Source organism: Mobula birostris, chromosome 1, assembly GCF_030028105.1.
Source record: "Mobula birostris isolate sMobBir1 chromosome 1, sMobBir1.hap1, whole genome shotgun sequence".
NCBI classification, from domain to species: domain Eukaryota; kingdom Metazoa; phylum Chordata; class Chondrichthyes; order Myliobatiformes; family Myliobatidae; genus Mobula; species Mobula birostris.
In genome coordinates this window covers 28,282,609-28,426,787 of record NC_092370.1, presented here as the reverse complement: position 1 = coordinate 28,426,787, position 144,179 = coordinate 28,282,609, and the positions used below count along the sequence as shown (strand labels likewise).

At 41.7% G+C, this 144,179-nt stretch overlaps 1 protein-coding gene across 1 annotated transcript; it reads right to left on the bottom strand.

The window, feature by feature from the left end:
* Positions 1-45,215: 45,215 nt before the first annotated feature.
* LOC140195227 (serine incorporator 1-like) lies at positions 45,216-138,231 on the bottom strand. Its single transcript, XM_072253233.1, has 10 exons — positions 138,149-138,231; positions 120,970-121,131; positions 110,443-110,633; positions 109,908-109,987; positions 78,659-78,796; positions 68,670-68,839; positions 57,375-57,462; positions 52,672-52,840; positions 50,748-50,963; positions 45,216-47,433 (listed from the first exon to the last, which is right to left on the bottom strand). The coding sequence occupies exons 1-10, from the start codon at positions 138,182-138,184 to the stop codon at positions 47,280-47,282; spliced, it is 1,404 nt and encodes a 467-aa protein (XP_072109334.1). The 5' UTR covers positions 138,185-138,231; the 3' UTR covers positions 45,216-47,279.
* Positions 138,232-144,179: the final 5,948 nt, after the last annotated feature.

Here is a 144,179-nt window from a genome sequence, read left to right as displayed (position 1 = left end):
TAATTATGGAAATGGATAGGTCTGATCCCCAGGCTGAGATTCTAAATTAGAGAAAGACCAATTTTGATGTATCTGAAAGGATTTGACAAGTGTGGATTGGGATAAGTTGTTTTCTGGCAAAGATGTACTTGGTAAGTGCAGGGCTTTCAAAAGTGTAATTTTGAGAGTACAGAATTTGCATGTTCCTGTCAGAATAAAAAGCAAGCATAACAGGTTCAGTGAACCATTGATATTGAGGCCCTGGTTAAGAAAAAGAAGGAGATGCAAGCAGGTATAGACAGGAAAGAACAAATGAGGTACTTGAGAAGTATAAGAATTGCAAGAGAACACTTATAAAGGGAATCAGGAGGACTAGAAGAAGACATGAGGTTGCTCCAGCAGACAAGGTGAAGGAGAATCCTAAGGACATATACAGGACATACATTAAGAGCAAAAGGATAGCAAGGGACAAAAGTAATCCTCTGAAAGATCAGAGTGGTAATCTATGCGTCGAGCTGAAAGAGATGGAGGAAATCTTAAATGATTTTTTGCTTCCGTATTAACTCAGGAGATGAATAGATCGTTTGTAGACCATGCAGTAACAAGGTCACGGACCCTACACAGACTACAGAGGAGGAGGTGCCTGCTGTCTTGAGGCAAATTAGGATGCATAAATCCCCAGGCCCCAACAATGTGTCCCTTGGAGGCAAGGGCAGAAATGACAGGGACCCCAGCAGAGATATTTTAGACATCCTTTGCCATCCGTGAGGTGCTATAGGATTGGAGGATAGCTAACATTGTCCCATTGTTCAAGAAAGGCTCTAAGGTGAGCCTGACGTCAATAGTGGGAAAGTTATTGGAAGGTATATTGAGGGACTGGACATATAAGTATTTAGATAGACATGGAATGATTAGGGATAGTCAACATGGCTTTGTGCGTGTTAAGTCGTCTAACCAATATCCAATATTATAGAGTTTTTCAAGGAAATTACTTAGAAAGTTGATGAAGGCAAGGCAGTGGATATTGTCTACGTGGATGTTAGCAAAGCCATTGACAAGGTCACGCATAGGAGGTTGGTCAAGAAGATTCAATTGCTTGGCATTCAATATCTGGTAGTAGATTAGATTAGACATTGGCTTCATGGAAGAATCCAGAGAGTTCCTCTCTGATTGGAGGTCCGTGACTAATGGAGTGCCATAGGGATTAGTGTGGGTCCATTGTTGTTTGTCATCTATATCAGCAATCTAGGTGATAACGTGGAAAACTGGATCAGCAAATTTGCAGATGACACCAAGACTGGAGGTGTAGTGGACAGCAAGAACGACTATCAAAGCTTGCAGTAGGATCTGGATCAGCTGGTGAAATGGGCTAAAAAATGGCAGATGGAATTTATTACAGGCAAGTGTGAGGTGTTGAACTTTAGGAAGAACAACCAGGGTAGATCTTACACAATGAACAGCAGGGTACCGAGGAATGCAGTAGAACAGAGGGATCTAGGTATACAGATTCATAATTCCCTGAAAGTAATGTCACAGGTAGTCTATGGATGGGAGACTGGTAGCCAGAGTGTAGACTGAGTGGATGATTCAGAGCAAGAAGGCTGCAAGTGAACGGCTGATTTTCGGAGCCAAGGCAGTTTTTACCACTTAGAGTAAAAGAGAGGCAAGACTGCGCAGGCGCGTGATGCCAGCCAGTAGAGCATGAAAGATTTAAAAAGAAGACCGCCATATCCAGCAGGCAGCGTTCAGAGCGGGCAGTGGAGTGAGAGGCAGCAGGGTGATAGGGCTTTCACTCAACGGGCTTAGGAGGTAACTGGACAAGACAAGGTAGGTTTACCTGTGTTATTTGCGGAAAGAAGGAAGTATGTATGTGAGGTCAGTTTTCTGTGCTCAGTGTCAGATGTGGGAGGTCCTGGAGTCTCCCAGCCTCCCAGACGGCCATATCTGCACCAGGTGTGTCGAGCTGCAGCTCCTAAGGGACTGAGTTAGGGAACTGGAGATGCAGCTCGATGACCTTCGCCTGGTCAGGGAGAGTGAGGAGGTGACAGAAAGGAGTTATAGGCAGGTGCTCACACTGGGGCCATGTGAGGCAGACAAGTGGGTAACAGTCAGGAGGGGGAAGGGTAAGAGTCAGGTACTAGAGAGTATCCCCCTTGACAATAAGTACTCCTGTTTGAGTACTGTTGGTGGGGACAGCCTACCTGGGGTAAGCGACAGAGTCTGGCCTTGTGGCTCAGAAGGGTAGGGAAAGGAAGAGGAAGGCAGTAGTGTTAGGGGACTCTATAGTTAGGGGGTCAGACTGGCGATTCTGTGGATGCAGGAAAGAAAAGCAGATGGTAGTTTGCCTCCCAGGTGCCAGGGTCTGGGAGGTTTCAGATTGCATTCAAGATATCCTGCAGTAGGAAGGAGAACAGCCAGAGGTCATGGTACATAATGGTACCAATGATATAGGCAGGAAAAGTGAAGAGGTCCTGAAAAAAGACTACAGGGAGTTAGGAAGGAAGTTGAGATACAGGACCGCAAAGGTAGTAATCTCAGGATTACTGCCTGTGCCATGCCACAGTGAGAATAGGAATAGAATGAAATGGAGAATAAATGTGTGGCTGAGGGATTGGAGCAGGGGGCAGGGATTCAGATTTCTGGATCATTGGGACCACTTTTGGGGAAGGTGTGACCTGTACAAAAAGGACGGGTTGTACTTGAATCTCGGGGGACCAATGTCTTGGCAGAGAGGTTTGCTAGGGCTACTGGGGAGAGTTTAACCTAGAATTGTTGAGGGGTTGGAACCAAACTGAAGAGACTGGGGAAGAGGAGGTTGGCTCACAAATAGAGAAAGCTTGTAGACAGTGCAAGAGGGAGGATAGGCAGGTGATAGAGAAGGGACGCGCTCAGACTGGAGGTTTGAGATGTGTCTATTTTAACGCAAGGAATGTTGTGAACAAAGCGGATGAGCTTAGAGCGTGGATCAGTACTTGGAGCTATGATGTGATGGCTATTACAGAGACTTGGATGGTTCAGGGACAGGAATGGTTACTTCAAGTGCCGGGCTTTAGATGTTTCAGAAAGGACAGGGAGGAAGGCAAAAGAGGTGGGGGCATGGCGCAGTTGATCAGAGATAGTGTCACAGCTGCAGAAAAGGTGGACGCCATGGAGGGATTGTCTACGAAGTCTCTGTGGGTGGAGGTTAGGAACAGGAAGTGGTCAATAACTTTACTAGATGTTTTTTATAGGCTGCCCAATAGTAACAGGGATATCGAGGAGCAGATAGGGAAACAGATCCTGGAAAGTTGTAATAATAACAGAGTTGTCATGATGGGAGATTTTAATTTCTCAAATATCGATTGGCATCTCCCTAGGTTTAGATGGGGTAGAGTTTGTTAGGTGTGTTCAGGAAGGTTTTTTTGACACAATATGTAGATAAGCCTGCAAGAGGAGAGGCTGTACTTGATTTGGTATTGGGAAGTGAACCTGGTTAGGTTGCAGTGGAAGAGCATTTTGGAGATAGTGATCATAATCCGATCTCCTTTACAATAGCATTGGAGAGAGATAGGAACAGACAAGTTAGAAAAGCGTTTAATTGGAGTAAGGGGAATTATGAGGCTATCGGGCAGGAAATTGGAAGCTTAAATTGGAAACAGATGTTCTCAGGGAAAAGTATGGAAGAAATGTGGCAAGTATTCAGGGGATATTTGTGTGGAGTTCTGCATAGGTACATTCCAATGAGACAGGGAAGTTATGGTAGGGTACAGGAACCGTGGTGTACAAAGGCTGTAATAAATCTAGTCAAGAAGAAAAGAAAAGCTTACAAAAGGTTCAGAGAGCTAGGTAATGTTAGAGATCTAGAAGATTATAAGGTGAATAGGAAGGAACTTAAGAAGGAAATTAGGAGATCCAGAAGGGGCCATGAGAAGGCCTTGGCAGGCGGGATTAAGGAAACCCCCAAGACATTCTACAAGTATGTGAAGAGCAAGAGGATAAGACATGAAAGAATAGGACCTATCAAGTGTGACAGTGGGAAAGTATGTATGGAACCAGAGGAAATAGCAGAGGTACTAAATGAATACTTTACTTCACTATTCACTATGGAAAAGGATCTTGGTGATTATAGTGATGACTTGCAGCAGACTGAAAAGCTTGAGCATATAGATATTAAGAAAGAGGATGTGCTGGAGCTTTTGAAAGCATCAAGTTGGATAAGTCGCCGGGACCAGATGAGATGTACCCCAGGCTACTATGGGAGGCAAGGGAGGAGATTGCTGAGCTTCTGGCAATGATCTTTGCATCATCAATGGCAACGGGAGAGGTTCCGGAGGCTTGGAGGGTTGCGAATGTTGTTCCTTTATTCAAGAAAGGGAGTAGAGATATCCCAGGAAATTATAGACCAGTGAGTCTTACCTCCATCGAGCTAGCAAATCGACCTCGTAAAAAAGAAATTGCCTGCTGCAGAAACATCAACAGCTTGACGGCCTATGCTCCCCGTGAGTTTAAATGGCAACTTGTTTTTTGTGTCTTACTCAATGGTTGGTAAGTTGATGGAGAAGATCCTGAGAGGCAGGATTTATGAACATTTAGAAAGGTAGCATGGCTTTGTCAAGGGCAGGTCATGCCTTACGAGCCTGATTGAATTTTTGAGGATGTGACTGAACACATTGATGAAAGAAGGGTAGTAGATGTAGTGTATATGGATTTCAGCAAGGTATTTGATAAGGTACCCCATGCAAGGCTTATTGAGAAAGTAAGGAGGCATGGGATCCAAGCGGACATTGCTTTGTGGATCCAGAACTGATTTGCCCACAGAAAGCAAAGAGTGGTTGTAGATGGGTCATATTCTGCATGGAGATCGGTCACCAGTGGGGTACCTCAGGGATCTGTTCTGGGACCTTTACTCTTCATGATTTTTATAAATGACATGGATGAGGAAATGGAGGGATGGGTTAGTAAGTTTGCTGATGATACAAAGGTTGGAGGTGTTGTGGATAGTGTGGCGGGCTGTCAGAGGTTACAGCGGGACATTGATAGGATGCAAAACTCGGCTGAGAAGTGGCAGATGGAGTTCAACCCAGATAAGTGTGAGGTGGTTCATTTTGGTAGGTCAAATATGATGGCAGAATATAGTATTAATGGTAAGACTCTTGGCAGTGTGGAGGAACAGAGGGATCTTGGGATCCTAGTCCATAGTACGCTCCAAGCAGCTGCGCAGGTTGACCCTGTGGTTAAGAAAGTGTATGGTGTATTGGCCTTCATCAATCGTGGAATTGAATTTAGGAGCCGAGAGGTAATGTTGCAGCTAAAGAGGACCCTGATCAGACCCCACTTGGAGTACTGTGCTCAGTTCTGGTTGCCTCACTACAGGAAGGATGTGGAAGCCATAGAAAGGGTGCAGAGGAGATTTACAAGGATGTTGCCTGCATTGGGGAGCATGCCTTATGAGAATAGGTTGAGTGAACTCAGCCTTTTCTCCTTGGAGCTACGGAGGATGAGAGGTGACCTGATCGATGTGTATAAGATGATTTGAGGCATTGATCGTGTGGATAGTCAGAGGCTTTTTCCCAGGGCTGAAATGGCTGCCACAAGAGGACACAGGTTTAAGGTGCTGGGAGCAGTTACAGAGGAGATGTCAGGGGTAAGTTTTTTACTCTGAGAGCGGTGAGTTCATGGAATAGGGCGTGGGCATCAGTGGTGGAGGCGGATACGATAGGGCCTTTTAAGAGTCTTTTGGATAGTTACATGGAGCTTAGTAAAATAGAGGGCTATAGGTAAGCCTAGTAATTTCTAAGGTAGGGACATGTTCGGCACAACTTTGTGGGCCGAAGGGCCTGTATTGTGCTGTAGGTTTTCTATGCTTCTATGTTTCTAGAGTTCATGGACAGGAGACTGGTAACTAGAGCATAGACAGATTCTATGGACAGGAGACTGGTAACTAGAGCGTAGCTAGAGGCCATGGACAGGAGAGTGGTAACCAGAGTGCAGACAGAGTCCACAGCAGCTGGACTGGTTTGTTAGAGCTGTTGGGGAGGGTTTAAACTAATGGCAGGGGTGTGGGAACCAGAGTGAAGGGACTCAGGAAAGGACAGATGGTAAAAAAGTAAAGATAGCGTGCAGTCAGATTGTCAGGAAGGGCAGGCAGGTGATGGGACTAGTTGTAGCCAACAGGCTGAGTATCAAATCATTAAGGATGGAGAATCAGAAAGGATAGCATTTACGGTACTCAATGTGTTGTATCTAAATGCGCGTAGTATAAGGAATAAGGTGGATGATCTTGTTGCAATATTACAGATTGCCAGGTATGATGTTGTGGCCATCACTGAATCATGGCTGAAGGATGGTTGTAGTTAGCAGCTGAATGTCCAAGGTTACACATTATATCAGAAGGACAGGAAGGTAGGCAGACAGGGTAGTGTTGCTCTACTGGTAAAGAATAGCATCAAATCAATAAAAATATGTGACATAGGATCGGAAGATGTTGAATCCTTGTGGGATGAGTTAAGAAACTTCAAGGGTAAAAGGATGTTGATGGCAGTTATATACAGGCCTCCCAACAGTGGCTGGGAGTTGGACCACAGGTTACAACAGGAAATAGAAAAGGTGAGTCAAAAGGGCAATGTTATGGTAGTCATGGGAGATTTTAACATGCAGGTCGATTGGGAAAATTGGGTTGGAAATGGATCTCAAGACAGTGAGTTTGTTGAATGCCTAGGAGATAGCTTTTTAGAGCGGTTTATCGTTGAGCCTACTAGGAGATCAGCTATACTGAATTGGGTGTTACATAATGAACCAGAGGCGATTAGGGAGCTCAAGGTAAAAGAACCCTTAGGAACCAGTGATCACAATATGATTGTGCTCAATTTGAAATTTGATAGGGGGAAAGTAAAGTCTGATGTAGCAGTATTTCAGTGGAGTAAGGGAAATTACAGTGGTATGAGAGAGGAGTAGCCCAAAGTAAACTGGAAGGAGTTGCTGGCAGGGATGTCAGCAGGGCAGCAATGGCATGGTTTCCGGGGAAAATAAGACAGGTGCAGGACATGTGTATTCCAAAAATGAAGAATTACTCAAATGGTAAAATAGTACAACTGTGGCTGACAGGGAAAGTCAAAGCTATTGTAAAAGCAAAAGTAAGGGCATACAAGAAAGCAAAAATTAGTGGGAAAATAGAGGATTGGGAAGTTTTTAAAAACCTACAAAGAACAATGAAAAAAAATCATTAGAAGGGTAAAGATGAAAGCAAGCTAGCATATAATATCAAAGTAGATAGTAAAAGTTTTTTACAAGTTTGTTAAAAATAAAAGAGAAATGAAAGTGGATATAGGACTGCTAGAAAATGGAGCAGGAGAAATAATAATGGGGGACAAGGAGATGGCTGATGAACTAATTGAGTATTTTGCATCGGTCTTCACTGTGGAAGACACTAGCAGTATGCCTGATGTTGTAGTGTGTGAAGGAAGAGAAGTGGGTGCAGTTACTGCTCCAAGAGAGAGGGGGCTCAAAAAGCTGAAAGACCTAGAAGTACATAAGTCACCCGGACCAGACGAACTGCACCATAGGGTTCTGAAAGAGGTAACGTTAGAGATTGTGGTGGCATTAGCAATGATCTTTCAAAAATCATTGGACTCTGGCATGGTGCCAGAGGACTGGAAAATTGCAAATGTTACTCCATTTTTTAAGAAAGGAGGAAGGTGGCAGAAAAGAAATTATAGACCAGTTAGCCTGACCTCAGTGGTTGGGACGATGTCAGAGTCAATTGTTAAGGTTGAGGTGATGGAGTACTTGGTGACACAGGACAAGATAGTACAAAGTCAGCATTGTTTCCTTCAGGGAAAATCCTGCTTGATGAACCTGTTGGAATTCTTTGAGGAGATTACAAGTAGAATAGATAAAGGAGATGCAGTGGAGGTTGTATAATTGGACTTTCAGCAGGCCTTTGACAAGGTGCCACACATGAGACTGCTTACCAAGTTAAGAGCCCATGGTATTATAGGAAAGTTACTAACATAGTTTGAGCATTGGCTGATTGATAGGAGGCAGCAAATGGGAATAAAAGGATGCTTTGCTGGTTGGCTACCAGTGACTAGTGGTGTTCTGCAGGGTCCAGTGTTGGGACCACTTCTTTTTATGCTGTATATAAATGATTTAGATGATGGAATAGATGGCTTTGTTGCCAAGTTTGCAGGTGATATGAAGATTGGTGGAGGGGCAGGTAATGTTAAGGAAACAGGTAGGATACAGAAGGACTTAGACGGATTAGGAGAATGGGCAAGAAAGTGGCAAATGAAATAGAATGTTGGAAAATGCATGGTTATGCACTTTGGCAGTAGAAATAAATGTGCGGACTATTTTCTAAACTGGGAGAAAGTCCAGGAATCTGAGGTGCAGAGGAACTTGGGAGTCCTTGTGCAAAACACCTTGAAGGTTAACTTGCAGGTTTAGTTGGTGGTGAGGAAGGCAAATGCCATGTTAGCATTCATTTCAAGAGGTCTAGAATACAAGAGCAAGGATGTGATGCTGAGGCTTTATAAGATACTGGTGAGACCTCACCTTGAGTATTATGAACAGTTTTGGGCCCCTCATCTTAGAAAAGATGTGTTGGCATTGGGGAGGGTCCAGAGGAGGTTCCCAAGGATGATTCCAGGAATGAAAAGGTTATCATACGAGGAATATTTGATGGACCTGGGTCTGTACTTGCTAGAATTCAGAAGGATGAGGGGGGATCTCATGGAAACCTTTCGAATGTTGAAAGGCCTAGACAAAGTAGATGTGAAAAGGATGTTTCCCATGGTGCTAGAGCCTAGGACAAGAGGGCACAGCCTTAGGATAGAGGGGCTCCCTTTCATAACAGAGAAGTGGAGAAATTTCTTTAGCCAAAGGGTGATAAATTTGTGGAATTTGTTGACACATTCAGCTGTGGGGGCCAGGTCGTTGGGTGTATTTAAGGCAGAGATTGACAGGTTCTTGATTGAACATAGCATCAAAGGTTATGAGGAGAAGGCCGGGAACTGGGGCTGAGGAGGAGATAGAAAAAAAGTATCAGCCATGATTGAATGGCGCAGCAGACTTGATGGGCCAGATGGCCTAATTCTGCTCCTATGTCTTATGGTCTTGCTACCGTTACAAATTACTGCCACGAAATAACTGACAGTCCACTACATATGATTAAAGGAATTATACTTATGAATCTTAACTTAAGGGTTATTAAAGAAAAACAAAAAGAAAAGGGCCCATTTTAATTGAACAGTCAAATGTGCACAAGTTGTGGCTCATTTTGAACTTCTCGGTCACTCCTGCACTGGGCCCTCGGTCTGCGTGAAAGCACACACCGCCTCCTGAATGTCGGTCGCAATCAATCTTGAACAAATGTGTCCCCCTCCGGGTCGAATCCTACAACCAGTTCTCCCCAGCATCTTCTCTCTTCATTTCCCATCAAACAAAAATACCAAGACCAACCTTAGTGTCCTTCACCAGTTCCGGCATCCTAATTGGATGGCACATATTCCTCATCATCCCTTATCTTCAACAATAACCCAAACAGGCTGAAAGCAGAACAGTCTGCTCTTACAGAACTGCTAAATGAACTACCTACAGCATAACAGTAAAGATCTGAACCAGGGCAATACACTATAGTGAGTGTTTCCTAATGAGTTATGGCTATCCCTCGAGGTCGAGGATGATGGTCTTCGTTCTGAAGAAGTGGCCCACAGAGTGAAGACGCCTGTGCATGTATTTGTTTAAAGTGTACTTGATGTTGCACTCCAAGAAGCACACGATACTTCACAAATCAACCAACTGATTCCAGTGGCATGGAAACCACGATGACTGGAGCTGATGGATTTGTTGCAGCCTTCATCCGCCTTCACAGCTGTTGAGTTTGAAGTAACTTCATCCGCCTGTTCCACCATTGGGGTCTTGGTTGGATTGTTCTTTGTCAGGGACCTCACCCTCGACCTTACCACCATGAGTGACCCTACCAGGAGCATAGCTCCAGACGGCATTGCTCTCGGGATCACAGGACGACACAAGCTTCTCCACCATGACAAGGTGACAATCCACGGAGAAGAATAATGAGTGCTACTTCACTTGAAGAACTTAGACTTCCACAGAATAAACATCTACTGTGAGAGTCACTGTTGATGTGGACTGCGGCATACAGATCTCATTGACATATTTTGGGAGATCAAAACTTCCTTCCACCTTTGCTGGACCTTGTGGGAATCCTCACTCCTGAAGGAAGATGTAGTTATCTTCAGACAAGCCCCTCAATGTGTACCTGGTGAATCTCCTGCCCAACCTCACCATTGCTTTCCCCATTTCTCCATCCATTCTTCCATTTAACATTCTGAGCAGAATTGTTTATCCCTTTAGTCATTGTCATAGTCATAGTCATACTTTATTGATCCCGGGGGAAATTGGTTTTTAATTGAATATGGAAGTTTATTTTCACTTCCCCTGCAGCCTCCAAAGTCCCCTTTTCAAATATCTGTTGCTAGTGTCTTGCCTCCAAGACAATGTGCCTTTAAGGAGTGATGGCTTTCCCTGAGTGAGATCCAGTCAGGAATCATGGAGTTTCTGTCATAGTGCTGGTTTCTGAGTTTATACCCACCAATACAAACTAGATTTTGACCATTTCATTGATTTTTTTTTTTTCACACGGCTTCCATGGGCATTGGTTCTCAACATACCATAACACACCAAGTATAGGGGCAATCCAGTTTCTAATTAAGTATGTTGAGAGGAGACTAGGAAAAGTTAATGAGGTTTCCAGAGTGGAACTAATGCAAGATCTGCTATGACCACTTCCTCTCTAGCGCACAGTGGAAGAGAAATTGCATGTTCCAGTGTCCAGATTACAAGACAAATGGATGAGGGATGGGGGTGAAAAATGTAAAAATCATTGGAGAGATGAAGCCCACTAAATGTTACGCTCATGTTCACTTCAATGAAACTAACTGTTTTAAAACCCGATTTTACAATTCAATCTCAGAGGACATTAAATCAGATCTTTTCTTTATGGTTCATGACAAGCACATTAGAAATACTTCTCAGATAGAAGCTTCATGGAATACCATGTACCATGATCTTTAATTCTACTGCGGTCATTGTAGTATTGCTTATCTTGTTCTATCAACCAAGATTAACTTTGCTTCACTTCACTCCTATTTACACTCAAGCTCTCAAAGTTTGACACTTGCAAAAATACTTTTTATATTTTTGAGCATAAGAACTTTCCTTCAGATAGACCTGCTGAAATTGCTGTGGTCAAAGCTCAATATTTGATGGTGGCCAGGAACCCAGAACTTTGAGATTTATGATGTAGGTAAAAGCCCAGTTGTTCCTCAGTGCTGACGCAGAACCATCTTCACATCGAATCACACTTGTATATCTGGAGATAAAGGAAGTTTACCAAAATGCTATTATAATAATGATCAACCAAATAATGTTAATATATTGGCTTGGTGCAGATTTGATATTTTCTCATTTTTGTTTGCTATCCTCAGCTTTATAGAAGAACTATAGAGCTGCCAGAATGTTTCATGAAATAAAGTTCAAACTAAAGTTCCTAAGAATGAAATATTGGATAGTGACAGATTTCTGTGCTTTCAGGGAAACTGCAATGGAAAGACCTTGTACCTTAATTCAAGAGTCTGTGGAGCCATTTTTAGATTTTCCACAAATTCAGTGAAGCCAGCAATCCAGTGAAGCAGGAAATAAGAGTGGGATTCAAGTGATAACATAACTACAGCACTTAAAAAAGCAATTGGTTCATGAACAGAAACAGGTTTGAGAAGTAACAAGAAAAATCAATCCAATGGTAAGGCACCATGATCATATTTACCGTCACTGATATATTTTCATACTCAAATGTCTCATTGGAATTTGGGTTTACCTGATGATTGAACAGTATTTATTAGCCATGATGATAAAATGAGTAGGTTGCAGAAAAGCAGTGTCAGAATTGAATATGTGTTCATCTTAAAATCAATTTTAACTCTGATAATCTTCAATGGTATTCCATAAAAATGTTAAATTCTAATTCATGGTGTACATGCTACAAAGGAAATACCAAGTATATTGTATAATTACAGTTGAAGCTAAAAGAACAGTGGAAAATTGAAACTAAGCAGCCCCAATGATTATTTTCCACCTGCTAAATGAATTTTCACTGGTCTTGACTCCCTTTGCATTTCAGCTGTTAGAAAGGTTAAAGAGCGCATTACCTTTTTAATTGGTTAGGTGCCTGTATTGTCAATTGGTTCTTGAACTCTTGCTGATTGGAAAGGGCTCAGATAATAGGCATCTTTAAATAAAGCACATTTAGAATATAAAACATTAATTTATATTAACTCAATATAATTTATGTAACAGTAAAATAATATGTCTGGCATTAGTTGTAGATAGGAAAATAGATTACTTTGATTCATGAGGACTAACAGAAAACACCTTGAGGAATATTTATATACTTTCCATATAAAGAAAGTATTTTTTAGAATAACTTGGTAAACTTTCAGGGAAGAATGAATTCTGTACTGCAAAATAAATACTCACCACTTTTTTAATGGCAATTTCAATGGTGAGCTTACTAGTAAATCAAATTTCTGAAGGGGGAAGCCAATATGTTCTGTAAAAAGGCTTTAGAGTATAAGAAAATAAGAAGTGGAAGCAGGATGGGCCACATAGCCCCTTCACCCTGTGCCACCATTTAGAAGTATTGTGCATGATTCCATTTTGGCTTCAGCTTCACTTTTTTGCCTGTTTCCCAGAACTATTGAGATACCTGTAGACAAAAGACTGAATCTCTTGGATTTGAGCATGTTCTAAACTTCTGTTTCCTCAGCTCTCTAGAGAAGTTGGTCAAACATGGACTGTTTTCTCTGGACCATCAGCAGCCTGAGAGAAGTATGTAAATAAATTTAAATGGATGGGGTAGACTGTCAGAGTCTTAACTTTTCCAAGGCTAGAGGACATGGGTTTATGGTGAGGGGGAAAAGCTTAACAGAAATTTATGAGGCAAGATTTTTTACACAGAGATCAGTTTGTTCCAGGAAGCCAGAGGAAAGAGGTTGAACCAAATACAATAGCAGTTTTAGGTAATAGACAGTAGGGAATAGAGGAGAGCTTCTATCCAACTGTTATCAGACCCTTGAACAATAAGATGTCCTCTTGACCTCAAATCTAGCTCTTGAACTTTAATTGTTTACCTACAGTAAACTTTCTCTACAGCTCCTTCACTTTATTCTGTATTGTTATTGTTTTACCTTGTTCCACTGTGTAATCACTTGATCTGTATGAACAATATGCAAGACAAGTTTTTCACTATAACTTAATGCATGTGCCAATATTAAACCAATGCCAATATTGCAGGCAAATGGAATTTATTTAGTTTGATATTGATGGGCCCAGATATGGCAGGCCGATTAGCCTGTTTCTGTAATGTACCTTTCTAGGGTCAATGTTCTACTTTAAAGGGCAAACCTTCACTCTGACTTTACGCCGCCTGCTTCCAAATTCCATTATGAAGGGAAACATCTGCTCAGTATCTACCTTGGCAAACCCACTCTGCATCTTACATACCTCAATAAAAATCATCTCTCTTTCTTTTAATCTCAGTAAGTCTGGGTCCAATCTGCTCATCTCATCCTCACAAATCAATCCTTTCATCCTAGGAGGCAACCTCTGAAATGTTCCAATACAAGTATATCCCTCTTTAAATAGAAAACATACAAAATACGCTTGGTGGCCACTTTATTAGGTACCTCTTGTACCTAATAAAGTGGCCACTGGGTGGATGTTTGTGATCTTCCGATGCTGTAGCCTATCCAATTCAAGTTTCAATGTGTTGTGCATTTACAGATGCTCTTCAGCACACCATTGTTGCAACGTGTGGTTATTTGATTTACTGTCACCTTCCTGTCAGCTTGAATCAGTCTGGCCATTCTCCTTTGACTTTTTTCATTAGCAAGGCATTTTCCCCCACAGACAGGCTCTTGACAGGTGCCCAGAAGAGGACCATATTACTTTTATCCTGGCCTCTCTCCACTGGCTACCAGTACGGTTTAGAATTGATTTTAAGGTTCTCCTGTTTGTTTATAAAGCCCTAAATGGGCTGGCTCCCTCCTATATCGCAGACCTTCTAACCCTTTATTCTACTTCTAGGTCCCTCAGGTCGGCTGACTTGGGGCTCCTGGCTGTCCCGCGATCTAAGTTTAGGTTCAGGGGTGACCGCGTCTTTGCTGTTGTAGCCCCTAGACTGTGGAACAGCATTCCCCTCCCTATCAGATCTGCCCCTTCCATTGACCCTTTTAAGTCCAGGCTCAAAACTTACCTTTATTCACTAGCGTTTGAATCTTCCTGATGTGGCTGATTTTTGGCTTGTGCCTAGGCTCATGTGTTGTCTATTTTTTGCCTATAAGTTGTGTGCTTTGTTGTTCATATCTGTGTTTCTTGTATTTGTGATTTTAGCTACCTGTTATGGGTTGTACAGCACTTTGGTCAACATCAGTTGTTTTTAAATGCACTTTATAAATAAATATGACTTGACGTGACTTGACTTGACATTCTTTTTAAACTCTGGAGACTGCTGTGCTTGAAAATCCCAGGAGATCAAACCAGCTCATCTGGCACCAATAATCATTCCACAGTCAAAGTCACTTAGATCACATTTCTTCCCCATTCTGATGTTTGGTCTGAACCACAACTGAACCTCTTCACCATGTCTGTATGCTTTTATGCATTGAGTTGCTGCCACGTGATTGGCTGATGAGCTATTTGCATTAATGGACAGATGTACAGGTGGACCTAATAAAGTGACTACTGGGTGTGCTTCGAACATGGAATCACCACACCCTCTACTGTGGTAAGAAGAATTTTCTGCCTGAGTACTTCACACCCTTCACAGTAAAGATCAACATTACATTGACTTTCCTAATTACTTACCTCACCTGCATGCTAACTTTTAACATTTCTTATATGGGATACATGTACTAATCATTAGAGACAAGTAATGCTTAATGAACTTCTGAATTTATTACTGTAAGCATTTAATTTTTGTTAGATTTGAGTTGAAAAGATCATCAACATGAGTATGTACCAAAACGTATAATTCAAATTAGCAGCAACTATCAAGAAGCTGAAGGGTCCAGCTGCCCCTGTGGAGAGAAATGGACTAGTCATATCCACGAATGCAGATGAAGGAATTCGACCCAAAATAAGCACCAACCCCCTTTCTGTAGTTACTGACTAGCTCCTTTGCTTTGCTGACATTGAGGGTCAGGTTATTGTCGTAACACCATGTTACTAGGCTCTCTGTCTCCTTCTTGCACACCAGTTTGAGATATGGCCCACTTTGGTGGTATTATCTGCAAACGCGTAGACGAAGTTAGAGAAGAAACTGTCCATGGAGTCATGAGTGTACAGGGAGGAGAGTAGGGGACTAAGGGTGTAACCTTGTTATTTCTGTTTTTGCACTACTTATTTAATTTAACTATTTGATATACATACAGTCTACTTACTGTAATTCCTTTTTTCTCGATATTATCTAATGTTGCTGCAAAATTAACAAATTTCACAACATAGGCCAGTGATATTAAACCTGATTCTGATTCTGATTCTGCTGATGGCCAGGAAGTCAAGGATCCAGTTGCAGAAGGGGGTGCTGACTCCCAGAGTCCAAAGTTCAGTGATGAGTTTGCCTGGAATTATGTTATTCCTCGCTGCACCTTGTGGCACAATGGTGGTAACCTTGCCAGTTCTTCAGCAGTTGTCTGTTTTCTTACAAGGCTGAGTTGCTAGCTCGAAAGTGCGCAAGGAGCCAGCCGAATTCAAACTGCTTGGCTCGAAGTCTGGTGCCGATACCCCCAAACCATCAGCCAGCCAGGAAGCAAAGTAGGAGACAAAGAAAGCATCCTTTTGGAGCACCCAGAGTTTAGAATAATCATGGTGGATGTGTTGCTACCTATCCTTACTGATTGTGGTCAGCTGGTCAGGAAATCAATGGTCCACTTCCAGAGGGAAACGTTGTCTCCCAGTGTCCAGAATTTGGTGATGGGTTTGCTTGGAATTATTGTATTGAAATCAGACTTATAGTCAATAACTATAGTCTGACGTAGGTATCTTTATTGTCAAGATCCTGCAGGGATAAGCGTGGGATCAGACAGATGGCATCCACTGAGAAACTGTATCAGCTGTAGGCAAACTGCAGTGGGTTGAGATTGTCTGGAAGACTGGAGTTTATGTGTGACATGACCCGCCTCTCAAAGCACTTCATGGTAGTAGATGTTGAGCCGCTGAGTGGTAGTTGTTAAGCCACATTACTTTGTTTATCTTCAGTGCCAAGACTATAGTGATCTTCTTAAAACAGAAGGGAGACACATACTGAGCGGGGAGAGGCACAGAGTGTCCACGTATACCTCCACCAGCTGATCGGCGCAGGATCTAAGGATGCAGTCAGGAATGCAATCTGGACCAAGTGCTTTCTGCGGATTCACTCTCTGGGTTTCTTTGTTTCCGTTTAGGTCTTGGACAGGTTAACTTAGTAACAAAGCCAGCAACAAAGAGGATGAGTTTCATTGAGAAAATAATGAATAAACATAAACTAAAAATCAAGATGAAAGTACATTGGTAATACAATATTGTGTTACTAAGAGCAATGTAAAAGCTCACTATTTGTAATTATGAACATTGTAGCACTGCCTATTGGTTCTGTGTATAAAGATATAAACCAAGCAGCAAACACTATACTACAATTACAGTCATTATTCTTCCATTCCTAATTTTAGTATCAGCCCAGCCAGATGTAATGCACTGACATTAAGAAACATTAGAAAAAGCCCACCATGCTGTTGTCATTTATTCTTCTCAGTCCAAAGCATTTCTAAATCAAACAAGACGACACATTTCCCTTTCACAGTACAATAGCCCAACCAAGTGGTGATAAAGGATATTGTCAGCCAATGGCAAATAGCACTGGTCGAGAGCAGGAAATAAAAGGGTTTGAAATACTGCGCTGAAATGGAAGGATCTCATTATCCTGCTGAATTGATTGTAATACAGAGACCCCTGCAAATGTGCTAATTATAACATTACATAATAGTCAATGAATTTCAAGGTATGAACACATTTAAGGTATGACATCATGAACGGTGAAAAAGAATCTCAATTTTTTTTTATTAATATCGCCTCAACCCTGAAACATATTATTGCCTAGAAGCACACACCGTATTAGGGACTTCTGATTATTTTCTATTTTAGCTGACAGGATGGGCAGTGATAGATGGAAGGTTGTGAGAATCAAATTACATGATTTAACAAGTGATGGTACTGTAGCATTGATCTAACAAGTAACAAGAGTAGACTAACATAGATATCATGATTTCTTTCATTGACTTACAAAGGAGAATCATAGTCTGTACCGATTATAAAGCTACAACACATTCCCAATGTTCCAAGAATGTTATAATCCCCAAAAGAAAAGCTTGAATGGATTTATATGCTATTCAAACCCAAGAGACTGTATTTTATCTTTCAATGCACATACAGCTGTCTTTTATTTATTTTCATTTAATTTTTTGCCGCTGGAGTTTGTATCTTTTATTATATCTGGAATTGTCCTTTCCTATCGTTAAAGTGGCTGTCAATTCTGTCACGTTCCTTCACACCATGTGACAGAAGGGCAGAAAATCAGCAAGATTAATAACCATACCAGGATTTTATTAGTGTCAGCTGACAAGAAGGATTTGATGGAAAATTGCTTCTAAAAATTTTGAACATTTTCAAGGTAGAGATTAGGTTTTTTTTCAGTCGGGGTACTTCCGCATTTTACACATTTAGCATCAGTTGTAAATATATTCATGGAATGCCTATCTGAGTGTAGTCTTTCTCAATTCAAGTTCTAGTTCAAGTTTAAGTTTAATTGTCATTCAACTACACATGAATACCCATAAATACAGCCATTCAAAACCACATTACTCTGGGGCCAAGGTGTGAAACACAGTACCAGTAGTCATACCCATATAGCACATATAAGACAGCAAGCACATGTAAGGTATTAGTAAAATGCAATGTATTAAAACTCAATGTATATATTACCATCATACTGAGAATCTAATGTACCTGGTCTTTGAATGCAATCACTGGGTATTTTGATTTTCCAGTTTGAAAGTCCTTTAAACCCCTCTGAATATATGGAGCAATCCCCATGCAGACTGATATCTGCAAGAAGCACAGCTTCAGAAAACTTATGGATGGAGATCTTGAGACTTCTGTCTGCTTCAGTTCACAGTCGTGTCGCACAACTCAGCCAATCCATAACTCCCATCCACACGAACCTAATACTAATCCATTTTTTGTTCTTTCTTTTTCCTGTCAACTCTCCTCTCTACCCCATCCATCTGAAATTTGTTAAAATGCATTAAACTTTCATTGAATGAACCTTTGATAAAATGGTTTGGCATCACAAAATAAAACCAGAAGCCAAGGGAATCTTTTGATTGAATATTAGGGATATTTTAAATTCTGTAGGAACAGTTAAAGCAGTAAAATATTGTATAGCTTCACTGGTTTATGCCTTAGTGTAATCTCTTAAATCTGATTAATATTATTGGAGAATACAGGTCTAAAGTGAAGAAGTGGGGGTTTTGGAGAACTAGAAGAGAAAAATGGAGTATATTAACAGTGCAGAATTTTCACTCTTTGTAACTCTGTTAATACTTCAGAGAGAAATAGAAATTAGTTTTATTTGCCACATGTACATTGAAATATCGAAACATACAGTGAAATGTGTCATTTGCATTATTGCTTGTGGTGCCCTGGGGGCAGCCCCACAATTATCACCATGCTTCTGATACCAATATAGCATGTCCACAACTTACTAACGCTAACTAAATGTCTTTGGAACGGGGGAGGAAACCAGAGCACCCGGCTTGAAACAGCCCTTGCTAAGGATGCCCGGTCTCACTAAAATGAACTGTATTTGCAAATTTCTAGATGGTGTTTGAGCTGTAAATGTGCCAATGACACCACTGTTGTTGGCGAAATCTCAGATGGTTATGAAGAGCTGTATAGGAGTGAGATCGGTTGTCTAGTTCAGTGGTGTCATAGCAACTATCTTGTACTCTACACAAGCAAGACCAAGGATCATGGTTAGGGCACAGTAGCCACTGGTGTTGCTTCTCACACTGAGGACTGACAAAAGGCAGGAGAAATGTTAATCATTTCCTAGAAACCTCTTGAAGCTTATTCAGGATGGGAGGGAATAATTTGTTTTATCTTGAAAATCAAATGATATGAAATTCGTGATTCAAAGCATAACACTATGTTTTACTTGGGTCTTGGTAGGAGAATTCCATGAAATATTTTGTGATGCTATAAAGAGCTTTACAGTATATCAGAACCAAAAGTCCAAATGGTGGTTGGACTTCATTTGAATCCTGGGAACATGATAAGGTCATACAAATCGGGTATGAGAGTGAATGCAATGTTCTTTCCCACACTCAATGCCAAACAATAGCAGATATTTAAATTCTTCTTTCATTTCTTATCAGCAGCAAAAAAAAAGAACTTTGATAGCTTTGTAATTAAGCACTCACGCAGAGAAAATTATGATGATAAAATTGAAATGAATGGTATATTTGAACAATATATTGTAAAGCTTTAATTGGATATGATTATAGTAATGAAAAGTTGTCATTCATTAGCTTTGAATACATGATACACAAAGAGTTTAAATCCTCTTGTGTAGCCTTACCCTGTATCACAAGCAGAAGGAAATACACAATAAAGACAATGCCAAATGGATAAACATAAATTAATTTTTTTAAATTGTTACATTAAAAATAGAGATGTATTGGACAATGTTTGTTTCAGATATAGCTCTGAGGCTGGGATCAGTGGAAAGATTATTTGTCACTGCTATAGAGAGACCTGACTCTTTCTGTGCATCTATTTATCTGTTAACTGATCAAAGAGGTCATATGTACTTCTATTAAAGCTGTTCAATTTGTAGAATTAATCCTGAAAGCAGGCAATTTTGTTCTTGCTGAAGGGACTAAGCATTTGCAGCAGACTATTCTTCCAGAGCAGGTATTGATTTCAAATATCAATTGAGGTTCCATTGTCAAAATGGAAATAAAGTTTTGCAGTAATTTGATCACAACTAATGCTTGTTACTGAAGACTGAGTTTTACTATTGTCTGTGATTATCATGTTGACAATTACATTTTATGTGCATGCGGAGATGTGGTTAAATCAAGTAATGGATGGTATATTGAAATTGATGCTTTGCCTGTTTTGATATCCCTGATGAACTTAGTCATTTTTTGCATTTCTGTGCTCTCCTCCACAATCTCCATCAGCAAAGGAGCACAGGGCTGTGTGTTTAGCCATCTGCTCTACTCACTTTACCACCGTGACTGTGTGGCTAAGCACAGTTCCAAAGCCATATTCAAGTTTACTGATGACACCATTGTTGTGGGCTGTATCAAAGGTGGTGCTGAATCAGCATACAGGAGGGAGATTGAAAATTTGGCTGAGGGGTGTCAGAACAACAACTTCTCACTCAACGCCAGCAAGGCCAAGGAGCTGATTGTAGGCTTCAGGAGAGGGAAACCAGAGGTCCATGAGCCAGTATTCATCAGAGGCAGAGACGGACAGTAGCTTTAAATTCCTGGGTGTCACTATCTCAGAGGACTTGTCCTGGACTCATCATATAAATGTAATCACAAAGAAAGCACAACAGCACCTCCACTTCCTTAGAAGGCTGCGGAGATTCGGTATGACATCAAAAACATTAACAAACACAAACTTCTATATATGTGTAGTGGAAGGTGTATTGAATGGCTGCATTACAGACTGGCAGGGGAACACCAGTGGCTTTGAATAGAAACACCTACAAAAGGTCCAGCACATAACGGGTAAAGCCCTGAACTTAGGTTTCTGAATAAAAGCTTTCTTAAAGACTATTTGACTACAGATGCCATGCTGGATTATGGAACAAAAATCAGATTGTTAGAAGTTAATCGAAGAGGTAAGTGGTGAGGGGGTATGTGGCAATTTTTGGTTGAGACCCTGCGTCAGGTCTGAGAGGGAAGAGGGAAGATTGAATTTAGGAGTAAGGGTATTGGATAGAAACAAGTGATAGGTAGAATCATAAACACAAGAGATTCTACAGATGCTGAAAAGCTTGAGCAACAGACACAAAATGCTGGAGGAACTCGGCAGGTCTGGTAGCATCTATGGAAGGGAATTGATAGTCAACGTTTCAGGCTGAGACCCTTCATCAGGCCTGGAAAGAGAGGAGGAAGCCAGAATAAGAAGGTGGGGCAAGGGGAAGGGGTACAGGCTGGGTGAGCACATGGTCAAAGAGTCAGAGAGCAACAGAGATCACAGAGGGGAACAGTGAGACAGGAACTCCCATCTAAGAGAAGATTTAAACTTCTTCAGGGTAGGCATACCTTGAGAAGACTTCAAAATGATGGGCAGATGGAACCAGGTGAGGGGAGGGGAGGGGAAAAGTGAACAAAGGGAAGAATAGACTAGGTGTTCAGGTGAGTGCGTGTGGTAGCCAAGAAAAGGCATAAATGCTTGTTCCATGATCCTGTAAATAAATTTTAAAATCTTTATAGTCCGATCTATCTCTTTCATATTCATGATTAATATTAATCCACCTCTACCTATTTAAGTAATTCTGCTTCCAATGCCCTTTGAGGAAGGGACGCATCCTTCTGAGAGAAAAACAGTTTGTGTCATCTCGTAAGTTGATACCCTCTTATTTTTAATTTGTGATTTCTAGTTGTAGGTTCCCCCAAAGCAGGAAACATCTTCTCACCTGTCAAGACCCTTCCGTATCAGCTGTTTCAATCAAGACCCCTTTCATTCTTATAAATGCCAATGGATACAGGGCTTCACTGAACTGCTTTCAATATGTTAACACCCTTCCTTGTATAAAGAGATCAAAATCATCTGGTCAGATGTGGTCTCCCAATTGCTCCGTGTAACCTCCCGACTTTTAAGAAAAATCAAAGAAATGCACATGCTGGGAATCTAAAGTGGAAACAGAAAATGCTGGAAACATCCAAGCAATCAGGCAGTGCCTGTCAAAAGAGGGAAAACAGTTCCCTTTTCCAGTCAAAGATCCTTCAAGAGGATTAGGAAGGAGAAAAAAGGTTAATTTTAATTTGCAGGGAGGGGTGAATTGAATAGGATAAAGGAAACTGCAGATAAAGTCCATTACATGTAAAACCCTCCCCTCCATTGAGCACATCTTCAAGGAGCACTGTCGCAGGAAAGTAGCATCCACTATCAATGGCCCACAGCACCCATGCCACGCTCTCTTCCTGCTGCTGTCATCAAGAAGGAGTGCAGGAGCCTTAGTTCCCACACCATCAGGTTCAGGAACGGTTATTACCCCTGACCCATCAGGCTCCTGAACCAGAGGGGATAACTTCACTTACTCCAACACCGAACTGATTCCACAATCTATGGATTTATTTTCAAAGACTGAGAACCCATGTTCTCAATATTTATTACTTACTTATTTATTAGTATTTTGTTTTTTTATCTTCTTTGTATTTGGACAATTTGCTTTCTTTTGCACACTGGTTGTTTGCCTGTCTTTGTTTGCGTGCAGGTTTTCATTGATTCTTCTGTGTTTCTTTGTATGTACTGTAGATACTCACAAGCAAATGAATCTCAGTAGTAAATGGTGACATAGATGTACTTTGACAATAAGTTCACCCTGAACTTTGAATCTCTCTGAAGGACAGGGGTGTTGTGGTGATAAGCTGTTGATCTACTTCATTAGCCATCTAGTTAATGAAGAAAATAAGGGACCAAGATAATAAACAAAGGAGTCTGTGAATTACAGGTCAGAAGTGGAGGAAGTGCCTAGCAGTTCAGGTGGTGAGAAAAAATGATTTAATAACACCAACAGATGAGTAATATTGGAACCAGCTTGGAAGTGAGTTAACTGAAATAGTTGGATTCAATATTTAGCCAAAAATGCTGCAAAGTGCCCAAATGAACTTCAAAGTGCCCAAATGAACTTCATGCTGAAGTTGAGCATGTTGAGCCTCAATGGCCCAGTACAGGCGATCACAGACAAACAGATCATTGTCAGAGCAGGCTAAAGATTTAAGCTGATGAGCATGACAGAACTGCAGACAGAACACAGGTGCTCTGCAAGGCTGTCACCTAAGCTGTGTTTCATTTCTCCAGTGTAAAGGAGACAATTTTGTGAAAACTGAAAACAGTACATTAGATTATAAATGCTGCAAGTGCATTGCTTTTTCACCTGGAAGAACTATTTTGGTTTGTTTAGTGAGAATGGATGAGATGAAAAGGTGTGGTGTTACATCACCTCTAGCTGCATGGATAAGTGTCGTTGGGAGATGATTGGTTGGTCAAGATAGAAAGGCAGACAAGGAAGACATGAAAGGATTGGCCCCTCTGGAATATCAAATTAGCAACACTAATACTAGGGAAATCCTTTGCTTCAAATGCCCTTAGCAATCATGTTCATAATTACCATAAAACCATAAGATGTAGGAATACAATCAGGCCATTCGGCCCATCAAGTCTGCTACATCATTCCATCATGGCTGATTTATTATTCCGACTGTGACCTCATTCTCCGACCTTCTCCCCATGACCTTTGACATTCTTACTAATCAAGAACCTGTCAACCTCTGCTTAAAAAATACACCCAAAGACTTGCCTTCCACAGCTGCCTGTGGCAAGAAATTACTTGCTGCATCAGAGTACTAGTCCTTTGCAAATCAGCAATGTGGTAGGCACAAGTCTCAATCTCAAGTTCATAATATTAGTGGGGCAAAAACGCCATGAAACTCACAGAGGCGGCAGCCAGCGGAGAGAGGAATGAACGCTGCAGGAGACTGAGCAAACTCAGCCCAACCCTCGCCTCTGCACCTGGGCTTTCTGGGCCGGAGTTTAAATTGTCCAAGCACTAAGTAATGCCTCACTCTAGGACACAGATCCCAGCACAGTGACACACCTGGACCACAGGGCCTGCAGCCATTATCGATCTCTCCAAATCGCCTCGGTGCTGGGAGCGATCCAACCTCGCAGCTGGGTTAGATGGACGGGCATTGAAACCCTTTCTCATCAACTCTTGTCAAAAATCGTTCACTCCAGCGGTGACAGTGATAACAACTCCGTCTATGGCCACGCCTTGAGCATGTTGTTGCGTTCCGGCTTTGTGCTGCTCCTGCACAGCCTGCCCTTTGAATTGGCTTATCCTCCGCTTGCTTCTTCATTGTTTGTTGTGATAGCTGACCACGATTTATTGCAGAATTATTACAAATATTTGGTGCTTTTCTAGTCATGTTGATAGATAAGAATCACATACAGGTCAGCGTTCTTTCTTGGTAAACACTGGTGATCCAAATGGTAACACACAAAAAGTGCTGGAGGTATTCAGCAGGTATGGGGAGGAATTAAGAGTTGACATTTCAGGCCAAGACCCTTCATCAAGAATGGGGTCGTTTCATTGACATCCAGAGGCTTCATGGCTCCTGTCACTGACTAGCTGTATTCAAATTGCAAATTTTCAATGACTGCTTACTCTCTTCTCTCTTTATTCTTAAATCTCTGTCAATAAAGTGATGGTTTATCTCTGCAGATCCTAGAAATCTAGAGTGACACATACAAAATGCAATGATGGATAACTCAGCAGGTCAGGCAGTATCTATGGAAGAAAATAAACAGTTGACATTTTGGGCCGAGACCCTTCATCAGGACTGGAAAGGAAGGAGGAATAAGAAGGTGGTGAGAGGGGAAGGAGTACAAACTAGGAGGTGATATGCACATCCAGATGAGGGGAACGGTAGGTGGGTGTGGTGGAGGGAGGGTGAAGTGAGAAGCTGGAAGGTCATGGGTGGAAAAGGTAAACGGCTGAAGAAGAAGGAACCTGATTGGAGAGAAGGGTGGACCATGGGAAAAAGGGAAGGAAGGGGGGCCCCGGGAAGAGGTGATAGGCAAGTGAAGAGAAGTGCTAAGAGGAAAATGAGTGAAAGATCTAAGAGGAAAAGAGCAGAGTGGAAAATAGAAGAAGGGGAAGGGGGAGAAATTACTGGAAGTTAGAAAAATTGATGTTTATACCAATAGGTTGAAAACTAACTAGATGGAATATAAGGACAGTTCTGTTATTCACCTAGGTTCCAGATGTACTATTGTTGTCATCTCACTTCCTAAAGCCGGCAAATCCCCAAAACACTCAAGTTAAAGGATTATGTTAAAATATCCCACACACAAGCACACTGAGAGATGCTTCTTTGCCACAAAATGCTAGGCCATAACACCATTCTTTACTAGCAGATGGAGGGCGGAGTTTAGTCAGAATGGTGCTAAACGGCGACTCCTTCGCTTGCATCTTCAGAAACTGTTCTATTTCCAACTTTAATATCTCTCTTTTTCCTTTTCAGGGTCCTTTCGAAGGCCCTGACCTGGAGTTACACGCTTATTTGCGGGAATGGGACCCACTCTCAGGGTGTCATGACTGGCCATTATCCGACAGGCCAAGGACGCGTCCTAAGAGTTTGCCTCACTTTTGGAGGCCTAGGACCTTGGGACTCTGGAGACAGGTGGATCGAAGGTCGGTGTCCCAGACCAGTGTGTCATGGAAGCTGGAAGATCTTTGGTTGTGTGCCCAGAGGCCTGAGATATCTGGATATCTGGGCACAGAGCTCGGAAAAAGCAACACAACGGACTCTTAACATTGTAAACCAGTGAGTTGTTTGTTATGTCTCCCCTCTCACTGTGAAACGGAGACATCTCTTTCTCCCTTATTAGGGAGAGAGCGAGCCTGTGGTATGTCGAATACCGGGTGAATGAGTAGCCTTTGGGTACTGCAAGTCTGCGTCTTTGCTGTTGCATTTGCTGCACTCCTGAGGGTTCAGTGGTGGGTCCCGACGTTTTCTGCCAGTGGAGGGAGAGTGATCGTTGTTTGCTGCCACTTACGCACAGGAGGGAGGGGAGCTGGGTGGGTTGAAATTTAGGGTTCTAACATTTAACCATCATTCATTCTTTGGGGCACTCCTCTGTTTTCGTGGATGTTTGCGAAGAAAAAGCATTTCAGGATGTATATTGTATACATTTCTCTTTGAAACCTTTGAAACCTTAACTGGAAACTAAATATAACCCTAAGACTTCAACTGGTTTGAACAAAAAATAAGTAAGTACTTCTTGTAATGGAAATGAAAATTATCACACTAGTCAATAATTTCCACAGGAAATGTGCTAATTCGGATGCTGAATTGGACTCGGCTGTAATATCACTGATTGAAAAGGCCTAGCATCTGTGAGGACCATTTTATTGAAGTGTAGTTAGTGTGTGTCGACACTGAACTTCATTCAACATTTAGTGCCTTCTTTATGGATCAACTCTTACATTACAGCCGATAATAAAACTGAACACAGAAAGAAAGAGAGAGGGGGGAGTAAGAGAGAGAGGGGGGGGGGGGGAGGGGGAGAGAGAGAGAGAGAGGGGAGGGGGAGATAGAGAGAAAGGGAAGGGGAGAACAGCAGATAGGGAATCGCCAAAGGAATGGTCCAACAGGAAGTGAAGAAGAGAAGAAGATGTTTCAAGTGATGGAAGTACACTTGTGGTACTGGAAATTATGGTGTATGAATTTTTGATTCTACAGTACTGTGCAAAAGTCTTAAGCACATATATGTATATTAGGCACATATATAGCTAAAGTACCTAAGACTTTTGTACGGTACTATAAGACCATAAGACCATAAACATAGGAGCAGAATTAGGCCATTTCACCTATCGAGTCTGCTCCACTATTGAATCATGGCCGATCCATTTTTACCCCTCCTCAGCCCCACTCCCCGGCCTTCTCCCGAAAACCTTTGATGCCATGTCCAATCAAGAGCCTATCAAGCTCTGCCTTAAATACACCCAACGACTTGGCCTTCACAGCTGCCTGTGGTAGTAAATTCCACAAGTTCACCACCCTCTGGCTGAAGAAATTTCTCCACATCTCTGTCTTAAATGGACACCTCTCTATTATGAGGCTGTGCCCTCTTGTCCTAGACTCCCCCACCATGGGAAATATCCTTTCCGCACCCATCATGTCTAGCCTTTGAATATTCAGAGCTGTAGTAATTTTATGTATTGCACTGTACTGCTGTTGCAAAAAGAAACAAATTTCAGGAAATATGTGAGCGATGATAAACCTGATTCTGGTCTGGGTCTCTATTGTGGACTGAAAGTTGGAAGTGGACAGGGAGAGGGAAATAATGGTTGGGAAAGGGGGAAGGGAGAGGGGAGCCAGCAGGAAGCACTAGAGGTACATTCTGTAATGATTAACAAACCGAGTGTTTGGAATCAAATGACCTTGCCTGGTGTTTCAGGTATGGGTGTGTCTGTATCTGGTCGTCCCCTGTTCCTGGCACTCCTTCTCTGCCACCTGTCCCATACTCCACACATGACACTCCACCCTCAGCATTTCCAACATCCTTTGCTCTCGCCAGATTTACAAATTCACTCTCTGCTCCACATTGACAAATTCAGTATTGTACAAATGTCTTTGACACCCTAGTTATATGAGGGATGATTGAGAAATTCGCGGCCTACGGTAGAAGGAGTCAATTTTAGAAAACCTTGCACATTTATTTTTCAACATAGTCCTCTCCTACATTTACACACATAGTCCAGTGGTCGTGGAGCATACAGATCCCTTCTTTGTAGAAGTCGGTGTCTTGGACCTCCAGAAAGTGGTCCACAGTAGGAGTGATTGATAAGTTTGTGGCCTAAGGTAGAAGGAGATGTGTTATACAGCTCTCATTACATGCACATGCAGTTCAACTCTTTGAGTGATTATGCAGAAAGCTTGAAGTTAATAACTCATCTCTTTCTACCTTAGGCCATGAACTTATCAATCACCCCTGCTGTGGACCACTTTCTGGAGGTCCAAGACGCCGACTTCTACAAAGAAGGGATCCGTATGCTCCACGACCGCTGGACTAAGTGTGTAAATGTAGGGATAATAAATGTGCTAGGTTTTCTAAAATTGACTCCTTCTACCTTAGGCTACGAACCTATCAATCACCCCTCGTAGTACTGTAAAGGCAGGCAGGGGAAACACCGAGGACAAGGAAATCCTGTCCCTTAGCTTTTTGTACTTTCCATGCAGCTAATGGTATCTTGATAAGCATATATACCCGATATATATCCCTTCACAATTAGTGAAGGAATACCACATTGTAAACTGTTTCAATATGGCTATGCTCTGAATGTACAAAATAATGTTCACATTAATAACGTTGACCAATTCTGTTCAAATCAACACAGAGTTCTGGAAGCACATAAATTCTAATTAGAATTTGATTCAGTCCATAAGCATATACTAAATAATAATGTGGTTGTCACTTCAGGCATGGTACAAGCAGGATCTTCCCCCACTAGAGCAGTTAGAGATATAAAAATTAAATATATACATATGATCAAATGTGTACTTGGTCCTAAGCAGAAAGAAGCAAGTTTATTCAAGCATGATTCTGTCCATTGATTTCTACATTTGTAGAACCGGGAAATATTCCTTCACCCCAATATCTATCTTAGCATAATTGTGACTTTGCAGAATCCTTATAACAATGGGGAAAGCAGGAAGTCCTGCACAATCTGCTTTTCATTAAAGCATCTTGAAACAATGTGATGATTTGCCTTCATACAATAATTGTTGTTTTGTCCCTATGGGGTAAATATATGCAGGAAAAATATGTACTCGGTCTCTGAAGAGACATTTTATCTGTTATAATACACAGTCAAACCCATCACAGTGTTTAATGTAATTTTGATATTAGAGCTATCTGCTTCATGTCTACATAATTAAAATGAAAATTTAATTTCTCAGATTGCTTTTTGTGCACATGTAGCTTAGATGCTCAATTTCTATGGTGAGCTGGTACTTGATGCTTGTAGCTATAACAATTTTATGTGCAAGCACAAATACTTCATTAATTATTCACAGGCTCATTTTATATTTTCTGCTAGCTTCCATAAACATCTCCTCTTACCAATATCTGGCTCACCAATTCTGTGTGCTTAGCAAAATGATTGAACAGATAATAGCAATGTTTTATATTAATTTATGATATGGTGTGCTGTGACACCTGTATGCTGTGTATTTATATATTAAATATATGTCTTTGCATTGTTGAATATTAAATTTTATGCACATTTTTAAGTTTGATTCATATTTTGATTTTGAGTTGAAGACAATGGACGAGCACTACCATCATGACTTATATTTTAGCAGATATGTATTAAGTAATGTTTTAAATCAAAATCTTGCATTTTAACATAATGTAATATAAATCCTGTAATAATAATCAAGATTCAGATTCCAAATTGATCTATGCTATTCTAACTCTTTGGATTCAAGACAGGACAAAATGAAAAAGAAGCAGATTAGTTATAAAAATTGGGTGTCAGAGACATTTAGAAAAGTGGTGCGGTATGATATTATTATGTAAAACAAAATTGCACCCACTGTAATGGACTGCCATAAAATTGTATTTTTCTGCAAATAGCAAAGACTCTGCAATAATTATATCTTGTTAGTGTCTGCATCTTTCTATTTGTGATTTATGCTTTACTGCACAGATGACAAGCAAGCTTGAAAAATAGACAAACTGAGTGCTAATAAATGTGTCTAATATTTGAATCTGCCTGAAAATACTTTACACTCCAAACTTAAATCAAAGCATTCATCACTTTTGTTGCATATTGCCACATATTTCAGAATTGAAGTCAAAAGCGATTTGTTTTTCCAAAGTAATAACTGGCACAGCGGAAGCATTCATTTTTTTTAACTGAGCTCTAAAAAAGATAAAATGTCATTCCTGGGTAGAATAGCTGGTTATGTCAACAGCAACCCATGAGAAACTGGTGGTATAACAAAAATAATTAGAGCTAAATTTGAAAAATTCTCCATTTTATCTTCAATTTACTTTAATTCTTTTCTTTTTATTGACCACAGAGTACTATATTTTTGAATTTATTTAACCTCCTCCCAATTATGATTCCAATAAACAACCATCTCTTAAATATCTTCTTCATTTTGGATAGGGGGAGTGATTTAATTGGTTGATAACACTATGAGCTGTTGTTAAAGCTACTTTTCATTATGTGAAGCAAGGTCCAATTAGATATCTTGGCCTAGAGCTCAATCTCCATAGCTGTATAATGTAAAAACAATTGATAGATGTGATTGGAACCACTTATAATACAATGCATAATACTCACTTATTTAGTTATGTATAGCATGCATAAACACAAGGTATTCATGCTTTGGAAATAGACCATTTCATAATTGTTTCTGACACACGTCATAAAATTGAACTGAGCATTTCTTGCACACCCATGCCTGACTTTTTTGAGTATCAGGAACTAATCCTGATGAATAGCCCTAATGAAGGATCTCGGCCCAAAACATCACTCCACAGATGCTGCCTGACCTACTGAGTTCCTCCAGAATTTTTTATGTGTGCTACTCTGGATTTTCAGCATCTGCAGAATTTCTTGTGTTTATACACCTAATCTGTATAAGCGTGTTGGCGCGTGGCTAAGTGGCTAAGGCGTTCATCTAGTGATCTGAAGGTCCCTAGTTCAAGCCCTGGCTGAGGCAGTGTGTGTGTCCTTGAGCAAGGCACTTAACCACACATTGCTCTGCGATGACACCGGTGCCAAGCTGTACGGGTCCTAATGCTGTATGGCCCTTGGACAACATCGGTGGCATGGACAGGGGAGACTTGCAGCATTGGCAACTGCTGGTCTTCCATGCAACCTTGCCCAGGCCTGCACCCTGGAAACCTTCCAAGATGCAAATCCATGGTCTCTTGAGACTAACAGATGCCTATATATACACCTAATAATGTCACCATTCAGACAACTTCCTTTACTGCCTATATCAACATAAACTGGAATCCAAAGCTTCACATTATAGTTGTTCTGAGATGGTCTCATTTCAAGAGACACATAACCTTAGGCTTTTACTTTTCTTGCTATTTTAAAGAGACACTCTACTGACATCCTTCTTCACCAAGAAGCTTCTGTGCAGAAATCTTCCAAAGTCCTGATTGTGCTAAAACTAACAGCGTGCTTCCTGTGCCATTTAGCTGTTGAATAACTTATTCAATGGTTGCATTAGTGGTGGCATTGCTGGCAGCACTCCATGACTGGAGGTGTTGTTATGGCCATGGCTGGGCCAGAGACCTTGGTGGAGGAGTCAAAGATCCATGGGAGCCCATCTACCATCTGTGGGAGCTAAACTCCAGAAGTCAGAGAAACTATATCCTGCCCGGTGTATCTCCAAAAGCAGTCTATTCACAGGCTTAGGAGTACTGTCATCTCTGAGATGAATGACAAAGCCTTCAGCAGCACATTTGTTCTCTCCATAGAAGTCAAAGTCACATCAGCATAGCGGTTAGCTCAACACTTTACAGATGAGGGTTCGATGCCTGGAAGGAGTTTATACGGTCTCCCCATGACCACCTGGGTTTCCTACAGGTGCCCCATTTTCCTACTACATACTAAAGATAGTTAGGCCTAGTGGACATGCAGTGTTGGTGTTGGAAGCATAGCGACACTCTCCACAGCACACCCTTCACTGATTTGATTTGACATATTTCACCCTATGTTTTGATGTATTGTACATGTGACAAACAAAGCTAATCTTTTTTTTTTGTTTTTAGCCATGTTGACTCATGTCTTCCTCACCACTGGGTCTTCCCAAGTGGCCACTGAAGAAATCTTCCATATTTCATGGAAATTACCTGAGCAGGATGAATCCATCTATTTGTTTTCACTGCAGAACAGGCAGCATCATGGGCATCGTAACCTCCTGAGTGAAAAAACTCAGTGATTGCACTCATGTGCCTCTAAAACTCTCCTTAATAACTTAAACATTTTAATGAACTAGACAGGTTTTCACCCCTCAAAGTGCCAGTGGTTATGTATCACACCCTAATCCCTTCTGGTCAGTGCTATGTTACAAAAAGCACATAATACTCAACCATTTCCAGTGGCTGACGTTGCCCACTGGGATGGCTTTTATCTCTGCGGCTGTTCACGTCAGAATGCTCTCCAGCCACAGCAGCTAAACACAGGTAGAACAAAGCCACACAAATGCCAGGATAGCAGTGGAGAGTACCATAGTCTGCTGAAGATGAGATTTTGTTACCCACAGCATTCTGGTGGTTCACTGACATGATCATCACGTACTGCATGCTGCACAACGTTGCCTGCCAAAAGCAGTAGATCAAGAGGAGCAAGGTGACAATGAACCTCAGGCCTGTGAGGCAGAACCTGGAGGGCATCAGATCAGATCAAGAAGGAAAAGAAAGCCTCTGGAAGATATCTCTCTTAGTATCAATAGCCTCACCTCCAGATGAGCCGAGCAGGTACTCATTGGCTCCATGGAATATAAGAGACTCTACAGAGAATATCATTCTCAAGAGCGTAAAAAACCATCATCTACATCCTAGAGCTAGGTTACCTCTCTACACAGCGACTTTAACAACAACACAACATCAACGATCAAGCGGAAGAGCACGGGGACACAAAAAGCCACTTCGTATCTTGGTAAGATTAGTATAAATAGGTGCTTGATGGTCAAAGCTGACTCAATAGACGGATGACCTATTCCCATACTCTATAAGGAGAAGATGGCGGCGCGATGGCGGCGCACGCAGCCTTTCTGGTGATGAGTATCTGTTACCTGTCAAGTAGAGGACTGTGCGCAATCCTGATTTGATGGCGACAGACGTGAGAGTATGGAGGAACATCTGGAAAACTTCTGAAATGCCTGCTTCGCTGCCACTGATACTGTGTGGTAACCGGAATCTCCGGAGCAGAAGGCCCCGAAATCCTCAGCTTTGCGTGTTTCAGTGGCCGGGGCGAGGTCAAAGGTGCTCGGCAGAGGATGGCACTCGGGAGGCTGTATCGGAGAGGCTGGTCGGAGGCGCAAAGTTTTCAGACGGATGGACTCAGTGTTGGCTGCTTCCAAGGTAGCGGCAAGTTGACAGTGCCTGGAGGTTTATGGCAGGGAGTTTCTCCCTTTTGCTGCCTGCTATCGGGGTCTTGGGAGTTGATCGACTCGGGGACTTTTGAGACTTTTTTTTACCGTGCCCATGGTTTGTTCTTCATCAAATTATGGTATTGCTTTGCACTGCTGTAACTATATGTTATAATTATGTGGTTCTGTCACTGCTAGTCTTTGGTTTGTCCTGTTTTCTGTGATATCACTCCAGAGAAACATTGTATCATTTCTTAATGTATGCATGCATTTCTAAATGACAATAAAAGAGGACTGAGTGTTCTCATAATCTAATCTAACTCTCCCTGTCAACTTCTCCTTCCCTCCATGTGTATTGCTGTCTGAATTGGGCAAAGCACTTTAAAAGATGATTCTTTGATTGCTATGAGCTGCAATGAGCTGCCTGTGCAAGATGCAAAACACTGAAACTTCTTTCTTGGTTTAAACCACCCAAAAGACATTTTTAAAGTAATTTTAATTGATTTCATAATTTTTTTGATCGGGAATCACTTAGCAACAACTAGAACATCAAAACAGGTGAAATCCAATTACTGGGCATCAGAATATTCAAGGGTAGCATCACCTACTACCTTGTCTGTGAAACAAAGTCGCATATACACTGAGGATCACACAGGGTAAACATCACCTCAAACAGCAAATAGATGGTGAGAGGACGATTTTCTCCACGAGAGAATATAGAAGAACATGGATTCTGATTAAGATGTCACACATGTAAAATAAAGATGAGGATGAATTCTTTCTCCCAGAAGATGCCAAATCTTTGGAATCCTCTACCCTGAACATCTGTGGAAGTGGAACAATTCAGTACATTCAAGGCTGAGTGATTATATAGAACAGTTAGGGAAATAGAACTGAGGTCTACGTCAGGTCAGCTCTGATCCTGTGGAACGGAGGAACAGGCTTGAAAGTACTGATGCCTGTACCTGATTCTATTTTTTCAAATTCTCATGTTCTTATGTACTCAGTGGGACATCAGAGTGGCATAGCAAGTACTGATGCCTGACAGCTCCAGCAGCCTGGGCGCAGTGTGTGACCAAGTGATTTCCCCCACGAGCTCCATCTTCCGTCCACATCTGAAAGAGGTCAGGTGGCTGCTGTAAGTCACACCTAATGGAGGTGGGTGGCAAGAGAGTTACGGGGGAGATGGGCATGTGGAATAAAATGGGTAGTACTGATTGCTGGGGAAAACTTCTGTCTACCATTTTCTTACCTATATGACAAACGAAAAGAAAGACTGAGATTTTTGAGGAAACAAATAGGAAACTTAATGAGGGAAGAGTAGTCCAGAAGGGTAAGAGACAAGGGATCTGAGATGTATTGACAAACTGGATCCGCAGTTGGCTAGATAATAGGATGCAAAGAGTAGTAATGGATGAATGTTTTCCATCTGGAAATCTGTAACAAATAACTTACTTCAGGATCTGAGCTGCACCTTTGTAGTATACCTTTGTGTATATATAAATGACTTGGATAAGAATGTAGGGGATATGGTTAGTACATTTGCAGACAATGTGAACATTGGTGGAGTTATGGGCAGTGGAAAAAATTGTCTAATAATACAGTGAGATATGGAACTGCTGAGAAATCGGGCAGAGTGTTGGCAGATAGAAATTAATCCAGATAATTGTGAGGTGTTGCACTTTGAGAGGGTGGGGGAGAGGGTCAACTTCAAGTGGGATACATAGAGTATATTGAGACCCTGGGGGTGCAAATCCACGACTCACTGAAAGTGGTGGCAAAGCTGGAACAGGGGAGGGCAGAAGGCATTTGCAGTGCTTGCGTTCATAGGCTGAAGGTTTGATGGGATAAGAGTTGGGTTGTCATGTTGCACATGTACCAAGTATTGATAGTACCACATTTAGATTATTGTAGCAACACAAAAAATGCTGGAGGAACTCAGCAGGCCAGGCTGCATCTATGGAAAAGAGTACATTCGATGTTTCGGGCCAAGATCCTTCGGCAGGATTGGAGAATAAAAGATGAGGAGGAGAGTTAAAAGGTGGGGGGAGGGGAGGGAGAAACACAAGGTGACAGGTGAAACCGGGAGGGGGAGGGATGAAGTAACGAGCAGGGAGGTTAATTGGTGAAAGAGATACAGGGCTGGGGAAGGGGGAGTCTGAGGGGATGGAAGGCCAGGGAAGAAAGAAAAAGGGGAGGAGGCAATAGACAGGCAAGTAGATAAGATGAGAGAGGGAAAAGGAGATAGCGAATGGTGAAGGAGGGTGTGGCCATTACCGGAAGTTCGAGAAATCGATGTTCATGCCATCAGTTTAGAGGCTATCCAGACAGAATATGAAGTGTTGTTCCTCTAACCTGAGCGTGACCTCATCACAACAGTAGAGGAGGCCATAGATAGGCATATCGGAATGAGAATGGGAAGTGGAGTTAAAATGAGTGGCCACTGGGAGATCTTGCTTTTTCTGGCAGATGGAGCATAGGTGCATGGCGAAGCGGTCTCCCAATCTACGTTGGGCCTCACCAATATACAGGAGGCCACATCGGGAGCACTGAACACAGTATATGTATAGCGTCACCTCACCTGGAAGGACTGTTTGGGACCCTGAATGGTAGTGAGGGAGGAGGGTTAGGGTGGGTGTCGCACTTGTTCTGTTTTCCAGGTGGGAGATCAGTGGGGAGGGACAAAAAGACAAGGGAATCACGTAGGGAACAATCTCTGTGGAAAGCAGAAAGTGGATTGGGAGGGGTGAAAGACATGCTTGGTGGTGGGATCCTGTTAGAGATGGAGATAGAGATTAGATTATTGTGTAAACTTCTATCTGGTACGTTATTAGAAAGATATGGCAACAATTGAGAGAGCGCAGAAGAGAATCACCAGTATGTTACTTGGAATGAGGGGCTGTACTTATAAGGAGAGATTGGAAAACTGGGATTTATTATCACACTAACATAGAAGATGGAAGAGTGACATTATATAAGTTTATTAAATTTATGAGGGGCATGAAATTATATGTAGTCAGTTTTTCATAGGGCAGGGTTGTCTAAGACCAGAGGGAAAAGCATATAAAGGAAAGCATCACAGTGGCTGTTATCTGAGTGGACATAAGGTGGTTATCCTAAGGCTTTAGCTCTTCGAGGTTGCAGGGAAGAGAGTTTCTTCAGATACATAAAGAGGCGAGAGTGGATGTCGGACCGCTGGAAAACAATGCTGAAGAGGTAGTAATGGGGGACAATGAAATAGCGGATGAACTGAATAAGTATTTTGCATCAGTCTTCACTGGGGAAGACACTAGCAGCATGGCAGAAGTTCCAGGTGTCACATGTCATGAAGTGTGTGCAGTTATCATATCTAGAGAGAAGGTCTTTTGGGAAACTGAAAGGTCTGAAGGTAAATAAGTCACCTGGACCAGATGGTGTACACCCCAGAATTATGAATGAAGTGGCTGAAGAGATTGTTGAGGCATTGGTAATGATCTTTCAAGAATCACTAGATTCTGAAATGGTTCTGGAAGACTTGAAAATTGCAAATGTCACCCCACTCTTCAAGAAGGGAAAGAAGCAGAAGAAAGGAAACTATAGGCCAGTTGGGCTGACCTCAGTGGTTGGGAAGATGTTGGAGTCCATTATTAAGGAGAAAGTCTCAGGGTACATGGAGACATAGGATAAAATAGGCTGTAGTCAGCATGGCTTCCTCAAGGGAAAATCTTGCCTGACAAATCTGTTGGAATTCTTTGGTGAAGTACCAGGTGGGATAGACAAAGGTGAATCGGTTAATGTTGTGTATTTGGATTTTTAGAAAACCTTTGACAAGGTGCCACACATGAAGCTGCTAACAAGCTACGAGTCCAAGGTATTACAGGAAGAATCCCAGAATAGATAAAGGCATGGCTGATGGGCTGGAGGCAAAGAGTGGGAATAAAGGGAGACTTTTCTGATTGGTTGGTGGTGACTAGTGGTATTTCACAGGGGTCTGTGTTGAGACTGATTCTTTCTATGTTATATGTCAATGATTTGGATGATGGAATTAATGGGTTTGTTGCAAAATCTGCAGATGATATGAAGCTAGGTGGAGGACAGGTATTTTTGAAGAAGTAGAGAGGCTACAGAAGGACTTAGACAGATCAGGACAATGGGCAAAGAAATGCCAGATGGAATACAGTGTCGGAAAGTGTAAGGTCATGTACTCTGGTAGAAGAAATTAAAGGGTTGACTATTTTCTAAACAGAGAGAAAATACAAAAAAGTGAGACACAAAGGGAACTATGAGTCCTTGTGCAGGGTTCCCTAAAGGTTAAGTTGCAGGTCAAGTCTGTGGTGAGGAAGGCAAATGCAATGTTAGCATTCATTTTGTATTTTTTTCATACCCCAATGCTTACATTTTATATTTTAAAATATATATTTCTGATTCAACAACCTTGTAACAATAACTTCCTTCAGGATAAATAAAGTTTTATCTTATCTTATTCCATAGGACTAGATTATAAGAGCAAGATGTAATGTTGAAATTTCATAATGCACTGGTGTGGCCCCACTTGGAGTACTGCGAGCAGTTTTGGGCCCCTTATCTTAGAAAGGATGTGCTGACACTGGAGAGGGTTCAAAGGAGGTTCACAAAAATGATTCCAGGATTGAATGGTTTGTCATATGAAGAGTGTCTGATGGCTCTGGGTCTGTATTCACTAGAATTCTGAAGAATGAGGGGTGACCTTATTAAAACCTATCAAATGGTGAAAGGCCTTGAGAGAGTGGATGTGGAGAGGATGTTTCCTATGTTGGGAAAGTCTAAGACCAGGGGACACAGCCTCAGCCTCAGAATAGATGGACATCCTTTTAGAACATAGATGAGGAAGAATTTCTTTAGCCAGATGGTAGTGAATCTGTGGAATTCTTTGCCACAGGCAGCTGTGGAGGCCAAGTCTTTATGTATATTTAAGGCTGAGTTTGATAGATTCTTGATATGTCTGGGCATGAAGGGATAGGAGGAAAAGGCAGGAGAGGAAAATTGGATCAGCCATGAGGAAATGGCAGAGCAAACTCTATGGGCCAAATGGCCTAAATCTGCTCCTATATCTTATGGTCGAAAACTGAGGGATAAACTGTGACATGGAGTCTGATGAATATCTGGAATGAACTACCAGGGTAGGTAGTGAAGGCAGATAAAATTACAATGCTTAAAAAACATTTGTACAGATCTTTGGATAGGAAAGGCAGAGAGAGATGCAGATCTAATGTGGGCCAATGGAATTAGTATTGATTGGCATCACAGTTGCATGAACAAGGTGGCTGAAATGATCTGTATCCATGACTCTCCATTTTGTGACCGTCAGCAAATTTTGAATTCCCATCTGTGCTGTTCACTTTATTCCATGGCCCTCAGTTTTGTCAACTAGTTTTTTCATGTAGGTTTTTGCCCAATGCTTCTGAAAATCTGTATGGTCAGCATCTACCATGATCTCATCATCGACCTTCTCTTCAACAAAATCCAAAGCAGGCAAGAATTAATGAAGGATCCTCGTACCATATGCTTAATGCATCCAGTGACTTTCAAAGTTTCTGCACCTTGCTCCTGCACACCCTCTGAAACTGTGCTACACGGTTTAAATTCCTAGCTGAAAATATATGACTTCATTTCACTCCATTTTTTTTGTCTGTTCTATATTATATTACAACAGTGCCTCTTTCACCTCAGATGGTTGAGGAGGTTTGGTATGGGCCCTCAAATCCTAAGAACTTTCTACAGGGGCATAATTGAGAGCATCCTGACTGGCTGCATCACTGCCTGGTATGGGAACTGTACCTCCCTTGATCACAGGACTCTGAAGAGAGTGGTGTGGACAGCCCAGCGCAGCAGTAGTTGTGAACTTCCCATGACTCAGGACATATACAAAGACAATTGTGAGAAAAGGGCCCGAAGAATTATTGGGGACCTGAGTAACCCCAACCACAATCCAGTCCAGCTGCTGCCATCCAGGTAACAGTCCCACAGCATAAAAGCCAGGATGAATAGGCTCCGGGACAGTTTCTTCTACCGGACCATCAGACTGATGAACTTATGCTGATTTGAGTGTACTCTATATTACATTGACTGTTCTATTTATTATAAATTACTATGATTGCACATGGTGCATTTAGATGGAGATGTAACATAAAGATTTTTACTCCTCATGTATGTGAAGAATGTAAGAAATAAAGTCAATTCAATTCAATTCAATATTTTCACTTTGAGATACAGCACGTGAAAAAGTCCCTTCTGGCCCAACGAGCCTGCACCACCCAATTACACCCACATGATCAATTAACCTACAAATCAGTACACCTTTGGTACATGGGAGGAAATCAGAGAACCTGGAGGAAACCATGGTCACGGGGAAAATGTAGAAAATCCTTACAGACAGCGGCAGAGTTGACCCCAGGTTACTGGAGCTGGAAAAGCATTGCACTAACCACTAGCTATATTGATGACCACGTTCCTGACTTTTTAACAGCATCTCCATCATCAGCAAATTTTGAATTTTTATGCCACCCTCTCATATTCAGGTCATCTATATCTTTCAAATAAAGCTGCAGACCAGTGCTGATCTCTGGGAGACATATCTGCCTGCAATCCTCTCATCTGAAAAGCAATCAATTATCATCACTTTCTGTTTCCCATCCTTCAGCTAATTGTTTAATCTATGCTGCCACTGGTTACTTTATTCTATGAACTTCAGCTTTCATAACCAGTCTCTTATGTGGGTCTTCCTAAGTCCATATTCCATACTGTCCAAAATCCACATAGTTGGCATTCATTGTAATTTCTTCAACTTTCTCTGCAAGAAAGTGGACAAAGTTAACAGTCAATGAAATAAGCATGAATTGATAGCAGATTCTGTACAGACCTTTTGAAATCATGGTACTATTTATGGAGGAGTTATAGGGAAAGTTGAATGCTGTTGACATGAATTTGGATTTTAGAAGCACACTTGATGAAAATGATATAAATGAAGCAGCCGATCTGAGGCCTATGGAATACAAAGGGAAACAGTAACATGGATAAGAAGTTGGCTATGGAATAGGAAACAGAAAGACCTGGACAACAGTTGTTTTTCTCAGGCTAGGTGAAGAATTCAACGTGTTTATTCCCCATGACTGGCAAAAGGACTACTGGTTTTCTCATTATGGTTTGGACTTAAGTGTTCAGAATACAACTTCAAGACTTGCAGATGATATGAAATTTGGGCATGGGGTAAATGTGAGGATGTTTTTCAAATTCTAAAGATTATTGGCTCTTGAAATGGGCTGACACTGGGCAGCTAAAATTTAATTCAGACAAATGATTTACTTGAATGTCTTCAGGAATACAACATCTCAGTTCTCTAGATAGATTAGAGAGGATAGGTGTAAACTCCCTGGAGCAAAGAAGGTTGAAGAGTAATTTGACATTAATGGTCAAGATGATTTAGAGTCTAGAAATTGTGAATAAAGAGACATTGTTTCCTTCAGTGTACAAATCAAAAACTAGTGACCTCAGATTTAACACAATTGGAAAAGGAGTTGAAGCATGACTGGGTGAGAAAACTTTTCACACAGCAATATTGGTTCACCAGAAATGATGAGAGAAGCAGATTCAAATTATAGTTTTCAAAAGGCAACAAACTCAGTACTTAAAGAATATAAAAGGGCATGAGCAAGAAAGGTGGCGACTGACCTAATTGAATTCCTGTTACAAAAAGTTGACAATAACTTGATTGGCCAAGTGGACTGCTTCAGTGTTGCAATGATCCTTATTCATCTAGTCCTCGGTGTGCCTTACTCTCAATCGTACAGCTGGATGGTTCCTGTGGGAAGTACCCACTACCCTTGGTTCTTCGCTTCAGTACACATTCATTACCAAGGGCACAGGAGCAGGGAAAGTTTAGAGGAGATTGCATGTGTGGTTCCCATGGAGCAATTCCTCTATGTGAGCCAACCAACAATGAAACCTAGAGAAGGTGTCACACGGTACAATGCTGGCTCCCCATTGGACAATCATCAGCTCACTTGCCACTGCATAAAGAAGGGGTTATAGAGAAAGGATAAGAAGAGTAAGAAGGAGAAAAAAAACAGATGAGGAGAAGGAGAGGGCAAAGATAATAGTTAGCAGCAGTGAAGCTGCCCCATCATTGGACTTGGGGAGAGAGCAGAGATTATTTTCCTTAGGATCCAGTAGGACTACGGTCCACCAGTTCAGGGAAGAAAGGGAGGAAGCAGCCCATACCCAAAAGGAGCAAGATTTTGCCACAATACGTATTTGGGAAAATGATACCAAACAAACCCGCTTGTTCTGCGGATGATGTTAACTACTTATAAACAGGCAATTCCAGGAACGTGCTGTCAGGGAAAGTAGCAAACCAGATATGATAGCAATGTTAGGCGGACAGATGAATGAGTAGGGAGTAAAGGAGAACTTCTATCCTGCTCTTATGACTCTTCAATGGACCTCTTGCATGATAAGATGGAATCTTGACTTTACATCTATCTCATTATAATCTTGCACTTTTTTGTTTACCTGCACTGAACTTTCTCTGTAGCTTTTACACTTTATTCAGCATTGTTATTGTTTTACCTCGTTCTACCTCAATGCACTGTGCAATGATTTGATCTGGTGAGGCAAGCTTTTCACTGCAACAGAATCGGAATCACATTGTTGCTAGTTTGTGAAACATACCAGGATTGATTGAAGTTCAGCGTCAACCATGAAACACAGGATAATAACATAATGACAACACAGTAGACACCAACAATTTAGAAGACAATAGTGAAAACAGCCGTGAGCAATCAACAATCAGCAGAATGATAACATTCGCAAATATCAATAATCAAACTTAAATAAGTGAACATATGAACAGTAATTATCAACAGAAAAAGTAAAGCAGGGAAGACCATTTAACTCATGCTGTGTAGGGACAGGCAGGGTATTACACCAGAGTGAGTTTTGTTGAGAGGCTAGATAGCTACAGGAAAGAAGCTTTGAAGGTAATGAGTAGTCCTGGTAGTGATGGACTTGGAGGGTCTTCCTGATGGCAATTTGGTGAATAGGTGATTGTTACGGTGGGTGGAGTCAGCAGTAATTTTTTCAGCTCTTTTTGTTGCTGTGGTGATGAACAGGTCTTTTTAAGACAACCAATGATCCTCTGCTGAGTGGATCACTCACTGCAACCTGGACTTGGAGAGGGAGGAAGTGGCAGAGGTGCTCACAGCACTCTCAAGGATGGCAGAGTAGAAATTCATCAGGATACGCCCTGAGAAGTTAAGTTTCATAAGCTGGTTTAGGAAGAACAATCTCTCCCAGAGATTGTATCTTGTACGTGTATCTTGGTACATGTGACAATAATAAACCAATACCAGTACCCAACAAGTAAAGAACATTCCCCTACTTCTAAGTTTCCTTTAGACTCTTCACTATTATAAATCAAATCAAATCAACACCATAACCTACTATCCCATCACCACTCTCAACTGCCAGTCAAAACTCCAAACCCTACCACATAATGCTCCAAACTGCCCCAACATTTTTTTTTAGCATATATATTCCATCACAAAGTGAAGTAAGTTGTTTGTTGGTTATATGAAGATGCATTTTGCATGTTGCAGTTTTGGTTGCAGTATTTTATGACTTATCTACCTTCAGATACTTCAGCTTCCCAAGCACTTTTTCTTTAGTAATAGCAACTTCTCGCACTTCTGCTCCTTGATACATTTGAAGTGCTAGTAAAGGCTGATGCAAAATGCTTATTAAGTTTGTCCACCAGCTCTTTGTCCCTCATTATTGCCTCTCCATAATCATTCTCCAGTGGTCCAGTATCCACTCTTGCCTCTCTTTCATTTTTTATATATCTGGAAAAAAAAACTTTTAGTATAATTTGATATCAATGACTAGCTTACCTTCATATTCAATCTTTTCTCTCCTTATGGTTTTCTTTAGTTGCCTTCTGTTGGTTTTTAAAAGCTTTCCAACCCACTAATTTGTGCTATATTATATGCCCGCTTTTGCTTTTATGCTGTCTTTTATTTTCCTTGTCGGTCATGTTTGCCTCATCCTCCCTTTAGAATACTTCTTAATCTTTGGGATGTATCTATCCTGCACTTTCTAAATTTCCCTCAGAAACTCCAGCCGCTGCTGATCTGCCATCATCCCTGCTAGTGTCCCTTTCCAATCAACTTTGGCCAGCTCCTCTGTAATTCCCTTTACTGATATAACTTTATCTTCCCTCTGTCTCAAGCTGCAGAGTTAGTTACTTGATTGTAATTAACTTGATTGAGTTTTTTGACATGGTGATGAGGGTGATTGATGAAGAGCTGTGGATGTTATCTTCACAGACTTTGACAAGGTCCCCCATGGGAGGCTCATCCAAATGACTAAGATACAGGAGATCCGCAGCAAACTGGCCATAAATCTCATGCTATCATTGTTATAGCACATGGAGCTTCTCTTGATTTAACAGCTACAAAATTTGAAGTCTAAGAATCACTGATTGACCAATTCAATGCAAGGGAATGATCGTGTCCATTGAAGTTGTATATTTTGTAGTTTTACACTAGCATAATTATAGAAACGGTCAGTTATTAGTGAACAATAAAATCACATTCTCTTTGACACTCTGTGTAACCTGTGGTCCTTGGAGAAAGTTAAAATCTGAAAGTAATAAACAGCAGGTAAATATGAAGAATATTACTGATTAAAATAAGCAAAAATATTGACAGTCAGATATAATAAAGAAAAAAATTAAAATATTAAATTTTTATTAAAGGTTTGCTTCATTTTTGAAGAAATTGTTTTTTAAGTTACCAATATAATCAATGCTTTGTCGACAAACGGAAATTTCAATATTAGCACTCTGATATATGCACCACCTTTGGAGATATGAGAACTCGGGGAACAAGGAATATCTGTGTTTGTTTAGGGAACAGAGAAATATCTCACTACAAGGCAAAGGAGCAGCATCAAATACTCTCAGCTGCAACTGGAAAAGCTGAAAATACTCTGCCGTTCAGGAAGCATCTCTGGAGAGGAAACACAAATAACGTTTCAGATCGGCAGCATTTCAAGAATTCAATAAAACTCATTTCAAGTTTATGTTACAGCCAAGTTTTTATTTTAAGTGTTGACCTTCTCCAGAGCTGTGGATAGTAGTTTATTGATCTCACTCACCCAGTGAGACACCCTTCATCACAAGGTGAGAAATAGAGATGCCCAGCATTACTTGCACCAGCACTCAGCTTTGTTTTCAATTGTAAAGATAATAAACCAGTCAAGGAACACATTCAGTAAGGCTTGTCCAACATCTATACCTGGAATCTTAAACTACAAGTAATGTCATTCCATGGAAGAGATGATCAATAACTATTTCCTCACATTTCTCAGGTTTGAACCTTGCACCAATGTGATGTATTGTGTTAAATAACCTAAAACAGCATTTTGCCAAGGCACCCTTTTCACCAACTTTAAAGGTTTTTATTGCTCAGCTGACCTGCCATTGGTTGCTTTGGGACAAAGAAGGCTGAGGAAAGACTTTAACAATGATGTATAACATTATGAGAAGCTTGATAGGGAAGAAGAATTTCTCTGAATAGATGGAGCAACATGAGAGGAATGGGTAGAAGCATTAAAGGGGTAATAGGAAAAACTGCTTGGAGTTTTTGGAACTCAGTGTCTAAAAGCGCGTTAGAGACAGGAACCATCACCATGTTTAAAGTGCTAATGTGCCCCAAGCTGTCTCTAGACCTTGTGTTAGAAGCTGAGGTTAGGTTTAGCAGGTCTTCAATAGCATCATTATCACAAAGTTCAATGTTATTGTCATCAACCTAAAGCTTAGTTTGAGATAAATGCAGTGAATAGAGGAGACGGTCAGATACTGTAGTGAACAGTTCAAGTAAATCCCAAAATGTAACGGTAAGTAGGGATAGCTACAAAACATTGACATCATCCAGACAAGGCAGTCCATGAAAGAATACCACCATCCACCATCCTAAACATACCTTATTCGGGCTCAATTATATCATCAATGCAAATGGTTTCCACCAAAAGACTCCAGAAGGTGCATGAGAACATAGAAATTTTAGGTGCACCTTCATGTGACATAATTAGAAACCAGTATTGTCCGTTTGTAATTGCTCAGCTGAAATCAAATGGTAAGAAGAAATCCTGCCATTGCTGATTAACTGGACTCAGAAAACTCACACTCATTCCTCAACCAGACTTTATTTACTTGTGCACAAGGAAAAAAGCATGGCCCCTGACACCACACTCGTCTGAAGTCTAAACAGAGAAATTATGTTATACAAAATTGACTTGCAGTTACGGATAACAGCATGTATGTTCATTTTCTTTATTTACAAGACCGATTGCCATTCGCAGCGCAGGTGTTAAAAGTCATTATAAACTACAAGCTAACAAATAATGATAGTCTAAAGTTGGTAAAGTAATCGTCCTTTAGTTGGTGTGAGTGCTCCTTGCATTCTTATCTCGTCTCAGTAAGCCAGAATGGCTCCAGTTCCCCATTGTGCAAAGGGAAGCTATGCTCTTCAAAGGCCTTTCTTGCCTTGGCTATCTGCAGTCTGTCCTTGACTGGACATTATGTTAACCCTGGCCTTGCCACAACCTCCACAACCATTTCAGTGTGACTGAGCTTGCTCTGTAAATTTAGTTTAACTGACTCCTACAGTGCAACCAAAGAAAGGATTAAAAACTATGAAACCCACTAGAGACAGAGTGCTGCCTCTCTGAGCTGTGCTATGAAAGGAACTATTGCAGCCTAGGTTCTTCAGCTTTACCGCATGACAAGAAGCTTTACAAAAATATCATTTCCAGTGATCTTTACCAGATCATACAGTAGGGCCCAATAAAGAACTTTTATACCTTTCTTTATGCTCAATACTTTCACAGAAATACTGAACAACAGACAGCATTAAGCACGAATATTACAAGCATTCTGATTTGGAACAGAGATGCTTTGATATAGATGTAATACCTGTATATTTGCTGAGATGTATTCCTAAATATACGAGCTTTTAAATTCATAGGATATAGATTTCCATTATCATAATGTTTTATAATATGTTTAAATTCTAAAATGTTTATGATAATGAGATGGAATACAGAATGCACTCTCTCGGGCCAACACTCCCAATATTGGAATCTAATTACATTCAACCAGTTCCAATAGGAAAGCTACATTATTTGCATGCCCAAGCCAGACATTTGAAGTGGACCTTCTGCTCTGAGCCCTGTCCTGTCAATATTACCACTTGGACAGAAGAAATGACTCAAACTTTGTTAAGAGACTCTAATATTCACACTAATGTGTAGTTAACTCTGGACCACCCTGCTCAAAACGGAGAAGCATGCAATGGGATACTGATAACTTCGAATCCATTCCTTCAGAGCACTGAAAAGCCCAGTGTAAGCAATGGAAGGAGCACCAAACTACTCAAATAACTCATTCACTCTCCTGACTTGGCTGTGGCAGCACCAGCAGATTACACACTGGCCTCATAATTCATCTCAGAACTCACAAGAGTGGAATCAAGTCATCTTCAATCCTAAGGGAAGCAGCTAAAATTATGCTGCTGTTCAATAATCTCAGAGCACTGAATGGAATATTTTATTGCTATATACTTGATAACAATAATATCACTTTAGTAGACATTATGGTTATTACAAGCCAGAAGAAGATGACTACAGATACAAGCAAATTTAGAGAAGGATGAGTTGTTCTCCGATCTTGGCAACCCAACCATCACACCGCCCAAGTCACATATTTTCCAAATTAAGTTTAGAGTTAGTAATACAAATCTCAGAAGTAATAATGGCCATAGTGACTAAATTTGATTATCAAGTTATGTGACATTTCTATGTTCTATGTTGTTCCATAATTTATTATTCTCTTAATCTTTGCAAATGTATTTGCTAGTGCTGCTGCATACTGTATATACAGACATAAATATAAATACACACACACATATATATATATAATTACATCACATAGTTGCACGAATAACGGAATGTTTATTCCTTACAATAGAACTTCATCTGATAATCCATTATCAATCCGAAGAACAGGTTACGCATGGTTAAATTATTATTTATCAACAATAACAGATGCACATCCTTTAGCCACAAAGATTAATGATGGATTGGGTATGTGTATTTAATTTAGGTTGGTATAAAGCTGTTACTTATAAGAAAGGTTGTATTAAGGATCTCACAGTGCAGTAAATGAACTCTTCTTCCATGCCTGCTTTTCCCACTTCATTCTCAGTTTATGTTTTCTTCAAAATCCTCATGCTTGGAAAGAACCAAAGGAGCCAGGAGAGTCCAGATGTAAAGGGAGCTACAAACCCATATGGAAGCAAACTTCATCCAAACTGCAATCCAACTGCTTGAAATGCTCTTGAAATCAGGTCTATGACTGGACGTAGAATATAAGAAAGTTATTACAGATTACCTTAGACTTTCTGGAAGTTGATCCAATAAATGGCTTTATCATTTATAAATGAAACTAAAGTGAGTTTTTCTGGAAAAGTTAAACTTCTTTATAAACTACTGCCATGAAAGTACGCTGCACAATAATTGGATGCAAACACATAACATGTACAGCATGGTAGCATAATGGTTAGCACAGGACTCTACAGTACCAGCGACCCGAGATCTGTTCCCACTGCTGTCTATAAGGAGTTTATACATTCTCCCCGTGACTGCATGTGTTTTCTCCAGGTGCTTCATTTTCCTCCCACAGGTCAAAGACGTAGCAGTTGGTAGGTTAATTGGTCATTGTAAATTGTCCCATGATTACTCCAGGATTAAGACCATAAGACCATCAGACACAGGAGCAGAATTAGGCCATTCAACCCATCGAGTCTGCTCCACCATTCCATCATGGCTGATCCCAGATCCCACTCAACCCCATACACCTGCCTTCTCGCCATATCCTTTGATGCCCTGACCTATCAGGAAACGATCAACTGCCTTAAATATACCCATGGACTCAGACTCCACTGCAGTCTGTGGCAGAGCACTCCACAGATTCACTACCCCCTGGTTAAAAAAATTCCTCCTTACCTCTGTTCTAAATGGTAGCTCCTCCATTTTGAGGCTGTTCCCTCTAGGTCTGGATATCCCCACCACAAGAAACATCCTCTCCACATTCACCCCATCTGGTAGGTTTCAATGAGATCCCTCCCGCCCCACCGCATTATTCTAAATTCCAGTGAGTACCGGCCCAAAGCTGCCAAATGATCCTTATGTTTTTTTTAACACTTTACTTTCAAAATTTAAAAAAAAACCACGAAATCAATAAGAACATACCAGCTCAGACATGTGTAAAACTGAAATAAGCAAAAAAAAGGGGACATAACATTAAAGGGATGCATATTGTACAAAGTGCTCAAAAATACTAAACATTAAATCTCAAATGAGGGCCGTGAGAAATCAGCTGGGGGGAAATTGTCCATCTGCCCCCAGCTTCGTCCTCATACGTTAACGTCTTCATTCCTGGAATCATCCTCATGAACCTTCTCTGGATTCCCTCCAATGACAACACAGCCTTTCTGAGATATGGGGCCCAAAACTGTTGACAATATTCCAAGTGACTAGTGTCTGATAAAGGCTCAGCATTATCTCCTTGCTTTTATATTCTATTCCCCTTGAAATAAATGCCTTCTTTAACACAAACTCAACCGGTATATTAATCTTCTGGGAGTTTTGCATGTGGACTCCTAAGTCCCTCTGTACCCCTGATGTTTGAACCTTCTTCCTATTTAGATAATAGTCCGTACAATTGTTCCTTTCACCAAAATGCATTATCATACATTTCCCAACATCTGCCATTTTTTTGCCCATTTTCCAATTTGTCTAAGTCTTGCTGCAATTGCATTGCTTCCTCAGCACTACCAACCCCTCCACCTATCTACGTTACATCTGCAGACTTTGCCACAAAGCCACCAATTCCATTATCTAAATCACTGACAAACAATATGAAACGTAGCGATCCCAATAGTGACCCCTGAGGAACACCACTAGTCACTGGCAGCCAACCAGAAAAAGTCCCTTTTATTCCCACTTACTGCCTCCTGCCTGTCAGCCATTCCTCTATCCATGCCAGTATCTTTCCAGTAACACCATTTTATCTTGATTTTATCTTATCAAACGCCTTCTGAAAATCCAAGTAAATGATATCCACTACCTCTCCTTTGTTCACCCTTCTTGTTACTCACTCAAAGAACTCTAGCAGATTTTCCCGTCATAGAAACCATGCTGACTTTGACTTATTTTATCATTAGTCTCCAAGTTTCCCGAAACCTCATCCATAATAATAGAGTCCAACACTTTCCCAACCACTGGGGTTAGGCTAACTGGCCTATAATTTCCTTTCATTTGCCTTCCTCCCTTCTTAAAGAGTGGAGTGACATTTGCAATCTTCCAGTCCTCTGGAACCATACCAGAATCAAGTGATTCTTGAAAGATCGTGAACGGTGCATCCGTTATCTCTTCAGCAACCTCTCTCAGGATTCTGGGAAGTAGTCCATCTGGTCCAGGTGACTTAACCACCTTAAGACCTTTGAGTTTGCCTTGCATTTTTTCCTTTGTAATAGCAATGGCAATCACTCCTGCTCCATGACACTCAAAGACGTCTAGCACACTGCTAGTGTCTTCTTCAGTGAAGACAGATGCAAAGTACCCATTAAGTTCATCTGCCATTACTTTGTCCCCCATTCCTACCTCACTAGCATCATTTTCTAGTGGTCCAATATCAACTCTCACATCCCTTTTACTCTATATATAACTGAAAAAACTTTTGGTATCCTGCTTATATTCTTGGCTAGTCTGCCCTCATATTTCATCTTTTCCCTTCTTATAGCTTTTTCAGTTGCCTTTTCTTAGATTTTAAAAGCTTCCTAATCATCCAACTTCCCACTCATTTTTGCTGCATTATATGCCCTTTCCTTGGCTTTTATGCAGTCATTAACTTCCTTTGTCAGCCACAGTTGCCTACCCCTGCCATTTGAGAACTTCTTCCTCTGTGAGACATATCTATCCTGGACCTCCGAACTATTCCCAGAATAGTCGTGCCAACAGTTCATCCACCTTATTCCCAATGCAACACGCATTTAAATACAGCACCTTCAGTCCTGTATTCTTCACCCTTTTAAATTTTGCCTCTGTGGTACAATTTAACTCTTTACTCTGTCTGCATTTGTACCCAATTATTGGCTTGTCCTTCCTTACATTCATGTTACATGTAAACCTGCTGGCTCATCCTCAGCTCTGTCATACTGGCTCCCATCCCCCGCCATATTATTAAATCGGGGGTTGCTGAGCGCTGTAGCTTGAAGGGCCAGAAGGACATACTCCGCACTGTATTTCAATAAATAAATAAATAAACAAATAAATAATGTGATTGATATTCCAACCAAACCATTGATTGCTTTAGATTAGGGTTCAAAGAAAGTAAACTGGAATTTTGGTTGATTGTTTTAGATTAGGGTTAAAAGAGAGTAAACTGGAATTTTGGCCTAGCATATTGGCTTGGAATTTCCTAAGAGGAGTGAAACACTCACATTTAATTGACACTGGAATCTTGAATTCCCAACAAAAACTTCCAGCTCAGACCTGATCAATGAGACTTCACAGAATACAGGGCCTTAAAATGGTAAATATTTGAACACTTGGAACCTATATGTTTAATGTTAAGAATATGCCTTATAAGTAGAGCTTTTTTCTTACCTATGCCAGTTAGTTAGTGTCATCATAACATACATAGATGCCAGGAAAAGAATGAAGTGGAAAAATGAATAACTGTAATGAACTCCTTCCTTTTCATTGTCCTGAAATCGATGTACTTCCTCACAGCCCTCCTGGATTGATACACTTTCCAAAGATCCAGCATCTATATTATTGATGGAGTGGCCATGCCTCTGTGTGCAGCTCGACTTCCTAATGCTGACAAAACACAATATCAATAGATTTAGTCAAGAAATCAATAGTGCTCAGTTTTAATAAGCTGTGATTGTAAAGGGCTTAGGAACTTAGAAGACTGCAGCTCTGGAAAGGAACTGGATGAATGAACTGTTTAAGTCCGCCTAACCAGCCCTATACCCCTAATCTACATGCTAGTATCTCTCTGGTCTTCCTTTAATCTTTTCCCACAATCTTACTTACTTACTTACAACCTGTTGCTCATAGGTGCTACCACATATGCATTTTTCCTTTTCTATCTGTGTTTGAGTGTACAGTTTGTAAGAAAATCAAATATATATTTATCTCTTCTTTCCATAAGCTTAAATACTGAAATAAAAACTCCATTGAATCTTATCTCTTGAAAGAGAAACAATATCAGCTTTTTCAATCTTACCTTGGTATCACTGTGGTCATGTTTTGGCCAGAAATGTACACAGACAGTAGTCAAGGTATCTACATTCAATAGTTATGTCACCTTCTTTTTATACTATTCGAGGGTGTGCAGCCTAGTCAAAAATCTAAGTTCTGCGCTCACCTGATGCTAGTTGAATTAACAATGTGAAATGGACTGCTATTGTCCTTTTGTTTCTATCTGTACCTCGAACTTTCAGATCAGAGGGACCTAGTTCCCGTGAGTTGCTTTCCATTTTAAATGTTGTGCTTTATAGAAGCCAGGATGATCAGAGTGTGTCCTCTCCAACAAAAATGGTTAGCAATGAATGAACATTGGTCTACATTTTCTGCAAGACCAAAGTGGGGCAAGACTCTCTGACGAGGCTGATCACTACTTTTGGCCTCAACTGAGGAAGGTGAAGGAACTGCAGAAGTGCTTAAGGGTAGAGCTGCTCACAGATACACACACACACACACACACACACACACACACACACCAGGAGACAACGGATCCACACAAGAATAATTTTAAAAGACTAATGGATTGCTCTTATTGAAAATACCATTGGAGATCACAGGATCCAACTTCAGATGCAGCTGGTGAGAGTGCACTGGGAAAAGTAAGTTCAGATTTTGGCACTCTCTCCCAGGAAGAACAATGCACCTGATTGGCACAAGGGCTAAAAGTGGCAAATTGTAAGAACATGTTGCAGAGACTGTTGTGGCTCTGAATAGGGCTGAGAATGTTGGTAAGTTCTAAATACTAGGGGGACAGTAGAGCTCCGAAAACCTCACAATAAGACTGCATCCTTTATTCTAGTCCATCATCAATGAGGGGAGAGGAAAAGTGACCCTTGTTCCATCTATAAAATATATTGACCAATAAGTAAGTGCATGTCTTAGCATCTTATTTACAGATCAGTAAACCACATAGATTTATAGTCATAGATTAATAACGATTAACAACCTGAACGTAATATTGAGTATTAGACCATTGTGAGGTAAGAAAGCACATCTTTATAGCATAGCTTTGTAATCGTCAGAAAACTTCCCTGTAAAATGTTGTGGAGATCAGGTCAGAATTGACACTTATACACAAATCAACTATGATTTTCATTAACTGCAAAACAAACTTGAAAAATGTTCCACATTTCCTATATCTTCCTGATATACTTACAAACGTAGTCTACTCTTCAAAATACTGGTTACATTGTGACTTTTGTCGAAAATAATGCTGAAGGCCAGTGTTGTATTACGTTGGTAATAAAATACCAAAGCAAATAGTACTCATGATTACCTCAAATATAAGATGCAAATAAGAAATAAGACTAATCCGACAATGCATTGGATATCCCATTTTAATCCTCTGTCTAAGGCATTAGTTGTGATTGCAGTGTTGTTATTTAAGTCAGAGCTGGGAATTGTCTGTTCAAAGAAGCTCATTATGATGGGATTGCATTTATCATCTGAAAACAAAGCACAACCAAAGGTTACACTTATTCTGAAGGAAAGTTCATTTTTTAATCAACAAAAATATCTTATGTCCGTTAATAATTCCTTGATTAATGTTTTTTATCCATAAGTACCTTTTGGTAAAGTATTCATTATCATGCAAAAGTTAGTTTCAAGCCCAAGGCCAAAGAAGCCAGAGAGTATTTACAATGTATTTCATTACAAATAATAGCTAACAGATTTTTTTTGCAGTAATTAAAATGATGATGGCTATTCATTTGGACTTTAATTCTGACAAATCAAGAGTCTCTATTGAGAGAAAGCAATTTCCTTTTGATAAGCAAACAGAAATTCAAGTGCTTTCCTTAACTTACTGTGAGAAAGATCAGAATTTTGAGATAATTCTGATAAAAATAAAATAGATTTATTTTTCCAGTCTGCCAGATAATCTTTCACTTTCAGTTACAATACATAAAGTTCAAAAGGTATCCAATTGCCACTTGTCAAGCCAATACACATTTGCAGTAAGCAGAGAATCCAACCCTGACACACTTAGTAAGTACCTACATACTGTATATGTGTTGCAATTAGGTTATTTTTAGTTATTAAAATCTAGCAAAACTTGGCAACAGTTCGACAGCTTATGTACAGAAGCTACTGCAAATCAGCAGAGAAGGTCTACAATGGTCATATTTATCTCAGCCAACTGAAATCTTAATCAAAAGATACAGTTGATTAATTAGCTCTCATTATTAGATATTTTTACTAGAAAAAGAAACTGGTCATTTGAAAGAATACTTCAGAATATTGTTTCTTACTTTTTTAAAAAATATATTATAAATATGGATTATATGGTACTGTGCAAAAATCTTAGTTACATATATAGTACTGTGGCAATTTTATGTATTGCACTGTACTGCTGCAAAAAAAAAAAAACAAATTTCATGACATGTGAGCGATGATAGACCTGGTCCTGATATGGGTCTCTGTGTGGACTGAGAGTGGGAAGGGGGCAGGGAGAGGGGCATCATGGTTGGAAAAAGGGGACCGAGTGGGGAGCACCAGAGAGACATCAATAAACCAATTGTTTGGAATCAAGTGACCGTGCCTGGTGTCTCAGGGCTAGGTGTGTCTGCACCTGTACTACCCCCCACCCCTGGCACTCCTTCCCTGCCATCTTGCTGCACTCTACCCTCACCATTCCTGACATTCCTTGCTCCTGCCAGATTTACAAACTCCGCTCCACTTTGACAAATACAGTGGTATGCAAAAGTCCTAGGCACCCTAGTTTTTTATATATATAGTGCCTAAAATGTTTAAGATGTTTGTACAGTACTGTATTATTAATCATTTGTTTGTAATTTGTTTAAGTCAGGCTCACGTTTCTGAGATCGTCAACTACTTTCTAAGCTGATGTAAACCACATAAAGACAAGAACACTTGCTGTGTTGACTGAATCAACTATCAGCAGAAAGGCCAATTTTGAAAAACAAAGAATTGTAGATTAAGCTTCTTCAAGCTGAAGCACAACTTTGTCCCTTTGGAAGAAAGTGGAGGAGCACCAGATAGAGGTGATGGGGAGCCAAGGTGGTAAGATGAAGGAGGGAAATTTTTATAATTTTTACGCTTTTGATAATGCTGTTTACAACACCTTTTATAATACTTGCTGGTATTCATGCATTTATGCATATTTTATTCTATCTCTCTCCTTTAACCTGTAACATTATTTATGTGGGGTGTATGGGGTGTCAGGGAGGGGTAGCACCTCTGGTGGGTAACATGTCGCGTCCTTTTCAAGGCGGTTAGTCCACCTTTGGTCCCCACCTGGCACTCAGCTCTCACCTGTGGCTCCTCGTAGCTGTTTGCATGCGACAGCGGCCACACCCTGGGCAACGGCTTCGACAAGCCAGCTAAACCAGGTGAGGGTAGCCGACGGGTCTCAAACCCTCGGTGAGATAGGGAGTTGTCTATCCCAGCACGTGAAGACAGACTCCGGCGGATTGAGCGGACGAGACCAATGGAAGGTCCAACAGTCAAGAAGGCGGTCTCTGCAAGCGTCGTGGAACGTGGTAGAGCAGGACAAGACACAGAAGACGTCCTAGTCATCCACTGCGCCCACATCTCCAGCCGTCTCGACTCTGCCTTGCCACTGGACCCAGATGGGAATTGGGAAGAGAGAGTGAGGCTGACGCTGCGCAACTCTCCCTCACTTAAATCCAAGTCACGCGCTAGTCTCGACACCATCAATAATGGCGTCGAGGTCCTCATCGACGTCGACAATGGACGAACAACATTTTAATGTAATTCTTATCACTGTTAAATGTTGCTGTTTTTTTAGTTGCATGATGTGCCCAGATCAACATGCCACAGCAAATTCCTAATTTAAACAATGTAAATGTATATGGTGAATAAAGTTGATCCATAATACATATTTGAATGAAAGTTTGCAAAGAATGCTGCAGTTCTTTCTATTACAAATTTTTCAACTTCTGTACCTCCAGCACAAGCAGATCCCAAGTTCACATGCCTTCCAGAACCTTAAGTCCAGCTTTAATACCTCGGTGAACCTTTGCTCGAGCACATTGGATATGGAACAAAACAGTCCTCTACTTTCTGTTTTTTTTTCATGTATACATTCAACTTGCCAGATAGTGAGTGCAGAAATAGGGACAAAGTTGTGCTTCAGCTTAAAGAAGCTTAACCTACAATTCTTTATTGTTAGAAAATGGCCATTCTGCTGATAGTTGATTCAATCAACACAACAAATGTTCTTGGCTTTATGTGGTTTACGTCAACTTAGAAAGTAGTTGAGGAGCCTTCTGTCTTCTCCCTATCAGATTCCCTCTTCTCCAGACCTTTACTTCACCAACTCCCCTCTCCCAGTTTCACCCATCACCTACTACCTTGTACTTCTTCCTCCCCTCCTCTCACCTTCTTACTCTGACTTCTCACCTCTTTTTTCCAGACCTGATGAAGGGTCTCGGCCTGAAATGTCGACTGTTTACTCTTTTCCATAGATGGTGCCTGGCTTTCTGGGCTCTTCCAGCATTTTGTGTGTGGTACTATTGTAAAAAGTGGTTTAAAGTGTCGCCAGTGCAATGAAGTGACGCGGGTAATAGATGGAAGTGTGGAGGAGCTAACTAGAATGGTTGATCAGATTAACTGCTTGGGAACCTATATTCTAAGCAGTTACTTTATATGGGATTCCATTCCAGATTTAATTTATTTCATTCTCTCCCTTTAAACTTACTAGGTTTTGTTTCCCATCATTTATTTAAGTTCCCCTGGTTCAGTTAAACATTTATTATACCACCGTGTAAGATCTAAAAAAAAGTGAATTAGAAGTAGACCGGGATATTAATAACATTGCTGAAGCATAAGCATCCACCATTTAAATTGAATAATAAAATAACTTGCCAAATTACTTGCTGTGACTGCATCCTAGCTCTTTGTGAGGCAGACACTGGAACACTCAGATCCCTCTGCAAATCCAGCTTCTGCAACCACTTACCATTGCACTTCTCTCTCTTTACTTTTCCTGCCAACATGGATAATTCCACATTGTGTTGTTCTCCATTTCCTAGATCTCTGTCCATTCACGGGACCTATCTATATGCCTTTTGCATTCTCAAGTCCCCTTTCCAAATTATTTTCCGACCATATTTTCATCAATAAATTTAGCATGCATCCCTTCAGTACTTTCATCCACAACATTTTGCACTTTCATCCAAAGTACATCTCGGAGTTTTGATATTTTTTCTAAGTTCATGAGCATACCTTTTCCCTCACTTTTTTTGAGAAGTACAAAAAAATACTTATTTTGAAAAGAAGCTAATAAAATAGTTACTCATAATTAAATGCTATATTGATCAATACACTTTTGACTGATGATGGCTTAGTCGTTGATGACTAACTGGGTATATTCAAAAAAGCTGATTGAACAATTAAAACTATTTCATCACATTGGAATGTGTTTCAGAAAAGCACCTTTCTGAATGTCTACAGTGCTGGCAGCAGGATCTAATTTAACTGTCATGGTTGTTAACTTAAGCAATATTCTTTGGCTTAATTTACTGAATAGATGCAAATAATGATGTGATTATTTTACCCAGTCAGTGCAATTTTGGATAAGCTGGTTAAGAATTTTGCAACACAATCTAAAAACTATAATTTCCTTTCAACCAGGTAATTGTTCCCGGCAGGCACAACTGCAACATAATTGCTGGATTTGCCGACCCACATTTTTTCCAGTGACTATGACTATAAAATGTGATTGGTTTCCCAGAAATCAATTTGCTATTCTATATTGCACACCATCCAATGTGCATCAATGTTTTTTTTTAAATTTTAAATTATATTAACAATGCTTTATTCTTTTTTTCATTAAGAAAGAGAAGTAAATATTACAAAGCAAAGAAGATCAGGAGGAGGATTCATACAGAAGACATTATTTTCTTGGCATGAATGACTAAATTAAGCTATCAAAATGAGCCTTGCAGCAAAAAATCAGGAGGATATGATCACCTTTAGAGAAAATAAGCTACTTACCTGGCTCATTTGTCATTGCTGACCAGGTAAGGTACATAATATACAGAGAGATGATGGAGGGCTGAAGGCCAGTACACATCTGGAATTCCTACAATTGAATAAAATTCAGTGAAGACCATTATTATTTTAACTTTCAGGATATGACAATAAGTCAAATGACATTCTTTCAAATGGTATTGATCACAATCTTTGCTACTCAATGCAGTCTTGTGCAATCTCTGAGTAAAAGTTACCAAGCAAATTAACATGTAACTGTTCTTATATTAACACCAAAGCATTTTAAGATATTGTTTTAAACTGACTCTTGAAATTCCCCATGTAATTTAAAAGCTCTGAAAATCACTTGGCATTACGAACAAATCTAAACTATAGAAGTTGAACTAAAGGAGATCTGTGGTTGCAGCTCAATGCAACAGAGAATCGACTTCTCTAACTTCCGCTAATGCCCCACCTCCCCCTCGTACCCCATCCATTATTTATTTTTATGCACACATTCCTTCTCTCACTCTCCTTTTTCTCCCTCTGTCCCTCTGAATATACCCCTTGCCCATCCTCTGGGTCCCCCCCCCACCTGTCTTTCTCCCTGGGCCTCCTGTCCCATGATCCTCTCATATCCCCTTTGCCAATCACCTGTCCAGCTCTTGGCTCCATCCCTCCCTCTCCTGTCTTCTCCTATCATTTTGGATCTCCCCCCTCCCCCTCCCAAATCTCTTACTAGCTCTTCCTTCAGTTAGTCCTGACGAAGGGTCTCGGCCCGAAACGTCGACTGTACCTCTTCTGAGAGATGCTGCCTGGCCTGCTGCGTTCACCAGCAACTTTGATGTGTGTTGCTTGAATTTCCAGCATCTGCAGAATTCCTGTTGTTTGAGAATCTACTTAGCTACAATTGATATGAATGACATTCTTGAGAAGTCAATAAATAAACACCTCTTTTCACCACTTCCCTGCCCATTTTCTATTTAAGTTGCTGTGAATATCTTTGTCTTCCACCCTTTTCGTCCATGTACTATGTAAGAGGATTCCAGGTCTTTCACATCATACTGTCTTCATTGTAGTCCCTGACTCTTTCTCTCACGCATCTTGTTATCTGTAGCTGTGCAACTGGTTGGGTACAATTATTCTACCAATCCCATAAGTGTGAGACAACTGTGTAGAAGTATACAAAATTACGAGAGGCACATATATGGTAGAAAGTCATAGAACACCACCGCACAGAACCAGGCCCTTTGGTCCATCTATTCTGTGCTAAACCATTTAAACTCCCTAATCTCATCCACCTGCTCCCAGACCATAGCTCTCCATACCCCTCCTTTCCATATACCTATCCAAACTTCTCTTCAATTTTGAAATCAAAGTCGTATCCACCACTTCCGCTAACAGGTCATTCCATACTCTCACCACCATCTGAATGAAGATGTTCCCATCATGTTCCCCACCAACATTTCAACTTTCACCCTTAACCCATGACTTCTAGTTGTAGTTACACCCAACCTCAGTGGGAAAATCCTGTTTGCATTTACCCTAATTATACCCCCTCATAAATTCATCAAATTTCCCCTCAGTCTTCTGCATTCCAGGGAATAAAGACCTAACCTAGTTAATCTTTCCTTATAACTCAGATCCTCCATTCAGGGTCTGTTTTCCAAAGGTGGAAATATCAAATCCTAGAGCCCATTGCGGGGATACAAGCAGAGCATTTCTAACCTTTTGTCACAGGATTTCATTTCAGGTACTAATCTTTCTCTAAACATCTTCTAACATATTTCTCCTGACAAAAAAAAGTACACCAATTGAAGTTTAATCAAAGGCCATTTACAATTGAAACATAACATCTTTGCTTTGGTGTTCAAACCCCTAGCAATAAATTCTGTGAGCCTTTCCTACTTGCAGTACCTGCATGCTAGATTTCTTTGAATTATGCACTAGTTTTTTTGTGAGAGAGGCAGGTTTGGGGGTCAATGTTTTTGTTGCATTTTATGTGTGAAGGGGGGGGGATTTGGTGGAGAGATTGATGGTTTTCTTGCCTTTCTTTTTTTTTTGCAGAGGGGGTGGTTTGATGTTCCTCTTTGAATGACTTCCACGTTTTTTTCTTTATTTCGTGGCTCTCTGGAGAAGACGAATCTCAGAGTTGTATACTGCATACATTCTTTAATAATAAATGAACCTTTGAACCTCTTTAACACATCCAAACCATCTTAATATCCATTCTCTGTGATCTCTCACCATGTAGATAAAATGCTTCTGTTTCATTCTTTTTCTGAACAATTTCATGTTTTCCCAAATCAAACTAAAGGAGAGAGGATGTGAACAGCTATAGTCAGCAAGAAGCAATGTTTTGAAAATGGGAGAGAAAATACACAGAAGGGAATGTACACACCTGGACAGAGGGACTGGCGTGTTGGATCAAGGCACAAAGAAAGATAGGGCTGGGTCTGAGAACATTTGGTAGGTTTCTGCTCTGGATCACTCTAACAGAATGGGGGAGGACGTGGGCTGAAAGTGCTCCTATCTAGCAAGCAAATAAGCTTGAAGGTACAAGAATGAGTTAGGAAGGTCATGAATTAGGCAAGTGGTCTTCGAGGTAAATGGATCAGACATGCCAGGCTGGGCTGACAACAAGATTGGAAGAGGTTAGAGGAAGCTGAAAATTTATGGGATGCTACAAACCATCACCAGATTGGTTTCAGTCCCAACCGCTCACCCGAACGGTCTATCACTGCCAGTTATTTGTTTCATTGGTGTCAGGATATCCAATTCTTTCAGGCTGTCCTGAAAAGTGAACTAAGGTGTGTGGGGTGGAAGTGAAGGTGGAGCTGTGGGCAGAGTCTGGTAAAATGGTCAATCTCTATTTACATTTAGTAAGAAGTAAGCCTTTTTACGTTTTTAGATTGTGGTATTTTCATCCTGAAAACCCTGAAAGGCTCTGAGGGTAGATTTGACCAATAACAGCATTACCCAAACCTATTCCAACTTTAGGATTTAATGATCAGGTCTGCCACTTTAGCACCAGGGCAGATAAAAGTGCACTAAGTGAAGGCAAATGAGCAGCCATGATGATGAATACTGCATTCATTTTAGTCCATATAGAAGGAATTATCAGAGAAAAAAAAATCACACACACAGGATACGGTTTTAATAGTTTCCATTAAAAGTTTTGTAATATTTAATATTAGATTGCAAACTTACTTCAATGAGTGTATCTGTAAAATGCTGTCCGAGGAAGTGGTGACGACTGATGTAATAACAGCATTTAGGGGGCAGCTAGGCAGGCACATGAGTGGTCACGGTAGAGAAGCTCATGTCCCTAATACAGGCAAGGGGATAGTTACGATGCTCAGGGTGAAGATAATGGGCCAAAGAGCCAAAAGTTGTAGAGCCCTAGAACTCTGAGTTAATTTTTTCACCTTATTGGATCTTACATGATTCTAACATGCCTGCATATCAGAATTTGCATGGACCAGAGGAGTGGTGCAAGATGAGCGATGATGCTTCTAGGATAAAGAGCATAGACCTATGTACCCTACTTTTGGTTGCTCAGTGGCTGCGTCCCTGCCAAAGAATTCCATCAGTTGATAAAGCTGCCAGGCTAACTATAGAAAGCAGAGAATGAAATACACATGCGATCCATAGTGCATTGCACCACAGTGACTTTATCAACCCTTTTCACTTTGTGACTGGGCAAGGTGATGCAAGTGCAGGCAGCCTCAGTAACCTCCCTGATGCACCAGCATCAAAAAAGTGTCTGCAGCATAATTGAAAGTTCAAAGTTTGTAAGAAAGTTACGATCAAATTATGTATATTTCACCAGATACTAACTTGAGATTTTTTTTGCAGATATTTACAGGAAAATAAAGAAATAGAACTTAAGAAAAAACTAGACATAAACAAAGGCTGACGAACAACCAATGTGCAAAAGAAAACAACATGTGCAAATAATTTTTTAAAAATTTGGAGAACATAAATTGTACAGACTTGAAAGTGAGTCTGTAATTTGTGGAAGCAATTCAGAGTTGAAGCAAGTAAAGTTGTTCGCTTTGGTACAGGGTAATAACTGTTCCTGAACCTGGTGTGTGGGAACTAAGGCTCCTGCACCCCCTGCCTGATGGTAGAAATAAGAAGAAAGCATGGCCTGGATGGTGGGGGTCTTTGATGATGGATGCCGTTTTCATGTGGCAGCGCTTCGTGTACATGTGGTCAAAGGTGCGGAGGACTTCGCCTCCGGTGGACTGGGCTACACCCACCACTTTCGGTAGACTTCTGCAAATATTCCTGCTTTAAAACAGCAACATTAAATTTCAAATCAATATCGCTTCACATGGAATTATTCAAGTGGTTTTATTATGTTATTCTCTGTTTATCATAAAACTGGATTTTCTCTGAAATAAAGACACCGTTTTGTGATTTCTGACGAAGGGTCTCGGCCTGAAAAGTCGACTGTACCTCTTCCTAGAGACGCTGCCTGGCCTGCTGCGTTCACCAGCAACTTTGATGTGTGTTGCTTGAATTTCCAGCATCTGCAGAATTCCTCGTGTTTTTGTGATTTCTACCTTGTGCACCATAAGGCCTTACAAACAGTTATTAAGTTATTCAGCAGTTATCTATTTTTGTTGGCAACCTTCAAGAGAGAAAGTCACTCTGGAGACCTCATCTGAATTCCTTTGGTGTTATAGATTACTTACTTATTGATTGATTGATTGAGATACAGTACAGAATAGGCCCTTCCAGCTCCTCGAGTTGCGCCACCCAGCGACTCCCCAAATTAACCCCAGCCTAATCACAGGACAACTTACAATGACGAATTACGTCCAATATGTCTTTGGACTATAGGAGGAAACTGGAACAACAGAGAAAACCCATGTATTCCTCGGAGAGGATGTACAGACACCTAACAGACGAGGCTGGAATTGAACTCTGAACTTCGACACACTGAGGTGTACTAATGCCATGCTAAGTGCTAAGCTATACCATGGCACCCATCCTTTATATCTACCCAAACAGGGCAACGTTACTTTAAATTAACAGATAAAGAAAATGTCTCTCATAGTGCAACACTCCCATGCTGAAGTTTCATCCTTGGTTTACACATGCATTCCTGGATTAGGAAATGGATCAAAAACTATCGCACCAAGCAAAGTGTAACCTATTCATCCTTCATTGCTCACGAGGAATGCAACTTAGCAGCGAGTGATGTTTCAAAATTTGGTTGCATTATGTAACATGAACAGTAGGCAACAACTTTGCACCCCAACAACAATTAAATACTAAGAAGAAAAGATCTGTTTAAGCTGCATGATGAGTGTCTCATTATTGTATTTGCCCATCCGTTTATGCAATTTGTCCTTTTTATTTTTCACTACTGGAAGCTAGCCACCCTTTCTGTTTTAGAAAAAAAATAACACAATAATGGAAATTAAAATCAGGGAACTGGAAGAAAGGCATTAAGTATAAAAAGAACACACACAAAATGCTGGAAGAACTCAGCAAGTCAAGCAGCGTCAATGGAGAATAATAAATAGATGACTTCCTTCATCAGGATGAATAATTCCTGATCCTTAGCTTGAAATGTCAACTCTCAACCCTATTCTCTTGCCTTCTCCCCAAAACCTTTGACACGCTGACAAACCAAGAACCTAGCAACCTCTGTTTTAAATATACTCAATGACTTGGCCTCCACAGCTGTCCATGTGAATAAATTCCACAGATCACCACCCTCCAGCAAAATAATTTTTTTCCTCTTCTCTGTTCTAAAAAGATGTCCTTCTATTCTGAGGCTGTGCCCTCTGTTCCTCAACTCCCCCTTTACAGGAAACATCTTCTCCACAACCACTCTATTTACACCTTTTAATATTGGATATATTCCAGTGAGATTCCCCCTCATTCTTCTAAACTCTATCGAGTACAGTCCCAGTGCCATCAAACCTCATGTTAATGATTTCATTTCTGGAATCAATCTCGTGCACCTCTTCCGGACACTCTCCAATACCAGCAAATCTTTTCTTAGATAAGGGGCCCAAAACTGCTCAAAATACTCCAAGTGCGATCTGACCAATGCTTTATAAAGCCCAGGCATTACATCCTAGCTTTTGTATTCTAGTCCACACAAACGAATTGCATTTGCCTTCCTTACCACCGACTTAACCTGCAAATTAACCTTTTGGGAATCCTGCACATGGAGTCCCAAGGCCCTTTTCACCTGCTTGAGCGTGGGGTGGGGGGGGGGGGGGAAGAGAGACAGCTTTGAGTTTCTAATGCTTTTCTGTTGTTCATTCTTTGGGGTTCTCTTCTCTTTTTTTGTGGATGTCTGTGAAGAGTAAGAATGTCAGGTTGTATACTCTATACATTCTCTGATATTAAAATTGGAACCTCTGAATTTTGAGTTTTCTCCTCATCTAGAAAATAGTCCATGGTTTATTCCTTCTACCAAACTGCTTTACCATGCATTTCCTTACATAGAAATATAGAAACATAGAAAACCTACAGCACAATACAGGCCCTTCGGCCCACAAAGCTTTGCCGAACCTGTCCTTACCTTAGAAATTACCTAGGGTTACCCATAGCCCTCTATTTTTCTAAGCTCCATGTACCTGTCCAGGAGTCTGTTAAAAGACCCTATCATATCCGCCTCCACCATTGTCACTGGCAGCCTATTCCACGCACTCACCCCTCTCTGGGTAAAACACTTACCTGTGACATCTCCTCTGTACCTACTTCCAAGCACCTTAAAACTGTGCCCCCTTGTGTTAGCCATTTTAACCCTGGGAAAAAGTCTCCGAATATCCACACGATCAATGCCTCTCATCATCTTATACACCTCTATCAGGTCACCTCTCATCCTCTGTCGCTCCAAAGCAAAAAGGCCGAGTTCACTCAACCTGTTCTCATAAGGCATGCTCCTCAATCCAGGCAACATTCTTGTAAATTTCCTCTGCACCCTTTCTAAGGCTTCCACATCCTACACTATACTCCATCTGCCACTTCTTTGTCCATTCTCCCAATCTGACTAAGTCCTTCTGCAGACACACTGCTTCCTCGACACCACCTGCCCCTCCATCTATCATTGTATCGCCCGCAAACTTGGCCAGAAAGCCATCAATTCCTCCATATAGCATAAAAAGCAGTCCCAACATTGACCCCTGTGGCACACTACTAGACACTGGCAGCCAACCATAAAAGACTCCCTTTATTACCACTCTGCGTCCTGACAGTCAGCCAATCTTCTATCCATTCTAGCAACTTTCCTGTAAAACCATCGGGTCTCGTTGTGTTAAACAGCCTCATTTGTAACACCTTGTCAAACACTTTCTGAAAATCCAAATAAGCAACACACACTGAATCCCCTTTGTCTATCCTGCCTGTTATTTCCTCAAAGAGTTCCAACAGATTTGTCAGGCAAGATTTTCCTTCGAGGGAACCATGATGGCTTTGACACATTTAATGACTCCAAAATCTTTCCAACCACTGAAGTCAGATTAGCTGTCCTATATTTTCCTTTCTTCTATCTCCTTTCCTTCTTAGAGAGTGGAGTGACATTTGCAATTTCCAGTCCTCCAGAACCATTCCAGAATATATTGATTCTTGAAAGATCTTTACAAATGCCTCCACAACCTCTTCAGTTACCTTCTTCAGAACCCTTGGATGTTAAATCCTGTCCCTCTGGTCCAGGTGACCTATCACCTTGGCAACTTCAGAAACACCTTTTCCTTAGTAATAGCAATGACACTCACTGCTGCCCTGACACTCTCACATTTTTTTAGCATTCTGCTTATGTCTTCCACAGTGAAGACAGATGCAAAATACTTATTAAGTTTGCCTGCTATTTATTTGTCCTCCATTATTACCTCTCTAGCCTCGTTTTCCAGTACTCCAATATCCACTCTTGTCTTTCTTTTACTCTTTAAAATATCTGAAAAAGAAACATTTTGTACCCTCTTTTATATTATTGGCTAGCTTGCCTTCACATTTTTTTTCTCTTTTTATGGCTTTACTTGCCTTCAGTTGGCTTCTAAAAGCTTTCCAATCCTGCACTTTTCCACTAATTTTTGCTATATTATATTTTCTCTTTTGCCTCTCTTTGACATCTTTTGTCAGCCACAGTTGCCTCATCCACCCTTTAGAATAATTCTACATCTTTGGGATGCATCTATCCTGCTCCTTCGAGTTGTTCCAGAAACTGCAGTCATTGCTATTCTGCCATCATCCCTGCCAGTATCACCTTCCAATCAACTTTGGCCAGCTTCTCTTCATGTCTCTGTAATTCCCTTTACTGCTCTATAATACAGATATGTTCAATTTTAGCTTCCCCTTCTCAAACTTCAGGGTGAATTCTATATATTGTGATTACTGTCTCCGAAGGGCTCATTTACCTTGAGCTCCCTAATCAAATCTGCGTCATTACCTAACACTCAATCCAGAAATGCCACTCCCTTGGTGGGCTCAACCACCAGCTGTTCTAAAAAGCCACCTCGTAGGCATTCTATAAACTTCCTTCCTTGGGATCCAGCATCAACCTGATTTTCCCATTCTGCCTGCAAATTGGAATACCCCATGTCTATTACAACATTATACCCTCATTACATGCATTTTTTTAATCTCCCATTGTAATTTGTAGCCTACACCTTGGCTACTGTTCAGATGTCTGTATATAACACCCATCAGGGTCTTTTTACCTTTGCAGTTTCTTGACTAACTACAAGTTTACATCTTCTGATCCTGTGTCATCTCTTTCTAAGGATTGATTTCATTTGTTACCAACAAAGCCACCCACCCCTCTGCCTACAACCTGTCCTTTCAATACAATGCATATCCTTGGATGTTGAGCTCCCAACTATGATCTTCTTTCAAGCAAGAGTCAGCGATGCCCACAACATCATACTGCCAATCTCTAACCGCACTGCAAGACCATTTATCTTATTCTGTATGCTGTGTGCATGCAAATATAACACCTTCAGTCCTGTATTCATCACCTTTTTCAATTTTGGCCCATATTACACTTTAACGCATCCCACTGACTGTAAATTTGCCCTATCTTTCCTCACAGTCTCACTACACACTGCAACTAGTTGTACTGTAAATCAACTGCCTCATTATCAGCTCTATCACTGTGGTTCCAACCCATCTGCCAAATTAGTTCAAACCCTCCTCAACAGCCTAGCAAACAAGGATCTTGATCCTCCTCGAGTCATGTGTACCCAGTCCTTTTTGTACAGGTCGTACCTTCCCCAGAAGAGATCAGAGTGATTCAGAAACCTGAACCCCTGCCCCCTTTACCAATTCTTCAGCCATACATTCATCTGCCAAATCATCCCATTCTTACCCTCAGAGGCATATTTTTAAAATTATGTCTGTGCATAAGTTTTCATAAATCCTATTGTTTTTCTTTCCTTCTTGTAAATGCCTGCAAGGTAGTAAATGGTAACAAATATGTAATTTGATAATAAATTTACTTTGAAACTTTAAACATGTTCAGGTGCACAAGCAGTAATCTAACATGAAGAGTTTCTATCACCAAGATCCAGTCTGTGGCCACGTAAGTATAGCAGGAAAGCAAACTACCTTAAAACAGGTGTCATTTGCTCCCCTTAAGTACCATGACACATCACTTCAAAAAATCAGCCATTCAGTGTTGTGTCCTGTGAATAACGACTTCTGTCTTTTCGACTCTGGACAGAAGCTGAAGAACATGAAGTGTTAAGTCTTTCACTTCCAAAGACTTTGTGTTGCCACAGTGCTCACAGATATGAGTGTAGAGTTCAGTTTAATCCACTCCACTGAAGGAACAATCGAGGAAGCCCCTGTTCCTGAAACAAGCAAGATCAAGGCAATCTACAAAATGGAGCACGGGCCATCACAATCCAGAGGTTCAGGATAAAGATGGCCACCATAACAGCAGGCAGAACTGTCCAGACAGGTCTGCAGAAGATCCCCGAACCGTTTCAGCAGTGGCTTTGGCAAACAACTTAAGGACTCACTGCTTCTTGTAGATTTGTGATAGAAATACGGTTCCACAAACATCCTTGAAGGGTGGGTTCTGCAGATGACTTCACCCTCAAAGCTGCCATGCACAACTGCCCTCCCTCGACATCTGATCTGCAGATCCAGATTGTGCAGTGTTCCGGCGATCTGAGGCAATATGTGGAAATTACAAAAGTCCTCACTCGGCACCGCTGTGGTCAATGGTGCCAGCCTTCTATAGCAGCAAGTGGGCTTCTTAATATTCTCAGGAGACAGCAGGATGAGTGTCAGATTTGTTTGTGGCCTGGCCCTATAGAAAACTTCACTTTGGGCTAATGAACACTTCGCATGCCTGTGTAACAGGCCAATGCTTCAAGTGGTGGGAAAATCCCGTATTTTCTTGAATACTCTGTGCACATTGTGAGTGTGCCGAACTTGACAGAAAGTTGCTGCTTACATCGCCTGAACTTCCGATTATTGTGCTTTCACAATTTATTCTAACATCAATTTTCTGTTGCACAGCCGAAGAAAGGGTTTCCAACCCAATCCAAGCTGCAGCCTGATACTTTAACTAAGATCTATATGGTTCTCCCATCTGTTGCTATAGAAGCTATCTATGAGAAAACATATCAAATTTTATTATAAAGATTTTCAAGATATTTTCCTTTTTGCTGGAAATTAATTGAAGGAGCCATAATCTTATTTCATTTTTTTCTACAGAAAGCATAGTATTATTTTTATTCCATCAGGTAAGACTGGGAAGGCGGCATTTATTACTCACCCCTAGTTGCCTTGAAGGTATAAACTACCAACCATACTGTCTGCGATAGGACTGACATGCAAGTGAGACAGCACAGCACAGGAAAAGGATGGTCCCTACCCTGAAGGCACCAGTGAATTAGATGTTTTAATGAATAAAGATGGCACTTCTCAACCAGAATTTTTACCAACTGTTTTGAAACATCAATCATATTACTTAGTGAAGCTGGAAATGATCCCATGAAACTCTCTCATTTCATTGGCAAGGTACCATAATCAACAGGATATCAAACAAATCCTGCTGAAAATACCTAGGTCACTGTCCTCATAATCACTAGTTTCCTTATGTGCAGATAAGAAATCAGCTACTAAGGAGCAACAACTTAGTTTTAATTTATAAATTATTCTCTCATCTTTATATCTATTAATCATCATAACAATTCTTAAACAAAGAAAAATCTTAAATGAATCCATATGCAATCTTTTCAGAAATAAAGCATGTGTTAATTACCGATGTCCTGTATTCATTTTAAAACACAGACTTGTAAAAAGACATCATGAGATCAAGATACATAATGTGCTTACCTGAATCTTTGGATGAACTGATATTAAAGAAGCTACAACACAGATAAGTGTGTTGAAGCTAATAACAAATTTATTTTCAATACAATCATCTACTGCAGTGTAGAATACATAGCAGAGGACTGCAGTGGTTAACGACAGAACGTAGTTAAGACAGGTAACTGATAGAAGTGCTGAAAAGACAGAACACAGAATAATGTGATTAAAATGTTATGATGACAACACCAATAATTTCAGAACAAAGTCTTTAAATCACAGATTATTATGCAGAAGAAATAAATGCCACTTTGTACTATTCATTAGAAAGGATGACAAAGCACAAACTAAAAGTGCACTTTAATAAAGTGCTGAAATACTGCCCAATCTTGAAGACCTTGTCTGATAATTGTATGTTTTATCCTGCTGCCTAGCTCCTCTCAGCTATCCCCGAAACTAATTGGGTTTTCCCGACACATAAGCATTTTTTTTCTTTCCTCCTTATTCTCAATTTTCTGACTGAATCCATTCACTTGTGCAGAGATGTTTGACTTCCAGGTGTGTGCCCTGCAAAGCAGGGCTTTAGCTGATCCATTTCAGTTTGAACTGTTTTGCTTTGTATGGGCTGGTGTTTAAATCATTTAACACATAAAGCTCAATTTCAACAGCAAACACAACCAGCTCCATGTGGGGAGAGGGCTAATCTGGCAGCAGGGCTGCCCAACTTTGCTTCCAAGCAATCAGCTAGATGACCACCAAATCTAAAGATATTATTGTAATATAAGGTACATTATTGAGGCTTCCATTTTTCCAGTTGCATTTTCTTAGTTGGACCTTTGAGCTTAAGAGTGCAGTTTGCTTATATTGCCCATTCTTCAAGTTACCTTCATCTAAACATTCCCTAAAAAGGAGGCAAAGATCAGGTGCAGCATGCCATAAAGCTTTAGCCAGTAATAAAACAAAGTATTGCAGTGTCTGAAATTTCCATGAAGACACTAAGTAAATAGACATTCATCTTTTGTTCTGGGATATTGCACAGTAAAGAAAAATTGGGGCTCACGAGTCAAAAGCAGCAAGAGTTCTCAGATTCAGATGTTGAAAATGTTGTGTGGTGACATCTAGTGGTGATACATATTAAAGCAACCTGTAAAAATACAACACACACAAAATGCTGGAGGAACCCAGCAGGCCAGGCGGCATCCAGGGAAAAGAGTACAGTCGATGTTTCGGGTGGAAAACCTTTTCTGTACTCTTTTCCTGGATGCTGCCTGTCCTGCTGAGTTCCTCCAGCATTTTGTGTGTGTGTGTTGCTCAGATTTCCAGCATCTGCAGATTTTCTCTTGTCTGTAAAAGCACAAGTTTAGAAATGACAAACACAAGAGATTCTGCAGATGCTGGAAGTGATGCAGCCAGTGTGAATTCTCTCCACGGTACATCTGTAGAAATTTGAGTCTTCTCAAGCTCCTCATGAAATATAGCTGCTGTCATGGTTAGATACTTAGAGATATTGACCCCCAGGAATTTGAAATTGCTCACTCTTTTCACTTCTGATCCCTCAATGAGGACTGGTGTGTGTTCCCTCACCTTTTCTGAAGTCCACAATTGCTGGAATGAAGTGCCAGAAAGTCCTATTCCGTGCTGCATTGCTCAATAACACCTGATGGAAATCCACATGGTCATGGGGAGAATATATAAACTCCTTACAGACAGCACCAGAATTGAACTCTGAGCTCTGGGACAGCCCAAGTGCTCTATTGCTCACCTTTGACGGGAAATGTTCTCAGAGGCTAGATGCAAAGCAAAAAGCTGTAGTGCTTATGCGAGGGAATGTGCCCAAATACCACCACCAGTTCAGAGTCAGTGCAGGAAAAGTAACTTCATTCATTTGATTTAAGAACATAAGCAGTTGAGTTTTAGGTTCAATTAACCTTTGCAATTACATGTGTTTCATTAAATAAATTCTTATTGTTTAAGTGCAATGGATATATTGTGTGCTATAGTGTTTGTAGAATGTTCAAAAATCATTTTAAAATGTTCACCTTTTTAATTTACTGAAGTTGAATATTGTTTTAAATTAATTTATTAGTTTTTATTAATATTTTATACTAGTTAATTATTTAAATAAATTTCAATTCTTTATATCACAGTCTCTGAAAAGTACTTAGGGTCAGAAAGCCATCAGGGCAACACCAGGAGAGGGCTTGGTAAATGACGCCATTCACTCTGCCTGGCCAAAGGGCTGCAGCAACGAGGTTATCAGGATTTTATATAGGTGTCACAAACAAGAGAAAATCTGCGGATGCTGAAAGTCAAAGTAATACACACAAAACGCTGGAGGGACTCAGCAGGCTAGGCAGCATCTGTGAAAAAGAATGAACAGTCAATGTTTCGGGCCAAAGACCTTCAACAGGACATTTTGTATTTAACATCTATGTGGCAGCAGAAGTTAGTGCTATCACAGGCATTGTGTGAAAGGTGAATGTGAGACACAGTTCAAGCCAAGAGCAATCTTGCCCAATATTTGAACTTTGCACTATTAGAAGAAGGGACAGAGATCCAGTGACTGTAAATTCTAAATTAGAACAATACTGGTTACTTTTTGGCAATATTAATTGGAATACAAAATGAGTTTCTTTTCCAGATTATCCCCATGATTACTCTGGTTATCCTAGCAGAGACAGCACCTTTCCCTACCCACCCTGAAGCTTAACAAACTTATTTTATCTCTTTTCTAGTTCTGACTAAGGTTCATCCACCTGAAATGTTAAGCTCTGTTCATCTTCCCATGGATATCACCAGGCCTTCAGTGTGCTCCCGACATTTTCTATTTTAGTTTCGGACTTACAGCATCTGCAATTTTTCACTTTTATTTTCGTGGACTCATTTTTCTGTGGCCTGAGATTCCAGCACACAAACATCAAAGCTTCAGCTGTGCTGTTTATTATTATATATTGTCACTTAAATGGTAAGTGAAAAAGTGAACTCTTTCAAAGTAGTAGGAAAATGTACAAATAAAGGCTGAGTTATGCATGAGTTTAATTATGAAGAGTAGCTAAATGAGCAACTGAATATTGAAAAGCCTAGATCGGGGGCTCACAACCATTTTTATACCATGGACCAATAGATACCATTAAACAAGGTGTATTTGGACCCCAGGTAGGGAACCACTGGCCTAGATAGAGTGGAGGTGGAAAAGATGTTTCCTATAGTGAGGGAGGCCATGACCAGAGAGCACAGGCTCAGAATAGAAGGACGTCCCTTCAGAACAGAGATGAGGAGGAATTTTTTTAGCCAGAAGGTGGTGAATCTGTGGAATTCTTTCCCACAGACGGTTGTGGAGGCCACGTCATTGGGTATATTTAAAGCAGAGGTTGATAGGTTCTTAATTAGGAAGGGCATCAAAGGTTATGGGAAGAAAGCACGAGAATGGGGTTGAGAGGGATAATAAACAAGTCATGATGGATTGGCGGAGCATACTTAATGGGCCAAATGACCCAATTCTGCTCCTTTGGAACTACCACAATATTACAGTATTAGTTATTAGTAAATACAAGAGATACTGTAGCTATACTTCATTAGGAGTTTGAAGCAATTTGGCATGTCAACAAATACACTCAGAAACTTCTATAGATGTACCGTGGAGAGCATTCTGACAGGCTGCATCACTGTCTGGTATGGAGGGGCTACTGTACAGGACCGAAAGAAGCTGCAGAAGGTTGTAAATACAACTTGGGCACTAGCCTACAAAGTACCCAGGACATCTTTAGGGATCGGTGTCTCAGAAAGGCAGCGTCCATTATTAAGGACCTCCAGCACCCAGGGCATGCCCTTTTCTCACTGTTACCATCAGGTAGGAGGTACAGAAGCCTGAAGGCACACACTCAGTGATTCAGGACCAGCTTCTTCCCAACTGCCATCCGATTCCTAAATGGACATTGAAGCTTTGGACACAAGTTCACTTTTTTTCAAAAATATAAAGTACTTCTGTTTTTGCACATTTTTTAATAATCTATTCAATGTGTAATTGATTTACTTGTTTATTTATTATGTTTTATTTTTTCTCTCTCTCTGCTATATTCTGTATTGCATTGAGCTGCTGCTGCTAAGTTAACAAATTTCACGTCACATGTCGGTGATAATAAACCTGATTCTGATTCTGTGATGTTTTAAATCCAGAGTAACACACACAAAATGCTGGAGGAACTCGGCAGGTCAGGAAGCATGGACGGGAATGAATAAGCAGATGGTGTTTTGGGCCGAGACCATTCTTCAGGACTGGGTAGGAAGGGGGAAGATGTGCAGAGGTGAAGGAGGGCTAGCTAGAAGGTGACAGGTGAAGCCAGGTGAGTGGATAGTTAAGAGTGAGAAGAAGACAATGCAATGAGGAACTGACTGACCTTCCGAGGGTCAGAGACTATTCCAGTCATTTGAAGTGCACATAATTCCTGAGTTTCACAAAAAAGGCTAGTGTAGTATCTTATCAATGCATTCAGAAAATCCAGATACATTATACCCACACCTTCCACTTGGGGATCTTCGAGGCTCGGGTTCTTGGAGCTTGGCTGCGGGATCTTCGAGGCTCGGGTTCTTGGAGCTTGGCTGTGGGATCTTCGAGGCTCGGGTTCTTGGAGCTTGGCTGCGGGATCTTCGAGGCTCGGGTTCTTGGAGCTTGGCTGCGGGATCTTCGAGGCTCGGGTTCTTGGAGCTTGGCTGCGGGATCTTCGAGGCTCGGGTTCTTGGAGCTTGGCTGCGGGATCTTCGAGGCTCGGGTTCTTGGAGCTTGGCTGCGGGATCTTCGAGGCTCGGGTTCTTGGAGCTTGGCTGCGGGATCTTCGAGGCTCGGGTTCTTGGAGCTTGGCTGCGGGATCTTCGAGGCTCGGGTTCTTGGAGCTTGGCTGCGGGATCTTCATCTTGAAATGCAGAGGCTGATAACTCAGAGGCTGGATCTGAGAAACTGACTGGGAACTGAACATCAACATAGAACCTGGACTTAGACAAGCCAGGAATCAACCTCTCCACACCAAGGTAGGACAGGTTCACCTGTTGGGTAACAGCAGGACAGCCGGACTTACCCAACAGAGGCAGACAAGACATGTCCCCCCGCAGGGCAACAACAAAACAGCCTGACTTACCCCACAGAGGCAAGGACAAGAAGAGACAAACACCAAAGAACAACAGACAATTCCATCTCTGCTTCAAGGTTGCTCCAAGTCACAGTTACAGCCAGCAACCTCCACTGGCTACAGAAACAGCCAGATCCCTACCTGCAAAGACTACTCTAATGAGTGGCAACAAGGCTCCATGAAGCAGTGGTCCTCCAATCAGGCCTAGAGATCACAAATGGTTTCACTAGCCTTCCATCAGCAGGTTGCTCCAAGGAGGACTGACAAGACAAACCAGCAGCCCATACTCAGCCCAAAGGCCACATATATTCCAAGCCCAAAGATGGGAATCAGGTACCTATGATTAACTCAACCAAACGAGGGACAGCTGGAAGACCCGGAGTCCTGAATCCACGGACCGGACCGTGAACCGGAATGCGGACTTCATAGACCGGACCATGACACCTCCGCCTTAAATACACCCACTGACCTGGCCTCCACAGCTGTATGTAGCAACAAATTCACCACCTCTGGCTAAATAAATTCCTTCTCATCTCTATTCTAAATGCACATCTCTCTATTCTAAGTCTTTGCCCTCTGGTCCTATACTCCCCCATTCTCGGAAACATCCTCTCCACATCCACTTTATCTAGGCCTTTCAATATTCAATAGGCTTCAATGAGCTTCCCCCCTCATTCTTCTAAATTCCAGCGAGTACAGGGCTACAGCCATTAAACACTCCTCATACAATAAACCTTTCATTCCCAGGATTGTACTCATGAACCTCCTCTGAACCCTCTACAAAGTCTGCACATCTTTCCTTACAACACACATCAAAGTTGCTGGTGTACACAGCAGGCCAGGCAGCATCTCTAGGAAGAGGTACAGTCGACGTTTCAGGCCGAGACCCTTCATCAGGACTAACTGAAGAAAGAGGAATCTCTTACTAGCTCTTTCTTCAGTTAGTCCTGACGAGGGGTCTCGGCCTGAAACGTCGACTGTACCTCTTCCTAGAGATGCTGCCTGGCCTGCTGCGTTCACCAGCAACTTTGATGTGTGTTGCTTGAATTCCCAGCATCTGCAGAATTTCTCGTGTTTACATCTTTCCTTAGCTAAGGGGCCCAAAAGTGTTCATAATATTACAATTGCTTGCAAAGCCTCAGCCTCGAATCCTTGCTTTTGTACTCCACTCTTCTTGAAAGGGTAGCTTCATCACCAACTCAACCTGCAAGTTAACCATTAAGGAATCCTGCACGGCGACTCCCCAGACCTTTTGTACCTCAGACTCAGATTTTTGAATTTTCAGCCCATTTCGAAACTAGTCTACGCTTTTGTTCTTTGTACTAAAGTCCATGACCATACACTTCCCGACACTGTATTCCATCTGCCACTTCTTTGCCCATTCTCCTAAGCTGCCTAAGTCCTTCTGCTTCCTCAACACTACCTGCCCCTCTAATGTTCTGTAAAAAAAAAGCAATTAGCACTAAAGTTTTAAATCTATCTACTGATGGCTCCTGCTTAATTCAGGGCAGCTTCACTTTGACCTTTGAGTAGATATCCCTCCAGCCTTCTCCTGGAGATGGACATAGGGTCCAATCAAATAAAGAGACTGAGGAGCAGTCAAACAATGAGGCATTTGTGTCTATAAATGTGTCTTGTTTCAGGAGACATTGCTTATTCTGAGCATAGTTTTTTTGAAATATTTGCACAAGGCTTTAAGACTCAGAGAGCAAGTGCTTCAGTTTTTCTTCAGCAGCAAAAGCAGGTAGAAGAGAAGAAATGTCTTCAAGTTCTGCTTGCTTTATCCCTGAGACTGAATTCAGTTTTACCAGGCTAACAATGCCCCAGTTGTAATAAAGAATGCAAAAATGTGAATTTTACTCTCCTGATATGTATCTTTCCTCCCACAGCATCTATTCAATGCTTCTGTTGTGTCTTGCGCTTCAGAGCACAGCTTTCCTGAAAGACAGTTTCCCACCAGCAAGGAGCGGAGCAGGTCATTCTGATCCTGCCTCCCTGTTTTTCAGAATAGAAGCATGTCCCTTTAGAACAGAGATGAGGAGGAATATCTTTAGCCAAAGGGTGGAATTCATTGTCATTGATGGCCAAGTCATTGGCATATTTAAAGTGGAGGTTGATAGGTTCTTGATTAGCAAGGGAGACAAAAGTTACAGGGAGAAGGCAGCAGAAGGGGTTGAGAGGGACATTACACAGTCATGATTGAATGGTAAAGGCACGATAGGCTGAATGGCCTAATTCTGCTCCTATGTTTTATGGTTGGAAATATTAACAATGCTGTCACATGTCCCTGGTGTACAGATGGTTCCCCTCACTTCCGGGGAGTAAAAAGTTGGTATGTGACAATGGAATAGAATCACTTTAGAAGAAAGAAGTGTGCCAAGACTTTGTGTTAAATTTCAGGATGGGGACTTCTGTGAGCTACTGATCACCTACACAAAAGACGGAACTGAGAGGTTGTTTTCAATTGTGATGTTGATCTTGGAAAAGATTGAGTGTGACAGGAGGTAAGGATCAGTACATATCCGTGACCTTATTTGAACTGAAGCCACAAAGCTTTGTATACTGTGATGTTGTAAACTGTAGTCACCCTCATCTTGCCATATCTCACTGTGAATCAATTATGCTCATTATATCTTGCTGGGTCATGGCTGGGGATCCTAATAGAGAAATCTATGATGTTAGCTAATAGAAGCCACTTATCTTGGACTTCTCATTCATCAGTCCAAAGGAAAACACTTCCCATTTCAGCAGCAATCTCTAGATGTTACTTAGACATTGGATCATCACCAGGGCTGATGGCCTTAGTTATAACAGGCGTTACAAGGAGGGTGAAGGATACTTATAGGATTGAATGATTTTGATCACTCCATCAGGACCCAATTTCTTCCTTTTATCAGCTTTTAATTTGAAAGCAACACACTTAAAATGCTGGAGGAACTCAGCAGGTCAGGCAGCATCTATGGAAAAGAGTAAACAGTCGACATTTCGGGCCAAGACCCTTCTTTGCAACTGAAAGAGAAGGGACGAGATGCCCAAATTAAAAGGTGGGGGGAAGAAGGCTAGTAGGGTGGTGAAGCCAGGTGGTTGGGTAAGGTCAAGGGCTGGAGAAGAAAGAATCAAAGAATCTGATAGGACAGGAGAGTGGACAATAGGAAAAAGGAAAGGGGGGAGAACCCGGGGGAAGTAATTGGCGGCTGAGAAGTAAAAGGTTAGAGTGGGTAATAGAGGGGGAGGGGAATTTTTGTTCACCAAGAGAAATCGATATTCAGTTCTGGATTACACTTTAACATTAATATTCTGAGGACCCACACTCAACATTTTAAAAACCTTTTCTAACCCTTCTGAATGGTCCATGAATACATGAACACGACCTCATAGTTTATCTTTTTGCACTATTTACTTATTTTGTAGCTTATCGTGATTTTCATGTCTTGCACTGTACTACTGTCACAAAACAACAAATTTCATTGCTCCCCCTAAAGCACATACTGTATATACTTAGACAGCCAGATACAAAATTCTGGCTTTTTTTTACCTGAAAGGTTATATACAACCACCATGTGACAGACTAATCACTTAGCTGATACATGCAGCTGTAGTTTTGAAAAATCCTCTGTGTCCTTCTGCAGGATGCAACTGTTACTATGCAATGGTGAGTAAATGCAACAATCTCATGCAGAACAACGATCTCACTCAGAACAACAATCCTATAGGTCACAACAATCTCATACCGAACAACAATCCTATACATCACAGTAATCTCACATCTCACACTGAACAACAATCTCATACTGAACAACAATCCTATACATCACAATAATCTCACACTGAACGACAATCCCATACATCTCAACACTCTCATACTGAACAAGGGGCTCGTCCTGAAATGTATTTTCGTTTGCTTCCCGCAGACTTTTGCATTGTAGAATTCTGTCCTGATTTTGACACTTTCCTTTCTGAGCATCTCTTTTTAAATTTCAACCCTGATTTTCTGTTCACTTCATGTTTAAACCTGTGAGAAGAAAGAACCTGTATTGCTAATAAAAGTACGCAAAGCACGGCAGGACACAGCAGGTGAGGCAGCATCTGTGGAGGGAAATGGACAGTCGATGTTTCAGATCGAGACAATTCATCTTGACTGGAAGGATTCACTTGAAGGATCTCAACCTGAAACACAGACTGTCTATTTCCCTCCACAGATGTTGCCTGGGTTCCTTCATCACTTTGTGTGTTGCTCTCTATTCCAGCCTCTACAGTCCCTTCTGCTTGAACTTTGAATTGTCTTTTATTCCTTTACATTGTTGTCAAGGTCAGGATTACTCCTCTAGAAACGTGGGCCCTGACAAAAAAAATGTTCCAGAGAGCAATTAGGAGTCAGTTCTTTGCTGTGACTTCAGAATCACATACACAAGATCAGATGGGGATGGGAAATTTTGTTTCCTTGAGATATTGTCAATTTGCTTTTGATTTGCAAATTGAGGGAAAACAAATAATAAGTTTGTAACGCTAATAAGTAATACTGAAGGATATTTTGTTCGACCTGAACAGGCAAAAAGATCTCAGTAAAACATTTTAGTCAGTTTACCATGGCAAGCTGGGTGTATTTGTAACATCCAATTGAGATTTTGCCTTTTGTGAGTTTTTGAAGACTTGCATTAATGGAATTAAATAAATTGATTCTTGGACTAAGTTTTATATTATGCAGTTAAGGATTGATCATATTATTTGATATCCATTTACTTTCTATTTACAAAACTGAAATAGATCTTTTTTTACTTACAGTATGTTTTAATTGATTAACAATTCAAAACAAAATGTCCTTTATCTTGACTGATAAAATGTTTCATGCTGATGAAACTTCGTCAATGCATAACAAATAATAAGGGTACATACCAAAATGCCAACATCGCGATCCACCCTCCTCTGATTTTTTCAGCCAGGATTCATTCCAGGAGTTGCCAAAGTCGATCAGCAGGACTAGTTGCGTTAGGATGAAACAAAAAGCACCAGCTGAACCAATTCCAAATGACACTAAATGGGGAATAATATTTGATCTTCATTAAAATAAACTGCAAATACAGTATACTAGTCCACTTCACCCTTAAGTTTTACTTTTATGTAAAATGTCCACATAAATGAAGGTCTCATCAACCATGACCTGCCGTAAGATTCCTTCTATCTGGCATCTCTGTGAGTCCGTGGGCACCTCGTTAGGCTAAAACTGCGTACCATTTCTTGCCATTACCTGTCATAGTCACCCATTAACTCTTAATTCCACAGTAATGTATGCTGTAATGATGTAGTATGCATCAATCTAGAATAATCTTTCTGACATTTAATGGAACATCTCATCTCCCTGGATGTGTATACACACACACACACACACACACACACACACACACACTTACTTTATCCCAAAGCAACATTCTAAATTATTCTATCAAACCCGGATGTGGAGGCAGTGTTAAGATGGCACTAAACGGCAACTCCTTTACTTGCATCTTCAGAAAAAGCTCTATTTCCATCTTAAATATCTTTATTTTTTCCTTCAAGGGTTCTTTTGAAGACCCTGGCCTGGAGTTAAACGCAGACTGCGGTTCTTTGCGGGAATGAGACCAGTTCTCGGGGTTTCAGGACTGGCCGTTATCCAACAATGCCAAGGGTTCGGCCTGAGAGTCCCGCTCGTATTTGGAAGCCTAAGATCTCGGGGCTCTGGAGACGGGCGGATCGAGGGTCGGTGTCACAGCAGGAGACTCGCGTGTCGTCGCGGGTGCCAGAAAATCTTTCACTGTGGGCCTGAAGACCCAAGATCTTTGTGATCTTTGGGCACAAAGCTCATAAAAAAGTAACAAAACGGACTTTTAACATCGTAAACCAGCGGGTTGTTGTTATGTCTCCCCTCTCACTGTGAAAATGGGGGACACCTCCCTCTCCCTTATTAGGGAGAGAGAGAACCTATGGTTTGTCGAATGCTGGATGAAATGCGAAGCCTTTGGGGTAACTGCAGCTCTATGTCTTTGCTATTACCTAGTTCACGCTTGTGCTAGGTGGTGGTGTTGATGTTTGCTTTATGTTTTGCCGGTGGGGGGGAGGGGGGATTGTTGCTCGCACATTTAACTGTCATTCATTCTTTGGGGGACTCCTCTGTTTTCGTGGACGTTTGCAAAGAAAAAGCATTTCAGGATGTATATTGTATACATTCCTCTGACATTAAATTGAACCTTTGAAATGTCCCATCATGATTCAGGTTGCTGCGTTTGGCTTTTAAATTGATAAAAGTCCTACAGCATGGAAAAAGGCCATTCCTCCCACCATATCTATACTAACCAATGGAGTTTTTCTTCTCAGTCACTGTAAGATCTGGAGGAGAGTTGTGCCATAATTTACCATCAACCCAGCCTGCAAGTTAACCCTTAGGGAATCATGCATGAGGACTCCCAATCCCTTTGCATGTCTGATTTCTGAATTTTATCCCTGTTTTGAAAATAGTCTATACCTTTATTCATTCTACCAAGGTACACAACCATACACTTCCTGACACTATATTCCATCTGCTACTCCTTAGCCCATTCTCCTAATCCATCTATTTTCTTCTGCAGACTCCCTGCTTCCTCAACACTAACTGCTCCTCCACCTATCATTATATTGCCCACAAATTTGGCCACAAAACCATCAATTCTATCATCCAAATCACCAACATATAACGTGAAAAGACGTGGTCACAACACCAGTCCCTGCGGAGCACCACTAGTCACAGGTAGCTAAAAGAGAAGGGTCTCGGCCTGAAACGTCGACTGCACCTCTTCCTACAGATGCTGCCTGGCCTGCTGCGTTCACCAGCAACTTTGATGTGGGTAGGCCCATTTTATTCCCACTTTTTGCCTCCTGCCAGTCAGCAGATCTTCCGTCAATGCTGGTATCCTTCCTGAAGTATCACGGGCTCTGATTTTGTTTAGCAGCCTCATGTGTGGCACCTTGTCAAAGGTCTTCTGAAAATCAAAGTTAATAACATCATAAGATGATGAGAGGCATTGATGTGTATAAAATGATGAGAGGCACTGATCGTGTGGATAGTCAGAGGCTTTTTCCCAGGGCTGGAATGGCTAGCACGAGAGGGCATAGTTTTAAGGTGTTTGGGAGTAGGTACAGAGGAGATGTCGAGGTAAGTTTTTTACTCAGAGAGTGGTGAGTGCATGGAATGGGCTGCCGGCAACGGTGGTGGAGGCGGATACAATAAGGTCTTTTAAGAGACTCCTGGACAGGTGCATGGAGCTCAGAAAAATAGAGAGCTATGGGTAACCCTAGGTAATTTCTAAGGTAAGGACAATTTCAGCACAGCTTTGTGGGTCGAAGGGCCTGTATTGTGCTGTAGGTTTTCTCTGTTTCTATGTTACCGACTCTCCTTTGTCTATCCTGCCTGTTATTTCCTCAAACAACTCTAACAGTTTCGTCGGCAAGATTTCTCCTTAAGGAAACTACTCTGACGTTGGTCTGACTTTTATATGACAGAAAATTTGACTTTTAGACTTAGGATCAGAATCTGGGTATCAATGCTTTGAAGAAACAGACAAATTGAAATAAGGATAGCACATGTATAAGAAAACAAGTTAAAGCAAATGCTACAAATCTAAAATCCCCTTTAGTACTCAGAAGGGTCAGTTCCCTCTACAGTTTTGCCATAACTCACACACAGCACATAATAATATTAAAACAATAATATTAATAGATAATAGAAATATTTCAAAGATGTACAAGTTGATGTAACGTATATATACAACATATAGTTAAATATAAATCAGTACAATGCTACTGGTGCTGCCATTAATAATGTGTACTGGATGACAACAGGATATTCAGAAGTCTCACAGCCTAACAGTTCTTATTCTTATACTGCAGTACCGTCTGACCGACAGTGGGAGGTCAACTAGGTTGCAGGACAAATAGGAGAGGTCTTTGCCAGTGCTGAGGGCTCTGCAGTTGCAGTATTTCTGGTGTATGTGGGGGAGTGGGAGTGAGTTGCCAATGATTCTCTCTGCACTCCTCACAATACTTTTCAGGGTCTTGTGGCAGATGCTTTGTAGTTCCCATATCAGATGGTAATGCAGCTGCTCTCAATGCTGTTCCAGTGGGATGTGGTTAGAATGGGGGTCAGAAGCCTCGCTCATCTCAATCTCCTCAGGAGGTAGAGGCGCTGCTGTGCTTTCTTGATTAAAGTGACGGTTTGGGGTCCATGTGATATCAACCGTGATGTGCACTCCAAGAAGCTTGGTGCTCCTGATACTCTCCACGGAGGAGCTGTTGATGCGCTGTTGGTAGTGGTCAGCCTGCACCTTCCTGAAGTCCATGATCAGGAACTTCAGGAAGTTCCATGCATTTCAAGATGGCAAACAGTCTGTAAACCTCTCCCTCCTCCCCTATGGCCTACTTATGTGCTAAATATTAATGTTTGACTGGCTTGGGGACATGATGACACCAGTATGTGGATGTCTGTGATGTTAGTTCCATATGCGGGGTGTGAGAAAGTTGTCTTTTCACTGAGTGGTGATCTCCAGCTGACGACCGGCAGCTGACCTAAGGGCACTTGGATTTGCAGCAGACAACAATGCCAAACAGGAAACCACGTCTTCCTGTAAATCTCATTGAAACTTCTGGGTATCCAGTGTCTACTGTGAAAGGGCAATTGGAGTCCAGGGAAGATAGGAGGACATCCAGGAAAGACTGAATAGCTTGGGGAAAGTCTGCACTAGGAGTGGCAATTGGTCACCCAACCCACTATTCTCTTGTAGCGGAGACACCTGTCAATGACCACGAAGATGAATAACAGAAGACAATCTGAGGGCCTTCCAAGAGGTGGGATGAAAGATGGGCCCACTAATTTTTGCTCTATTATAAGCCCTTTCTTTGGCTTTTATGTTGACTTGACTTCTCTTGTTAGCCACGGTTATGTTATCTTGCCTTTAGAATACTTCTCCCTTTGGAATGTATATATCCTGTGCCTTCTGAATGGCTTCCAGAAATTCCAGCTATTACTGTTCTGTTGTCATCCCTACTAGTGTTCTTTTCAATCAATCTTGGCCAACTCTTCTCTCATGCCTCTGTAATTCCCTTTATTCCACTCTAATACTGATACATCTGACATTACATAGGTAACATAACATAGAAAATAGGTGCAGGAGTAGGCTCCTTCCCCTATTTCAGAGTGAATTCTATCATATTATGATCACTTTCCCCTAAGGCTTCTTTTACCTTAAGCTCTCTGATCCAGAATTGCTGATCCCCAAGTGGGCTCAACTACAAGCTGCTCTAAAAAAGCCATCTCATAGGCATTCTAGAATTTTCCCCCTTGGGATCCTGTACCATTCTGATTTTCCCAATCTACCCGCATATTGAAACCCCCCATGACTATTGTAACATTGACCTCTTGGCATGCATTGTCTATCTCCCATTGTAACTTGTAGACCACATCCTTACTACTGTTTGGGAGTCCGTATATACAACTCCCATTAGCGTCTTTTTACCTTTGCAGTTCCTTAGCTCTATCCACAATGATTCAATACCTTTTGATCCCATATCATCTCTTAGTAATGATTTGACTTCATCTTTTGCCAACAGAACAATACCACTGCTTCTGCCTTTTTGCTTGTCTTTTCGATACAATGTGTATCCTTGAATGTTAAGATCCCAGCTATAATCTTCTTTCAGCCATGATTCAGTGATGCCTACAACATCATACATATGTAATGTCCTGGCTCATATTTTTACTGTTATGCTGTATGTATTTCATTTTGGCAGTTCTGTACGAGCAGTCTGTTCTATTTTCAGCTTGTTTGGGTGATTGTCAAAGATAAGAGATGAGGAGAAATATGTGCCATCCAATTAGGATGGTCGAATTACGGGGAGGTTTGTCTGGTGAGGGAAACTAAGGTTGGGCTTGGGTCTTTTTGTTCAAGAGGAGATGAAGATGGAAAACGCAGGAGAGAAGAGGTCATGGGATTCGACCTGGAGTGGGACTGTGATTTGACGAAGCCAGGGGTGAGATCAATTGAGAATCGTAACTATGGAGAAACTGTGAGCTTCAACTTGTACACATTAGACTGTTTCATTAAAAGGGACCTTTTTCTTTTTTTTTGTTCTTTTATTTACTAACCCTTTGGTCAAATTAAGAATCATAGAGATAATCTTTTAATTGTACGTGGTGTACTATCTGTTATTTCATGGCACTGATTTGTAACAGGGTAGCAAGTTACATAGCTTCCACAGAAACAGGGGTTGGGATGGGAGACCGCCTCAATTTCACGAGTTTGGCGGGGCCGGAGGTTTTTTCCCCTAGACTTACGCAGCCAAGGAAACATTACCCCTGTTGGGAAACCAACTATTTCATCCTCAACACTATCATCCCCCTGTCAAATTAGTTTAAATCCACCCAGACAACTCTAGCCAACCTGCCTGCAAGGATGTTGGACCCCCTCGGGTTCAGGTGTAACCCGGCCCTTTTGTGCAGGTTGTACCTTGTCCACACGTATGCAAAACCTTGTCCTAAACATGCACGTCAGTAAACCACTTGACAAAGTGATGTTACAAAATGCCCTATAATGCATATAGAGCTTAGTCATGATGGCACTAAATGGCAACTCCTTCGCTTGCATCTTCAGAAACAGCTCTATTTCCATCTTTCATAACTCTGTTTTACCCTTTCAGGGTTCTTTTGAAGATCCTGACCTGGAGTTACACGCTGACTTTGGTTCTTTGCAGGCATGGGACCCACTCTCAGGGTTTCACAACTGGCCATTATTCAACATGCCAAGGGCGCAACCTAAGAGCTCAGCTCACCTTTGGAGGTCCAATATTTCATGGCTCTGGAGACGGGCAGTTCGAAGGTCGGTGTCCCGGCAGGATATTGGTGTGTCGTGGGAGTCAGAAGATCTTTGGCTCTGTGCCCAGAGACCTGAGATCTTTGGGCACAGAGCTCAGAAAGAGCAACGCAGTGGACTTTTAACATCATAAACCAGCGAGTTGTTTGTTATGTCTCCCCTCCCGTAGTGAAACAGAGATACCTCTTTCTCCCTTATTAGGGAGAGAGAGAGCCTGCGGTATGTCGAATACCAGGTGAACGAGTAGTCTTTGGGGTACTGCAAGTATGCGTCTTTGCTGTTGCTTTGATGCACGCTTGAGTGCTCGGTGATGAGTGCCGATGCTTTTTTTTGGCTGGTGGAGGGAGTGGGGGATTGTTGCTTGAAGCCACTTACACATGGGAGGGTGGGGAGCTGGGGGTACTTTGGGGTTCGAACATTTAACTGTCATTCATTCTTTGGGGGCACTCCTCTTTTTTTGTGGATGGTTGTGAAGAAAAAGCATTTCAGGATGTATATTGTATTTGTTTCTCTGACATTAAATGTACCTTTGAAACCTTTGATCTCCCAAAATCACAGGCTCATTAACCAATTCAATGGTCTGATCTCCAAACACTTTTCCAGGCTTTTGACAAACTTATAGCATTCAGAAGTATAAGAGTACTGACACTGTGATTACAGTCCCTGAGGCCGACATGAGAGCATCCTTCAGGAGGGTGAACCAACAGAAAGTATTTGGCCCAGACTGGGTGTCCGGCCGAGTACTGGAGGCCTGTGCTGATCAATTGGCTGGAGTGTTCACTTATATCTTTAACCTCTTAACTTCGGCAGTCTGAACTACCCAAATACTTCAAGCTGGCTTCAATTATACTGTTGCCTAAGAAGAGCGTAGTAACCTGCCTCAGTAACTATCATCCAGTAGCACTGACATCCACCATGAAGAAATACTTTGAGTGGTTGGTTGTGAAACATATCAACCTCTGCGTAAAGGGTGACTTGGATCCACACCAGTTTGAACTACAGAAGATGCCTTTCCATTGGCTCTTCACTCAACCCTGGAATATCTGGACAGTGAAGATGCATATAATCTGAATGCTCTTCATTGACTACAGCTCTGCTTTCAAAACTACTATTCCCTTGAAACTAATCAATAAGCTCCAATAACTTCAATACCTCCTTATGCAACTGAATCCCTGATTTCCTCACTTGCAGACCCTAGTCAGTTTAGATTAGCGACATCATCTCCCCTACAATCACTATCAATATAGGTGTACCACAAGGCTGTGTGCTTAGCCCCCTGTTCTACTCACTTTATAATTATGACCATGAGGCTAAGCACACCTCTAATGCCATATTTAAGTTTATTGATAATACCACTGTCATTGACTGAATTAAAGGTGATAATGAATCAGTGTCTAGGAGGGAGAATGAAGATCTGCCTGGGTGGTGCCACAACAATAACCTCTCACTCAATGTCAGCAAAAGCAAAGGGACTGCAGGAGAAAGAAACTGGGGGTCCATGAGACAGTCCTCATTTGGGTATAAGAGGTGGAGAGGTCAGCAGCTTTGAATTCCTTGGTGTTATCATTTCAGAGGACCTGTTCTGGGTCCAGCATGTAAGTGACATTACAAAGAAGGCACAGCAGTGCCTCTACTTAGAAGTTTGCAAAGATTTGGCATGTCATCTGAAATTTTGATGACTGTTGATAGATGCACAATGGAGAAAGTTCTGACTGGTTGTATCATGGCATTACATGGAAAGACAAAAGCCCTTGAACAGAAAAGCCTACAAAAACTAATAGATATGACCCAGTCCATCAAAGCTCTCCTCACCATTGAGCACATCTAGAAGGGGTGTTGTCGCAGGAAAGCAGCATCATCATCAAAGACCCTCACCATCCAAGCCATGCTCCCTTCTCACTACTGCCATCAAGGAGAAGGTATAGAAACCTCCAGAACTGCACCACCAGGTTCAGGAACAGTTATTACCCCTCAACCATCAGGCTCTTGAACCAGAGGGGATAACTTCACTCAACTTCACTCACCCCATCACTGAACTATTCCTACAACTTATAAACTCACTTTCAAGGACCCTTCATCTCAAGTTCTCAATATTTATTTCTCACTGATTTATTATTATTATGTTTGCTTTTTTTTCTTTTTGTATATGTATAATTTGTTGTCTCTTGCACATTGGCTGATTGTCCCTCTTGCTGTGTGCATTTTTTCATTGATTCTGTTGTGTTTCTTTCTACTTACTGTGAATGTCTGCAAGAAAATGAATCTCAGGGTAGCATATGGTGGCATATATGTACCTTGATAGTAAAATTATTCTGAAGATTTTTTTGATGGGAAAGTTGATGTAAACTGCACCTACCTATCTACTTGCTATTAATTAGGTTTATCTTCGCACAAAGTTAATATAGACCAGTAATAAAGCTAAAGAATAAAATTGTTGCTAAGTCTCAATAACATTTATAGGAATCCAGTACTGCAAATGTATCCCTGCCAGATCTTTCTCATGAGACTGAGGGATTGGGATCCAGCCAGCATCAATCACTCTTTATTCAACGCTCATGGTGGTGGCCTTTATTCACCCCTCTCAAAACCTCCAGTTCACTTTTGTTTCACAGCTGTAGAAATTGCTCATTTTTATTCCTATTATAGACTAAAACTTGGACAGAAACAAGCTAAATTGTGAACAAAAACATATGTTCTCATTTTGATCAATTGTCTTTAATTATCTTAACCTCACCAAATAAAGTATACTGTCTTGTACAGCCGGCACCTATTATCTGTGAAAACTTGCCTTATTTCTCAATAGCTGCTTTTGCAGAGCATTTTAAATCTTTGCTTCTCTGTCTTACGCCTCTCTACCTTTTAAATGGCTCGGCACCAACTAGATGAGCCAAAGGGCCTGTTTCTGTGCTGTACTCTTCTATGACTGTAAGACTTCTTATGAACAAATAGTCCAACAGCATTCTTGACATTTTCAACCCTCCTATGCTTCTTCACCTATCACTGATTGTCGTGTCACCTTCTTCCCAACAACGTAAACAAAAGTACAATTGAAAAGTAATGACACAATTCAAACTCATGGATTCCATCAAGACATTACACATAACACTGCTCTCAGAACAGCCAGGAGAAACATCAGCAAGAGGGCAAAGACTGCCTATGCACAAAAAATTCAAGAACACCTGTCCGTGGCCAGTGGCACCAACACCAATCATCATAAATTGCTTGGAACAGCAGGCAATACCAAAATCTCCATTCCTGCTACACTAGACACTCACCGATATGCTTACTGACAGAAACGCTGCACGACAGATACTACAGCATTTGTCACGCACCTGGTCCTGACACATCTAGAAAACCAGGACACTTATTTCAGAATGCTCTTTGTGGATTTCTGTTCAGCAGTCAACATGATTGTCTCACAGACCTCAGTGAACAAACACCTACTCCTTGGTCTAAATACACCACTGGGCAACTGGGTGTTGGATTTCTTAAACAACAGACCATAGTTAGTCAGGATGCACAAACGATCCTCCCTCCCCATCATACTCAACACAGATGCTCCCGCCCCCAGGGCTGTGACTAAGCCCATTGCTGTACACCATGCTCACACATGACTGCATGGCCAAATACTCGAGTAATCACATTGTCAGGTTCGCTGAAGACACAACAGTGGTGGGGCTCCGCCAACGATGAGACGGCCTACAGAGAGGAAGTGGTAGAGCTCAAGGCCTGGTGCCAGGCAGATAACTTCTTCCTCAATGTCAACTAGACAAAGGAGGTAGTTGTCAACTTCAGAAGAACTCACATTACGCACACCCCTCATTACATCAGCGACAGAGAAGTTTCAAACCCCTGGAGTGCACGTCTCGCACAAACACTCGTGGTACGAGAACAAATCCTACACAATCAGGAAAGCTCACCTATGGTTCTACTTTCTGAGGAGGCTGAAGAGGACGGAACTATGTACATTTCTACTCACACCATTCTATAGAGGTGCACTACAGAGCATCCTAACACGCTGCATCATTCTGTGGTACGGAAACTGCACTGGAGCGGACAGGAAGGCTCTACAGCAGGTAGTCAAACTGCCCAACACATCACCGACACCTGCTTACCTGCCATCAAGGACGTATATATAGAAAGGTGCCAGAAAAGGGCTAGAAACATCATGAGGGATTAGACTTATCCAGCTCATGGAGTGTTTGTCCCACTCCCATCAGAGAGGAGGCCACGTAACATCCAGGCTAAGAATACCAAGCTCAAAAATAGTTACTTCCCTCAAGTAGTAAAACTGGTCAAAACCTCCACTTCTTCACTGTTAACCCACCACCACCACTTTATCATTTCCTGTCAAAGTCACATAATGTCCAGACACCCCTGTGCCTAGCTTCACTTTATGGACATACCATCAATGTATGTATGTAAGCTATCTTACATGTTTATAGTTATTGTGCTGTTTTAATTATGTTCTTAATTTTATTGTATTTTTTGTACTGCAACAGATCTGGAGTAACAATTATTTCATTCTCCTTTACACTTCTCTACAGGAAATGACACAAAACAATTTTGAATCTTGAATATAATATACAAGTTGATCACATACGTTCGATCCCTTAGCTGATTTTCTCCTAGGAGGTGCTTCCCCAGTACTGAAACATTGGTAATACAAGGCAAATGACCTTCAGCTGAGTCGGCAGAATATCCTGGATGATAACTTCAACAGGCATTGATTCTAAAAAGCCTCACTTTTAAGTGCATCATTAGTCTATAGCTAGTTTGTCAACAGGCAACAGAGTGAATATGTTGGGAATAGTTTCGCCAAAATCCTGAGAGAACGATATTGTTTAAGTTCTATAGGCCCTGTCATTCTCTGAAGGGAGCCCTTCCACAATATCAGTGCTCTGCTGAAGATTACGTTTCAAAGTTGCCTTGTTGTGCAACCAGCTTCCACTCCAGGCTTAGGCCTTAGCTACTTGAGTTTCAATGGAAGGTGAACAAACAGCTTCATGCCGAGTTCCTAAAATGACCTGATGGAGGAGACCAGTAACTCCATGCTTGAGAGCATGGTGCAATAAGGGGTGGGAAGTTCAAGGGGGATATTAGAGGAAGGTTTTTTACTCAGAGAGTGGTTAGTGTGTGGAATGCACTGCCTGAGTCAGTGGTGGAGGCAGATACACTAGTGAAATATAAGAGACTACTAGACAGGTATATGGAGGAATTTAAGGTGGGGGGTTATATGGGAGGCAGGGTTTAAGGGTCAGCACAACATTGTGGGCCGAAGGGCCTGTACTGTGCTGTACTATGCTATATACCAATTACACCATCCTTCAATTCATTACAATCATGTCAACTGTCTTTCAAAAATATTTTGCCAGTCAGTTCTCACCTCAACAGCGCAATTCATTATTTCTCAAACACGGATTTAGTTCTATTGCAAGCATATCCATAACTGATAGCTTATCCTCACTAGAAGTTATCCACCCAGGACAAGTCACAGTACCCAAACATGTTCTCTGCTTTTCCACAGAACACATCCCGTTTTCTTCCAGGGTAAGAATGGTGCTGGGTGGCTGGGGTGGAGATATGTCTCTACCAAAGGAAGAGTAAAGCGTTCCTTCCCTCCGCTAGCCTGGAGGACACTCTTGGGCAAGATGTAGCTCCTGCTTAGCTACCACTTCCCCATCCCCTCTCTGGCCCAATCAGGGTCACATGAAGCCATGGGATTGGGTGGTGGTGGATGGTTGTATGAGCAGCTGGTGGATATCACATGTCCTGGTTATACGACCACTGACGTGAGGCAGACAGTTTCTGAAGAGTACCAATATTGGCTGGAGTCACTCATCTTGTAAAGGCACTGCCCAGAAGAGGGCAATGGCAAACCACTTCTGCAGAAAATTTGCCAAGAATAATCATGTTCATACAACCCGGCACATAATGAATGGTGGTGCATAACAGCAGGCAAAAGCAATGAACGGAAGGAGCATGCTTACAATTTTTAGCCCTCAAGGAGGAGATAGTGGTGGTCATTTTGGGAACAAGCAGCACTAAGCCTCTTTTTATAGTGATGTTGAAAAGGTTGTGTTACGCACCCCGTAACTGGGTTGCCAAACCAGCAGAAATGGATCACTCAGTTGGAGTCTGGATTACTAGAACTAAGCAAGTTTTATTAAAGAAACAAGCAACACAGTAATCGAAAGGATAATAAATGCAACAGTTCAGCAATGATAAACACACATGTACACAGAATTAAGATAACAGGATCAATCAAGCTCTATCGTTGTCTAGGGGTAAATGACCAATTTCAAAGTGACGCAAAGTTCAGTCTGATTTAGTTCAGTTCGCAGTAATCGTTGCCGTGGCGATGGACAATGTAGGGGGGAAGGAGAGAGAGAACAAGAACGAATAATCATTCAAAACGGCTTCCACTCACAGACCTGCGATATTGCTCACAAGCAGCTTTCGGGCAAGTCCTTTGTGATGTCACCTGAGGTCACCGACTGTGACCCCTCCTCCAGATGCGGTCGATCCTCTGCAGTGAACCTGGCACCCAAGCAAGGGTGGACACACACCGGGTTCCCGCTGATCGTACCTTTCCACCCTGTGCGTCTAAGGCTTGGTTCCGCAACCAGCCTTCCAAACGACTCCCGCCGACTTGCGGGGGGGGCACCGCTTCCAGGGTCTCGTTACCTCATGGTGTCATGTGTGTCCTGCCTCAGCGAACCTGTCCCTTTTTATCCCCCTGCTGGGGTATCGCCTGTCCATCACTTCAAACAGTTCAGGGTTCAAAGGGGGAGCCCATCTTGACAATACCCAGACTGATGGCTCCTTCATTAACATCTCCAAATGCTGCTTCATTGTGTTCCTTATCTCTTCCTCCCCTGAGGACAGGTGGCAGACCAACTGCTGATGCCACTGGTGCTAGCCCAGGCCAGCAAACATCTTAATTTATGTGTATTCTCGTCACAGTTGACAGTGAGATATCAGGATATAATTCCTCTCTCATCCCACTTCTCCCTCAGCCCTCAATCTGCAAACATCTAGCTGAAGACGGTAAGTGCAAGCACTTCTTTGTTTCTCACTATTCCCCTCTTCATTTTTTTTTGTTATTTCTGTTGCCCAGGACGCGATCAACCTAATGGTGGAAAAATGGTAAGAGCAAAGTCAAGATGGAGAGACATCAGACTTTACCCCACAGTCATAGCCACCTTTGACTCTGGCAAACAAGGCGGTAGTTAAGTGTTTGAAAGATCAGAGAATAGAGGGTAATGTGGAACAGGCACAGGAGAGGAGATGAAGTATGGGGTGGAATAGCCAGGATCATAAATGGCAGTGGAGATTTGAGGCACGAAGTGACACACTCCTCTACCTATGTTCTCATATTAGAGGTCAGGTTATGGGAGGAAGCTGCAGCTTTCCAGTACAGTGTTTGTGTGCTCAGAGGTGATTGGACATAGGAGGGAAGTGGGCAATAAACTGCAGGGTGACATTGCAACTTGGTTGTGCCTCAAATGTAGAGGAAAATTGTAATGGGGTAGGCTACAGATGTTTGTGTAATGCCCAAATCTAACTGGTTGGTGCAATGGTCAGAAAGTTGTCACGTTGCTGCACTTTTCCATGTTTGCCATTGACCATCGGGCCATAATACTCTAAGACATAGGAGCAGAATTAAGCCATTCGGTCTATTGAGTCTGCTCTGCCATTACATCACGGCTGACTTTTCTTCTTCTCGACACCACTTTCTTGCCTTCTCCCTGTAACCTCTAATGCCCTTACTAATCAAGAACCAATCAACTTCCGCTTTAAATATACCCAATAACTTTATCTCCATAGCTGTCTGAGGCAATGAATTCATCAGATTCACCACCCTCTGGCTAAAGAAAAACCTCCTCATCTTTGTTCCAATGAGAGGTCCTTCTGTTCTATTCTGAGACTGTGCCCTCTGGTCCTAGATTCCCTCATTACAGGAAACTTCTTTTCCACATCCACGCTGCCTTGGCCTTTCAAAATTCAGCAGGTTTCAATGAGATTTCCCCTCACTTTTCCCACTCAGGCAGTGCATTCAACGCACCAACCACTCTCTGAGTAAAAAACCTTCCTCTAATATCCCCCTTGAACTTCCCACCCCTTATCTTAAAGCCATGTCCTCTTGTATTGAGCAGTGGTGCCCTGGGGAAGAGGCGCTGGCTGTCCACTCTATCTATTCCTCTTAATATCTTGTATACCTCTTTCATGTCTCCTCTCATCGTCCTTCTCTCCAAAGAGTAAAGCCCGAGCTCCCTTGATCTCTGATCATAATGCATACACTCTAAACCAGGCAGCATCCTGGTAAATCTCCTCTGTACCCTTTACAATGCTTCCACATCCTTCTTTTAGTGAGGCGACCAGAACTGGACACAGTACTCCAAGTGCGGCCTAACCAGAGTTTTCTAGAGCTGCATCATTACCCTGCGACTCTTAAACTCTATCCCTTGACTTATGAAAGCTAACACCCCAGAAGCTTTCTTAACTACCCGATCCACCTGTAAGGCAACTTTCAAGGATCTGTGGACGTGTACCCCGGGATCCCTCTGCTCCTCCATACTACCAAGTATTCTGCCATTTACATTGTACTCTGCCTTGGAATTTGTCCTTCCAAAGTATCACCTCATACTTCTCCAGTTTGAACTCCATCTGCCACTTCTCAGCCCACTTCTGCATCCTATCAATGTCTCTCTGCAATCTTCGACAATCCTCTACACTATCCACAACACCGCCAACCTTTGTGTCGTCTGCAAACTTGCCAACCCACCTTTTTACCCCAACATCCAGGTCATTAATAAATACCACGAAAAGTAGAGATCCCAGAACAGATCCTTGTGGGACACCACTAGTCACAACCCTCCAATCCGAATGTACTCCCTCCACCATGACCCTTTGCTTTCTGCAGGCAAGCCAATTCTGAATCCACCTGGCCAAACTTCCCTGGATCCCATGCCTTCTGACTTTCTGAATAAGCCTACCGTGTAGAACCTTGTCAAATGGCTTACTAAATCCATGTATATCACATCTACCACAGTACCCTCATCTATATGCCTGGTCACCTCCTCAAAGAACTCTATCAGGCTTGTTAGACACGATCTGCCCTTCACAAAGCTATGCTGACTGTCCCTGATCAGACCATGATTCTCTAAATGCCCATAGATCCTACCTCTAAGAATCTTTTCCAACAGCTTTCCCATCACAGACGTAAGGCTCACTGGTCTATAATTACCCGGACTATCCCTACTACCTAAACAAGGGGACAACATTCACCTCCTTCCAATCCTCCGGTACCGTTCCCGTGGACAACGAGGACATAAAGATCCTGGCCAAAGGTTCAGCAATCTCTTCCCTCACCTCATGGAGCAGCCTGGGGAATATTCCATCAGGCCCTGGGGATTTATCCATACCAATGTATTTTAACAACTCCAACACCTCCTCTCCCTTAATATCAATATGCTCCAGAACATCAACCTCACTCATATTGTCCTCACCGTCATCAAGTTCTCTCTCATTGGTGAATACCGAAGATAAGTATTCATTGGGGACCTCACTCACTTCCATAGCCTCCAGGCACATCTTCCCACCTTTATCTCTAATCGGTCCTACCTTCACTCCTGTCATCATTTTGTTCTTCACATAATTGAAGAATGCCTTGGGGTTTTCTTTAATCTACTCGCCAAGGCCTTTTCATGCCCCTTCTTCTCTCCTCATCCCCTTCTTAAGCTCCTTTCTTGCTACCCTATATTCCTCAATAGACCCATCTGATCCTTGCTTCCAAAGACTCATATATGCTGAAGAAGGTGGAATGAACACAGAAACTGTAGCAAATTAGGAAAGGTCTCTTCCTACATTGCTCTGCAATTGATCAGTAATTCCAGAATTGGCATCTGCCAGCCTTACATCTTATCAAGGAGTGAATGTTCTTGGACTTCATGCCCCATTACCAACAAGACGCGACAACATCCCTGGACGTGTGCTCAAGGAATGTGCTGATGTATTAGCAGATGTCCTGACAGACATTTTCAACATCTCCCTTAGTCAAGCTATTGTTCCCAGATGCTTCAAAACCTCCACAATCATCCCTGTAGCAAAGAAATCAGTTGTAGCCTGTCTGAATGATTACCGTCCCGTTGCCCTGACCACCTTGGTGATGAAATGTTTTGAACGGCTTGTCAAGCCTCATATCACAGCCAGTCTCCCCTCATCGCTGGATCCTCTACAGTTTGCTTCTCGTCCAAATCGCTCTATGGAGGATGCAATATCCACCACACTGCACACAGTTCTCTCTCACTTGGACAACAAAGACACTTATGCCAGAATCCTGTACATTGATTTCAGTTCAGCATTCAATACCATCATTCCGCGAAGACTAGTGGAGAAACTGTCGCTGCTTGGCCTTAGTACTGCCATGTGTCGCTGGATTCTGGATTTCTTGACAGAGAGACCACAGTCAGTCCGTGTTGGCAGGAACATCTCTGACTCCATCACACCGAGCACTGGATCCCCACAAGGCTGTGTGCTTAGCCCATTGCTGTTTACACTGCTAACACATGACTGTGCAGCCAGATTCAAGGAGAATCTGATCATTAAATTTGCAGATGATATTACAGTGGTGGGGCTCATCAGCAAAAATGATGAAACAATGTACAGGGAGGAGGTCAAACACCTAGACAGCTGGTGCAGGAATAACAACCTGATGCTTAATGTCAACAAAACCAAGGAGATGATTGTCGATTTCAGACCATCTCAGCCTGAGCACACACCCTCAGCATCACGGCTCCACAGTGGAGAGAGTGGAAAACATCAAGTTCCTTGGGGTGCAGATCTCGGACAATCTCACCTGGTCCAGGAACACCACTGGGATTGTGAAACGGGCCCAGCAGGGATTGCACTTTCTGAGGAAGCTTAAACAAGCATCACTCCCCACTAACATCTTAACTACATTCTACAGAGGCGTGGTTGAGAGTGTGCTGACCTTTTGCATCACAACCTGGTACTCCAGCTGCAGTGTTGTTGACAAAAAAGCCTTGCAGAGGGTGGTTAGGGGAGCAGAGAAGGTTATTGGGGTTTCCCTACCTTCTGTCCAAGAACCCTTTCAGAGTCGATGCCTCCAGAAGACACGGTACATCATTAAAGACCCCTCACACCCTCTCCATGAACTGTTTGTTCTTCTGCCATCAGGCAAACATTACAGGCGCATCAAAACTAAAACCACAAGGCTACTAAACAGCTTCCTCCCACAGGTAGTCAGACTGCTAAATAGCTGCTCTACCTGACTCTGCTTTTGGACACTTTTAACTTGCACTGGACACTTATAACTGATTTTAACTGACATGTGGCTGTTGTGTTTTACTATTCATTGTTATGCTTATTATTTAGTGTTGCATTTGTTATGTTATGATTGCACTGCTCCTGAGAAACGCTGTCTCATTCTGCCCTGCAGAGCTGCTGTACGGTTAGAATGACAATAAAGTTTTTTTTTGAATCTTGAATCTTTCTTGTCTTGCACCAAAGCTCTCACTGCATTACCTGAAAATGCTGATGAATTCTGTCTCACTGTTCAGTCACTGCTCAAAGTATCACAGTACTAGCTTAACTTTGAACATAAAACTCCGAACATTTGTTGCAACCATGAACGAAGATTTGTTGCAAACATGTAAGAACAAGACAATTTACCACTCACAGGTTGATAGGGTGGTTAAGAAGGTATATGATGTGTTCTCCTTCATTAGTCAGGAAATGCCATTAGGTAATGTTGCAAATCCCTGATTAGACCTCACTTGTGTTCAGTTTTGGTCACCTCACTATAGGAAGGATTTAGAAACTTTACAGAGGGTGCAGAGGAGATTTACCAGGATGCTGTCTGGATTAGACAGCATGTCATATGAGGGTAGGCTGAGTAAACTAAGACTTTTCTCTTTGGTGCGAAGAAGATGACAGTTGACTTGATAGAGGTGTAAGCGACAGTAAGAGGCATAGATCGAGTGCACAGCCAGAGATGTTTTCCCAGGATAGAAATGGCTAATACGGGGGTGGGGGAGTATTGCTTTAAAGTGTTTGGAGGAAAGTATAGAGAGGATGCAGAGGTAGCTTTTTTTTACAGTAGGTGTGTGGAACACATTGTCAGGGTAGTGGTAGAGGCAGATACATTAGGGACATTTAACCAACTCTTAGATAGGCACATGGATGATAAAAATATGAAGGGCTATGTGAGAGGGAAGGGTTGGATTGATCTCAGAGTAGGTTAAAGAGGCTAATAAAACAGATGAAAATATTCATTGATTCAGACAGCCTTTTGGTCAGAGGAGCATGTTAGCTCTGGTTTGTCAAAATGAATGTTTTTTTCCCAGAAAAAAAACTATTTTGGTGTATCTTTCATGCAATCTGAGCAATAATTTTAAAAGTAAGCAGATGTCTTGATTCTTGGGTTGAGATTATAATACTTTAACAGCATCTGGAATTTGCAGATGTAGGTAGGTTGGATGTGTGCGTGGGAGGCCGTGTAAACCCACAAAAGATCGACTCACATGTTTAAAATACGAGAACAAATGATGAGAAACCACTGAAATACAAACTGTCCACAAAGTGAAAACGCAGCTTTGATTTTCAGAAATAGTTGGATCTGATGCATGTCTTACAAAGAGACTGTCATTTCAGTGTCATATCAACTTCCAGTACTTAACTTAAAATGCAGATACTATATAAGCCACTAATTGAATTTTCTGTCCTTGCCATAGGCACAAGGGTATTCAATTAAGCTCTTAGTGCAAAAGTGCATCAGGAAATGTAAGAAGAACAGGTTATATTTCCTTTTTAATCAATTTAAAATCAACAGATCCATCCAGGATACCAATGACCTAACTGATAAAAAGTTACAAGAATTCATGTATGGATTCAGAATAACAACACCATTTAAGCAAGGACTAATAATCCTATAAACAAGAATTATTACACTAATATAATATTGCCGTTAGTAAAACTTAGTCCTCCTGCCATTTTTTCTTCCCTAGTTCATTGTTTTCAACCTATAAGAAATTTTGGGATGAGATTTTGATTTTATTGCCTGTTCCCTTTGATGATATGTGACATTTTAAATCTATAATAGTTTTGATACAAAGGTCAACAGTATGCGTTGGGAAGCTGGAAAGTGGAGTTAAGAAGAGGGCCATGGTATAGGACTAGATGAACATGGAAATCCGTGCATGGTATATTGGGCGACTGCGTTGTCGAGCACCTTCACGCTGTCCATAACAAGCAGGATTTCCCAGTAGCCAACCATTTTAATTATAATCCCTATTCCCACTCCGACATGTTGGAGGAGCAACATCTCATATGTCGTCATGACGACATGAACATTGATTTCCCTAACTTCCAGTAATTTCTCCCCCCTCCCCCTACTTTCTTCTTTCCATTCCCTTTTTTGGCTCCCTTCTTACCTCTTCTTTCTCCTCTCCTGCCCATCATCTCCCCCGATACCTCCCTCTCCTTCCCTTTCTCCCATGGTCCACTCTACTTTCCCATCAAATTCCTTCTTCTCCAGTTCTTTACCTTTTCCACCTGTCACCTCCTATCTTCTTACTTCATCCCTCCCTTCCCCACCCACATCTGTCACCATCCTGCTTGTACTCTTTCCTCTTTCCCCACCTTCTTATTCCAGCTTTTTTTTCCAGTACTGTTGAGGGGTATCAGCCCGAAACATCCACTCTTTATTCTTTTCCAATATCTGCAGAACCTTTTGTGTTTATGGGCTAACTGGGGCTTTTCTTGTTAAAGGAAGGTGCTTGAAAGGCATATTGAGTTCAATCCATTCTATTCTTTATAAATGCATAGGATTTCATAGTTTCTGGACGGGAAAGTAGTTCAGATCATTCAGGAGACTGAGTGAAAGCCACCAGCAAAAGGAATATAATGATTCGATGTTTATGAAGCATATTTAATCCAACTACAGTTAGTTACCCAGCATCAGGCACTATTACACTAAATGTAATGGATTTATTTACAGTTATTTGGATCATTCCAATGTTATTAATCACCCACAAAAATTGTTCATCAAAAGGCTTCAGAGGGGCAAGTTTACCCAATACTACTATTTTGACAATTAATTGACCATTTGATTAGTTTTTTTTAAAAACAAGAAATTGTTCTAAAAGGAGGATGCGAATGAATTTAGCGTAAGTCACTTGTGTAGAATGTGGTTTAAATGGTCATGTAAGATTGATCAGAGGTCAAGGTAAATGTAAGTACTATTCCACGTACACACTGGATCAGAGAATGGGTTCAGCACCGAAGATTATTCTGTCTTTCATATCAATGTTGATTCTACCAGAGCTCTATAATTCCATCCCACCATCCCGTTCTCTGTAGCTGGCAAGTTTTTCTCCTTTACTGATCCAATTGAAGGCCAATAGGAACAAGTCTCCTCTATCTGAAGATACTGTATTCCTGATTCCAACCATAATCTGTATAAAGAAAGAAAGATCCTCAGACATAGTTATTTTCTTCATTATTTTATTCCTGTGACTACCAGTCCCTTGACTCCTCCACCAAAGGGAATGGCCTCCTACTAACTGCTTGGCCCAGAACCCTCATCATCCACATCTATCAAATCCCCTTCAGCATTCTCTTCTTCAAAGAGTAGCCTCAGTTTCCTTAACCTATCAAAGTAATTGCAGTGCCTCAAACCAGGAACTGTTCTTGTATCTCTCTTCTGGACCTCCTCTAGTGCCTTCACATCCTTAAAGGTAAAGATTAGCTTTATTTGTCACGTACACCGAAACATACAGCGAAATGCACTGTTTGTGTCAACGACCACAACTCTTGCCATGTTTCCAGCACCAACATAGCATGCTCACATCTTACTCGCCGTAAGCAGTAATCTCTGGAATGTGGGAGGAAACTGGAGAATCATGAGTAAACCCACACAGTCACGGAGAGAACATACAAACTCCCTACAGATAGAAGTGGGAATTGAACCCTGATCTTACAGCTAACGCTGTAAAGCATCATGTTGACCGCTACATTAGTGTACCATAATGGCTTAGCATAATTATCCTATTTTTATATTCCCTGCACCTTTTTGACACAGGCCACGGGCCTTATTAATCAATTTCTCAACCTGACCTTTTTCTTTCAATAATTTGTACAAATTTCTCTGTTTCTACAACACTTCCAGAACAGCATTCTTTATTCTATATTGCCTCTTCCCATAAGGTGACCAGTCTACCTGCTTATTTATACCCTTCTGCAAAATATCACTATTCTCTTCAATATATCGCAATCACCATACTGTCAGTTGTATTTAGAAATATTACCTTGCACACCAGTCTAGACCACTAATATAGATTTTAAAAAAATCAAGGGATCCAACACTAATCTCTGGGAATTGCTATGACAAACCTTTCCCCAGAACAGAGAACAAGAATTCGTCATAATCCTCTGTGATCTATTACTCAGCCAATTTCATATTCATGTTACTACTCTCTGCTTTTGTCATGTGTTTCAATTTTACCTATAAGCCTTTAAGTAACACTTTATTAAAAGCAATCTGGAAGTCCATTACACTACATCAACTGCATTACCCTTATCAACTCTATCCATCACATCATCAAAAAGTTAAAGGCATAATCTACGAGCATTTGTCTGATGAAAGCAAATTTGCTCTATTCCCAAGATTCTTCTATAGACATATCGAGGAAAGTATATTGACAGACTGCATCACAGCCTGGTATGGGAAAATCAATGCCCTTGAACAGAAAATCCTACAAAAAGTGGTGGATATGGCCCGGTCCAACACAGGCAAAGCCACCCTCACCATTGAGCACATCTACACTGAGTGTCATTGCAGGAAAGCAGCATCCATCAGGAAGAAGGTACAGGAGCCTCAGAGTTCACATAATCAGATTCAGGAATAGTTGTTACTCCTCAACTATCAGGCTCTTAAACTAGAAGGGATAACTTCACTGAACCTCACTCGACACATCACTGAACTGTTCCCACAACCTATGGACTCATTTTCAAGGACTCCTCATCTCACGTTCTCGATAATTATTTCTTATTTATTTATTATTATTGTTTCTCTTCTTTTCTTTCTTTTTGTATTTGCACACTGGTTGTCTGCCCTGTTGGTTCAGTCTTTCTCATCAATCCTATTATGGTTATTGGATTTATTGAGTATGCTTGCAAGAAAATGAAGCTCAAGATTGTATATAAGGCATCCGTTAGTCTTGCGAGACCATGGATCTGCACCTGGAAAGTCTTCACTCTCCAGGGCGCAGGCCTGGGCAAGGTTATATGAAAGACTGGCAGTTGCCCATGCTGCAAGTCTCCCCTCTCCACGACACCAATGTTGTCCAAGGGAAAGTTATTAGGACCCATACAGCTCGGCACCAGCGTCGTCGCAGAGCAATGTGTGATTAAGTGCCTTGCTCAAGGACACAACACGCTGCCTCAGCTGGGGCTCAAATTCATGACCTTCAGATCGCTAGTCGAACGCCTTAACCACTTGGCCACACGCACACAAGTTGTATATAGTGACATATATATACTTCGATAATAAACTTACATTGAACTTCGAAGATATGTCTGGAAACAATAATCTAACCTACTAAACTCATCATCACTTAAAGTACTATTTCCTAGCTTAAAGCAGAGTCCTTGAAGCAGAACCTAAAATTTAACAGCATTCAACTCCACAAGAAGAACAGGGGATCTTCAAAGTAATGGTGAAAAAGATCTTTCTGCCATTTTCCTACATATTCTGTTGGTCTTCTGTCAGTGGAAGGCAATTGAAATCTTGGTGAAATTTCAGTAACAAGATGTCTTAAAGCTTGCATTGCATGGATACAACTAGAAACTGGGGGAAGATGAATAAGTAGTTTCAGAAGGCTCAACACACATAAGGAAGTTCAACTGATTTCCTGGAAAAGCTGAGCAAGGGAGGATAGGGGGCAGAAACAGAACAGTACATAGAGTATTACAAGAGATTTCTATAGATGAAGACAGATTGCTGCAGTTTTGCAATATATCTAAAGGCCTTAATAAAGTCTTATGGCATTTTTTGTAATTTTCAGCAATTTTATATCTTTGCATTGTACTACTGGCACACAATCACAAGTTTCACATCATGGTAGTCAGTGATAATAATTATGGTTCTGATTTGGAAGCCTGGGACCAGCAGGAACTGATCACAGAGCCTCTGCATTGGTACATGACTCAAATGGCAGCATCTCCAACCACTCTGTTCCTGAAAGGAAGGGACGAGCAGGCCAACACCATGTCTGCAGTGCGTCTGTGGACAGCTGTGCTTGTAGTTCTTACACACCGAGAGCGGCCTCAGGAGATATCAATGTCCTGAACACTTAAGACCACGACAAGTAGCCATAGTAGTTGTCTCTCTCTCTCTGGCTATCCATCACAGAGGATGATGATGGTTCCTTTCAGTCAGTTAGTGGGGTGGTACGCCACTCCTCAGAAAGGAACAGCATGTGCGTGAGTGGATTTTAGGTGAGTAGGGGGTTGCATAGGTCCAGACCCACCCTCTCAACATCCCCTCCCGGATCCAGAGACATGATGGAATTCAAGACGTCTGGGGGAGGTTCTGTTGCAGTGAATGGCCAGACCAAGCTTCGATGCAAGGGATGCCCTTTCCGCGCTTCACTGCACAAGTTTGCTAGATGGCCGCTGACCCCACGAGAGGGTTCATCCGCCCTTTGACAGGTCTTGTTTTTCATCCTGCAGGGTGTCTAGCCACCCTCCTCAGCAGGCAAACCTGGTGGGGGAGCCGGTTTAGTCACTGACCTCCTGACCATGCAACAGGTAGTACTGGGTTACATGGTACCAGTAAGCACTCAGACTAGTGACCTGACATAGACATCGATCCCAGGGGATCATGGGTTTGTGCCTCTGGTGGACTGTGTCCTCTCCAGGACACAAGCCTGGGCGGGAAGATTTGAAGAACCGGTTGCCCATGCAGCGGGTTCCCCCTCTCCATGTCACTGATGAGTCCAAGGGAAGGGCAAGTGCCAATACAGCTGACACCAGTGTTGTCACAGAGATTGCCAGAGTGAAGTTGTAAACAACATCAAACTGCCTTAGGGGCCCCGGCTCTGGATTTTTTCCTCAGGGTTTACTCCCAAAGCCTTTCCTATGGATGGGTATGGCTGCAAGGCAGTGGAAGTTTAAAATCAGAGTTTTCCTTCTCATATGTGGGCTCCCGTCCAAGGTTGATGAGCCCCACCTGCCTGAAGCAACTGGTTTTGAGGTGCCAGTGGTCCACCTTTGCCCCATCTCTTGTCAGTAGAAATAATTCTGCCGAACCTAGTAGTGAAGCCACACATGAAGGCCAAGAGTTGGACTTGGTTGTCAGAGGCTGTGAGAGAGGCACGCCATAGGAGCACTTTATAGGTAGTGGGAGCTTATCCCCACTACCACCCCTGGCTATGACAACCTTAGGAACCAACAAGCAATCATTGGCCACCATCACTATGTGGATAATTTCCATGTGCTGGGCATGGATATCATTCACTAGTACAGTAATATCTTGTATACTTGTAATATCTTTGGAAATACTGTACCACTCTGGGACCCCACTTTGAACATTTATCCTAAAACTCAAGAATTGCAATAAAGGTCAACGAGGACAAGGAAGGATTTACTACCAATGTTTACTTTAATAGCTATCAATATATGGTAATAGCTATTGATCAACAATTTGGGATCAATACCCACTGCCATCTGTAAGGGGTATATATGTTCCTTCCATGACTGCGTGGGTTTCCTCTAAGGGCTCAAGTTTCCTCCCACATGGGAAAGATGTAGAGATTAGCACTAGTAAGTTGAAGGCATGCCATGATGGCGCCAGAAGCATGGTGACTCTTGCAGGCTCCCCCAGCACACATTTGGACAATGTGGTCATAAATGTATCTCACTGTATGTTTTGACACTGTATGTTTTGATGCACATGTTACAAACAGCTAATCATTTTTACATATGCCCTCTCTTCCTCCTCACAGCAGAACCAGGGCCTTTTGTCCGTGCAATGACATGATGGTCCAATTCAATAGAAACTAGTATTGTAGTATTAAAGAATTCAAAGAAGGATGAAATGCAGTCATGCTAATTGGGTATATGCACATTACAGCCATCATATTCATCAGTGAATCTCCTAGAACCACAAACGACAGATAAGATACTATAAAGGACACAGGGAAAATCTTGAAGAGATATTGAGAGTTATGATATTTACTTTTGCAAACAAACATTTAGTCACTATGGGGCTAAGTTAAGTATATTTAAAGTCAAAGTCAAAGTAAATATTATCACCACATACTACCTAAAATTGGGGCCTGTGTCTGGGATTTGAACAAATTGTTTGGGGGCTTATTCAAATTGATTGGGGAAAATCCCTTTTGATTTGGTCCTGTGGAAAAATCAGCAGAAATGGAGGCTAGTATTGAAAGATTTATGGTAGAACCAACCCCTGAAGAATTGGATGATGCTAAGAGGGGTGTGCTGTTGGGAATTGCTCAAAAGTTAAACCTTATGGTGACCACTAGAATGAGGAAAGTGGTAATACAGGCGATAATAGCACAGCATTATATATCCAAGGGAACGTTTAAAGAGGATGTGTGGGAAATTTTTGCTGAAGGTAAATTTACTGAGGCGGAAATTGTAGGCTCAGCCAAGCCAATCAAACAGCATCCCTACAGAATGAACTTAGAAAGAAGTAAAATGGTTGAACAAGAAATCGGGTACATGCTAGCAACTGGTATCAAAATTGAGATTCAAGTCCTTGCAAGCATTTACAATAAAATAAAGAAATACAGTAGAATTTATGAAAATCTATACATTAAGACTGACAAACAAGCCAATTTACAAAAGAAAACAAATTATGCAAATAAAAATAAATAAATAACACTGAGAATATGATTTGCAGAGTTCTTAAAAGTGAGTCTGTAGGTTGTGGAATCAATTTGGAGTAGAGATGAGTTAAGTTATCCATGCCGTTTCAAGGTTGTCATGGTTAGAGGGCAATAACTGTTACTGAATCTGGTGGTGTGAGATCTAAGATTTCTGTAGCTCCTGCCTGATGGCAGTAGCGAGAAGAAAGTGTGGTCCTTGATAATGGATGCTACTCTCTTGTGGCAGCAATTCTTGTGAGTGTGCTCAGTGGTAAGGAAGGCTTTGCCTGTGATGGACTGGGCTGTGCCCACCACTTTCTGTGCAGTTTCATTAATAATAAGGAATAATTTCAAGATCTAATTAGATTGGATGTCATGAGGCTGTTTAGCATACAAACCTATTTATGAATAACTAGTCCAAAAATGCATTTACTGGAAGTATCTCCCACTTGAAAGAAACTGCAAGTTGTTTCATGCTACACCATGGTAATCAAGCCATCTGACACAGCCTTGAAGACCTGCCAAGTGAGAAATCCAAGGATAGGTGGGACTTGCATAAAAATCAAAATAAAGACTGATGCTGGGCATCTGGAATAAAATCAGAACATGCTGGAAACACTTAGCAAGTCAAGCAAATTAAAGTAAAGCAAAACAGTGTTAACATTCTAGGGCAAAGACTCTGAATGTCAGCAAATATAGAGGATGGTTGACTCAAATGCAGAGTAGCAGAGACGATTTAGCGGTGAGTGATAATTTTAATAATAAACTGAAAAATAACAAGTCAGGAGGGACCACGAAACAAGAGAGAACAGATACTTAAAACAACAAGGCAGCAAGGGAACAGAAGGATAGGAGCAACTATTTGAAGTGGCTAGTTTGATGGATGATCAAGGACTGTGGATGAGAGCTGGGTTTAAATAGGCTGCAGGTGACGTGTTGTAAACAAGTGGCAGGTGACTCGTGTTAGTTGGATGGAGATTGGGAGGTGCCTGCCTGTGCAGGCCTCACAATGAAATGGTAAAGAGAGAAAATAACTGTGGAGCTTAGGAGGGATGATGGCGCCTAACGGCAACTCCCTTGCTTGCATCTTTGGAAACAACTCTTTTTCTACCTTTAATATCTTTATTTTTTCCTTTCAGGGTTCTTTTGAAATCGTTTAGCTCACGTTTGTGCTCAGTAGCCGGTGCATTTTTTTGCCGGTGGGGGGAAGGAGGGATTGTTGCTCGCTGCCACTTGTGTGCGGGAAGGGGGAGCTGCGGGGGGGGACTTTGGGGTTCTCACGTTTAACTGCCATTCATTCCTTGGAGCACTTCTCTGTTTTCGTGGATGTTTGTGAAGAAAAAGCATTTCAAGATGTATGTTGTATACATTTCTCTGACATTAAATTTGACCTTTGAACCTTTGAAGTGAGCTTTAAGCTGCATGTAGGTGGGGAGGAGGAATGGACATGACATAAAGAATATCAGGACAAGGGAAAGAATGAGATGGAGTATGTGAAGGAGAGAGCAGGGTGGAAAAGTAATTTCTTTTCAGTGTAGTAGGCGACAACAAATTATCCATTGTTGTCCAGGCAGATGAATTGCAGCAGAGAGCCCCAACAGGATTGAGTAGATTGTGTGGTGATGCTCATAAGAGGCAGATTCCTTTTGAATTCCACCCCAACTATAAAGCCCAAGGATGAAAGAAACACAAAACATGGATGGACATTATACCACTGGATGTTGTCAATAATAAACTGCTTAATGATCAGCAGTGTGAATGACAACAAACAGAACAGTTGCTCTCCAAAGGGGTATTTAAGGTTGAACTAGGACAAGCACATTATATCATCACAACAAAGGGAATCCTCAGTGGAAGAATACTATATTTAAAAATTACAAAAATACTATCTTGCTGTACTCAAGTTTTTGTAACTATGACCTCTCCATGCTCATCTTTCCTGTCAATGGGGCCTACATACTGATTTCCAGAATCTTTCGTCAGCATGCTTGTGAATACCTAGCAATCCTTCATAGTCCAGATGTAAGCTGATGATTAACATGTCTATCGCTTCATGAACTGCTGGTTGATTCTATTATGTTCCATTCTCTGGTACTCATCTCTAAAGACAGACTACTAGAGATACTCAAAATGCTGTACCATTGAGAGCATACTCACCAACTGCACCTCAGTGTGGTATGACAATTGTCCCGTATTGGACCGCAAAGCAGCGTGTGGTGAAAACTGCCCAGCGGATTATCGGCACCCAATTGCCCACCATTGAGAACATCTACCATAAACGCTGCCTGGGCAGGGCAAAAAGCATTATCAAGGATGCATCTCACCCTAATCATGGTCTTTTTACTCTCCTCCCATCCGGTAGGCGCTACAGGAGCCTCCGCTCCTGCACCAGCAGACACAGGAAGAGCTTCTTCCCTGAGGCTGTGACCCCGCTGAACCTCATTTCACAGTGCTAAGCAGTATTGCACCCATATTGTACTGTCTCAGTACTTTTATATTTGTGTGCTTTAGCACTTACTTTTTATTTGCAGTTATTTTGTAAATAACACCATTCTTTGCATTTCTGGTCAGCTGCTAACTGCATTTCATTGGCTTTGTATCTGTGCTCGGCACAATGACAATAAAGTTGAATCTAATCTAATCTAATCTGATCTAATCAAAAAAGACATGACATATTAAGTAGCTGATTGATCACAACTAAGTATAGCCAAACTTCATGTGGTAGTCATGCCTTACAAGCAGTGACATCATCACACTCCATGGTATGTATCTGCAATATAATTGATCATAGCAAAGGAACCGATTCAGAAGGCACAGGATATATACGTACATCCCAAAGAGGAACAAGTATTCTAATGAAAAGATGACACAACCAAGAGAACTCAAAGCCAATATAAAAGCCAAACAGCAGACAAATAATAGAGCAAAAATTTGTGGGAAGTTTGAGGATTGAGAGGCTTTCAAAAAACCAACAGAAGGCAACTAAAAAAAGTGATTGAGAAGGTAAAGTTGGAATACAAAAGTAAGCTAGCCAATAGTATTAAAGATTCTTCAGATACAGATTCAGATCAGATACAGATAAAGATTCTTCAGATTAAAGTTTCTTCAGATACATAAAGGGTAAAAGAGAGGTGAGAGTGGCTATTGGACTGCTGGAAAATGATGCTGGAAAGGTATTAATGAGGGACAAGGAAATGGTAGATGAACTGAGTAAGTATTTTGCATCAGTCTTCACGGTGGAAGACATCTGCAGTATGGTGGAAGTTCCAAGTGTCGTGCATGAACTGTGTGGAATTACCATAACTAGAGAGAAGTCTCTTGAGAACTGAATGGTCTGAAGGTAGAAGAGTCATCTGAACCAGATGGTGTACATCCCAGAGTTCTGAAAGAGGCTGCTGAAGAGTTCATGGAAGCATTCATAATGATCTTTCGAGAATCACTAGATTCTGGAATGGTTCCAAAAGACTGGAAAATTGCAAATGTCATTCCACTCTTCAAGAAGTGAGAGAGGCAGAGTAAAGAAAACTATAGGTCAGTTAGTCTGACCTCAGTGGTTGGGAAGATGCTGGAGTCAATTTTAAGGATGAGGTCTCGGGGTACTTGGAAGCACATAATAAAATATGCCGTAGTCAGCATGGTTTCCTCAAGGGAAAATATTGCCTGACAAATCTGTTGGAATTCTTTGAAGAAATAACAAGTAAGATAGACAAGGAGAGTCGGTTGATGTTGTGTACTTGGATTTTCAGAAAGCCTTTAACAAGGTGCCACACATGAGGCTGCTTAACAGGCTATGAGCCCATGGTATTACAGGAAATATTCTAGCATGGATAAAGTAGTGGTTGATTGGTAGGAGGCAAAGAGTGGGAATAAGGGGAGCCTTTTCTGGTTGGTTTCCGGTGACTACTGGTGTTCCACAGGAGTATGTACTGGTACTGATTCTTTTTACGTTAGATGTCAATGATTTGGATGATGGAATTGATGGTTTTGTTACAAAGTTTGCAGACGATATGAAGGCAGGTGGAGAAGCAGGTAGTTTTAAGGAAGTAGAGAGGCTACAGAAGGACTTAGACAAATTAGGAGAATGGGCAAAGAAATGCCAGATGGAATACAATGCCCAGAAGTGTATGGTAATGTCCTTTGGTAGAAGAAATGGAAAGGTCGACTATTTTCTAAATGGAGAGAAAATACAAAAAAAATCTGAGGTGCAAAGGGACTTGGGAGTCCTTGTGCAGGATTCCCTAAAGGTTAATTTGCAGTTTGAGTCTGTAGTGAGGAAGGCAAATGCAATGTTAGCATTCATTTCAAGAGGACTAAAATATAAAAGCAAGAATGTAACGTTGAGACTTTATAAAGCATGGATGAGGCCTCACTTGAAGTATTGTGACCAGACCTGGGCCCCTTATCTTAGAAATGATGTGCTGAATCTTGAGAAGGTTCAAAGGATGTTTACAAAAATGATTCCAGGATTGAATAGCTTGTCATATGAAGAGCCTTTGATGACTCTATACTCACTGGAATTCAGAAGAATGAGGGGTGATCTCATTGAATCCCAACGAATTCTGAAAGGCCTTGATGGAGGGGATGTGTAGAGGATGCTTCCTTTGGTGGGAGTATCCAAGACCAGAATAGAGGGGTGTTCTTTTAGAATGGAGATGAGGAGGAACTTCTTTAGCCAGAGAGTGGTGAATCTGCAGAATTGTTTGCTACAGGCAGCTGTGGAGGCCAAGTCTTTATGTAAGTTTAAGCCAGAGGCTGATAGATTTTTGGTCGGTCAGGGCATGAATGGAAACAGAGAGAAGGCAGGAAATTGGGGCTGAGAAATGGCAGATCAGACTCGATAGGCCAAATGGTCTAATTCTGCTCCTATATCTTATGGTCTTATAAATTACTAAATTGTATAACCATGCAAATAAGAACTTCTTCTTCATCTTCTTCTTCATCAGAAGGGATCCACCAAATGGACTTTCTGACAAATTAAGAGTGCCACAGTAGTGTAGTGGCCTGGTTGTTCATCATATTTCCTATTTCTGCCACATATAGTATAACCAATTAAAACCGTACAACTGAAATCAAACATTAAAACTATTTAATCTGATGTAACCACAAATTGCTTTCATCAATGTACACTTACCATAACAATCTTGCTCCGTAGAGCATAAATATTTCTTTCATGCCATTACAACCGATATTTAAAATCACTAATTGACTTACAATACTCCACAGAGCTTTAGGGGCACAGAGTATCTTTGATTTCAGACATATGAGTTTTACATGGCTTAGTTTCAAATACTGAATGTAAAAGTACTATAAAGTATTTTAAAGTCCATTCATGATGAGCAACTTTATACTTACCTCGGCTGAAGTATCCTTCAGGGATATAAAATGCACCAACCATAATTGAAACAAGTGCTCCAAACTTGAATAGCCAGAAACTGAAAAGAAAATGTTAAAGGAATTATTAGTTATGAATGAGTTTATATCATCCAGTATTCTTTCTTATACTATCCTGAATGTTTTAAGTATGTGCCATAGTTTATACTCTAAAAGTAAAAGAAACATTTGGGTTATTTTAACAAAGGTCAATCACACTTCATATGTGTTTTAACTTTATACAAAATGAATTTCCTTTTAATATTAGTTGTTTGGCAATCTAAAGAATAAAGAATAAGCATTGACAAATTCTTAATGAATCCTACACCTATGAAAGGAGCTTTGACTTCCATGAACCTAAGTCAATTATTGAAATTCCAAATTATGTTGCATGCAGTTAAGGATTTCTGTCAACAATGAGGCTTTATATATGGCCTATTCTTTTTAAAACCAATGCAATGATTAAAAACTTGATCCAAATCTTAATACAAAAGGCAACTCACAAAGGAAAACTTACCCGTTATGTACCAGGGCTCTTGGATCTCTGCTATTTCTCACATTGATCATAAGCAAAGCTAATAGCAGAAAGAAAGTGGCCATTCCAAAACAGGTGCGATACACAGACTTGTAACCAACTAACACTCTGCATATGGCAGGATTCTCTTCAGGCAATTGGGTATTAGAAGCAAACTCGCAGAATCCTGGAATCTAAAAGACAATATTTCAGGGACATTATTTTAGAGACTAACACCATTTAAAATATTTTGAAAATGCCTGGAGTATCTGTGTCACATATTTATTCCACATACTTCAGAGATGCATGCATAAAATTTCATTCCTTTTTATTGCTCATATGCATTTGCACCAGAAAATATGCTGACTGCCCATCTTACAGGCAATGCAAAGCGATTTCCAAAACTGGTTCCAAAAATAGTTGTGCTGAAGGTCGCAGAGATGTTGTACAGTTAATTAATATGTCTAATGTGCACAGGAGTCCAATGACTAGAGCAGCAGATGCTTAAAATATTGACATACTCCTTTTCAGGGAAAACATCAAATCTGATTTTCCAGTCAGTTGCTAAGATGGTCACCAGCTGGGTTCAGAAAAGGTTTTACAATTTCTTTGATTCATTACTTTCTTCAGGATCTAGACCATAATTTCAAATTTTGCCATGCAATGACCATCACTACACCACTCTCTTCCTGCACCACCTCAGATCAAACGTATCTCTGATGGACTCGTAAGCCAATACATCTGGTCTCCCTGGATGCAACACCTATCACTCTTTTGCCTACCTGATGATACAGAAATTCCTTCTACGCAACATCAAAGTCAGGTTTGTTGTCAAATGCAGACGCAGGTGTATGTACAGGCGCAATTAAAAGTATACTTGCAGCAGCACCACAGGCTCGGAGCATTAGAAGGTGGCCCCCCATTGGTCAGGTTTGAGCATGGATGTTGCGTCCTAGCTGATGACGCAAGTACGCAAGCCAGGGCAGTACAATATCGAGAGCAAGCTGTTGCCCATGCAGCAGACTCCCCCTCTCCATGTAACTGATGAATCCAAAGGCAGAGACTAGTTGGGTACCAGCAGCGTCACAGCAGTTGCCAGTCAGCACTGAACTCAATGTGGGACTGCCTTATTGAGTCCATGAGTGGGTATTCCCTCAAGGTAGTGGAGGCTTGAAATCAGAGCTTTCCTTCTCCTTGATGAGCCTACCATGATTGATAAGCCCCTTCTACCCGGCTTTATAGGACCCTGGTCAGACCCCACTTGGAGTACTGTGCTCACCTCACTAAAGGAAGGATGAGGAAACTACAGAAAGGATGCAGAGGAGATTTACAAGGTTGTTGCCTGGATTGGGGAGCATGCCTTATGAGAATAGGTTGAATGAACTTGGTTTTTTTTCCTTGGAGCAATGGAGGATGAGAGGTGACCTGATAGAGGTTTATAAGATGATGAGAGGCAATGATCATGTGGATAGTCAGAGGCTTTTTCCCAGGGCTGAAATGGCCAACACAAGAGGGCACAGTTTTAAGGTGCTTGGAAGCAAGTACAGAGGAGATGTTAGGGGTAATTTTTTTACGCAGAGAATGGTGAGTGTGTGGAATGGGCTGTCAGTGACAGTGGTGGAGGTGGATACAATAGGGTCTTTTAAGAGATTCTTGGATAGGTACATGGAGCTTAGAAAAATAGAGGGCTATGGGTAACTGAGATAATTTCTAAAGCAAGTACATGTTCAGCACATCATTGTGGGCCGAATGGCCTGTATTGTGCTGTAGGTTTCCTATGTTCTATGTTTCTATGTTCTAAATAAGCTAACGTAGCATTAGATACACAACATCCACAAGAAAAACATAAGGTAAACAAAAATTTATGTAATTGTTGTAAGATGGAATGTAATTAGAACAATAAAATGGAAAGAAACAAATTTTGGATTTTGTTCGAACATTTCACCACAAAAAAAATGAATAAATTTTTAATAGATTAAATTTTTAGAATTTAAGAATCTACCTGTAGCATAAAAGGCTTTTGGCATCCTGGCATTCATAAGTCAAAGCATTATAGGGGTTGGGATGTTATGGGGAGATTGTATAAGACATTGGTGAGGCCAAATTTGGAGTATTGTGTACAGTTCTGGTCACCTAACTATAGGAAGGTTATCAGTAAGATTGAAAGAGTGCAGAGAAGACTTTAATAGGATGTTGCCAGGTCTTCAGGAGTTGAGTTACAGGGAAAGATTGAACAGGTTAGGACTTTATTCCTTGGAGCGTAGAAGAATGAGGGGAGATTTGATAGAGGTTTACAAAATTATGAGGGGTACAGACAGAGTAAATGTGAATATGCTCTTTCCACTTAGATTAGGAGAGATAAATACGAGAGGACATGACTTTAGGGTGAAAGGGGAAAGGTTTAGGGGGAACATTAGGGGGAACTTCTTCACTCAGAGAGTGGTGGGAGTGTGGAACGAGCTGCCATCTGACGTGGTAAATGCGGGCTCACTCTTAAGTTTTAAGAATAAATTGGATAGGTACATGGATAGGAGAGGTCTGGAGGGTTATGGACTGGATGCAGGTCAATGGGACTAGCGGAATAATGTTTCGGCACAGAATAGAAGGGCCGAATGGCCTGTTTTCTTTGCTGTAGTGTTCTATGATTCTAAGGGATTCTACAGCTATGTTCAGAGCAAACAAATTATAAGGGACACAACTGGTTCTCTGGAAGATCAGAATGGTAATCCACGTGTGGAGCCAAAACAGATGGGGGTGATCTTAAGCAAATTTTTTTGCATCTGTATTTACACAAGAGATGGATACAGAATCTACTGAAGTGAGGCAAAGTGGCATTAACTTCATAGACCCTGTATGGATTATAGAGGAGGAGGTGTTTGCTATCCCGAGACAGATCAGGGTGGATAGATCTCAAAGGCCTAACAAGGTGTTCCCTCGGACTGTATGGGAGGCAAGTGAGGTAATTGCCAGAGCCCTAGCAGAGATATTTAAATCATCCTTAGCGACAGGAGAGGTGCCAGAGGATTGAAGGATAGCCAATGATTTTTATTGTTTAAGAAAGGCTCTAAACATAAACCAGGAAATTATAGGCCAGTGAGTCTAATATCAGTTGTGGGAAAATTATTGGAAGGTATTCTAAGTGACTATATATACAAGTATTTAGATAGCGATGGACTGGTTAAGGACAGTCAGCAGGGCTTCATGCACAATAGGTCACATCTACCTAATCTTATAGAGCTTTTTGAGGAAGGTTTCCAGGAATGTTGATGAAGGCAAGACAATGGAGGTTGTCTGAATGGACTTTAGCATGGCATCTTATGTGGTCCTGCATGGGAGATTGGTCAAGAAAGTTCTGTTGCTTGGCATTCAGGATAAGGTAGTAAACTGGATTAGACATTGGCTTTACGGGAGAAGCCAGAGAGTGATAGTAGATGGTTGCCTTGCTGACTGGAGGCCCGCAACTAGTGGTGTGCCGCAGGGATCAGTGCTGAATCCATTGTTACTTGTCATCTATGATCAACGATCTGGATGATAGTGTAATTAACTGGATTAGTAAATTTGCAGATGACACCAAATTGGGGTGTAGTGGACAGCAAAGAAGGCTATCATGGCTTGCAGAGTGATCTGCATAAGCTAGAAAAATGGGTAGAAAATAGGTTAGGACTTAATTACTTAGAACATAGAAGATTGGGAGGAGATTTAACGGAGATATACAAAATTATGAGGGTTATAGATAGGGTAAATGCAAGGCTTTTTCCACTGAAGTTGGGTGGGACTGCAGCCATGGGTTAAGTGTAAAAGGTGAAAAATTTAAGGGGATCATGAAGGGAAACTTCTTCACTAAGAGGATTGTGAGAGTGTAGAATGAGCTGTCAGCAGAAGTAGTACATGCGAACTCGATTTCAATGATTAAACCAAGTTTGAAGGGGTACATGGATAGTAGGAGTATGGAGGGCTGTGGTTCCGGTCCAAGTAGATGGGCGTAGGCATGGAAAAGATGGGCCGAAGGGCCTGTTTTTGCACTGTACTTCTCAATGACTCTAGTTGGCTGATAGCTAGGTTGAATGGAAAAAAGTAAATAAAAGATGGCTAATAAGATTAATTGAAAATTGTTTCTCCCAAATTCAAAATAATTAGCAACCCAGCAGTTTACACAAATGAAGAGATACTTAATAGGATGCTCAGTTTACCGAACATCCAGCCACTCCACATTTTTGTATTTTAGAAATAATTCTACAGTATCACTTATAATTTTTAATAATCAAACCATTGCCTAGACATGAATTTTAAGTTTGTTCATTAGCCCCATTTGCAATTGCATTAATAAAACCATGTTCAGTGAATCTCACTCAAAGCGCTGAGTGCATCTCAAGCTGAAACTCTTCATGGGAGATGGAGATTGTAAATGGAAGTGCCTTACATTGCTTGATGTATTTATGGCAGATTTAAACTTGTTTCACTCTTGGAAGCTGCATCTGGTTTATTAGGGGGTAGTACAACCCAACATTTTAAATCAATTTATGGTCTATTGCTCTATTGCCATTAGACTTATATAAGAGAAAGAGTAAAGCAGTTAGTTCCTCAAAGACCTCAAATAGACGGAATGGGACAAATGGGCTCCAGTTGTGCTGTAGAATTATATAATTTTATAAGTCTACACACAATGTCACAAACTTTCAGCCACAATTTATTCAATTTCTAATCGATGTGCTGCCACTTTTAATAGTATTGTACCATATGTGTAATAATGGAAAACCTGACAAATTAGAATTTCTGATTTCCATTGGTATGATTAATATTACTGGGTGATAATAACTTTCTATGCAATAAACTCTTTCACGTACTCACTGATTATTTTCCCCAAATATAACAATTCTTACAAATAAATGTTCCTGCCCTCAAGGTAATCTTTTCTTGCATATTCAAGAGTTGTTTGGATTTTGAACTAGATTCCAATTCTTTTTTTTACTGTTTCAAGTACTACTCATGAATATGATAATATTGTCAAGGAGTTTGTCATAGCAGAACCTGCTTTGAATGTCTAGCAGATTGCACCTGGGTATAGGGCCAGTATTTCTAGCCAGTTGGGTGCTTTCTGGTTATATCATCAACTTCTGCAATGACTGTCCTACTGAAGGGTCTTGGCTCAAAACGTTGACTATACTCTTTCCCACAGAAGCTGCCTGGCCTGCTGAGTTCCTGCAGCATTTTGTGTGTGTTGTCTGAGTTTACCTCGTTCATTTGTTATGTGCCATGTTGTATGGCATAGGCGATCATGGTTTTTCCATTACCATGATTGTGCTTGGCAAATTGTTCTACAAAAGTGGTTTGCCGTTGCTTTCTTCTGGGCAGTGTCTTTACAGATGGATGACACCAATACTCTGAAGGTTGTATGCCTGGCGTCTGTGGTCGCATAACCAGGACTTGTGATATGCACCAGCTGCTCATGTGACCATCCACCACTTGCTCGCATGGCTTCATGTGACTCAGACTGGCGGAGGGGGGGGTGAGGGGAACCTGCTAAGCAGATGCTACACCTTGCCCAAGGGTAACCTGCAGGCCAGCAGAGGGAAGGAGTACCTTAAACCTCCTTTGGTACAAACATATCTTCATCCCGCCACCCAAGAGTTTACATAGCATTCAAAATATTAAAAATGAAATATTTACAACATATGATTTCACAAATTAAAAACTTGAAACACTTAAAATACTTAAACTTAAAAAGAAATAATCTAAATTCTACCACCTACTTTACTCCTTTGCAATTATGTCAGATCTCCTAATACTTAGCCCTATTCTTCTTCTGATATCAATGTCAGAGAATTTCTTAGGCCATTCCCAATGTGCTAGTGCAGGTTCACCATCATAAATGGCATGGCGTCTCTACAAATGCTCTGGGAGTCTGAGGTTGTAGTGATGTGGTGTCTGACGTCAAATGCAATTAACAAAGCACCAGCGAATAGTGATTAGCAAGTCTGGGACATCCACATTGATGCAGAGGTATGCAAAATGTCAATCTGCTGGCACTTCTATAAGGAAATAGTGGAGGTTCTATGTGAAATTGTTGGTATTTCCTCATAAAATTCAAATAGTGTTGTAATGTATGGATCTATTTCTTTTAGAGCAATGACTCCCCTTAGCAATTAGGATCAGGTTTATCACCACGGTCTTCAATGATATGAAATTTGGTGGTTTGTGGCAGCAGCAGGGTGCAAAAACAGAGATGACAACAAATTACAAAATAAATAGTGTAGGAAGAGGACTAATGAGGGTTAGTGGACCACTCAACACTCCGATGGCCGTGGTGAAGAAGCTCTTTCTGAATAGATGAATGTGGGTCTTCAGGTCCCTGATGCTAGTATTGAGAAGAGGGCATGTCCTGGACGGTGAGTGTCCTAAATGATAAATGTCTCCTTCTTTAGGCAGCACCTTGAAGGGTTCATGGGCGACATAACTATAACAACTATGTCACACATTCAAGCAAGCTGGGTATTGGAAACCCTGGGTAATGTAGCCACTTGGGCAAGGATGTCCCTCAAGGCTCAGAAGTCCAGGTGCATGGTGATCAGAAAGGGCAAAGTTACTAGCAAGTTTAGCCTCCAGGTTCAGGGTGAGGTCAACCCTTCCATTGAAGATAACTCGATAAAATGCTTGGGGAAGTGGCTTAATATGTCACTGACAGATGGGGCCAATGTCACCAATGCTGTGAAGCAGACAGAAGAATGGCTGAAGAAGATCGACAAATCTGGACTTCCCGATAAATTCAAGACCTGGTTGTACCAATACGGCATTCTCCCCAGGCGTCTCTGGCTCTTCACACTTTATGAGTTCCCCATGACTGCCGTAGAGGGCATCGAGAGGAAAACCAACAAGCACCTGCGGAGATGGTTGGGAGTTCCCCCAAGCTTCTCTTCAGTGGGCCTCTACATTCGTTCTGGGCAACTGCAGCTTCCCCTGTCATCTGTTGTGGAAGAATTCAAGGTGGCAAAATGCAAGGTTTATTAAGCTCGAGAGATTCCAATGACGTCTTGGTAAAGCAAGCAGGCATTACAACCAGATCTGGGCGCAATTGGGCAGCCAGCGCAGCTGTGGAGGAGGCAGTATGTTCTCTGAAGTTGTGAGATATCATCGGCAACCCCTGCATCGGGCGGCAAGGTCTCGGCTCAGTTCACTTCCAGAAGTGGGGAAACGCAAGCATAAGGAACAGGCAAGACATGATACAGGCAGAAGTACGGATCCATGAGGAAGAGAAGCGGATTTCAAAGGCAGTGGAACAAGGATCTCAGGGTGCCTGGACAAAATGGGATCTGCCCAAGCGCAAGATCTCATGGGCAGAGTTATGGAGACTGGAGCCCTTCCGTATTTCCTTCCTCTTGCGATCCGTGTATGACACCCTTCCTTCACCATTACATCTGTGCACATGAGGGATGAGAGAGGACCCAAACCGTAAGCTCTGTGGTCAAAAGGGGACACTGGCTCATATACTGTCCAGGTGTAAAAAAGCTCTAACTCAAGGACGGTACAGGTGGTGCCATGATAAGGTGTTTCTGGCTCTTGCTGACACACTAGAGCGTAAGAGATGCAAGAAGAGGATGGCTGGCACAGATATGAGGAAGGCCATCACCTTCATCAAAGAGGGAGCTAGGCCTTTCGTAATCAAACAATCAAAGCCCAATCTGCTGCTAACGGCCAGGTCCTGGGAGATGAGGGTCGATGTGGGAAGGAGGTTGCAGTTCCCAGATGTGGTACACACAACCCTACGCCTGGATATTGTACTGTGGTCAACTGAAGACAAGAAAATAATTCTGGTTGAGTTGACTGTGCCATGGGAGGAGGGATGGGAAGAGGCCCACGAGAGAAAGGCCTTGAAGTACCAGCCCTTCCTGCAGGAGTGTAAAGACAAGGGATGGCAGGCATGGTTGTTCCCTGTGGAGATCGGCTGCAGAGGTTTCCCAGCCAAATCAGCATGGCGGTTGTTGTCAGATCTGGGGCTGGACAAAAGGAGCAAAAAACAAGCAGCTCATAGGATGGGGGAAGAGGCAGAATGAGCCTCTTGTTTGATTCGGAGTAGGCGAGAGGAGGGGAGCTGGAAGCCAGGAGCAGATGGACAGTGATTTGGCCACCACTGCCGGCCCACCAATTGGAGAGTGTCGTGGTTAAGGGTCGAAACTCGGAGAAGGTTGGGAACCACCTGATGACATCTGCTTTTGGCTGAAGACTACGGTTACCTTATAAGGTAACTGGAGAATGCACCCTAACAGGTGTATGTAACAAGACTCTTAAGGTCAATCTAAACCTTCCCTCCATGGAAACATAGCTCTCCATGTTTCTATCATCTCTGTGCCTATCTAAGAGCCTGTTTAAAGTGCCCAGTGTATCTGCTTCTACCACCACCCCTAGCAATGTGTTCCTAACACTCTCTGATTTTAAAAAAAACCTACCTTTAACCTCCCCCTATACTTTATTACAGTACAGGCCTTTCAGTCCATAATGTTGTGCCAAGCTTTATATCTACTATGATACAACTATACCTTAGGCCAATGACAGAATACCATTCACAATTCTGATCACTACACCACAGGAAGGATGTCATTACACTGTAAAAGAGATACAAACAAGGTGCCTGAGGATGTTGTCTGGGACAGAACATTGCATCTGTGAGAAGACACTGGTTGGGGTACATTGAGTGGTAAAGGCTGTAGGAGGGCCTGATTACAAATAAAAACTTGAGAGGCATTGGTTGGGTAAATAGTGAAAAACTTTCTAATCCCTTAGCAAAACTGTTTATAACCAGCGAGCAAAGGTTTAAGGCAAGGGTTCAGAGATTTGGAAAGAATGTGAGGAAAATGTTTATCATTCTGAGGGTGGTAGAAATCGGGAATACCCTGTCAGAGGGTATGGTGGAGTTAAGTGCTCTCACAGCATTTAATTGACCACTTGGAATGCCAAGGCTTGGAAAGTCACGGGCCTATTGTTGAAATATTGGAACAGAGTAGATGGGTAGTTGAAGGCTGACATGGTCATGGGGCATAGAAGGATCTGTGTTAAGACCATAAGACAAAGGAGCAGAAGTCGGCCATTCAGCCCATTGAGTCTGCTCCGCCATTTTATCATGAGCTGATCCATTCTCCTATTTAGTCTCATTCCCCTGCCTTCTCACCATAACCTTTGATGCCCTGGCTATTCAGATACCTATCAATCTCTGCCTTTAATTACACCCAATGACTTGGCCTCCACTGCTGCCCGTGGCAACAAATTCCATAGATTCACCACCTTCTGACTAAAAAAATTTCTTTGCATTTCTGTTTTGAATGGGCGCCCTTCAATCCTTAAGTCATGCCCTCTCGTACTGGACTCCCCCATCATGGGAAACAACTTTGCCACATCCACTCTGTCCATGCCTTAATCCACTTTGTCCATGTTGTGTGACTCCAGCCCCATTTATTATCCATGTAATACTTCCAACCACATTGTATATGTACGCCAAACTGTATCCACTAAACCAAGTCAAATCAGACAAGAATGTTCATTATCCTCATAAGATAGGCTGGCGCAGTAGCATAGCAGTTAGGCACAAGCTATTACAGCACCAGTGACCTGTGTTTTATTCCACCACTGTCTGTAAGGAGATATACGTTCTCCGTGTCCACCTGGGTTTCCTCCAGGTGCTCTGACTTCCTCCCACGTTCCAAAGGTGCACGGGTTAGAATTAGTAAATTGTAGGCATACAACGTTAGCACCGGAAGCATGGCAGCACAATCCTCGAACTGTGTTGGTCGTTGACGCAAACAACACATTTCACCGAATGCTATGATTTTCAACACACATGTGAAAAATCTTTTACCGTGCCCATGGTCTGTTCTTTATCAAATTATGGTATTGCTTTGCATTGTTGTAACTATATGTTATAATTATGTGGTTTTTGTCAGTTTTTTAGTCTTGGTTTGTCTTGTGTTTCTGTGATATCATACTGGAGGAACATTGTATCATTTCTTAATGCATGCGTTACTAAATGACAATAAAAGAGGATTGCATGTCCTCATAATCTAATAATCTAATCTAATCTAAAAATAAAACTAATCAAATGATGTCTCAGATGTTTTTGGAAAAACATTAAAGGAGTTTTCACCCATTTCATGAAGACAGCTTTAGTTAGCGATGTAGTATCATTAGGCATCATTTTCTCCCTTTTTTTTTTAAATGCCTGGGAAGAAATACTACAGCCCCCTGAAATTAGAAAATTGCCTTTAGAACATCACGTTGTCGTATTGCTCATTGTGTGACGAACAGCACAAAAAGGTTGCGCACTGCAGGTTATTTCAGGCACACTCAGATAGTGTGGCTTTCCTGATGGGCACCCTCTAAACTACCTTCTTAAAAACTGATGCAGAAACCAAGTTTGTGGGCAACCCATGAACCACGTTCATGAAATCCATTCTCCATTTAACAAGCGTCTAGGGATAATTCCCTCCATCTACTATCATTTCAGACAAATAACTTATTGTTCATAAGTATAATCCTGCACCATACCTTCATCAATTGATCTTCCACCCCAGGAACAAGCATGATGCCAGCAACACATGTACCAATTAATAGTATAGTTGTATACACCAGTCGTGTTACAATTGAAGTCCTCCCGGTCGGGCAACAGGAGCACACCAGACATGGAGCACCACTGCACAGGCATGGGATCTGTAAACAAGAAAATAAGAATTAATTTTAACATAGTACGTATATTACCTCTGTAACCTAGATCCAAAGTTGGAGCAAAGCAAAGCATTTAACCAGAATAAGACATTTTATTTATTCTTTTTTATTTATTTAGAGATACAGCGTGGAGTAAGCCCTTCTGAGCTATGCCACCGCACTCAACCTGAGCCTAATCATGGGACAATTTACAATGACCAATTAACCTACCAGTTGGTATGGTTTTGGACTGTAGGTGGAAACCAGAGCACCTGGAGAAAACCGATGTGGTCATTGGGGGGGGGGGGGGGGGTAGGGTGGACAAACTCCTTACAGATGACAGCAGAATTGAACTCCAAGCTCCAACACCTCGAACCGTAGTAGGATCGTGCTAACCACTACGTTACCATGGCGCCCCAGGGGAGGCTGCAGGCCAGGCCGCCGGGTCATGTAGCTCCACCCACTCGAAGTGGGCACTGCTGTGTTGCCAATAATTGAAAACTTTATATATTTGGAGGCTGCAACCCTGACTATGAGGAGCCCGATGGTCCGGAGAATGAAGCCTACCCACTTTTCTATGAACTCTGGCGATATAATTTTGCCTCTGGTACTCGGCAGCACGCTGATACAAAAGGATTCATGGCCAGAGAGCTAGCATTGACATCAGTTGTTTTACAGGATCATAGCTTGTTGGTGTTTAAAGGCACTGGCGTCCCCTTTGGCAAGGGCAGTGGGAACGATGTACAAGTGTGAACATTAACTATAAACAATGGGTTCTGCTTAATTGAAAGTTTAAACTACAAGCAAATATAATCCATGTTGATCAGGAAAGCAGTGAACAGATGAGTATACAGTCCAGAGATACTTGTGAGAAAGTAAACAAAAACTGCGATATAATGAGTGCAATGTAATGGGTTTTCCAGCAACTCTCAAACTATGCCAGGCATTAATATCCTGACCTGGATCTGAACCCAGTATTCAAGATGCAAATGCATTATCGTTTACTTCATGAGCCAAAAGTCCTCGTAGACAGCACTGGAGCAATGCAATATGTTTGAAGAATTCTTATTTTATTTACATTGACTACTTTCTGACTATGTGCTTTCTCTACAAGTGGAATTCCTGGCTGACAATGTAGGACAACAAAGTGATCTCTTTGATATTATTCTAGTTGTCCTCCATTTGGACTAATCTCTGGCATCTGTTGATTTTATAGTAATAACCTGAGGTCACATCTTGCTCATTTCAGAATTATCTGAACTGCATCCAATTCCCTTTTTATTTAGAAGCTAATCATATCCTCAGCAAGCCAACAATATTTATCAGTCCGTTAATACAATGACACCACAGAAAAACTGGCTGACATGTTTCTTTTGAAGAGGCTTTCACAGGCTGTGAAGTGTGTTATTATGTGTGCACGTTATAAAGAATTTTAGCTCCCAGTGTGCAGTGCGGGCGGTTCAGCCAGAACTGGAAGTGACATTGGTGAACAGGTCATACACACTCTTGGTAGGCAGGAGTGTCCCGAGTAAAATGTGGTTGAGCTGAAGCCATTCTGCAAATAAACTGAGTGTTAATTCTTTTCACCCATGCAAATTTGTCATTATTAAGAACAAACATATTATGGTGTCAGAAATCAGTATGAAATCTAAATCTGATACTAAATACTAATAACTGAATGCCAGAGGTGACTAAAAAAGAGACACTAGGTTCCGACGGAGAGAAGCTGTGGACCAGAGAGCACGTTGTATCTTGAAGCTGCCAAAGTTCACCGGATTCACTAAGAGAGTACCAGGTGAGAGCCCTAAAATTCTGTAATGGATAATCTAAGTCCTCCCACAGCTATGGAGTTTACCAGCAATTTAGCTGATAATTGGAAACACTTCAAACAGCGATTCAGTATATACTAAGCATGAGCAGAGCCGGCGAGGTGAAGGAAAAATTGAAAGCATCTAGGTTTCTACACATAAATGGACCAGATGTTTTGGACATCTACAACAGCTTTCAAATTAATGAGACAAACATTAAATTGACAAAAATTTGAGAATTATTTTTTCCAAGTAAAAACATCACATTTGCAAGGTGTAAATTATTTTCCTGTGAACAGAAACAAGGGGTTAGCTTTGACCAATACTTAGCTCAGCTTCACACACTGAGTAAGTCTTGTGCATTTGGAGACTTGAGAGACTCACTAGTCTGAGACCAAATAGTTTGTGGAATCCCAGATGATGGGCTCAGAGAAAACTTGCCCTGTGAAAAAAAATTTGACACTGGAAAAGCTGTGAATATTTGCAGGGCAGCGGAGATCACACGAGCACAAGCTAAGGAGCTGCACAATACAGAAACAACACAGCATGTTGTGAAAACAACGGTGCAGAGCACAAGGCATTTCCCAAAATAACAGCATAGCAAAGAGATAGAATCAAACTGTAAATGCAGCAAATGTGGAGGTAGGCACATCCCAAAAAAATGTCTTGCTTATGGAAAGTGCTGCAATAATTTTGGGAAGAAAAATAATTTTTCGAAGTTCTGCAAAGCTGGTGCTACCAAGAGGAAAGTGCATGCTGTTGATGAGGAAATTGAGGAAGTTTTTGCACATTCTCTGTGCACTGCTGGTGCTGATAGAACAGAATGGATTATTCCAATGACTGTGAATGAGACAGTAATTCCATTCAAGCTTGACACTGGAGCCCAGGTAAATCTGTTATTGGTGGATGATTACAAGATTCTCAAAGTAAGGAGTACGATTTACCTAGTGAAGTTAAAAGTGACAGGCTATACTGGAGAGAATGTTCCAGTAAGAGAAGTCTGTATAGCGACCTTCAGGCACAAGGGACAGAACCTAAAGGCACAGCTAATGATGGTTGAAAGAGCATACCGGCAATATTAGGTCTGATTACATGCGAAAGGCTCAACCTGGAGGAAAGAGTTTTCGTAGTGGCTTTACAGACCCAAGGTGACCATGCAAAACTCAATAAAAAATACGCAGATGTCTTTGAGGGGTTCGGATGCTTACCCGATGTAACTTGAGAAACTTATAACAGCATCTATGAGAGATCCAGAGAGGTCATGCAAGAGAAGCACAAGAACTCCAGCTTCCATGGACATCCCTACCAGCTACACCAGCACATCAGTCAGGATGCCAGTGCTGAACAGAGTGATCATGAAGAAGTCGTCGCCCATCTTGCTTCCACATCGTGCAGCTGTGATGCAAAATCTGTCTCTAATCAACTTCCAGGTAAAAACTGTAAATCAAAAATATCTCAATATCCTTGCCAAAGTTGAAGAGGAAAAGTAAAAAGGAAGATGGGGAGACCACATAGCCCCCAAGGTCAGAACAACAGAACCAGTTCAACGCAAACCAACAGGAGGAGTTGCTCTCTATGATATGCAGCCAACAGAAGGAGCTCTGTGAATTGAGACAGACTCTGTTGGAACTCATACAAAGACTCACTGATAACATGGATGTAGCTCAGGACCTGGGCCCTGCCACTTCGATATAGTCTCTGGCCCGGGCCCTGCCACCTCGATCCAGCCCATAACCCACCTTTCCAATCTGGCCTTGTGCTTAAATTGGTAAACATCAGCTTGTTCCTCGCTCTTGGGCATGGCCTACCACCTGGACTCTGCCCTGCCTTGCTTCTGCCACTTCGAATCGCCTCCAAGTCTGCTCCAGCAATAGCCAAACATTGGCTTGCTCCTTGCTCTTGGGTCCGGGCTCCACTGCCTCAATTCTGCCCTTGCATACTACACCATGACTACCCTGCACCTTTGAATCTTCAAATCACACCGCAAAAACAGGGGGTTCAGAAGTTCAAATCCAAAAGCGAAGTGACAAGCTATTGATTGCAGGGATGGCTTTCGAGAAAAAGTGTGAGTAATAAGGTAATTAATAGCTGAGTTTGCTGCCAGCACCAGCACCACTTAAACTGGAACCAAAGAATATCCATATCAAATGTAAAAGGCAAGATTTAACATGAATGCCAGAATGTATTTATTTAATCAGTGACATCACCTTCAAGAATAAATTGCTAAGGCCCAGTAGAAGTGTTAAATGGTTAATATATCTCAAGGTGTTCCAGTTGCTGAAACTATCTTACAGACAGTTGAGCTTGCATCATGAACAATTATGATTACTATACATCCATATTTTGACTTAAGGGTTGAGAGGGATTTCCCAGGTTTAGCCCTAATTTGGCCAGTTAATTTTCTCTGCTCATCTGACATTCAGAAGTTACCATAGCTTAATGATCTACAAATGCTTGTAAAGTTATTTTGATGAAGCTGTTGCTCTTTCTGAATTGTCTGTCCATATTTTTGTACAAATGATTGGTGTATCTGCAACATAGCCAGTTGCCCCTGAACCCAAGAGGCACAACCTGTAATGAAGCCAACTCTGAGCCTTGCTCCCAGAAATCCTCATTCCCTTTCATCAATAGATACCTCATAGGTTGCTACCACTGGAATTACATTCCTGATGGCATAGATGGACAAGGGGATGTTAGTACTAACCCATAGATCACATTTAGGATATTAGCATCTTAATAAGCATCAATATGGTTTGAGTTTGCAGTTCCTTTATGATCAGGTGACAGAATCAGTATAGTTGACAATCTTGTAAAGAGAGTGCACAATTTTCAAAAGTTTAGGAAAGGTACAGAGAATAGAATTACTTTTCTACATTTTGTATCCTTTAATTTCCATACCTAGCCCTGCCAGTTCATTCACAAATTCAGATTCAATCTCACTGCACGCCAAATCTCAGGCTCTTGAACCAAAGGGGATAACCTCACTTACTCCAACACTGAACTGTTCCCACAACCTATGGACTCACTTTCACGGCCTCTTCATCTCATGCTCTCAATATTTACTGCTTATTTATTATTATTTTGCTTTTTTTTTGCATTTTACATATCGTTTACTTTCTGTCGTGTTGTATGTAGTGTTTCATTGATTCTATTGTGTTTCTTTGCATTAACTGTGAATGCCTGCAAGAAAATACATCTCCAAGTTGTATATGGTGACATAAATGTACTTTGAAAATTACCTTGAATTTTAAAACATCTCAATTTCCCAGTAACTGCCTCGATAATAGCCAAAATTGCTGAACGTCTTTGGGAATAATGACATCCATAAACTGCATCAAATCTCTGCAACTGCATCCAAAAACTGCCTCTTTAAGTTAATGTGATACACTTCCAATATGTATCCCTCTCACAGCAAACATCAACATCTTTGCCCATCCAAACTTCTAATCCTGCCATATGTTTATTTGCCTCTTTAAGTTAATGTGATACACTTTCAATCATATCACCCTGAAAGTAAAATGTTGTGCTGTTGAAAATGAACTTAAGCAGAGCAAAATTCATACATTTCTGAGATTCAACCAACTGGAAATTTGCCTCACCGTTTTCTGACAGGATTTACATTTGCCCTAATACTTGATTTTCTCGAGCAAAACATCCGAATGTGAGGTCCCCTTTCATGCAACATGCAAAATCCATCTGCAGTGAGACCTCGATCTTAGTGTGAGAAATAAAAATTCCCACACACAGAGAAGATTAAGTCATCCCTGAAACTATGCTATTTAAAAAGCCAACACTCAAACAGCATTTTTGTCTGCCCTAGATCTATAACACTCTTAAAGCTTCAAATACAAATTTGTGCCCTCATTGTTTTGTCTGTGGTCACCTTTGACTTCCTTACCTCATGATTATTCCAGGCTGCTATTACTATCCTGTGTCACATTACAGATTTTGCTGCTCTTCTATCTATTAAGAAGGTCACGAAAATCCATAACCAAGGAGAAAAGATTTCATGTACTTTTCCTTCAGCCCACAGGAGCTGTGAGTGTTGATAACTTTTCCAACTTCATCAAATACCAAGTATTTATGGATTTTAGTCATGGTTTTAGTGGTTTTACAGGGATCTCTCTGCCAACTTCTTACCAGGAGAACCAAGGTTTAGTTCTGAAAGACAACACTTCACCTGCAAATCTGCTGGGGTCATCACTGTGTCTGGTGCTCCCGATGCAGCCTCCTCTACATTGGTGAGACTCGTTGTAAATTGAGTTCCGCTTCGTCAAGCACCTCTGCACCATCTGTCAAAAGCGGAAGTTCCCGGTGGCCTAACATTTTAATTCCAATCCCCATTCTCATTCAGACATGTCGATCTATGGCCTCCTCTTGTCCCACAGTGAGGCCAACCCCCAGGGTGGGAGGAGCAGCACCTTATATTCCGTCTGCATAGCCTCCAACCTGATGGCATGAATATCGATTTCTCCATCTGATAAAAATTTTTTCCTCCCTCCTCTCTTCTTCTATTCCCCACTATGGCCTCACCTCTTCTCACCAGCCTATCACCTCCCCTGCTTCCTCTCCTCCTTCCCTTTCCCCTATGGCCCACTCTCCTCTCCAACCCTTTACCTTTCCTGCCCACCTGGCTTCACCTGGCACCTTCTAGCTACTCTCCTTTGCCCCCACTTTTTTATTCTGGCACCTTCCCCTGTCTGTTCCAGTTCTGAAGAAGGGTCTTGGCCCAAAACATCACCAGTTTATTTCATAGATGCTGCCTGACCTGTTGAGTTGGTGCTGCTTTAGTTCTGGAATGCCTCCTGTGGGCAGTGATCTTCAATAGACTGTCCAGATCCTTCTAATCCCCTGACAGTACTCTGCCACCTTATTCCATCATTGCTGTATCCATTCAGTTAACAGCTGCACTCCCCTTTATCTAGTAGAACACATAACACAGAACAGCACAGTATAGGCCCACCTGCCCACGATGTTGTGCCAAACTGTTAACCTACCCTAAATTCAACCTAACCCTTCCCTCCCACATAGCGCTCCATTTTCTTTATCATCCTTGAATGCCCCCAATATATCTTCCTCTACCACCTCCCTGGCAGCACAGTCCACGCACTCACTACATTCTGTAAAAAATGTAACTCCATCATTCCACCTAGACTTTCCACTAAAGACCCGAAAATTATGCCCCCTCATACTAGCCATTTCTGCCCTGGGTAAAAGTCTCTGGCTGTCTACTTGATCTATGCTTCCTATCAATTTGTACACCTTTATCAAGTCAGCTCTTCACTCCAAAGAGAAAAGCCCTTGCTTGCTCAATTTACAACATTGACCTTTAAGATTTAGCTATCAAGATCATACCTGTTTTGCCTCATGCAGACAACTGTGAGAACTTGCATTAATAGGGAATAATGTATTGATCTCAACAATGTAAGTTTCAGCATGGAGTTACACTGGGAAGCCAAACAGTCCTGTGAGTTTTGCAATTGAAGTCTGTGCTTTTCTCTCAACTTTCACAGTGCTACAGTGAGAGGAAATGCCACTGTAAACAGCAAAACTAGATGGTTTGAAGCAATTTCTTGAACAAAGTCTTTGACAAGTTTTGTTACCTTTCTTAATGCATTCACTGTTTGATGCCACATTTTCTTTTGCATGTGAACTGTATGTTGTTACTAGGGCTGCCATTTCTTCAGCTTCCTTTGCTTTGTGAAGACTTCTGGCATAATGAGCTGCTTTTAAAGCCCATCAAAAGCTTGCTTCCTTTGCTTCACTGAAACGCTTGTCTTGCTCTTCTCATGGTGTCGCCAAACTAGCTGAAGAGCTAAACAGCTTCTCTGCTTGCTTTGGGGTGGTGGTAGACAATGAGGAACCAGTGATGAGGGCCTTACTATTGGATGGAGGAGCTGTGCCGACACTGTAAAGTCAATACATGCGTAGCAGCAGGGCCAGATGGCAGAAGTTCTGACGGGTATTTATAAACTTTCCCAGTCCCAGGTTATGGTTCTTGCATGCTTCAAAGCAGCAACCACCATACCATTCCCCAACATGTCAGCAGCAACATGTCTTAATAACTACAGACCAGTGGCACTCACTCCCAAGTGGCCAAGTGCTTGGAAAGGTTGGTCATCTCCCACATCAAGGACATAATCCTGGCTACCTTGGACCACCTTCAAGGCAAATAGATTAACTGAAGACAGCATTTCTATGGCCCTTCATACTGTCTTACAACCCTTGGAGCACAAAGACACCTACGTCAGAATGCTTTTTATTGATTACAGATCAGCCTTTAGCATCTTTTACCGAACGAGCCGACTCTCAAGTTCCACTGTCTAGAATTCGGCACATCAACCTGTATCTTGGATCTTGGAGTTTATTTATTGATTAATTGATTGAGATACAGTGCAGAATAGGCCCTTCCGACCCTTTGATCCACCCAGAAATCCCCTGATTTAACCCTAGACTAATCATGGGCCAATTAACAATAACCATTTAACCTACTAACTGGTACATCCTTAGACTGCGGGAGGAAACCGGAGCACCCAGAGGAAACCCACACAGTCACTGTGACTTCCTCACTAATCGTATCCAGACGGTGAAACTAGGCTAGTGTAGATCAGCCCCCCACCAACCCTGAACACCGGTGAACCGAGCCCACTTCTCCATACTCTCTTCACCTGGAGGCCCGAGCTTAGTCAAGATGGTGCTAAACGGCAACTCCTTTGCTTGCATCTTCAGAAACAGCTCTATTTCCATCTTTAATATCTCTATTTTTCCTTTTCAGGGTTCTTTTGAAGACCCTGACCCGGAGTTACACGTTGACTTTGGTTCTTTGCGGGAATGGGACCCGCTCTCAGGGTTTCACGACTGGCCGTCATCCGACATTAGGGCGCAGCTTAAGAGCTCGGCTCACTTTTGGAGCCCTATGATCTCAGGACTCTGGAGACAGGCGGATCGAAGACCGGTGTGTCGAGGGAACCAGAAGATCTTTGGTTGTGTACCCAGAGACCTGAGATCTTTGGGCACAGAGCTCAAAAAAAGCAACGCAATAGACTTTCAACATCATAAACCAGTAAGTTGACTGTTATGTCTCCCCTCTCACTGTGAAAAGGCGACATGTGTTTCTTCCTTATTAGGGAGAGAGAGAGCCTGTGGTATGTCAAACACCAGGTGAACAATGTAGTGTTTGGAGTACTGCAAGTCTGTGTCTTTGTTGTTGCTTTGCTCACGCTTGAGTGCTCGGTGGTGGGTGCTAGTGCTTTTTTTCGCTGGTGGGGTGAGAGGGGATCATTGCTTGTTGCCACTTACATGCAGGAGGGAGGAGAGCTGGGGGGGACTTTGGGGTTCTAACATTTAGCTGTCATTCATTCTTTGGGGCATTCCTCTGTTTTTTGTGGATGTTTGTGAAGAAAAAACATTTCAGGATGTATATTGTATACATTTCTCTGACATTAAAAGTACCTTTAAAACCTATGACTGCACTCTTAATCATCAAATTTGCAGACAACACAACTGTGATTGGCCTAATCACAAACAATAGCAAATTGCATGTAGAGAGGAGATTCTGAAACTGTCTGATTGGTGCAGGAACCACAACCTAGCACTCAAAATCAAGAAGACAAAGGAAATGATAATTGAATTTGGGAAGGCAATGCCCCACTGTGTGGTAGTGGATAGAATCTCATGTTTCAAGTTTTTGAGGATGAACATCACTGAGGAGCTCTCTTAGTCTGTCAACACTACCTCAATAGTAAGGAAAGCACAAGAGTGACTATATCATCTGAGGTGCTGAAGGAGAGCTAACCTGCCCTGAAAATTGCTGGCCAACTTTTATCGATGTGCGATAGATATGGAATGACAGTGTGGTATTCTAGCTACAGCAAGGCAGATCACAAAGCTCTCCAACAGGAGATTAAGATGGCTCAACACTTCACTGGGACTCAGTTACTGGACCTGGAGCCAATCTATAATTCTTGATGTCTATAGTGCGCTCGTAACATCATTAAAGACCCATCCTATTCCAGATAGTATCTGTTCAATCTCCTGCCATTGGTAGGAGATACAGACACGTCTTAGCCAAGACAGTAAGACTGAGAAACAGCTCGTTCTCGAGGGCTGTTGTGCAGCTGAACAGTGTCACACCCCAGCTTGCCAATGACCTTTTGAGTGTTGTGGACTATTAGAATCACTTGTTAAATACAGGATTTTTAATTAAGCTGTACCACATGAATTGTAAGTATCTGTTGTGAACGGACTGGAGTTGTATCACAGTCTTGTCTTGAGCACTGACAATAAAGTTCTATTTTATTCTTTTAATCATGACATCCTTTAAACTTCATTTTCCTGCAATTTCCCTTTTAATAGACCTGTATTTACACCTGTAATTGTAAACATTAACTCAAATTATCTTATGCAAAGAATTGAATTTGTCTTACTGAAGATATTTCGGGTGAGCTAAACTGTTATTAATTAATTTAATATGGATTAACCTGCCGATGAAAATCAATTCCATTGATTCCAGAACTAACTGCAAATAGAATTAATAGTAAAGGAATGTAAAATAGATTTAATCCATCCATTCAAACTAGACAGGTGTTACAGCAGTGGCTAGAGACCACTTTAGTTACAAATCCAGTAAATTTCAGTACAACCTGAAGTTGGTACAAAATGGTCCCAGAACACATTCTACACAATCAGGAAAGTTCACCAACATCTCCACATTCTGAGGAGGCCATGGAGAGCTGGACTATGTACATCTATACTCATGTCATTCTACAGATATGCAGCAGAATGCATGCTAACAAGCTGCATCATATCATGGTATGGAAACTGCACTATGGTATGGAAACTGCATCATGGTATGGAAAAAGCGGACAGGAAGGCTGCACAACAGGTAGTCAAAACTGCCCAATGCATCACCAGCACCAACCACCCGCCATCAAGGACATATATACAAAAAGGTGCTGGAAAAGGAGTAGTAAGATTATGAAGGATCCCATACACCCTTCTCGTGAATTGTTTGTCGAGCTCCCACCAGGGAGGAGGTTACATGCGGAAATGATGTAGAATTGGTGATATGATTCCAAGTCAGAATGGTATGCAGCTTGGAGATGAAGCGGTAGGCGGTAGTACCATGCACTTGATGCCCGTGTGTTTTGGTGAATGTGAAGATCACAAGTTTGTGAGGAGCAACCTGGACTGGTAATGGTAGTGCCTTTTGTAGATGATACTGCAGTTCATTGCGCTTAGTGGTCAAAGTCAAAAACAAAGTACATTTATTATCAAAGTAGGTATGTCATATACATATTTTTCTTAAGGTTGTTATAGCTAGAGAAGGTAGTAGGTATAAGCTCCTAATACCTATAAAATGCTCTTAATGGTGTGCATCTCAAATAGCCTCTGACAACCACGTCCAGCTCCTGGCCTTCACATGTGGCTTAGATACTAAGAACAGTTTTACTGACAGGAGAAGGGGCAAGGCAGGGTGACTGGCACCTTAAAACCAATCGCTTTGGGTAGATGGGATCATCAGCCGTGGCTGGCAGCTTATCGAGCAAAAGAATAACTTTGATCTCAAACCTCCGCTGCCTTGTGGCCATAACACTCATGGGGAATACTTCGGGAGCAAACCGCAAGGAAAAATCCAGAGCTGGAATCCCCAAGGCATTCCTACAACGCTGACTGGCAACTCCTGCGATGCCGCTGGTGCCAGACTATCAGTCTCCATAGCTCCTTTGGGTTCATCAGTTGTGTGGAGAAGGGGAACCAGCTGAAAGGTCAACAGCTTGCTCTCCATATATACTGTCCTGGCTTGCGTATGAGCTTGCTGATCAGATAGACAGCTAGGACATAATACCCACAGTCGACCCCAAGCAATAGAGGGCTTCAGTAAACCATATACAACCTTGAGCTTCATCTTCTTGCAGGCAGCCACAAAACAAAGAAACACAATAGAACCCAGAAAAAAACCATACAACAAAAACCAGCCAATGTGTGAAAAAAGAACAATTTGAGCTAATAATAATAAAAGTGAACAAATTATATACAGAACATAAATTGCACAGTCCTTGAAATGGAGTCGACTGCCACGGAGCCTGTTCAACAATGAGGCAAGTGTCGATGGCTGCAGGCCACACCACAGCTGCTGAGTCAGTTCAGCGCTGAGGCAAGTAAAGCCTCACAGAGTAGTGAGCCGAACACCAGCTTGTCCTTCACCCTCGGCCTCAAAGACATAACTTTTTTAATCCGGCTCAGTGCTTAAAGTGGCTAAACATCAATTCATTTTTCATTCTCGGGCAAGGGCCCTGCCACTTCAATCCTGCGCCAACTTGTCAGTATGACATCTAAAACGTTGACAAACTTCTATAGGTGTGTGGTGGAGAGTATTGGTGAAGTATTTTGACAGGTTGCATCACAGCCTGGTATGGAAATACAAATGCCCTCGAATGAAAAATCCTACAAAAAGTAGTGGATAAGGCCCACTCAATCATGGTAAAGCCCTCCCCATCAATAAGCATATCTCCATGAAACGTTGTTACGGGAAAGCAGCATCCATTTTCAGAGACCCCCACCACCCAGGACGTGCTCTCTTCTCAATGCTACCATCAGGAAACTCAGGACTCAGACCACTACATTCAGGAACAGTTATTACCCCTCAACCATCAGTCTTCTGAACCAGAGGGGATAACTTCACTCGCCCCATCACTGAAACATTCCCACAACCTACTGACTCACTTTCATCTCATGTTCTCAATATTCATTGTTTATTTATTTATTATTTCTTTCTTTTCATACTTGTACACACAGTTTGGTGTTTTCTGCATACTGGTTGAACGGATCGTTGGTTCGGTATTTCATTGATTCGATTATGGATTTATTGAGGATGCCCACAAGAAAATGAACCTCAGGGTTGTATATTGTGATATACAGTGGTGCAGGAAGGTTTGTGAACCCTGCAGAATTTTCCCTATTTTTGCATAAATATGGCTGCAAATGTGATCAGATCTTCACATAAATCCTAGAACCCAGTTAAATAAATAACATAAAAATTATACTTGTTCATTTATTTATTGAGAAAAATGATCCAATATTACATACATTTGTTGGAAAAAAGTATGTGAATCACTGGGGTAATGCCTTCTACAAAAACTATTTGGAGTCAGGTGTTCCAATTAATGAGATGAGATTGGAAGTGCGCGTTGCAGCGTTGCCCTGCCCTATATAAAAAAAACACACACACAAAGTCAATATACTGCCAGAGCCTGCTCTTCTCATGAAAGGTCACCATGCCTTGATCAAAACAACTTTCAGAGGACCTTAGAAGAAGAATTGTAGAGATGCTTGAAGTTGGAAAAGGCTACAAAGCATTTCTAAAGATCTGAATGTACATCAGTCTATAGTAAGAGAAATTGTCTACAAATAGAGCAAACTTATTACTGTTGCTACTCTCCCTATCAGTGGACATCCTGCAAAGATCACACCATGAGCACAATGTGCAATGGTGAAAAAGAACCCAAGGGTAACAGCAAAAGACCTGCAGAAATCTCTAAAATTTGCTAAAATCTCTGTTCATGCATCTGCTATAAGAAAAACACCAAACAAGAATGGTGTTCATGTAAAGACACGACAGAGGAAACCATTGCTTTCCAAAAAACATTAGTGCACATCTAAAGTTTGCAAAAGACCACATGGATGTTCTACAACACTTCTGGGGCTATCCACTCTGTCTATTCCTCTTAATATCTTGTATACCTCTATCATGTCTCCTCTCATCCTCCTTCTCTCCAAAGAGTAAAGCCCAAGCTCCCTTATTCTCTGATTATAATGCATACTCTCTAATCCAGGCAGCATCCTGGTAAATCTCCTCTGTACCCTTTCTAATGCTTCCACATCCTTCCTATAGTGAGGCGACCAGAACTGGACACAATACTCCAAGTGTGGCCTAACCAGAGTTTTACAGAGCTGCATCATTACCTCGCGACTCTTAAACTCTATCTCTCGACTTATGAAAGACAACACCCCATAAGCTTTCTTAACTACCCTATCTACCTGTGAGGCAACATTCAGGGATCTGTGGACATGTATCCCCAGATCCCTCTGCTCCTCCACACTACCAGTTTTGTAAGAAGGAATGGCCTAAAATTCCTCCAAGCCAATGTGCAGGACTGGTCAACAGTTACCAGGAGAGTTTGGTTGAAGTTATTGCTGTACAAAGGGGTCATACCAGTTACTGAAAGCAATGATTCACATACTTTTTCCAACAAATACATGTAATGTTGGACCATTTTTCTCAATAAATAAATGAACAAGTATAATATTTTTTATGTTACTTATTTAATTGGTTTCTCTTTAGTTTTCGGACTTATGTGAAGATCTGATAACATTTTATGTCATTCTTATGCAGAAATGGAGAAAATCCTACAGGGTTCACTAACTTTCTAGAACCACTGTATATGTAATTTGATAATGAATTTACTTTGCAGTCCTCTCCAACAATGCAGCCATACCTGCATTTTCAAAAGTCCAGTTAGCCAAATCCTTTAGGATACTCTAAAAATGGCAGGTCATACTGACGGTTCAAAAACACAACTCCCAAAGTGAAATTACAGGCTGTAGATTGCAGTGATGGTAGTCCAGAAAAAAAATATATTTAGTAGAATAGTTGGTAGTTTTGTTAACTGCCCGCAAAAAGTCATCGTGTCTTGCCAGTGTGATCTTGGGCCATCAATTGAATGAAGTACCAAGCAGTGGTGACGTTCTTGAGGGTTACATAGAAACATAGAAAATAGGTGCAGGAGTAGGCCATTCGGCCCTTTGAGCCTGTACCGCCATTCAGTATGATCATGGCTGATCATCCAACTCAGAACCCTGTACCTGCCTTCTCTCCATACCCCCTGATCCCTTTAGCCACAAGGGCCTTATCTAACTCCCTCTTAAATATAACCAAAGAACTGGCCTCAACTGTTTCCTGTGGCAGAGAATTCCACAGATTCACCACTCTCTGTGTGAAGAAGTTTTTCCTCATCTCGGTCCTAAAAGGCTTCCCCTTTATCCTTAAACTGTGACTCCTCGTTCTGGACTTCCCCAACATCGGGAACAATTTTCCTGCATCTAGCCTGTCTAATCCCTTTAGGATTTTATACGTTTCAATAAGATCCCCCCTCAATCTTCTAAATTTCAATGAGTGTAAGCCTAGTCGATCCAGTCTTTCATCATATGAAAGTCCTGCCATCCCAGGAATCAATCTGGTGACCCTTCTTCAGGTTATTGGAACTGCACTCATCCTGGCAAGTGGGGTTTTAGGAATCAGGTGGATTGGATTTTTTGGGGGGAAGTGGGATATTCCTGGGCAATTTGTCAGGTAAATGTCAGTGTTGTAACTGTAATGGTTTAAATGGGGGTGCAGCTAGTTCTGGAGTGCAGGTTTTCATTACTACAGCTGGATGTTGTCTGGTCACATACCTCTGCTGTATCAAATTTTCTCAACCATGACACACAGTCAAAGGAATTGGCTGGAGACTGGCTTCAGTAAAGGTGTGGTCTCAAGAGAATTTTAACAAGGGGTAATAGCCTTATTGGTATACATTCATTTAGAGAGAACCTAGAGTAAGGCTTATTGAGATTATCCACCAGGTTAATTCAGACCCTCGACAAAGATGCATTGTATCACAGGATAAGATCACTTCAGAGCTCCTCAGAAGTGTTGATACATCTTTGTAACTCTTGGAAAGAAGAAATGATCCTCAGGGAACTCACAAATATCCTAACCCACTCCGAGTCATCGACAAACATCACGCTTGCCCCAAAGATAAACTCGCTGGCAAAATTATCCTAACGCCTGCTTATTTTCCTGTAGCGTAATTATCAAACATCACAGCAACAGGATGAGGGGGAGCATTTTAATTGCCAAACCGGATGTCACCCAGACGCAAACTTAACCCCTCAGTGTATCAGCTCCTCCTTTAATAACATATGACCGGTATCCTCGGCGTTATAATTCGGTGTATTTTCGGTAACACTATCACCCGGGCGAAGATGGCAGAAAGCTTCCTCACCGCGGGTCCCTGCTCACGGTCTCAGCGGGTGGCGGGGCGCAGCAGGTAGAGAAAGACAGGAGGGGGTGGATCAAGGTGGGAAACTAAGTAAGCGGGCGTGAAGAGGGCGTTCAAGAAAAGACCTGAAGAAAACGGTTAGAAAATAAGACGGGAACTGAGTGAGCATACTACCATTCCAAACATAGCAGCTGCCCGGGCGTCTGACGCTATTGTCCTGTTCTCTATCTCGGGCATTTAAACAGACACAAAAGGACGTCGAAGCGGTGACATCTGCAGAGGACGGGACGCTATATTTGATATCGCTGGCTGACCGAATCTGCCAAATCAATTGGTGCATTAACTTCAGTAGGTCATGAAAGTACAGATGGGTAGCCGTATTTAAATATCGTAAATCTGATCATTAAAAAAAAATCTTGACATTGAAAACGGATCTGTTCAATGCTTTCGGTAAAATCAGCGCTCACCGGGCAGCTGTCGGCTAGAAACAACTGATTTAAGGTTTCGAGGAAGGTAGAGATATTTAAATAGACATTACTGACCAGAGAATAAATATAATAAAGAATCCAACTCTACCAACAAAAAACAATTTATTTATGATCATTATCTACCGACGTAAGTTCGATTTTGAAATTTTGGCTATCACTATCTCCCCCACCCTTATTTCCCAAATTTGTTTCACGAGAGGCAGGTGACTTCAAAACGCACCTCCTCACACTATCCTACCGAGCGTGGTCACCGTAATCTCCAAAACACACACTTCAATACCCCATGCTCGCCTACACCAAACTTCACAGTAATACAGACACCATACTCACATACACACACCCCCCCCACCACCACCCACATCCACACAGTGAGACACACACGTCCACTCTCCTCCTCACACAACTCCTCCGCCCACAGCGAAAATACACCCCATAGTCACAGAGATACGCACGTCCACGTTTCACACTCACATTTACACACCGTACAAACACGTCTGCACACTACTACATCGTATAACCATACACACACAAAATGACCAAAACACATACAAACACCCAGCCACAACAGGCATGCACGTACATACACAATAAAGTATCAGGAAATAAATGGGACACCGCGGCACATGGAGATCCGTCCTTTTCACTGCCTGAGCCAGGGTGGCCGCGCTAAGCCCCGTGTACTCACCCAGCTGCTGATGGTGGAGACCAGACGCCAGCCCATGTTTGTTGCAGTCTGGCAGCGTCTGGACGAGCGTGCGAGCCGGCGCTTCCTGACGTCAGCCAGGTGTGAGCCCCCTCCCCTCCCCTCCCCTCCCCTCCCCTCCCCTCCCCTTCCCCTCCCCTCCCCTCCCCTCCCTCCGCTCCCCTCTCTCCCCCTCCCCTCTCTCCCCTCTCTCCCCCTCCCCTCCCCTCCCCTCTCTCCCCCTCCCCTCTCTCCCCCTCCCCTCTCTCCCCCTCCCCTCTCTCCCCCCTCCCCTCTCTCCCCCCTCCCCTCTCTCCCCCCTCCCCTCCCCTCCCCTCTCTCCCCCCTCCCCTCCCCTCCTCTCCCCCTCCCCTCCCCTCCTCTCCCCCTCCTCTCTCCCCTCCTCTCCCCCTCCCCCTCCCCTCCCCCTCCCCTCCCCCTCCCCTCCCCTCCCCTCCCCTCCCCTCTCTCCCCCTCCCCTCTCTCCCCCTCCCCTCCCCTCCCCTCTCTCCCCCTCCCCTCTCTCCCCCTCCCCTCTCTCCCCCTCCCCTCTCTCCCCCCTCCCCTCTCTCCCCCCTCCCCTCTCTCCCCCCTCCCCTCCCCTCCCCTCTCTCCCCCCTCCCCTCCCCTCCTCTCCCCCTCCCCTCCCCTCCTCTCCCCCTCCTCTCTCCCCTCCTCTCCCCCTCCCCCTCCCCTCCCCCTCCCCTCCCCCTCCCCTCCCCTCCCCTCCCCTCCCCTCCCCTCCCCTCTCTCCCCCTCCCCTCTCTCCCCCTCCCCTCCCCTCCCCTCTCTCCCCCTCCCCTCTCTCCCCCTCCCCTCTCTCCCCCCTCCCCTCTCTCCCCCCTCCCCTCTCTCCCCCCTCCCCTCCCCTCCCCTCTCTCCCCCCTCCCCTCCCCTCCCCTCCCCTCCCCTCCCCTCCCCTCCCCTCCCCTCCCCTCTCCCTCTCCCCCTCCCCCTCCCCCTCCCCTCTCCTCTCCCCCCTCTCCTCTCCCCCCTCTCCTCTCCCCTCTCTCCCCACCCCTCTCTCCCCACCCCTCAGCACTGGTAAACCTTCCCTGATCACACAAATAAGTCTTCCATTCTTCCCAAATCCCCCCACTTCTCGGAAATAAATCTTCCACCACCCTCCACCCCACCACTTAATAGTCACTGCAGAGGAGTAACTGGAATGATTTTTTTTCTATGGGTGTGAGTTAATATGTGTGGAAATCAAAACCAGACGCCTAAGAATATTTTGCTTACAACTTCTCAATTGATTGTGGGTTTCTTTAAAATATTCCCACTCCCTCCTCTCCCCAGTTTGAAAATGACTCGCCTGCTTTTCTTTTACAATATCATTAAAAGGTCAACAATGCAACTCAAATATGCCGCAAAATTCCTTACAATTGTTTATTTGCTGGGAAGTTTTTTTTGTAATTCATACTTGGCATCTGGATTTGCTGACAAAATTAATATTTATTCCCGTCCCTCATTTTAATCAATGTATTATGAAGAACTAAAAGCCCAACTACCCTGACATTCCCAATGTTAAGATTCACCCCCTTACCACCTTGTATGGCTCACTATCAAATTTTTGTCTGATAACTTTCCTGGGAACTGTCATAGGATTCTCAATATGTTAAGAATGTTGTGTAAATGCCATTTGTTACTGTTTAGTCATAATATTCATTTTGTATTTATTCATTCACAGATTGTAGGCATTGCTACAGAGCCAGGATTTCCCTTGAGAAGGTGACAACAAGCTACCTTCTTGAACCATTACACTCCACATGATAAAGTTTTATTTTCACAATGCTTTTGGGTGCAGAGTTCCAGAATAAGTTCTGACCCTGTCGCACTGAAGAATACATTTCCAACCATGATGGAATGGAAGTTGCTGTGAAAAATGTCCTTTACTGTCCTTGCCCTTCCTCATGACAGAAATCATGCATCTGGGAGGTCCGGTTGAAGACATCTTTTTGAATGTCTGCTGTGCATCTTGCAGGCAGTACAAACTGCAAAGGCAATGCGCAGTGGAGGAACTAAATTGGTTTCTTAAAGCAAATAGAGAATATTCCATCACCAGGTTCAGGAGCAGTTATTACCCTTCAACCATCAGGCTCCTGAACCAGTGTGGATAATTTCACTCACCTCAACACTGAGCTGATTCCACAACCTATGGAATCACTTTCAAGGATTCTACAACTCAGGTACTCAGTATTATTTATTGCTTATTTATTACTTTTATTTTTTATCAACTGAAGCTGGAAAAACCTAAGGTTTAAACACAGTCAAGCGCACTCATTTCTCAATTGCTAGGAACTTTCGGACTATTCTAGTGGTATTTAGTATTGTGGCTTTCTGGAGATTTACCTAGATATTGCTGTGTAGCACTAATAGTTTAATGCTATTGTGTGGTATGTTTGGTATGATATCAACTGTAGATATTACTATTGGGATAATATATACCCTGTTCATGTTCCATAATCTTCCAATTGCCTCTTATAATTCGGCATCTTTCTGGTGTTTTACTTATTGATTTCTGTACGTTATGTGTGTTTGGAATGGCCGTATCTATTAAGTAAGTTGTTCTTACTTGTTTATCGTTTACTATGTCCAGATATTTATGTCCTAAGTGTAATAACAGATCGGTCATAATATAATGTGTAAGACACAGACTCTTAAAACTAGATCAGGTTTTAATTTCTAGTAAGGTATTGTTTCTTTTATGAGCTTGTATAAAAGCAAGATTTTGGTGAATGATGTTTGCCACTTAACTGCACTTGTGTAAGAAATCAGATTGAGATAAGCTGCTGCAGGAACCTGTAACCTGTTGGATTGTTTCTAGTTTCTCTTGGCATTTTCTGCATTTATTGTCTTGAATTTGTTGGGTTTTATTATGGATTTTTTATAATATTTTTGTATTCACCACTGGTTCTGTATTGCAACAAGAAACCCTTGTGTTTCAGGTCACCAACTCTGAGCCAAGTATTCAATGCTTCCTTGTCAACATCTAGTCTGCTCAGATCGTGGGGATGTCTCCCATGGTGGTTCATACTCTTCTACTGGTTAACTTTTCTTCTATTGTAATAATTTCTTCATTTTTCTGGGCTGTGCTTTCATTTAAGTTTAGTGGTGTGCACTTCTTATCAGAGTTGCATATGCTCGCGTGGAGTGCTGAATCCTGTTTTTGTTGATTAAACTGTATCCTTAGCAGTTTTATCTGACTGTTATGTAAATGTTTTTATGTATCTTATTCCTCTTCCTCCTTCTGTCATGGTCATGTTGTTCAAAGCACATTCAAGTGTGCGTGTGTTTTCTAAAATCTGTCATTTCAGTTCTTATTTTCCTTTGTAAATTTTCCAGATTTGTTTTGGACCAAGATATTATGACAAAATACGTTAATTATGGTTATAGCGAAAGTGTTTATAGCCTTTGTTATATTTTTACTGTTGAGCTCCGTTTGGCAGATTTTCTTAAGCCTTGTAGTAAATTCAGGTAAAAGTTTTCCCTTTATCACATTATGACCTATTTTCTTTGCTTGTTGATATCCCAGATACTTGTGTGTTTCACATTCATCCATTGGTTGTATTGTATCCTGCTGTTCTGTTTTGTATTCTATTAGCGCCATTGCACCTTCACATTTATATCTTTAGAAAGTAATTGTACTATCTGAATTAATTGTTTTAGCTTTACTGATGGAGTATTTACTTTCAAATCATCCCTATTATTATTATTATTATTATTAGTGCTATATTTGCACAGTTTTATCTTCTTTTGCACATTGGTTATCTGTCCATGTTTGTTTTTGTGTGTTGTACTTTTGTACTCTTGTACTTTTCAATGTACTTTTCTCCATTGTACTTTTTTGTATCTACAGTGACTGCCTGCAAGAAAATAAATCTCCGAGTAGTATATGATGACATATACATATTTTGATAATAAATTTACAATTGAACTTTTTTGAACTAATAATAAAATTCATAACCAACATATGCCATATGGTTAGAGAGATGTTGTGCAGTCAGTTGCTGCAGGCCACCCAGTCCTCTACCTGCTCTTGGAACGACTGCAGAACTTATGTTACAGACCAGTTAAATTTTTATCCGTGATCCTTCTGGAAGTTAATGAGGAAAGGGCTTTGACAATATCAATGTTGTGAATGGGTGGGACATTAGATTCTTCTTATTTGGTACTGATTATTGTCTGGCACTGAAGCAAACTGTCCTTGTCAATCATCCTGGTCGGTTGTCCAGGTCTTTCTGCACCAAATCGGGAACTGATTAGTGAGATTCACTTCAGCAAAGTTTTCTAAATTAAGAAACAAGAGAAATCTTGAAGAAAAGATACATAGAGTGAAGCACAACAAGCATTGAAAAATAATTTATTATAATTTCTCTGTAACAATCTTTTCCTTTCTGGAATTTAAGTGTTGAAACATAATAATATATAGATCACACATTATAGACTAGCAAGACTAAAAGAATGGACCATATCACACCAGACTTCACCTAATGCATACACTTGAACAGTATATCAGTTTTGGAAACTTGATCTGATGGAGGAGGTTTAAAAAGCAGCATAGTTGCCTTCAACCTTTAATTCCAAAGAGAGTCACAAGGCAGATTTCAGAAGTTTTTCCTTTCAGACAGTAGGGGAGATAAAACAGAATCTGGTTCAATTATACAATGTAGCACTGATTATATTATACATGTCTATTTTCTTTATTGATGTTCAAATTCCAAAGCATTACTTTTTTCTCAAAAAGGCAAATTACATTTCAAATTGTATTTTTTTCCAAATAGAAGCAGGAAATTTAATATAAGACTGTAAGATATAGAAGCAGAATTAGACTATTTGGCCCATGGAAATTGCTCCACCATTTCATCATGGGCGGTTTAATTTCGCTCTCAGCCTTCTCCCTGTATCGCTTCATGCCCTGACTAATCAAGAATCTTTCAACCTCTGCCTTAAATATACCTGCACAGCAGCCTGTGGTAGCAAATTCCAGAGATTCACCATTCTCTGGCTAAAGAAATTCCTCCTCATCTCCATTCTAAAAGAACACCCCTCAATTCTGAGGCTGTGTCCTCTGGTCTTATATTGTACCACTGTAGGTAATATCCTCCCCATGTCCACTCTATCGAGGCCTTTCAGCATTCAATAGTTTTCAATTAGGTCATCCTTCTTTCACCTGAATTCCAGTGAGTACAGGAACAGAGCCATGAACCTTTCATATGATGAACCTTTCAATCCCAGAATCATTTTGGTGAACCTCCTAGGAACCCTGTCCAAAGTCAGCATATCCTTTCTTTGATAAGGGGCCAAACAATACCCACAAATGAGGCTACACCAGTGCTTTATAAAGCCTCAACATTACTCCCTCACTTTGATATTCTACTCCTCTTGAAATGAATGCTCACATCACATTTGCCTTTCTCAACACCGACTCAACTTGAAAATTAACCCTTAGGGAATATTGCACGAGGACTCTCAAGTCTCTCTGCACCTCAGATTTTTGAATTTTCTCTAGACTTATAAAATAGTTTACCCTTTTATTTCTTCCACTAAAGTGCATGATCACATACTTCCTGACACTATATTCTTTCTGGCACTTCATTACCCATTCTCCTAAACCGTCTAAGTCCTTCTGTACACTCCCTATTTCCTCAAAGCTAACTGCCTCTCCTCAGCCACTGCTTTGCCTATGCCAGTGTCTTTCCTATAATGCCACGGGCTCTTATCTTGTTAAGCAGCCTTATAGAACATAGAGTAGTACAGCACAGTACAGGCCCTTCAGCCCACAATGTTGTGCCAGCCCTCAAACACTGCCTCCTATATAACCCCCCACCTTAAATTCCTCCATATACCTGTCTAGTAGTCTCTTAAACTTCACGAGTGTATCTTCCTCTACCACTAACTCAGGTAGTGCATTCCACGCACCAACCACTCTCTGAGCAAAAAACCTTCCTCTAATATCCCCCTTGAACTTTCCACCCCTTACCTTAAAGCCATGTCCTCTTGTATTGAGCAGTGGTGCCCTGGGGAAGAGGCG

Bases quoted from the DNA above. Each gene is read 5' to 3' on its own strand.
- LOC140195227 (XM_072253233.1), bottom strand. From the start codon at position 138,184: ATGGGCTGGCGTCTGGTCTCCACCATCAGCAGCTGG. The intron at 110,634-120,969 runs GTATGGTGCAGG...ATTGTCTTTTAG, and splicing joins TGGAAGATCAATTGATGAAG to ATTCCAGGATTCTGCGAGTT. The intron at 47,434-50,747 runs GTAAGAAAAAAG...TTCTACGTCCAG, and splicing joins ACACTAACTAACTGGCATAG to TCATAGACCTGATTTCAAGA.